The sequence below is a fragment of the Lissotriton vulgaris genome, unplaced genomic scaffold (genome assembly GCF_964263255.1).
Source record: "Lissotriton vulgaris unplaced genomic scaffold, aLisVul1.2 SCAFFOLD_676, whole genome shotgun sequence".
NCBI classification, from domain to species: Eukaryota; Metazoa; Chordata; class Amphibia; order Caudata; family Salamandridae; genus Lissotriton; species Lissotriton vulgaris.
Window position 1 is genome coordinate 761,060 of NW_028243372.1, and position 144,179 is coordinate 905,238.

At 45.9% G+C, this 144,179-nt stretch overlaps 1 long non-coding RNA gene across 1 annotated transcript; it reads left to right on the top strand.

Annotated features, from left to right (window-relative positions):
* Window positions 1-21,291: 21,291 nt before the first annotated feature.
* On the top strand, window positions 21,292-112,798 carry LOC147668413 (uncharacterized). The gene is made up of 2 exons (XR_015304070.1): window positions 21,292-21,361; window positions 112,638-112,798. It is a non-coding gene; the product is annotated as an uncharacterized LOC147668413 (long non-coding RNA).
* The last annotated feature ends 31,381 nt before the right edge of the window (window positions 112,799-144,179 follow it).

Genomic DNA, 144,179 nt, shown 5'->3' on the forward strand with positions numbered 1-144,179 from the left:
GAAAGATATCAAGAGGATTAAACACCATGCCCAGACACAGGAAATGAATGAAAAACAAGATGGCCGGCGCCCGTTTCCGAGCGCGAAAGTCAGTTCGCGCGAGATTTTCCTCGCGATCTCGTGCGAACCTCTAGATTTCCCGCGCGATCTCGTGCGAACCTCTACTCGCAATGCGCTTACTGCGCGAGATTATACATAGCGGGCGGAAACGGAAATACGTCACGCAAACAAAATGGCCGCGCCCGTACTCGACCTTGGGGTAAATTCGCGTGTTGCGCTGCAAGCGGCTCGCGAATACTGCAAAAAAACTCGCGAAACAACAAGCCGCAAAAAAATAAAATGCTCATTCGCACGAATTGGCGGCTTCCGCGGTCGGTTTCGCACGACGCCGCGCCCCGCGAATAGCGCGAAAAAAACCGCAAAACGATTTCAGCAAAAGCAAAAGCAATGAGCAGGTGCAAAAGGTCAACCTCATGATTTGTAACGATTCTTTGTACTGCTTCCTGAGGGGGCCCTCCAGAATTCGGTTGCCTGCTTGCAACTATTGTGTGACCCTGCTCTGACCTTAACTGTATGCCACAAAGGTCCTGATTTACAGCTAAAGGAGCAGACAAGCAGGTGCCAGGCTGGAACTTTAAATTCTTTCAGTGACACATTAATTAGCCCCTAATTCATTATTGTCATTTGGGGCAGGGCAGGTGTTGTTAATAAACTAACCCCAAATTAATTCATGTCAGTTCAAGCAGGGCAGGTGGGCTTGCTTTTCCCCCCCATCTTCTACAGTGATGATGAACCAGAGGGTGGCATTGATTTAACAGAGGGTGGCATGGGTGGGCCAGAGGGTGGCATGAGTAGTCAGAGAGTGGCAGTGATGAAAGAAGAGTGTCCCAAACAGGCTGGACAAGTAGAAACAACAAGTTCGCGAAACTTGCGACCCGACAGGTAAGTTCGCAATTTGCGACATTGTACAAAACCCTCGCGAACTCGCAGAAACCCGCGCAAACACAAAAAAAAAAAAAAATCCGCAAATTCGCGGGAATTCGCGGATTTTGCGGATTGCGAATCCGCAAATCCGCAAAATTCGCGAACGCGAGATCCGCAAAATTCGCTCATGCTTACTCCACTGCCCTTAGATGGATTTCGAAAGTTGGCAGATATAGTGTGCGAGATGTATTAGATACATTTATGCAGTGGAAGGAACCGACACAGCGCTATGTGTTTGATGTCATGTGTTCCCTTTTACGTGAAGAATGGGAAGAAAGCGAATCTGAACAGGTACCAGATGAATTAATCCAGGTTCAACAAAAATTTGCTGCAGGTATAATAGTTGGTCAGGAGATAAAAGAAGCTATGGAATTAATTTTAGATTTTAGATTTGATCCTTCCCTTCGCTCACCTAGAGAGTTAGAGAAACGTAGTACGAAACAGGGTCGTCAATATCCTATGAGAGAGGTTCCTCCAATATGGCGCGACGCCGTGCAAGCTGATGTAGCGAATGGTATTGCAGCCGCTCCGGCCCAATTCCAGAGAGTGTGGATACACATTCCGTGGAAGCGAGCCGAAGTGTTAGCAGTGAAACAGGCCTTGCCAGATCCGCGTAAGAATCCAGCCGGATACTACAAAGAGTTAGCGCAAACAGTTGAAGCTTGCGTAATGAATTTAGCGGACATTGACATGTTATTTGGCAATGTAGTACCACAACCAATTTGGGCTAAAATTCGTAAAAAAAATCATCCAGTTGCCCTAGGTGGTGATTGGGCAGCTATAATAGCGGCAGATGGTCAACAAATAGGTGGTTCTAAACCCGAACCTCTAATTGCTGATTTGCCCGGTAGAATAATCGATTTAATGAAGACTCCGATGCCAGCATTGCGCGTTAACTGGGACAAGTTGTCCGCAAGCAGGCAGAAGAAGGACGAAAGTGTCTCCGACTTTTTCACAAGGTTTGAAGAAACTTTCGTAGATCACAGTGGTCAGGATATGAGCACGGAAGGAGGACAGAGACTATTTGTTGATAAATTTGTGCACAATCTGTTACCAGAGCTCAGTAATAAATTGAAAGATTCTGAAAGTGCGTGGGCTGTCTCTACGACTGCGCAAATACTTGCAACTGCCCAGTATTATGAAAACAGGGATAAAGAAGAGAAGGAAAAGTCAGATAAGAAAACAAAAGATTTAAAAACTAAAGTTCTTTGGCAGCAAGCATATCCGCCTCGCACGAATCAGACTAACACACAGCAAGGATCATATCAGAGGACAGATTATGATTCTCAGAGACCGCAATACCAATGGAATCAGTGTGCTTATTGCAAGAAGGAAGGTCATTATAAGAATGAGTGTCCAGTATTAGCACAAAATAATGCTGCAGCAGCTCAGAGAGGTCGTGGTGGTTCTATGCAAAATTCTAGAGGTCGAGGACGAGGTGCTATGCCTCCACAAACGAATGATCGCCCTTCTAATTATTTTGATCAGCGAAATGGACAGTCTGCCCAGCCAAATAGATCTCAACAGTATCACGTTGAAGACTACTGTGAAGTTAGTGAGGAATTTCAGCAAAACGAGTACTAGGACAGCCTTGGACAAAGAGAGGGAGTAGTATCAGTTCCAGTAGATCAGAGTGGGCCTTATGTCGCAGTAGCAACATCAGGTGTAGTCGAACCGTTTCTGTTGGATACTGGTGCAGCAAAAAGTTCTATCATACATGCGAAACTCCCTGGCGCACCTTTGTCTGGCTTAACAAATGTTTCTGTAGGTTTTTCAGGCGCCCCTGTTCACAACCCCGTATCTGGTCCTTTGTCTATTTCTGTTGGACCCCGTCAATTGAAAGCACCCCTGATTTTGACGACTGGTTGTAATGAAAATCTGCTTGGTTTAGACTTGTTAAAACGCCTGTACGCGACATTGTACTGTTCTCCGGCAGGAGTACAGCTTACATTGGGTAAGAGAATCATCTCTCCGATGTACTTATCGATGGATGCGCTCCCACCAGAGCTGCGTTCCCTCCCTGATTCTCTTTGGGCGACTGGTCCTAACGATGTAGGTCTTTTAGAAATTCCACCATATGTAGTCACTTTGAAAGCGAATGTCAAATTTCCACGAATCCCACAATACAAGATCTCTAGTGAAGGTGAACGTGTGCTTTTATTGATCGTACAAGATTTGATCAAGAAAGACGTAGTAGAAGAAACTAGAGGAAATGTCTGTAACAGTCCTGTACTGCCAATTCTGAAACGCACCGATCCTTCAAAGCCTCCAGTATATAGATTTGTCAATGATCTTAGAGAGGTTAACAAAGTTGTGATTCCACAGTTTCCTGTGGTTCCAGACATTACTGCATTGTTAACGTTAATTCCTGCTACAGCCACATGGTTTTCAGTTATCGACTTGAAGAATGCCTTTTTCAGCATTCCGATAGCAGAGGAAAGCAGAGATATTTTCGGCTTCTCTCTAGGAGGTCGAAGCTTCAGGTTTAAATGTGCTCCACAAGGCTATTGTGAGAGCCCGTCCATTTACAGTCAGACATTAAAAAGTCAATTAGATTCCTTTGTACTTCCTCCTACTTCTGCTTTAGTGCAATATGTTGATAATCTTCTAGTGGCTGCAGATGACAAGGAAACTTGCAAAGCAGCTACAATTTCCTTATTGCATCATTTGTCTAGTTTAAATCACAAGGTGTCACCTTCGAAAATGCAATACTGTTGTCAAGAAGTGACCTACCTAGGTCATCTCTTGTCAAAGGAGGGAAGAAAGTTGACCCCAGAGAGAATAAAAGCAACTACGCAGATGAATGTTCCTAGCACACAGAGAGAAGTGCGTGCCTTTTTAGGTATTACCTCATACTGTAGGCAATGGATCCCAAATTTTTCTCTTTTGGCAAAACCATTGGTGGCCTTGACTGGGAAAGGTGTTCCGAGTCCGGTGCCATGGTCTGCCGAATGTCAGCAAAGTTTTTCTGAGTTACGAAATGCATTGTGTTCAGCTCCTGTATTGGGTACACCCGACTACAGTAAACCATTTACACTCTACGTTCACGAGAGAGAAGGTTGCGCGTTGAGTGGAGTGTTCTGACGCAAAGATTTGGTGAGAAACAACGCCCTTGTGCGTATTTTTCATCAACATTAGATCCGGTAGCCAGAGCGTTGCCTAGTTGCTTGAGAGCTACAGCAGCAGCTGCAGCGTCCATTCGACAATCTGCTGGTTTGGTCATGAACAACATGCTAGTGGTCATGGTTCCTCATGCTGTGGATACACTCATAAACCGAACCAAGACGCAACACCTTACCAGTGCTAGATTATCAGGCTATGAGCTGACACTGCTAGCGAGTCATATTCAGATCAAAAGATGCAATGTATTGAATCCAGCAACATTGTTGCCGACTAGTCAGGAGTCGAGTGATTCAGAACCACATGACTGTTGTTTCAGAACCGAGGAAGAGACAAAAGGACGAATTGATCTTAAAGACACTCCGTTACCAGATCCAGATGGCACATTGTATGTTGATGGGTCTTGTTTTAAATTGGAGAATGGTGATGTGACAGCTGCTTACGCAGTAACGACTTTGAGTACGATTGTGGAGACTGCAAGAGTGAGTCAGAATTCTGCCCAAGCTGCAGAATTGATCGCATTAACTAGAGCGTGTGTTTTAGCTAAGGGAAAGAGAGTGAATGTGTTCACAGATAGTCAGTACGCGTTCGGCGTGGCCCATAGTTTTGGCCGTTTGTGGAAAGAGAGAGGTTTCATTACGTCCCATGGGACTAAGATCCAACATGGTCAGCTAGTTAATGACTTGTTCGAATCTCTAACCTTGCCGACTGAAGTTGCGATTGTGAAGTGCAGTGCTCATCGAGCAATCACGGATGGTGTTGGTCGTGGAAATGCTTTTGCTGATGAGACCGCTAAACAGACAGCTAGAAATACGATGAGTAGAATGTATGTTGCAACGTCTGCAAGATGGATTACTGAGTCTGGAATGTGTGAGGATACAGTGGAAAGTGTGAAAGAAATTCAGAAAGAGGCGACTGAGGAGGAAAAGCTTGCATGGAAAGAGAATACGGGTAAATTGGACTCGAGTGGGTGTTGGATCGATTTGTCGGAACAGCAGCGTTGGATGTTGCCTGATGCGTATGTGCTTGCAGTAGTAACGATGGCGCATGGAGCAGCGCACATCAGTTCTAAAGGGATTTGTAAGATGTTGGCTCCAGTCTGGAAGAATGATGGAATTAGTAAGTGTGCAGAAAGAGTGGTGAGAAATTGCATGATATGCCTGATGCATAATCCTGGCAAGGAAATCCCCACACCCGCTGGTCACTTCGCTCCTCCTTCTTGCCCCTTTGAAGTGATCCAGTTAGACTTCATTCACATGGATCGTTGCAATAATCTAAAGTACGTCCTAGTGGTAGTCTGTGCTTTTTCAAGATGGATCGAAGCCTACCCACTAAAGGACAATACTGCTTTGTCCACTGCCAAAATCCTTCTCAAGGAATACTTCCCCAGGTTCGGCATGCCACGGATTGTATGGTCAGATAATGGAAGTGAATTCGTAGGGAAAGTTATGCAGAGTGTGTGTGCGGGCTTAGGGATAAAACAAAAGTTCCACAGTGCGAATCACCCCCAGTCTGCTGGTTTAGTTGAGGGTTACAATGGCACCCTCAAACTGAAACTTGCCAAGATACAGGCCTCCACAGGCTTGTCCTGGCCAGATGCACTACCTTTGGCTCTGTTATCCACAAGAGCGACTGTACATTCTCGAGTAGGGCTTAGCCCTTATGAGATTGTATTCGGTCGACCTGCGAATATTTGGGGGGTACCTAGACCGAAGGAGTTTAAGCAGCTGGAATATCCAATGTTAATTGATTACCTTTTCGACTTGACTGCTAAATTGAGTCTTATTCACCAACAGGTTTTCGATGCATTGCCAAAGCCACCGGAGAGTCCAGGTCATCAGCTGAAACCCGGTGACCAGGTGGTCATAAGAAACTTTGGACGGTCGAGAAATCTCCAACCCAAATTCGTCGGACCATTCCAGGTTCTGTTGGCGACGAGGACTGCTATACGAGTGGCTGGCAGAAAGAACTGGATCCATGCGAAGCACCCTAAACGTGTACCCCTTCCACTTCCTTACGACAATTGGGTGAAAAAAGGAATCGGTGCTTCTGAAACTGAACCAGCTCCCAGATTCATTCCTTTCAGCGATGCAGAACTGATTACTGACTCACCGAACTCTGACTCCCCTTCTGAAACTGCTCCTTTGAACTCCGAACATTTGTCCTCTGCATCAAAAGAACATTTGCCATCTGCGAACTTGAAAATTGCAACCCCTGCTGAAAATACACTGTTTCCGGATCAGACAGCTCCGGGAAAATTGAGATACAACTTACGATCTCACACAAAGGACAAATAAAGCAGGAAACTGCCTATTTTACATATTTGAATTTTGATACATTGCCTCCAGCCAGGAAGTTTGCTAATATTTTGTATTTTTCCATGTATGTTATGTTGTTTTAATTGCCTTGCCGTCTGGGTAGCCGTAGGGTCGTGGCTGTGTACCTAATTGAATCTGCGGGGGCCAGACACAAGGTCGGCTTTTCTGTTAGTTCTGGGAACTCCCAGGGCTGATAGAGGCATTTTCAACTACGTACACATCATCAGTGGTCGCGAGCGGTTGTAGAAGATGGAGCTTCCTGAGCTGCACCGAGAGAATGTAATTTATGTTTGCAGAAATAGACTTTACAAGATTCTTCATAACAAATGTTTTCTGATGCAATGTGCAATTACATTTTTGATTGTTTTAATAACGTTGATGGGTGGAATCGTCTTTTGTATGCATTTAATTTTTACACCGGTAACAATCACAGTGCCTCCCCTTGATCCCGTTTCTTCTACTGTTGCTTCTTATCATTCTTTTCACTCGTTTCCTGAACACGAACAAGCTCGACGCTCAGAATTCATTAATAACACTTTTGTACAACTCCTGCATCAACACCAACTGGTAGTTAACACAACAGACTGCTGGGTATGTGGTCTGATACCACACACTATGGATAAAGGCATCCCCTATCTGGTCTTGCCTTTTAGCTATAATGGATCATTTCAGGCCTTTCAGACTATTTTTGTCTATGCCCTTGAGACCTATCCTCCGCGTCCACCACGTTCCACTAAATATAACTCTGCCAATAAAGCTTTAGTCAAGGGAATCATTGACATGATTAAAGACGTCAATAACACCCCATCTTACCCTAGAGATGAATTACGGGTATATCTGAGTTGGAATTCTACGGAGTATCGCATTAGTTTGGGTGAAAGCAAGCGTAAGAGCTCCACTCCAATTTGGGTCGTACCTCACCGAGGTCAAGTCTGTTTGCAAGGTAATGGGAGAAATCCAAGAGCTCAGCTAGGGAAGAGTGAGTGCGTTGAGACTTACGTGTATCCGTCTAACTCTTCCCCTGCCTTTCTTACTGCTAGGGGTACCTACTTCATTTGTCAGGATAGAGCATATACATGGCTGCCTGCTGACTTCTCAGGTTCATGTTATATTGCTCGACTGTTACCTCCAACATACACTGCTTCCCCAGATTATCACAAGACCAGAGTAGCAAGAGGTGTTTTCAGCAAGGAAGATACCGCTGGTCAGGAAGCCGGAGACTTCTTCAAAGGTTTCCTTCCGTTCTGGGGGCCTATGGCCAATAGTAGAAATCTACGTCAGCTAACACAGGTAGTTGAATCTACTATTACAGAAACTGCTGGTGCCCTTAGTAACTTAACAGCTGAGCTCCAGGCGGATCATCTCATGACGTTGCAGAACCGTATGGTTCTAGACGTAATACTTGCAGATCGAGGTGGGGTATGCAGAATGATCCAATCGAGCTGCTGTGTTTTTATTCCCAATAATGCTCCGACTGTATACGAAGCGATCTCTAAGCTACACAAGATTTCCGACTCTATTTACGTAGACAAGGGAAACTGGTCCTTAATGGAATGGCTTTGGACTCTACTATCAGGGTGGGGATGGAAGGTTCTTATGGTCGTTGGCATCATCCTAGTATTCCTGTTCTCGTGCTGCCTTATTATCCAATGTGGTCCTGCTTTGTGTAGCCTCTGTGCTGCAACCTGTCTTAGAAAACCACCTGTGTTTGGAGACAAGGTACGAGAAAGGACGATGATGCAACAACATGTCACTGACCTAATGAACATCGAGATAGACTCTGACATAGACTGAGTAATTGCCTATGTAAGGGCAAAAGGAGGGTCTGAGGTTCCGTGACGATTTGAACCCGTGTTTTCAACATTGTCGTAAACTCATAATTTTGGTATCAGTGAACCGCAAATGATCCATTTAGCATATCCTGGTGTTTGCGCTATGCTACGAGCAAGAGCACTCCTGCTATGAAGACATTTCCGATTTACCCATGGCATCCATCTTAGATCACGGCAGCCATTTTGTATTCTTGCCCTCACATAGTCAATGGACACGCAGTGACCTCTTTCACTTAAGGACACGTAAGCTTTAGCCGGCGATTCACCTTGCTAGTGACACGTGCACCTTAGGACAGAAAACGCCATGGCTACATGACTCGGCAGAAGCTGCCTCCCCAGCCTGAGGCCAGTCCTGCTATACTGGTTCTCGTGTTCGTTGGCCTTATCATGATTAGGCGGCCGAAGCTGGTAGCCATGCCCATTTACGACCCACAAACATCTCTTATCCTGCTTTTCTATCTTCTGCACCTGGCTCTGCTCCTTTCCTTCTGGGCCTTTATTAGGGGGAGGTAACGAAATTTACAATGAGGCGGTCCGGCTCTTGAATGAAAAGTTGACATGGGATTATGATGGAACAGTGGGAACCCCTCGTTCGTAATGTTTTGACATCAGATATTGTTGACGATTCTTGTGTAACGCCAAATATTTATTGTTTAGGACACAAAGGTTTAGAAATGTACTAGTATGTAAAGAATTTGCCCCAAGCCGAAAATTTAGTATTTAAGGAGCAACCCACTTTGTACAAATCGAACAGGCTCCTAGATTCTGCCCGTGTGTAGTTTCTGTGACTTCTGTGTCCCTGCAGTAATAAACCTTTGGTCATTGACGCCACCATCGAGAAGCCCGTGTTTCTGTTTATTTGTGCACCGAGACAGGTAGAACTCCGGGGTCTTCGGGTGTTGTCCCTGACACCTCTGGACGGAACCAAAAAGTCCAGAACTCCAGGGTGCGATTGAATCGTTACACTAGTCCGTTTCCTTGCGGGTGGTAGGGGGTCGTAAATTTGTAGGTGACCCCACACTGTTGCCATAGGGACTTCATGTATCTGGAGATGAAGTTCGTGCCCCGATCACTGATGACCTCTCGGGGGAAGCCCACCCGCGAGAAGATCCCCATCAGGGCTCCGCCCACCACAGGCGCTGTCACGATCCGGAGAGGTATGGCCTCGGGATAGCGGGTGGCATGGTCCACCAGGATGAGTATGAACCGGTGACCTTGCGCTGTCCAGGGCTCCAGGGGCCCCACAATGTCGATCCCCACCCGCTCAAAGGGAGTGGTGACGATGGGAAAGGGTTGCAGGGGGACTTTTAGTTTCCGGCCGCTCTTCCCGCTGGCCTGGCAGGTGGGGCAGGCCCGGCAGTGGTTTATCACATCGTTCCGCATCTTAGGCCAGTAGAAATGGGTCACCAGGTGGCTGTAAGTCTTGTCCTGCCCCAGGTGCCCGGCGAGAGGCACATTGTGTGCCAGGTTCAAGAGGAAGTCTCTGAATCGGAGGGGGACCACCAGCACCCGGCTGCCCCCAGTTCGGCAATCTTTTGCTTACTGTAGAGGAGCTCGTTGTCCCAATAGATCCAGTGGGCCCTGAGGCATCCCCTGCGCTCTGGGCTATGGCTTGCTGTCGGAGACCCTCGAGGGAGGGACACGCTCTTTGTTCCTGGCGGAACTGTTCCTGAGTGGGGCCACCTTCTTGGCGCCACTGGGCCAGCTCTGGGAGGTCTCAGAGTGGGTCAGGTTCTTCGTTGTCGGGCCCGGATGGATCAGGTTCAGGGGTGGTCTCTTCCGTGATGACCGGCGGTGGAGGTTCGGGCCGCTCGGGTTCTTCAGTGGATGGGATGGCGCGGGCGGCCATGGATCGGGTCGTCGCACAGACCCATTCAGGAAGACCAAGCATCCCCAGGTGCTCTCTTCGTTCAACGGCTGCCCAGGGGGAGCTCTCGAGATCGTTCCCCAGGAGGCAGTCCACGGGGGCATCGTCTCGGACGGTCACTTTCAGCATGCCCGACACTCCCCCCAACTCGAAGGGGACGCGGGCCATCTGGCACAGGCTTTCGGAGTTGACCACAGACCGTACTGGACAAAGTACGTTGGGCAAGATTTGATTGGGGGTCACCAGATGGCAACGGACTGCGGTCTTACTGGCCCCCGTGTCGCGGAGGGCTTCGGCCCGGTGTCCACTAATGGTGACCCACTGGCTGTACTTCTGCGTGTTGGCTGGGATGGGGGCCCGCGGGACCATGTCCCTTTCTCCTAGACATACCAGGGACATGACTGCAGGTTCCCACTCTGTCTGGTATTGTTCGCACTCTTCGGCTTCTTCTTCGCCTTGCTCTTCTACGAGGGCGACGGCGGTGATCTGGCGGTTCATTGGACCCAGGGTCTGGACTGACTGGTTTCTCGGACAGTTGGGGTAATTGGCCTAATGGCCGGGCCGCTGGCATTTGTGGCAGACAATGTTGGAGCGGAATCCCGGTCGCGTCGGAGGGCTTCCTCGTGGGGGGCACCGTGGCGGTTTCCCTGCCCCGACCCTGGCCTCCTCCTCCCCCTCGCGGACGGTGGGACCCCTGGGAGGCTCTGTTTTGTTTGCACAGCCAATTCCGGGGGACCCGGGTGCTCTCCCATCGATCCGCTTCGATGGCGAGTTTCCGGGGTTCGGTCAGCTTGCTATCGAGGAGATGCCTTAGTTCAGTGAAACAATTATTGGATAGGTGCTCCCACACGATGAGATCGAATAATTGTTCGTAGGTGGTGCCCTGGCTGCCTTTGATCCACCCCTCTAAGGCTCGGCTAAAAAAGTTCACATATTCCACCCAGGTGGTACCGGGGATTCTTTTACAGTCTCGAAATCGCTGCCGGTACATCTCGGTGGTGAGACCATAGCGAGTGAGAAGGGCGGCTTTCATGTGCTCGTAGGAGGTCATCTCTGCGTCGGGGAGTTGTAGCAGGGCATCTCTTCCTTCGTTGACGAATCTCCCCCACAACCCAGCTCCCCAGTCTTTTCGCGGAATACGGTGGAAGATCATGGCTACCTCGTAGGCCTTGAACCATTGCTGGATATCGTCGTTCCGGTAGTACTCTCGGACGACGTCTTTGGGAATGTGGACCTTGGTGTCCGTAGGAGGAGCGGAGTTCTGGTTCTCGGGACGCCGAGTTCCTTGTTTTGTCGTCGAATCTCTAGTTCTTTTAAACTGTGCTCGTGTTCGTACGCTAGTTTCTTCTCTTCCAGCTCCCTCTGGCTTTTTTTTTCTTCTCGTTCTTCCCGTAGCCGTAAGTGTTCGAGGGCTATCTTTTTTTCCGCTAGTTTTAGTTCCCCATCTAAGCGGAGTCGAGCCAGTTCCAACTCGTGGAGCCGGCTCCTCTCCCGTTCTCGGGCTTCCTTGGAAGAGAGGCCCGCTTCTCTTTCTTCTTCGGGGGTTGCAATTGTTTCTGTGGTCTTGATGCTTTCGTTTTGGGGTGGGGACGCTCCTGTCTCCACCCAAGACTCCAAGGCATGCTTGAGGTCGTCTTTGGTGCTCAGTCCCATGGTAGCGATGCCCAAGTCTATGCAGAATTGTTTCAAATCCTTCTGGCTGTATTCTTCCAGCTGTTCCATCTGGAATTTTGCGGTTGTTCCGGTCTCTTTTGTCGACATTGCTGCTGTGTGTCGTGGGGCGTGTTACTCTCCGTACGATTATGCGTCGGCTCGGATCGCGCCGCTGGCCACCAATGTTAGACGGGGACCAGGAGGGTCGGCCGAGCAAGGGGGAGAGGCCTCCTGGCGAGGGCCCTTTCCTTAGATCGTACTGACGAGCAACTACCCCCCCACAGATGGACGCCACACAAAGATAGGTTCTGTACACTATTATCGGTATTCTTAGGCAGGTTAAACTTGACGATACAGCAGGACCAGGATACGATGATCCCTTCAATTCTAGTCTCTGGGGAGAAAGGGGGTAGCGGGACAGTCTCAGTACCGGTCCGGTACAGGGGTAGCTGGTGTATAGCTCTCAATCCTCGAGCTGGAGGGTTCGCAAGTAGGGGCCGCGGCAGCACCAGCAGGTCTTCAAGGATGGTTTACGAAGATGAGCCGCGGCAGCGCCAGCAGGCCTTCAAAGATCATTCACGAGGATGAGCCGCGGCAGCGCCAGCAGGCCTTCAAAGATGGTTCATGAGGATGAGCCACAGCAGCGCCAGCAGGCCATCAAAGATGGTTCACGAGGATGAGCCGCGGCAGCGCCAGCAGGCCTTCAAAGATGGTTCACGAGGATGGGCCGTGGCAGCGCCAGCAGGCCTTCAAAGATGGTTCACGAGGATGAGCCGCGGCAGCCCCAGCAGGCCTTCAAAGATGGTTCACGAAGAGGAGCCGCGGCAGCGCCAGCAGGCCTCCAAGGATGAGTTTGTCTCGGTGTCTCTCGACTCCAGGATACAACTGCCTTCCTGCTCTGGAGCTACCCCAGTTATAGGTCTGGCGCCCTTTGATGTCCGGACCCTCGCACTTGGAGGTCGGGGGGTCTGGGATGAGGGAGTCCAGACACCCAGCAGGGGGGTGGAGCCAGCGCCCAGGGAGGCTGGGGGCGATCGAAACCAGGCGGAGGGGGGGCCATCGACACTCCTTCTTCCATTGACTCCCCAAGTGGTCTCTTTACCCCCTGGGTGGATGGAGGTGCCTCGATGTCAGGGCTTGGCTGGGCCTGAGGCTGAGGTCGACCCGAGGCCACGAGGCCTGGTTGTGGTGGATCCAAGATGGCGGCTGGGCCAGGGACGGTGGTTCGGGAAAGGGCCCGGGCCAGCCGAGAATGTTGTGGTTACGAGTCTGGGTTCCGTTGGGGAAGAGCTGGGGGTTGACCCGGAGGGCTGCAGGTGTGGTTCTTGTCCGGGGAACAGGGGTAGCAGTAGTCTGGGACCCGCCATGCGGGGAGGGGTCGGGCATGCCACGAGGCCTGTCCAACAAATACCTTCACCGAACCCGGGGCCATCCCGCCTGATCTCCTCCGTGCATCCCTCTCGGTTATTCCGAAACCTGGGAAGGACAGGACTAAATGCGAAGCCTACAGGCCGATCCCGCTCCTTAACATAGACCTCAAACTATATACTGGCATTCTAGCGGCACATCTAGCCCCCTATCTACCAGGCCCCGTTGACCCAGATCAGGTGGGCTTTATCCCCGAAAGGAAGACAGTGGATAACACCAAGTGGGTGGTCCACCTGATCGAAAAAACCTCCTGCATACCGGGGGGAGCGTACGATGCAGGCAGTCGACGCCAAGAAAGCGTTCGACCGAGTACACTGGCCCTATCTGGAACTGGTTCTGGCCAAGGTTGGGATTGGGGAGAAGTTCCGTACTCTTATCTTTAATTGTTATAGATCCCCCACCGCAGTGGTGCGGGTTAATGGCGACAGCTCGACCGGATTTGCGATTGAGAGAGTGACAAGGCAGGGATGCCCGCTCTCGCCTCTTCTATTCGCCCTATACATGGAACCACTCGCTCAAAGGCTACGTCAAAACCAGGACGCAACTGGCATAAAGTTCGGCAGCGACACACATACCAACAGTCTCTATGCTGATGACATACTGATCTCCCTAGAACACCCATGCTCTGCTCTTACGGCCTGCATTGCCGAGCTTGACGCCTTTGCTTCGGTGGCTGGGTTTAAAACAAACACAGATAAGTCCTCTGCGTTGGAATTGTCCCTCTCTTCTTCCACCAGGGCTTTCCTGCAGAACCTCCTCCCCATTCAGTGGGCGTCTGATACTGTTCCCTATTTGGGGATTCAGCTCGCCCCCTACACTCGCCAGCATGGCGGTGGAGAACTACGCTACCCCCGAAAGCGGATCCGGGAGGAACTGAACCGTTGGAGACATATTCCTCTCTCCTGGCTGGGAAGAATAGCTGAGGTCAAAATGACCATCCTGCCACAAATACTCTACCTTTTCCGGGCCCTGCCGCTGCGACCTCCCACTGAATGGATTCGGCAAACACAGGCGGACCTAGCCCAGTTTATCTGGCAAGTCCGGAGGCATAGATTGAAGAGGACGATTGCCATGCTGGCCCCGGAGGCCGGAGGGCTGGGCATCCCTGATCTGCATAAATATTACCAGGTGGTGCAGCTACGTTATTTAGTAGAGTGGAGCAGGTGGGAATCTGAAAAGCACTGGCTCTTTCAGGACCAGGCGGTGGCAGGACCTCCACTACAGGAGATCCCCTTCCTTCTGAAGACACACAGGACGGCAAACCTCTATGCTTCCCACGTTACCCGGGTCCCCCTGGAGGTCTGGGATGCTACCAATATCATCCATGAACTGACCACGTTTCCCTCCCCGCTTACGCCACTGGTGGACAATCCGGACTTTACCCCGGGTATGGAGAAAGGTACTTTTGCGCATTGGCGCCCAGCGGGCTGCCGGTTCTTATATCATGTCTACGGCCCGGACGGGGGACTCCCTTTTCCACTCTTCAAAGAGGAATACGGCTTCCCCAAGTCAGAACGCATGCGATCCCTCCAGGTGAGGCACTTGGGCGCTACAACCGCAAGTCCGGGAGACCACGGAAAGACATCTCACACCATATGAACGGTCGCTAATATCGCGCACCTCTGACGCCAAACTTATCTCGGACATCTATAAGATGATCCAGACACCACCTACACACATCCACAATCCAGGCTGAGAACGTTGGGAGAGGGAGCTGGGCAGGGCCCTTATCCACAAAGAATGGGGAGGGATTTCCTACAGAGCACGTCATTCTGCTTATCATACAGGGCTCACTGAGACATTCAAGAAAATCACCACATACTGGATTTACACCCCGGAGCGGTTGCACGAGATGGATCACACCAAGGATAGGCTCTGTTGGAGAGGTTGCGGCCAAGTAGGCAACCTGGTACACTTAATATGGGAATGCCCTCACCTCCAACCATATTGGACGCACATACTCGACGAAGTAGATAACCATTTCAAAACTGGCATACCACGCTTCCCCGCCCACGTTCTGCTGGGTATTCCCAACGCATTGACATATCCATTGCCTTCTCGTACGGGACGCCAAATAGCCATTGCATTAGGGTCAGCGCTGCAAAACATCCTCACACATTGGCGCACCACCACAATTCCCTCCACCACAGGTTTGCTTCACCGGATGTGGCACGTGCTGGGTATGGAAAAATTGTCCCTCACCTTGGCAGGGGATTAAGACCAATTTGAAGAACTTTGGCAGCCATTTCGATCCCTGTTGCTTACGGAATTTACAGAAATCACATGTCCCCGTTACCTTCGATTATTGCGTCTTACTGAGCCAACGACCACAGACCCTTAAGACACTCGCCACTGGCAGGACTTCACCGGCTTGGGAACTCAGTCAGCCGGGAGATGACATGAGCACTGGACGGGGGCCGGGTGGGGGAGGGGGAGGGGTGCAGGGAGGGAGGGGGGTGGGGTTTGAGAGGGGGGGAGTTTCCTTTGGGTAGTTACTAAATATGATGTTGCATATTGCTGCTTTTTCCCAGACAGGTCGGACTTTGATAATAACGCCAGGGCCTTTTTGAGACTTTTGATCTCCTTATTGGGCCCTATGGGCATCGACCTGTATGGTAATTGTAAACAATGTACCTTGTTGCACTGTCTTTCAATAAAAAGATTTAAACCTAAATACTGGAACTCAGACACTAACTCTTCAGTACTCTTCTTGACCTGTGGATTCTCTGTCAAGAAAAAGCACTGCCACTCTGCTGGACTTCTGCTCTGGAAGACTGCTGCCCTTCTGGGCTGGCCTGCTGCCTGCTGCCCTCTAGCCTGGTGAGAAAAACTGGACCTGCAGCTCTTGAACCTCAAACCCGGACTGACTCCAAGGGCTAGTTGGCTTGCCTCTTGATCTGAAGCGTCAGTGACACAACAGGCTTCCAACTACCTTGCATTTGCACCTGGATTCTGCAATCTGTGAGTCTTACCTGCTAAGTGGGGCCACCCCAGTCCTGGATCCTTGAAAGTGGGCTTAAGGTGTTTTGCCAGTCTGAAAATTCAGCTGAACCAACGCATCTCCTATGCTGCGCAGTGCAAACATGAGCAGAACTGATTGGACCCATTGCACAGTCCTGCATTGCTGTCTATCGGAACTGGCGCTGCTCAATGCATCCTCACTCAGGCCCTCACATCCCTTGTCAACGGCAGCCTCAATGACAACGCTGGACTCCGCTTCACAGCTTGCCAGCTCATCGGAACTGATGCATCACCCTGACTGTGCACTGCATCCTTGATGCCAGACTTTGCATCACAAGCTCCAATCCACATTGATGACTATGCAAGCCCTCGCATCACAGCCTTGCCACACCTCGGAACCGACACATCGCCTTGGCTGCGTGATGCATCTTTGATGCAGATCCTCACAATGCTCTGCAAACCAGGATTTAAGGTACTTTGGGCAATATGTATCAAGCAAATTCGCATTCGCAAAGGCAGAAATTCGGCCTTTGAGAATGCAAATTTGCTAAATGTTATGTATAAAGCAAAATCTGGTGCAAAACAAGGAATCACAAAATTTGCGATTCCTTATTTTGCAATTGCATTTAAGGAATCACAAGCTTTGTTATTCCTTAAATGCAATGTATGAAGCAAAAAAAATGTGCAAAATGTCGTTAAGGAATCGCAAATTACCACCAACTTCTAGTTGGTGGTACGTTGCGAATTCCTTGAAAAATGCACATTTATGCATTTTTCAAAGTGCCATGTGACGCCCTTAGGGCATGTATGTGCGCCACATGTGCACACATGCATATTTTAGGGGTGCAACAGGGTGTCCTTTGGACACACCTGCACCCTTGAAATGATTCTCAATTTGCGATTAGCAAATTGCGATTCGCAAATCGAGAATAACTCCCCCATTCATTCCTATGGGCCTCCTGGCCCATAGAAATGAATGGAAAGTATTCCTCAATTGTGATTCTCAATTTGCTAATTGCAATTAAGGAATTTTAAGAAATCGCAAAAAAAAGCGATTTTGTACATACATACCTAGTTGCGATTCTCAAATAGCGATTTCTTAAAAATCGCTATTTGAGAATCGCAAATCAGGTTTATGATACATATGACCCTCAGTTCCACAGGCCTACATGGATTCCTGTAGCTGGCCTGCCCTCCATAAAAGTCAGCCTGACCTTGTGGCTTTGTCCGAGTCCAACACAACCAGATATCCATAGTTGGCGCTTTGTGCTTTTTTATGCTAATTTCACTAAAATCGTTAAAACTGTATATCGCACGTTCTACTGATTGGATTTTTGTCTTGTTTTATTTATTAAGGAAAGTTTTATTTTTCTAACTTGCTTCCACGTGCTCCCATTTCCCAAATGTGGAATTGTGCATAATTACCACATTGGAGAAAAGTAGCCTGATTTGTAAATGCATATATTTGTTTACATATATTTGTTTAACTTGCTGATCTTAAAACTAGCTACTCGTACCTTTGCCTGGATCTTCTTCCACCTCTGGATCCACACAGTCAACTCATTCTTGATACTGTGAATCAGTAGTTGTTGTCACCACTTCTCTATTAGCAGCCTTCAACCTTTTCGGGTCATCTGCATGGATCCACTATGGGATACCTACACTTGTCACAGCAGAGTAACTCAGAAGCACAACTTGCTAATGCCCCTTCCACCTCTGTTCTAGACAGCTTTTGCAGACATGCTTGACAAAGTGAATATCCTCATTTTCCAAAATAAACAGATTTAACAGAGAAAAGTGCAATTTGTGCTGAATAACATGTGTATCATATATACATTTTTAGTGCATAATCATAAATTGGCATTGTGAGCATACAAATAAATAATATACCATACTGACTTAAGTTTGCTTAACTACTGATGCCAAATTAACGTTAAATTGTTATATGTTAGGATTGAGAGGCTTGGGTTCACATTAAAATGTTGTCTTGGCCAAGATGTTTTTTCTCTTTCACTGAAGATGATGTAAATTTCCAGAAGTCTTCTGCTAGCTAGTGAAAAGGTAATTGTTATGTATTAGACAACTGATAGTGAGGTTGTCACCGGGAGGAGAAGAGATGGCATGAAATGTGACTCATGGGAAGAACTTTCTGAACCGTAAAATGTGAACGAGGAATCTTTTCTAGGATGTAATTCAATGGCCTATTGAGAAGAAGTGAGCAATTGGGGAGTTCACCTGCTCCCAGAATTTACTGAAATGTAATTGGGTAGAAGGGATGAGGACTGCCATGATTGCTTCAATTATGTTTGAGCAGATTTATATTAGAGTGTGTTCCTAGAGCTGTTGGGAATCTTAGGATTACTTCTCCCCACAAGAGACCTATTTTGAGCTCTTCTCTTTTTCAGAGATATCTGCTTAGACTGAGATTACGTTTGAGCTTTGAAAAATCCTCTATTCCTTACATGTGAAGGGTTTATGCCTCGATATTCCTATTCTCCCATCAGAACTCTTCATTTGGGTTTTTGAACTGACATCTTCACTTTTATTATCCTCTATTTTTTAGCCTTATTCCAAATTCATCTAGATTATAGTATTCCTTTATGGAACACACTGGCTGTATTTTCTCTATAATACTTACTAATATTGTATCTTACCTTGTATTGAAATATCAAATAATGGGTTATTTAAAATTATAATGATGATGACTAAAAAAGATTCATCACTATTGATTGAATTGATTTGAATTAATTAGTTAATACAATTGTTACTTCACCCAAAATCTCTTTATTGACTATTGTGGTGCCTCAAATGGACTTCAATGTTCATGGTGTTTGATGCAAATAATTGCTTCGTTCCAATACTCCTTGTCAATGAACAAAGGTCTATACAACTAATGGCAGGGTTATTTAATGATTACACCAAAATACCAAGACACAAGAGTCCATGCTCCCTCATGCACCTTGATTAAAACTCAGTCCCTTGGTTGCAGTGCGTGACACTGACCTTCATTTGCTGATGATGTTGCCAAATGTAGTTGATGAGAGGGATTTCACCCCATCCGCCATACCTTAACAGTAATATGATATTATCAATTATTGATACAACTACTGCTGAAGGGACATATGAGATCCACATAGCCCTTCACATGAGGACTTCATAGGGAGAGAGACTAGTCATTTTGGTTGGAGTACTTCTAATGTTCATAAGAACAAGAGGAAGAGCATCAATGGGTTTGCTTAAGTACACACTTTGGAAAGCTTGGACTTTTGCTCAGTCTGTAAGGCAGTGCACCAAAGGTTTAGGACCTAATTTTTCAAATAAGTTCCTCAGTCTCTCCCAGTAGACATGCCAAACTGTGGTATTAACTCCCTTAACAAGAGTTTGGCCACAGTCATGCTGCCACTTCTCCTGGTTGAATATGACTCCATTATAATACACTAGGGGGGGCATGAGTGGGAAATATTTAATGACCTGGCATTGTTACAGTCCCTATAACTACATAACAAACAAAGTGTAACAATGGGTCAACAGAAAATAGTGCAGCTATCTAGATGACTATGTGTGTGATAAAGGAACACAATCCCTGAATCCAAAGTATTCTTGGTGAGAAAATATGTTCCCATCAGATACCCATCCTGTACCGCCCTACATCACTTGGGAAGAACCACTTAGGATTAGGTAGATTGTGGCCTAACCAAAGTGTGAGGGAATGTAAAGTGTGTGGGTCTGAAAGTTTTTTGATGGTATCAGGGGGCACAAAGAATTAACAAAAAGCAGTGCAAGAAGTGCTCATTGTAGCGTGTGAAAGTGAAAGAATTAATATTGGGTTGTGGGAGTGGAAAAAAGTTTATTAGGGTCCTACCCACACCCAAGGCTAAAAAACAGTGCAAGTAGTGGTAACAAATAACTACTGAGATTTTATCTTGGTCGACATGTTTCTGACTCCACTCATTTAGAAAACAAGCAGACAAGCACAGGAACATATCCGAGCCCATTTTAAACAGGCATCTCTATAAAGTCTACTTGTAGTCTAGTAAATGCTCCTTCAAATTTTCCAAGGTGAATCAAGGTAACTAATGTATGTGTACCCTTATACATTTTCTGGCAAATTGAATGTCCTGAACATACTATCTCTTCCCATGTGAGTTTGCCCCAGGAGGAACCTTTCCATGCCCTGCAGCATGGAGCCTGGAAGAACATATTGGTGATCTGAAGGAACCCATTCATTATACTCACTCCCACAGCCTACTTTTTCCCAAACTTTTCTTATCATCCTCTGGTACTTATTACTGCACTTCTTAGAGTTCTCTCACTACTGTCTGTGTTGGATTCAAAAGAAGACAATTTTCATAATCTATTTTATCAGTTTTTCACATCAGTTTCACTTTGTTCTGTTGCATGTGCCTGTTCATGCTCATTTGATTTAACAGTTTCATTTTCAAGAGCACAGTATTTTGCAACCTGCTCAGCGTATTTATTGCCTACGGTGACAAGCCATCAAGAGACATTTTCACAGCTAATAGTTTTTTAGTTTCCTGTACTTCTTCAAGTAGATCTAATATGTTTGAACCATTTCAGATGGGATTACTAGAAGACCCTTTGTTTCCACAACTGTCTAAAGTTGTGTGCCACTCTAAATCCATATTGACTGTCTGTGTAAGTTGTTAAAAAAGTTAATTGGTTCAGCAACAATCTCTTGTTAGAGCAATCAATTTAGACACTTGTGCAAAAATTACACCAGACAAGTATGAAGCTTCAACAATTTCAGAAATGGAAAAGACTTCATAAACAGCTCTCAGTATTCCGTGATGGTCGCCTAGACAAGAACCATCCACAAACAGAGTCAGATTGGCCATTTATAGGGCAACCTCTTTGATATCCGATCTTGGTTTGGGCCACAACTCTATTACATCGATACAGACATGGTCTGGAGCTTCATTGCCGTCTTCGTCATTGTTTGGATTCAAGGTATTACACCTTTTTATTGAAATATTCTTGGGTGAAAATAATGTTTGCTCATATTTTGTAAGATGCCTGTTTGTCAAATGCGGAGTTTATTGTGGCTGAATGAGGGACCAACGCAATGAGTGTATAGCCCATAACAACTCCTTCACTTTGTTCAATTGCTAGGAGACAGTTGCTACTGACTTCAAACAACCAGGAAGAGCTACAGCTACTGGATCTAAGGTATCAGTGAAGTAAGTGATAGGTCGCTTTACTATAGCTTGCTGTTGAACTAATACAAATAAAGCATACCCTTCTTTTTCATGACAAAAAAGGTAGAACTCCTCATCATAATCAGGCATTCCGAGAGCAGGTGTGCTACAAAGATTTTCTCTGAGCACCCTGAAGGCTTTCATGCATTCACCATCAAATTCCACTGGATTCTCTGTTATTGCAAGTAAGTCTTAATAAAAGACTTTCCAAGAACATTCTCACTTCCCTATGGCTAGTTGGAGGATTCATTTTAGGACTGTAGAAATGTGTTTTTTGGACACTTTCCTTGTCCCTCTCTCAATGTGATGGGCAAAATAAATCACTTCTTTTTTTCAGTACTGCAACTTTGTAGGTGAGACCTTATGACCATTGTCAGCACGATGGTTCAAGAGCACAATTGTATCCAACTTGCAATGCTCCTTTGTCTTCAATGCTAATAATAGGTCATCCATATATTGCACAAACAGGGTACCTGGAAACTTTCTAAATCCTTCTTTAAGATCGGACTAAAGATTGAGGGACTCTGTACACTCATGTGGGATTCACCACCAAATGAGGATGTTATTGAGGAACCGAAATGCAAAAAGATATTGGCTATCCTCATGAAGAGGAATAGAAAAGATTGCTTGGCATACGACAATAACTGTATGCCATTCTGCATTGGCAGGAATTTGGTACTATATTACAGCAGGATTTAGTACCACTGGCCAACATCAAACAACAATTTTTTTTTCTAAGGTCTTGGACGACCCGCCACTTTCCACTAATTCTTTATTAGTTGCAAGGACTTCCAAGCCCCTCTCATAAAATACCCTCTCTAACATCTTTTCTATGATTTGTTTAATTCTTTCTTCTGCTTGCTGTGAAAGTTTGTATTGTTGAGTTCTGGGGTAACCCACGCCTGGCGTGAAATGCATTTTAACTGGTGGTTCTGCACTTTTTATTAATCCTATTTTTTTTTCCTGCAAAATCAGTTTGTGGAATTCCGCTGTTACATAAAAAATCCACAAAGTTCCACCAACTGGCAGAAAATATGCAGCTTTCAAAGCAATTTACAGCTGGTGGTGCAAGCAGCGCTGAAAAATCTGGATGAACGGCACCATAGAGCGCGCAGCCATTCAAGTTGATTTTGATGCCACTTGAGTAGAAAATTTACTTGAGCAGCAGAAAATCTACTTGAGCGGCAACCCTCGGACCTCAATCACTCGCGTCGGAAAATCGTGCTAGGAGACACCAAATCTCCCTTGCACTCCTCAGCTTGCATTTTTTGGAGCCCTGTGGAAAAAAAATTCTGCAACGGCAGAACACCACATTAAAAAGTAATGCAGGATGAGCAAAATTCTGCCAATTGGAATGAAATATTCTGCCCACCCCTAGCGGCATACCAACGTTCTTCTTTCACTGTATGTCATAAGTCAAGAGTCAGGTCTTCTTTTGTATGTACTGGGAACAACTGAACTCTGGATTCTTGTGATTTTACTTTAAATACTGAATCTTCATCCTGGGTTTCAATTGCAAAATCAATTCGCACAATTTATCTTGCAAAGCAAGTCTTTATCAAGTAAATTAATAGGACTTGAATCACATAGTATGAATTGATGACCCTTTCTGCAGACGCTACTGTATCAAGTACATTTGCTGAAACCTTATTCCTACTCAGTTTATTGCTTAGTCACACAACTTGAACTTCCTTTTCCATAAAGGGTAGGTTTAGAAACCCCACGGAATGAGGCGTAAAGTTGGTAGCACTGGTATTGATTAGAAATGATATGGGGTGGCCTTTCACCTCACCATCTATGTATGGGACACTCCGGTCTACTCCCTGGGACTGCACCATGTATGCAATCCTCCTTCCCTTTCAAGCACCATCATTTCAAATTCATTGCATCTGGTGAAAACTAAGGAAAATAATTGCTCTGAATTAATGGATTCTGTTGGTACCCTGGGTTATATGAAACCAACAAAGAATAGCAGTGAGTCAAAAGGCCAACTGAATTATGTATCCAACAGAGAAACAACCAAAGTGTTGATAAACAAGGAAAAACAATCAGTGTGAGCGAGTTCCCATCAGTCCACCATCGAGACCGTCCTTCATCATCTGGGATCTCTTACTTGTTTGGAGAACTGGTAGACCACAACAGACCGGCAGATGTTGTTAACCAGATCTAGGGTATACCAGACACACTAACTCAGATGTGAACAGGGTGTGTCTTGTGGGGAACTGAATAGCAGTGCTAAAAGTGAAAGTGTTAAGTGAAAAAGAAAAGATGAGAAAAGCTCTAAAATTGGATAGTGATGGGGAAAAAAACTTTTAATATGCCCCCTTTCACTCCCAAATCAGTAAAAACAGTGCAAGTAGTAGTATAACAAATGACTACCGACAAGAATGTTCCTAACATGATCTCTGTACTCTATGCGTACAAAAAGTAAAAGAAGACGAAGCTCATGTGCTTTTCTTTTGTCCAGTTTATAAGAAACCTAGGGTAAGATGGATTAAACCATTGTGTAAACACTTGGGTGTAAGAACATTTAAAGAAGCTGAGCGCTGACTTAGATCCACTACTTCCCATATGGTAGTGTTTGGTGTAAGTAGGTATCTATTTAGTGTTTGTATGATTAGGAAGAAACTTGGTGTCAAAACATAAGGCTTGGTTCCCTCTTTTTATGTGCATACTATGCATTTTTATAGTTTTTTTCTATTCCTGATGTATGTTTTAAGTATACTGGCTTTTTTAATTATTTATATGATAGGAATCTGATTTTATTTCGGCAATTGTAATTGATTATAATTGTAATCCATAGATTGTGACTTTCCCCTTGTGAGCCTCCCCCAAGACATTTATTGTTCATGTCACTTTTCTGTGCTTCAAAAGTAATCATTGGATTTTAAAAAAAAATTGACATATTTCTCTGCAATGTGATGCTATTTTTATACTTTTATGGCTTGTAGTTGAAAAAAAAATTGGTTACAACTGAAATGCTGTGTTAATTCTGTGTTCTGGTAGATTAAATCTACTCAAATTGTATGTGGAGTTAACTAACAAAGGAAATAACGCTTCAAATAGGACCCACAGTATCTTTGTTGTGATTGCATTTTCTTTTCTATGGCAGCTTAATCCCATTTAATTAGTGCTGCAAGTTGTGTAGGTCTAATTTGCAGCTTTTTTTCGCACATTGTGTGTCTCAGGATCAAGGTTTCTAGTATTAAAGGAACCATTTAAAGGAAATGCATGTCCATGTTGTCAGAAGTGAACTTACGTCAGACTTTCAACCACACACAAGTATAAAACCAAACATCGGTCATAATTTCGAATACAGAACCTCCTCAAGAAATCCTCTCACCTTCCATAACAGATACATTACAGTCTTGAGGCTTCTTCAATGATGCACCCATTATTCTTGCTCAAAATAATTCCCAAAAATACACAAATAAACAAATTAGCACTCAACCAATCCCAGTGCTGCTATGGCAAAGGTCAATCAATCAAAGCACAGCCTGCAGTAACAACGAACCAATAACAGTGAGTCTTGTGATGACATCTCACCAAACCCAGCACAGCTCTCAGTGTCAGTCAGACAATTACAATGCGACTCCATCATGATTAGGAAACCAACACAAGGACTATTCCTTACTGCAAGTGACAAGATTGGACAGAGAGGGAATGGAGACGTTGCTCCAAGGGAAAGTGAACAACGAGGGAGTGCTCTGGTATGAGAAGGGTGAAAAAAATTCATATAATGTGGTAAAAGAATTAGTTAAATTAGTATTTACATTAGACTGATAGAACATTATCAGTCTTTTATTCTACCTGGCCACATTCTTAACATTTCAAACCAATTTACATTTGATTTTGAAATACACGATTATATTCTTGTGTGGCACGTTACAGTCGGGCACTTGTGGTCCAAGTTAGATGTATATGGGCGTCAGCGTTTCGACCCGTCTTGGGGCTCAAGGGGTAATTGTGGGCCTCGGCCTGCGGGTCTTCCTCAGGACGGTGTGGGGCGGCCTGAGTGCAGATGTGGTGTCTGTGTCACACACCTGCTGGGTAAATGGAAGGGGTCAGGGTTGTGCACATAATGTGTTACGATCGCGGAGGTACCGCGAACTACAAATCCCGGCATCCTCCGGGAAAAGACTACAGCTCCTGGCATTCCTTGCAGCGCATCACACTTCTGCGATGCTGTACAAAAAAGGAATGGCGGACGGAGCAAGTTGTCGGTGATTCCAGATCCGTAGCTTTGCTCGACCTCGGAGTTCTGTCCTGCTGGTGTGGTAAGAGTGTGTTCACTCCGACGCTGTGTGTTTCTTATCGGCGGCGGTTTGTTTCCTACCCACCTACGGCTGTGAAGGCATATTTGGAGACCTTGTTTTGTTCTGATGTTTTGCTTTTGGGAATTGCTTTGGATTTGTCCCGGTTGGTATTTTCGGCCAACGGCGGTGATTTCTGTTGTAACTATCGAACATTGGATAGTTACTCCTTTTGGGGTGCTCTTTTCTTTGTTGTACAAAAGACTATTCCTGGAACCCAGCTAAGAGGCATTAGTTGGGGATTCCACCTTTGGGATCTCCAGAGGAGCGTTGTGAGACATAACAAACACTGTGTGTGAAAGGGTATCACGGATCATATACGTACAGATGTGTAACTTGTTCTTTGGCTTTTCTATTAACAGGGGATCAGGAGGTGTGGATTACACTCTACCCCTGTGAGGTTTAGTGGGGTCTTATATAGGTAGGTGCTTAGTGCAGGAACTGATTTGTCATATCAAGCATTGTGTTATATGTTCCACTGGAGTATGTATCGCTTATATATATATTCTGTATCCCTATAGTTACAGCATATCCAACCCTACGTACCTCTTCACATCCACAAGGCTTTATCTTTTCTTTTACAGGTATGAACCCTCATAGTAACAGTTATAGAAGCTACCCATTTACTGTGTAGGGATTTAGTCTTATGCCTGTGTTTGTTTATGTCTTTCAGATCTCCCTCCCTGCTGTCCCCATCCTTTCCTTCCTTGATATTCCTTATTTTGCCCCTCACTTAATCATGTCAACACTCTGTGCTATAACGGCTATCCAGGTGTTGGCTAGATTCAGAGGTGGGCTTACCTTTCAACAAACCGATCCTGAGGACTATACATAACATAATGTCTTAGTCCACTCATTATTTGGCCAGTCACAACTTGGCTTACCCGATAATCTTAGCTGGGTTTGGGGATTCCTCCTGTTAAGTTGACGCAATAAGCGTCCTCATCTGTAATTAAAGGGGCTTATAAGGACTTGATGAAGTGCAAGACTATGTTTCTAAACAGACACAATCCCACTCATGTTGAACCACAAGTCCCTGACTGTAACGTGCCACACAAAAATATAATTGTGTATTTCAAAATCGAATGTAAATTGGTTTGGAATGTTAAGAATGTGGTCAGGAAGAATAAAAGACTGATCATTTTCTATTAGTCTAATGTAAAAACTAATTTAACCAATTCTTTTACCACATTATCTGAATTCTATTCACCCTTCTCCCACCAGAGCACTCCCTCGCTTTGCACGTTCCCATGGAGCAACCTCTCCTTTCCCTCTCTGTCCAATCTTGTCACTTGCAGTAAGGAATATACTGTTGCGTTAAATATGATGGAATAAAACATGTTGTAATTCCAAAATTCTTTGGTTATTGCACTTTGATAGACAGACTGTATCAATTACTGTGAGCCAACAGGGTATGGGATCAGTAAATAATTGATCAAATAGTTATTGTAGGTTGGGATTTCTTTCATCTACCAAATTAGGTATAGGACCATTGTTTTTTGTACCATATTAAACCTAGGACCATGACCACTGGGTCACTCCATTTTCATTATTGCTTCAGTGTGAATGTGGCACTCACGAAGCACACCACTACTTTACTGACAAGTCCAACCAGGATCTTATATTCGACAAATCTGATTACCTTAACCAACAAATAGCAAACAAAATATTTCTTCAACTCATTTCACAAATACGACAAATGCATCAAAATCACAATAATCTAATCATGTAGTGAACCAATAATCAACAGCACAGCCCAAAATCCTCAAATGCAGTCCAACAATTTGTGATTCCACATAAATCAACACTCCCAAGCTACAAATAACACAATGCATCAATAACATACCAAAATCACTCTCAATCACTCAGATTAATTCCATCCTATTGATTCTCATAGTCCTTTGCTCAGGAGCGATTCTAGAGCACAGGAACACTGCAAATAGTCCATCTGTCCAATCTTGTCACTTGCAGTAAGGAATATACTGTTGCGTTAAATATTATGGAATAAAACCTGTTGTAAATCAAAAATTCTTTGGTTGCTGCACTTTGATAGACTGCTTGTATCAATTACTGTGAGCCAACAGGGTATGGGCTCAGGAAATAATTCATCAAATAGTTATTGTAGGTTGTGATTTGTTTCATCTACATCTACCAAATTAGGTCTAGGACCATTGTTTTTCATACCACATTAACCATAGGACCATGACCACTGGGTCACTCCATTTTCATAATTGCTTCAGTGTGAATGTGGCACACACGAAGCACGCCACTACTTTACTGACAAGTTCAACCAGGATCTTATATTCAACAAATCTGATTACCTTAACCAACAAATAGCAAACAAAATATTTCTCCGACTCAGTTCATAAATACGACAAATGCATCAAAATCATATTAAACTAATCATGTAGTGAAACTAATCAACAGCACAGCCCAAAAGCCTCAAATGCAGTCCAACAATTTGTGATTCTACATAAATCAACACTCTCAAGCTACAAATAACACAATGCATCAATAACATATCAAAATCCCTCTCAATCACTCAGATTAATTCCATCCTATTGATACTCGCAGTCCTTTGCTCAGGAGCGATTTCAGAGCACAGGAACACTGCAAATAGTTCAAAGTATGAAGTCAAGGGAATACAGGGCCAGATTCACAGAACTAACTTACGACTAAATTTAAACGTACTACTTTTGGTATTCACAGAAGGCATTTAGTAGTCTTAAATTAGGATTTCGTCTTAAATTAGGATTTTGTCCTAAATTAGGATTTTGTCTTAAATTAGGATTTTGTCTTAAAATAGTATTTTGTCCTAAATTAGGATTTTGTCTTAAATTAGGATTTTGTCTTAAGTTAAATTGAAGATTAACTTAAGTTTGTCTTAAGTTTAATTTAAGACAAAATCCTAATTTAAGATAAAATCCTATTTTAGGACAAAATCATAACCTTAAGACAACATCCTATTTTAAGATAAAATCCTAATTTAAGACAAAATCCTAATTGAAAAGACTACTAAGGCCCACATGCATCAAAGCAAAAACCGGTCGCAAACTGGAAGATTCTCAGAATTTGCGACCGGTATTTTTGCATTTGGGATGCATCATCCCAAATGCAAAAATGGCAATTTAAGTAATCTCTAAATTTCCATTGCTTAAATTGCCATTGCATTTAAGGAATCGCAGATTGAGATTCCTTAAATGCAATGCATTAAAGTAAAAAAGCTAGCGGTTTCGCTAATAGGGGGAGCAAATTACCATGAAGTTGTACTTCATAGTAATTTGCAAAAACTTTGAAAAATGCACTAAAATCCAAGATGTACTCATATGCAGATTTCAGGGGTGCAACAGGGTGTCCTTTTGACACCCTGGCACCCTTGAAATTGCATTCTCAATTTGCGATTGTCTAATTTAGAATCGCAAATTGAGAATGTCTTCCCATTCATTCCTATGGGCCTTCGCAATTTGCGAGTCGCAATTAAGGAATATTTAGAAATCGCTTTTTTTTAAGTGATTTCTATATGCATAGCCTTTTGCTATCCCTTATTAGCAAATCCTTTTTTTTCGCTAATAAGGAATCGCAAATGGCATTGTTGATGCATGTGTCAATAAATGCCTTCTGTGAATACCAAAAGTAGTAAGTTTAGGATTTTGTCGTAAGTTAGTCTGTGAATCGGCCCCACAGACAATATCCAGAGCAGGCACAAAAATTATTTCAGTAGAGAACTCTTATTTTATTTTATAATCCTGCTTATACCAAGACCCAGATTTTCAAAGCCCTTGTGTTGCCATTGGATCACGCAAGGATAAGCAAGGGCTTCAGTGAGAATTACTAAGCCACACAATGGTATTAACTTCAATTCTATGGGATAATGTGTCCCTAGAAACAAGATTAAAATACAATTCTAAATACGACCAAAGGAAAGGACTGAATCAACAAGCATTGTTAAATGCAATAGTTTTCGCCTATGTGATTAATATTTTTTTTGTTGTTGTTGTAAGTTTTAGCTTGATGAGAAGTTGTGCAATATAAGTTACTGACACTCCATAAAAGGGTTATGACTTGTTTATTAAGAAAGCCAATATATTGTTTAGTAACTGTTGGTAATAAAATTTGGGGAGATAAGGTAAAAGGCGAAGGTTAAAGAAAAAAACATACAGCGGCCAAGCACATTTGAAATGCATGCAGCCATGGGGAGATTAGTTTAAGGGTGGAGGACAGACCTAACCAGCAGAGTGTTACTTCAATCTCTGGTAAGCTGCAGTGCGAAGCTCTACTACCAAGAAACTTGAAGATTGGATGATTCAACCAAGTCTTCTATGCTGAACACGCCACTGAAAACTGGATGATCTCAAACTCAAGTGCTTGCGGGGCTGTGCAAATAAAGGTTATTTTCATATTCATTTTTACCTAGAGCAAATTGAGGCATAAAGAAAAGTGAATGCAGCTCTGCCACTGTACTGCATTTGGAATGCTTATCCAACTAACCAAAGCTAAGTTCTCTAAATCCGGGAGTAAGGAAGGGAACAGTGACAGTCTCTAATAGTATTACTAGAGGGGAGAGCTTTGGTTATAGCTGTGTGACTTCTGTTTTAAATCTCATTCCTTTTTCTTGTGCAGACCTGAGATAGTCACAAGTGAGGTCCTAAAAGCTTATAGCAGTTAAGCTAGGCATTGTTGTTGCAAAGTGCTGCTGTTTATTTCACACTGATGAAGAGAAAATGATTGTGTGCAGATGCCATGAGTGCATCATGAAACTTTCCATACAGCCCAACTTTAGAAAAGAAGCAAACATGATAGATGTGATAAGGCATGTGAAATAAAAGGAGGTCCTAAGATATCTCCCTTCATGGTCCTCTCCCTTAACTCCAGTTAGTAGTCAACAGGGAACTGACACAATTCATCGCAGAACACGCCATCCTCGACCCATCCCAATCCAGATTTCAAGCCAACCAGAGCACCAAGACCGTCCTAGTCCTTGCCATGGATGACATCCGCACCCTCCTGGACCAGGGCCACTCCACGGCCTTAATCCTCCTCGACCTCTCTTCAGGCTTCAACACCGTTTCTCATTGCACACTAATCACCACACTACGCGAGGTTGACAAACAAGGATCTGCCCTAGACTGGATCAGCTCGTTTCTCACCCGAAGAAGCCAAAGAATGAGGCTACCACCCTTCCTCTCCGCCCCCTGACAACACCTGAAGGGTACCACAGGGGTCACCTCTTCAACATCTATATGGTCCCCCTCACAGACACCGTTCAACAACACGGACTCAACATCGTATCCTTCCCAACAATACCCAGATCATCCTCTCTCTCAGCAAAGACCCCACCACCGCAGAACTCAACTTCCAGAGAGGAATGCAAGAAGTAGCAGTTTGGGCGACCAACAGCTGCCTAAAACTCAACGCAAAGAAAACTGAAGTCCTTGTCCTCAGAACCACCCCTTCAGCATGGGACAACACCTGGTGGCGCACCGCCCTCGGAAGCCCACCTACCTCCTCAGACCACACCAAAAACCTCAGCATCATACTCGACTCTTCACTCATCATGAACCAACAGGTCAATACCGTCACCTCCAGCTATTTCAACACCCTATGCATCTTCCAAAAGACCTTTAAATGGATCCCCCCCGAAACGAGGAAAACAGTCAACCACAAGCTCCTCACCAGCAAACTCGACTATGGCAACAAACTCTACGCTGGCATCAACAAGTCCCTACTCCGCAAACTGCAAACAATACAGAACACCGCGGCTAGACTTGTCCTCGGCCTCCCGTGCATGAACACATCAGCCAACACCTGCATCGACTCCACTGGCTCCCCGAGGAGAAGAGAGTCACCTTCAAAATCTTCATTTACTCCTACAAGTGCCTGCACAACAACGGGCCCAGATACCTCAACAACAGAATAAACTTCCACATATCCAAAAGAAACCTGCGTTCATCCAACCTCGCACTGGCTGAAACCCCAAGGATCCTTAGAGCAAGATCAGACAGAAGATCATTCTCTCACATCGCAGCCAATACCTGGAACGAGCTACCGTCAGACATCAGACGCACCCCCTCCCTGAACACCTTCAGGAAGTCCCTCAAGACCTGGCTCTTTGGCTCAATGGAGCGACACACCCCCCCAGAGCCTTGAGACCCTCACGGGTGAGAAGCACGCTTACAATTCCCTGATTGATTAATTTACCATCCCTCTATACATGGGGTGTTTGAACAAGGTGTGGCGAAAACATTGCTCCACCCTGGATTAGGGCAATTTAAGATCTGCTCACGATCCAGGGTGGTCAGCTGCATGTGCTCATTGGGCACAGTTAATGGTCTGACTTTAGCAACTTTATATTGTTATTTGTTTTTTCATGGATGGATTGATGGGTGGTGAAAAATATTTATATTTTATGGCGTACTGCATAATAAACTAGCTTGAAATGTTGTTAATTTGATATGTGTATAAATCGGTATAGCATGAGCACCAAAAAATAGAAGCGTAGGCGCAGGACAGAGGATGTGGCGTAACAGGCAGAACTGCTGACCTTTGAGCCGGGGGTTTAAGTATCTGCATCGGCGCAACATTTTGTACAAGCACGCTAAAAAACATGCTGATGACAAGCACACTTCAAATACGTACAGGTTTGCAATACAAAATGATATTAATTGTCTATAGTGTGTATGGGTGTGTGTGATGGAGTGCAAGGAAAAAGAATGGAGTGTATGCTTGATGAGTGGCTGATTGATTTGGATCCTTAGCACTATTGCACTATTTAATTTACTTCCTCGGGCGGAAAACAGATGTATAACAATACCCATTCATGCTACGTGACTGGGCATGTAGTTTTAATTTGGAAAACAGAGGAGTGATGTCAGTTCCTGTGTCCTTCGTCCAGCGGCATCATGGGAATTATAATTTAGGACTATTTTCTTGTCTCAGGAGTAGGTTAGTAAGTGGGACAGGTGACGGAATGAGTGCATAAGAGGGCAAGTCAGTGAGTGAAAGAGTAAGCACAGTGGCGTAGCTAGGCACTTTGCCCCCGTGGCAGTCATTGCCTTTGCTGCCTCGCGAAGGCTGCACTGCAGAGCTGGGGGAGGGGTGGGCTGGCTCAAGAAGGCCCCAGGCGGGCTCGCCGGCCCGTCCACCCACAAGGCCGCAGCGGCTTGGGGAGCATCGACGGACGTGGAGCCCCGGCATGGATGATTGTTGTGTGTTAAGCGGGGTGCATGAGAGGGTGTGGGCCTCCGGCAGGGTGCAGTCGGCGCCGCCGGCCGGCTGGCATTTTGTGTTTGGTGGGGTACAGTTGGTTGATGACGGGGGCAGTTTGGAAGAAGGGGAACTGAGGGATGGAGAGGGCGGCTGGGGGTCCAGTAATGGTGTTGGTAGTTTTTTGCAGGTGTCACGGGGCCTGGGTGCAACAACGGCCCGGACACATTCTTGGGAGAGGACAGTGGCGGATCGGAGATGGGAAGAGCGGCTAGGGGACTCCTTGGCACCAGGTAATAGCTGGGGCGTGGTGCGCATGGTCTCCGTGGGGGTAGGGGGGAGGGAGGGTTGGGGGAATTTTAGTACGATCCTGCAATGGTTTTTTACGGAACGGACGGGTCACCAAGGAGTTGCGTACTACCTGGATAATTTTTTCTTGGTCGGGGCCCCTGACTGCAGGGACTGCCAGGTGGGCTGGACAGGTTTCAGGAGATCATGGAGGACCTTGGGGTGCCGTTGGTGCCAGTGAATACAGTTGGGCCAGGCACGGCGCTGTCAATTTTGTGTATTGAGCTGGGCTCGGTGTCGATGGAGGCACGTTTACCAGCAGAAAAGAAGCAGCAGATGTTGGGGCTGCTGGAGGTGATGGTGACCTTGGGGTGCCGTTGGCTCTGGAGAAGACAGTGGGGCCAGGCACGGCGCTGTCATTTTTGGGTATTGAGCTGGACTCGGTGTCGATGGAGGCACGTTTACCAGTGGAAAAGAAGCAGAAGATGTTGGGGCTGCTGGAGGTGATGGTGACCTTGGGGTGCCGTTGGCGCCGGAGAAGACAGTGGGGCCAGGCACGGCGCTGCCATTTTTAGGTATTGAGCTGGACTCGGTGTCGATGGAGGCACGTTACCAGCGGGAAAGAAGCAGCAGATGTTGGGGCTGCTGGAGGTGATGGCGGCAAAGCACAGGGTGACAGGGTTGGAGATTCAGGTGCTGTTGAGGCACCTTAATTTGGCATGAAGAGTGGTGCGCATTGGGCGGACGATCAGTACGAGGTTTGGGCCTAGTTTTAGCCGGTCGGAGGCCTCCACATCGCCACGTGCGGTTGTCGGCAGGCGTTCGTGAGGGGCTGAGAGGAAGTGCGCTTTTGGTTGCGTAAGTCTAAGACAGATCAACGGAGCATAGGTACGTGGGTGGATTGCGGAAGGCGGCGGAGGGGGCCGTGTGCCTGGTGCGATGGGGTAGGAGATGGGAGGGGTGTGTCGTCGAGCTGGGGCTGGTGTTTCAGCATGCAGAGGGGAGAGAGGCGACAGTTTCCCAGTTATTAGCGGTTTTGCGGAAGGCCTTGGGCACGATGGAGGTGGACAGGAGACATTATGGCACACACTCGTTCCATATTGGTGCGGAGGCGCACAGACTGGGATGTGGGCCGGGGCCATCATGCATTTGGGGAGGTGGTCCTCTAATGGTTACCAGCAGTATGGGCGCAGCGAAGGGAGGCTTTGAAACGCGGTGTGTTTTGTACGGTATGTATTGATACTTGTTTCTCGTTTCAGGTTCTGTAGCTGTTCCCCTTGCCCAGGACATGTTGATATGGATTGCAGACCATTCCTCTGTGAAGAGGGCCAAGTTACAAGCGCAGGATAGCTATTTTGGGGAGAATCTGGGGTTCAATCCTGCAATGTTTCAAATTTTCTTGTCGGGGCGGGGGCCATGAGGTGGAAGGAGCTGATATCTACAATGAACGGGCTGGTGTCGTGGGGCGGTGTCCTGACGTGTTGGTCCTCCACTTAGGGGAGAACGATATGGTGCAAGAAACTGGTTTGTTTTTGATGTGGGCCATGCGGAGGGATTTGGCGGTGTTACGGAGGTCATGGTCGGGGTGTACGGTGGTTTGGACCGAGATGGTTCCGCGGAGAGTATGGAGAGGTTTGGTGGAGCCGCAGGCGTTGGACAAAGCGCGCCGTAAGATTAATGTGGAGATGGTGCATTTTTGTAGACATTTGGCTTACTCGCGTATTTGGCATAGGGATATAAAGTGTGACGCGCCAGAGTAGTTCAGAGGCGATGGGGTTTACCTTTCCCGCATGGGGATGGACCTGTATTTGTTGGATCTCAGGGAAGTCTTGGCCAAGTTGTTGGGAGTGCGCCTGATTAGAGGTGTTGTGGAAGGCGGGAGTGTTCTGCTTCATTGGGGGAGGGGGGGTGGGGGGTCAGGAAAAGGGGGAGGCGGTGTAATCACCTCCCCTTCCACCTTTTCCTGGGTGGCGGAGTGGTTTTTGATGTTGGCCAAGTTTAGCTGGAGTTCGGTACTTTATCATTAGGTTTGGGGAGTTGGGGAACGGGAGCGGGGAAAGGTTAATCAGTTTGGAAGTTACATTAGAGAGTAGTTAGTTACAGTTGCAAGAAGGCAAATAGGACTGTAGGTCTTGGGAGGTTTGGAGTTATGATGTAGGTGATAAAATTGTGTATTATGTAATGTATTTGAAGTTATGGATTGAATATTGCAGGGTGGGGGATTTTTATCATGTGGGGATCGCAGGGGAGTGGGAAGGAAAGGTAAAGGGGGTCAGGTAACTCGATGTTTAGAGAGGTTTTAGTTTGTAAGGCAGTTTGCAAGTTTTAATAAAGTGTAAGGTGCACCTGTTTCAATAAAGCTTCCTTTTACACACACAAATGGTGATCGGTGTGCTTGCCCCCTTTCTCCCTCCCAAGGGGGGTTTGGGGGGCAGCCGAGCTGCGAGGTCTGGAAGTGACTGGTATGGTGTTGCTCTAGAAAACTAGTCATATTCTGAGTAAAGTAGAAATGTGCAATAACGTACTCACTTTAATGCCTCCTAGGGGTAGTAAAAGCTATTAAAATGCAATTACCATGCAATACAACCTAATTCGACATGGGCAGCAGTGCTACTTCTGATTATCCATACAAGTGAGATGGGATGTGTGCACTTTGCCTTCCTGACTTTCTTGCCATTAAAGAGGCTTTAAGTGCCTCCCTGGTAAACCTGAGCCTTAACAGGTACAGGCATCTGAAGGCTGCATGTGAGCCCCAAAACAGCTGAAGTTGCTGCATGCAGCCCTTCATCCCTAGAAAAAAACAACAAGAGCACCGAAAGTAGCCGGAAAGGGCAGGACAGAGGATGCGGCGTAATAGCCAGAACTGCCAAACTTGGAGCCCGGTTCAATTCTCAGCATTGGCTCAAAATCCTGTACAAGCACGCTTGAAATGCTTGCTAACACAAAAAATAAAGTCAAAGACATCAGACAAACTAAAAACATAAAGTAAAGGTAAATAATAAACACAGTGCAGAAATGCGTCCTGCAAGATGTGATAACATTAAAATCAAGATAAGTAAAGGTAAACAATAAACATTGTGCAGCCATTCCGAATAAATGAAATTTTACGAACAAAAGTGGATGAGAATGAGTACTTAGGTCATGAGACACTGATAAGAGAAACACACAACAGGAAATAGAACGCTGCAACCAAAGAAACAAAGGAAAAGTAAAGTGGCATGCACAGGGACAAAAAAGAAGGAAGGGTGGGATGGAATCCCCTTTTAAGATGTATTATATGCAACAGATTTCACGAGCACAGCTCAGCGCTGTGCAGGCGAGACCTAAAAAGGGACTCAGAGATCAAAAATTTAGAACACCCTTAAAGTTTTATTAAATTAAAGCACAATACAGAATTTATAAAATGCAGAATCAGCAATAATCTCATTAAATTGGATTAGTTTGTTTACCATTAAGGTTTTCGGTGATCAGAATAGTGCAGAAGTAATGACAAAAGCAGAAATTAGTTTAAGTCTCAGATGTGCAGCAAAGCAATAGAAAATTGGATAGCATCCCTAGCAGAGACCAAAAAGATCTGCCTCATTCCCAAATTCCAGGCTTTATATAGCTAATTTCAACATAGAAAATTACAATAACCACAAAGTCATGGCATGATCATTGATGCTAACATATCATATTTTCTCATTTTAAAACACCACATAACTCTATCACCTTAGCACTCGACCACTCACCCCTTTCTGACCCAATGTTTTCTGGAGGTACTAGAACAAAACTAATTACAAAACAACGGAAACAGTTATGAATGAATGCAATAGAGTATGTTAAAACGAAGAACCTTGGAGATATTACCAAAAGCTTCCTTCAGCGAGTTCTTTGTGAGAACAGCATGTCGTCCAAAATAAATAAGTATACCTTTTTTGGCATGTACTGTCAAACAAGAAATATCAAAAGATAATGAATGTCATGATGCAGCTTTCTTTGTAGTTAAAACGGTGTTGAGGCCTAACTGAGGCGTAGTTAATCTAAGCCAGGACATTTTTTTAAAAATACATCATAATGATTATCGTTTCAAATGCAATAGCTCCATGTTGATGTACATGAATGAATTCAAACACATAACAACTACAATTAACATGGCAAAACATTTAAAAAACTTTAACAAAGCTAAGTATTATAGCATTAACCTTTAAAGTATTATAATTTAATGAAGGGTTAAGACTTCATTCCATATAAATAATTACATTTTGAAAGATTATAGTTAAATATTTAAGTTCATATACATACATTTTTGTTTTGATGATTAGGGTGAATTCATGTAAATATTACATGTTAATTGACATACAACTAATTAAGAGTAAGGGTTGGTGTTAGGGTTTAGTAAATATTAATCATCAATTAAATGTACTCGATATTTAACTTAGATAAGTGATTATGGTCATATTAACACTAGCTATAAAATAAAAATGGATTTAATTTAGGTATTTAAGAGTTATTATTATGATGGAAAAAGGGGTTTTTGCAAGGTTAGTAATTGCATTTAAATATAGTCAGTTTCTCTAAGGCGTAGGATACAAGAACAATAAATAGTACATTTAAATATATTCAAGTTTTTAGAATAATTTTACTTTAATGTTTTTCAAAGATGGAGCTGCCAGATTTAGGTTTAGTGTATTGTTTAACTAGTGGTAAAATAAATTTACAACTTACCTTAGGGATTTTATGGCTGTCAATAAAGTATTAGTATAGGTCTACCTTTAAGTTGTCGTCCTTGAGACAATAACATACATCCAATGGCCTAGCAGTACCAGGTTCTATTAACGGGAAAGTGGTTAGTGTCAGTCAGTCAGTCACTTAGCTTTATTTGATTTTGATTTGAAAATCATAAAAGCAAACAGATAAAAAAAGACAATTTTAAAATAAAAACAGGGGAACATACATACAGTAATATATCTACAAGTTGTAAGAGGACGTGTGCCCAGCCTGTTAAAACATACCTTAGTTATGTCGCACTGTACATAAAATTAGAATTTATAGTCTGAGCTAATACGTAAGCTTGTTCGTATATAATGGGGTCTTCAAAAATTACAATTTTTATACTGTAAATCAAATCTAGTGGAGGCAGGAAAGCTTCTACCAGTAAAAGCACGAGGTCCCCTTCCCATCAGATATTTGTGTACTGCCTTTGATCTTGGTAGGGGGATATGTGGGGTACATGGGTTAAAATCGTGCAAGTCCCAAATGGAATCGGGGCCATCTCCTTCTTGGGGCGGAGAGGAACGTAGATGGGGAACAATGTTCCGATTTCTGAAATTGACTAGAATTAAGTCCCCAGGGATGTCCTTAGGTAGTGACCCTAACCAGCCCACCCTTCTAACGCTCAGGATTCTGCCATCTTGATTGGGTAACAGGGGTCTATTTTTATTTAGCCAAAATATGACCTTATTTAATAGGCCCTGATGTCTTTTGGGTTTCCCAAAAGTGGGTGCAGGTATTCCTGAGAGAACAAGCACAAAGGGGGCTGCTTCCGGGGTAAATGTATACATGCTACTCTATTTCGTTCCGCTCTGGCAAAAGTGTGTTTGGTTAACACAGATTTGGAGGCAATTTTAGTAGCAGTTGGTATTTTTGTCTTTGGAGTGTGACCATCTGCTGGGACAAATTTTCTGGTATTGGTTGGCATAGGCACAGGTACTTCGGGTGCAATGGGTGGGTTGGAACAATTGGATGTTACCGTCTTTATAGAAGGTGAAGAGTTTACTTTAATGATTCTCTCTATGATTGTCAGCCTATCCCCCTGGTTTTTATTTTTTTCTACCAAGGGAGCTATTATAGTTCTCAACATTTGCTCAAACTGAAACAGTAGTGGCAACTGGGATGATGATACTTGGTCATCCAGACTTTCAGCGTTCCCCTTAAATAAGACAGAGTTAATTGTGGGCGATGAGGGACCAACACACAGATCTAGTACTTTAGGTTGATTTCCATAGTCATTAACCCCGTCAGGCTTCCTTTCAGCGCTTGGCCTCTGGGGCAGTACAGTAGCTTGGATTTTGGCCCCCTTAGATGATAGCGATTGTTCAGGCAGTCTGTCAACGGGGGTGTCGATACTGGAGCATTTTTACAAGGGAAGGGGTTACAACTGGAATAAACTTCGTGCCACACAGAGCATTAAGTTCCTCCCAGTAAGACAAGATTTGCGGACTATCTGGGATTAATGGGGGAGATTGCAGAGGTTGAGTAGTAACTGGGAGTTGGCAGGAATCATCAGTGTCAATTTCACTTAGGGTAGGCAGTATCATCTTACTCGGGATTAGCTTTTCCATCACCTGCCCCGTGCCCCGCTGTTGGATAGATTTATAGTACGCCCCCGTTGCGTGACAAGTATGATGAAATTTGAGCAATATTATAGTCTTTAGCTGGCAGATAGAGTGTCCATGGAGAGTCAAAGTGTAGTACAGAGTAGATCACAGTACCTTCTCTTGCCAGGATGCCAAGGGAGGTGGCCCGTCCCGTCCTCCTCAGGCCTCTGAGGGCCTTAGAGGGCCCGCGCTTTGACCCGCGCGCGTCCCGCGGGACAAATACAAGGACTGTATAAATAGGCCAGGTAGGCGGGGCCGGCTGGGGAAGTGGACCAGCTGTTGGTAACTTGTTTTTTTGTCCTGTAACCATTGTGCAGGCATTTTAATACTTCCGCCTAGGTTGTTTTTTCCATTGTCCAGCTGTTGGTAATGACAGGGAATGCTGGTACTCGCCGTCCCTGGCCGCCGCACCCACCGAATCCCCACAGCTAATCAAACAGCAAACAGTTCCCGAATGGGCAGGGAAATCCTCCGGTCCCCCAGAGGGTCACACTCCCGGCAAACTTCGAGCCGCGAGTTGTATAGTCTTATAGCTTTATAGTTTTAACATGTACTAGACTTTTGCGAATACATGAAGTAAAAAAAAATTCCCAGCAACTGCAGCAAAGTGAGTATTTATCGCTCACCAAATTCAGAAACTTCGCCACTCGCAGATTTCAGCTTAGCCGAGAAGCTGCTTATTTCAGCACTTTCCACAACCCCTACTCCACCAATCACGAATTTAAGAGTTGAAAGTCCGAAGTGAAAGAAACGCCGTCCGCCGGCAAACAAAAAGCACCAAGGTAACGGATGCTAAATACCACAGCCGATTCTGCCGCCAGGGTTGAGGAGCTGAGCTGCACAGGCCACAATTCTGCCACGTTAGAGAAGCACCAGGCAGTCAAAATCGGAGAGCCGAAGCGCCAGATGCCAGCGCTCAAAATCCAATAGAGAAAGCCCAAATACTCGGCGGATTTTCTTCCGATATTGCCGCTTTAAACAACCCAAAGCACGCCAGAAAAACTCCCGTTAGCTGCAGCCGCCGCCATCAGCCTCGTACAGGGAGAGAGAGAAGTGGTTAGTGAAAGTAAAGGGTTGCTCACCTTTCATAAACTTACAACAAGGCCTACTCTACCTATCAGTCAGGACCCTGGCCCCTGTGTTTAAATGGGGCTCGCCTATTATGCTCTTCCCCACTGAATAAGATCACACTACTGCTTTCTCTACCCAACCAACATTGATCCATACCCTTTCTTTTAATGGCATTGTGAACCATGGCTGCTACAGAACTATGCCCATTGGTAATTGTGACCAAAACCGATTGCAATGGCACCTGCTTCTTTAGCACCATGTAACTTCATTTTATCACCAAATAGTTGGATCTACAAACACAGAGAATCTGAGTAAGTTTTATTTTGAAAGTAATTCGAAACATACTAGATTGTAACTACTTCAGAATGGAATCAGTACTCAAATTTATGGTGGCTCGCTTAGTGACCACCACTTCTAACATTTCATTTCTTACTTGGGGCAGTAGTGATGGAATTGCCTCATGTAGAAAACCCTGAAATAGGAGGCAGCTTCCACCTCTGGTTTATTAGTTCGAGGACCGTAGGCTGCGCTTGCGCAGTTCAGTCTGAAGATTTTATGTCTTCTAGTTAGGGGGCTTGAACCCGCCCCTCTTCTTCATTGGCTGGCTTCCTAAATGGAGGCCAGCCATTGGAGGAGAGGGGCGTCACTCGGTTCAAGCCCCGTCTCTTTCGGATTCGGGGGCGTGTTTTTTGCATTCTTTCTATCTGTGACGTCATCCGTCACTCCGCAAAAAACACGCCCCCGATTCCAAACATTTCGGACCTTTGCGGCAGCCATTTTTTTTTGTGTTGTCGTTGAACAATTTTGACTCCGACACTCCCAATGATCAACCTTGTTCAAGTATTGGTCACTTCCTCTTCTTTGTCCCTCTGAGACCCCAGTACTGGGGAGGTCTTTCTGTCCCCCCCCCCCAGCTGCCATGAAGATGTCCACTAATGAGGCCCGTGACCCAGGGACCGAAGCCACTGCATCTTTCGCCATTATGGAATCTTTACCCGACGGCTCAGGCTCACCACATTTTGGCAGCAGCAGCTTTCAAACTCCGGTGCTGCCACCCCTTCCTTCCGCTTTTGATCGAGGAAATCCGGATCCTCATGCAGCCACTGATCTACCAGGTCGCTCCCGCGTCCATTGATTCTTCGGCAGCATGTTCCTGGGAAGCTGGGTAAACTGAGGCTGAGAGCGGCTGCTGAGGCCACTCGAGACAAAGCATGCCATAATGCACGGCCTGAGGCAGTCTGCTTGAATATTGCAATGTTTTGATGCAGCGTTTATGAGGAGTTCCAGGCGTGACTGTAAGCGGCAGCCTTGTCTGCCTCAGACACCCCTCCCCAGCCCCATCTCTGACAGTCCGTGAGCCTCGTGCAGGGTCAGGCAGGAAGCAGTGTGTACAGACCCGCCCCAACTCTTGTGGCGCATCTCTTTGCAGATTTCTATAACGCGAATGTGACCCAAGGGCATTAGAGCGCTTTGCCAGTGCATCAGATTACACTACACAAGATCACATTCACTTTTCCTCCCTATTTTTCGCAAGTGATTTTCCCAGGGTCACAGGCTGTTAAGTAAACGCCAGGACTCGGACCTGGTTCCCAGTTCGAGAGTTGGCAGCTCTGGCCGCGTAGCCACATCTCCTTCTTAAACTATTGGTAGGGCACAACCAGGTGCCAGGCTTGCCGTGCCCCAAGCCTCCCGTCTCAAGAAGTGCCCTCAATGGCGGTAAAGCACCCACCGCCCTGTCCTGTCCCCCAGAGATGAACTCTCGTGACATGTGTAATCCTGCCCTTTATGTACTCTAATGGTAAGTGCTTAGAAACAGGCTGGACACCGCCTTAAGTGCTGTGTGTGTGTGGGTCTCTGTGTGTGTGGGGGGGGCTCTCTGTGTGTGTGTATGGCTGTCTGTGTGTATGTGTGGCTCTGTGTGTGTGTGTGGCTCTGTGTGTGTGTGTGTGTGTGGCTCTGTGTGTGTGGCTCTGTGTCCGCAAATACTCCCTACTACTCTCTAATGCTCACCTATTGTCATTGTAAATGACAATACCATTTATTTGTTTTTAAAAAAAAAGAAAAGAAATGTCATGAGCAATGCTAATAGCTCCTCCTTTAATAATGCAGAGACCATTGCATTGTAAATGCTTGTTACCTATGAACCTTGCCTACAGGTAGGCTAAGACGACATGGGCTTTTCATTGTTTCTGTATATTATGAAAGCTTGCCTGCTCTTGATGTTTTTAACATACGGTCATAGATAAATTGTCAGTCAGTCAAGTACTTTTATTCAGCTAAAAGCCGTAAAAAGACAAAAAAATGACAACAAACACAGGTATGCACAATCCAGTAAACAATACAAAATCACATGACGTTAAAATACACTTGATTCAGGAAACAGAAGGCAATTTAAAATCACCCAAAAACTAATTGCTTAGTATCATACGATTCATAAGGAAAACATTTAAGCAAACTTACTTTGAATAAACACAATAGACCAAATGGCTCAAGCCAGCATTACAGATTATAAAGGGCTCTAAGCTCGCAAAAATTCTGGCATCCATTTTTCTTCTTATCTAAAGTGCTTGTCGAATAAAACTAATAACAGCATAGTAAATATACTGCGATCCGAGATGCTTTAAGATTCGCAAATTTTAAATATGTGATCTGAGACCAGACAGGCGCAATAGTGGGCATAACATCTTCTGTCTAGGAAATGTATAAAAACCTCAAAATAACATACAATGGGCAAGCAATTGCTTGAAAGTGTTATCGCAGGGGTAACAAGATAAAGTAGAGAACCAGGTGCCCCGCTAAAGGAAATCTACAAGCAAGTGCAGGGTGGCTTATTTAAAATGAGTCAAATAAACTCTATAACTGGATTCTCTATGCACAATAAGAATGATTCCATATCTTATCTAGGTTTTATCTCCAGATGTCGACCGGATAACTAACTACAGATAAACTATTAGAGAATCTAGCTTGGCTTCTGTGTTTTCTGTGTTTGTAAAAAAGAGATTTCACGAGGTTCTTTGAGTTGTTATCAATTTCATTAGGTGATCAAATTTGGTAACTCAAGGTCAGTGAGAACTCTCTTGACATAAACTAACCAGGGGATGGAATCCATGTGGTCCATCCTAATGCAATCTTCAAGAATTGATGGGGAGAATTTGGTGTATGGGGAATGCCAATCTTGAGCCGAAGAGAAGCGGCACAACCATAACTATGTCCTCCAAAGAAGTTCGTCTTAGTTCCAGGTGGACAATAAGACCGGCAGTACTCTTTGGAGAGGCCAGGAGCCTGCACAAAAACGTATCCTCTATGATTTGCAGACTCCTCATGGCGGAATAGCACCAAACACTAACCCCATGTGTACCCAAAAATAAACATTTACTTTTGTACACTTAAATTAACTCTTTATTGACTAATGCCCAGTTTCCTTGAACATGTAAAAATTGGTTTGACTACCCTAGTAAATTTGCAAGCTCTCAGGCTCAATAGTTTGTCCTATCTCAAGTATCCTCCAGCAAGACCCCAAGATAGCTACAATTCTGCACCTTGGTGATTGGTATTCCACCAATATTATGTTTACATGTGCAAGTTTTGTTTCAGTCACATTATACGTGACTTCTGGTGAATAATTTTTAAGTTCAGTTCCCCCATGAATTCATGAAAGGAGTTAAGGAGCAGCTATAACCCATTTGCGGTACGAGCAATCAATACTGCTTCATCTGAGCGGTGGAGATCTGAAAGGGGAGGCGACTCGTGGGGGTCTGCTGCCTGTGAAGGGGCGGGCTTGTTTCTCTCTCCGACTCATTAGTGCCATCCTTTGCTGTGAGTGGTGCTGCCTGTCCCACTGGGGTCTAGGGGTTGTGTGCTTGCTTTCCCCACCTAAACTGATCTTCTAGGCGAGCTAGGAGGGGCCATCGAAACTAGCGATGAAGAGGAGGCAGGTGTGTGGTACTTCGCCTCCACTCAGAAATGGGTGCTCGGCTGCCCAATTTGCTGGCTGTATAACTGATTTGGGGCTGGATGAGCAGTGGCAAATGCCTGGTGTCAGAAGATAACACGTGTGAGTTTGGGGCTGCCGTGTGCTCCTCTCCCGGTGGACTAAGCTCAGGCAGGACTACCATGGCTGGCCTGTTCTGCTGTCTTCAAATGTGTCATACTCCACGGAGGTATCTGAAGGCCGTGGGAGCAAAGGAGTGGCAGCCCTTCAGTCGAGGAGTAAAGTGCACTGGACAGTGATTCATATGGCAACAGAGCGTCCAGAAGTGCCAATAACCTTTTTCTAAAACCACAAACATTCATCAAGAAGAAAACATAAAATCAAGCTTTCTCTGGTATGCCGCCCAGGATCTGGAACACTTTCCCCCCAGAAACTAGACTGAATCCCTCTATTGCATATTTCAAAAATACAGTTAAATCCCTTCTCATGGCTCAATTCACTTGAGCCAGGTTTATTGTGATTATTACTCTTGATTTGTATGGAACTATATGTTATTTATTATATGCTTATGTATCCTCGATATTGACCTTGTAAAGCGCTCTGATACCCGCAAGGGTCTTGTCCGCGCTATATAAAACCTTCAAAATAAATAAATCTGCATAAAATAAAACAGAGACTGTGCAGCTCCCAACTATAGATAAATCCTTAACTCCGGTTACCAACTCTGATTCAAGGGAATTTATATAAAAAAGAGACTAAACAGGGGCTAAAATGAAAACTTGTCTAACACCGCAACTAGAATTAAAAGGGGGAGGGGTGCATTTGCCATTTAAACCAAAATGAACCTGTGCATATAGCCTCATTTATTCAGGGATCGTATATTCTCTCCTACAGTATCAGTGATCACAATTCTATCACTGTAAGCTTTAAAATTCCCACATGTCAAATCACAGCCTTGTTGCTCTCTCTCGATAAACAGCCCACCAAAAATAAAGGCACTCATATCAAATAGGAAAATATAGATCCTCCCAAATGTTTGGAATGTCTAACTACTGTAAAACAAGTTGAAGTCATGTGTTATTTATCTGGAGTAGAAAAGGCGTGTGATGTCCTGGAAAGCTTTGAAGGTCTTTGTAAGTTGGAAGCTAGAATGTTGGTCACCAAGAAAAGACAATGGGGCACATGCATCAAGGTAGGATTTTGCGAGTCCTTAATTGCTATTATTAAGGCATCGTAATTAAGGACTCGCAAAAGCCTATGCATGTAGGATTCGCTATAAAAATAGCGATTCCTAAATATTCCTTAATTGCGACTCGCAAATTGCGACTCGTTATTAACACCTTCAATGCTACAGGAATTCTCCCTGGGTGCTAAACTTCCTTGAATCCCTTTGTTCATGTCGAGCTCAGCTCGTCATGAGTACACGAGCAGTGTACTGCATGACGAGCCGAGCTCGTCATGAGCATGGAAGGGGTTAAAGAATGGCTTCCCATTCATTCCAATGGGCCTACTGGTCCATAGGAATGAATGGGAAATTGCATGGCAAATTCGTGAGTACCAATAGGTCCTCACAAATTGCGCATGAAATTTCAAGGGTGTCAAAAGGACACTCTGTCACACCCCTAAAATTGTGATGTGCATTCAGTTTAAGTTTAATTGCTCTGTAATTTGCGGCCCCAAATAGCAAAATCGCTATTTCTAAGTGCTTCTTGCATTGCATTTGAGAAATCGCAATTTAGGAAATTGCAAAAAATAGCTATTACCTTAATTGCATATCCCCAACACTCTTATGCATCGCAAAAGCCATTTTTGCGATTGCAATCGGATGATTTTTGCAAATCGCACCATTTGCGCTCGCAAAAACCTTTGATGCATGTGCCCCAACATGATCCCACCCCATATAAATGGTTTAACACCGCTTGTACTGTTGCCTTGAAACTTGTCACCTGGTAATATTGAGGATGTTAGACAGGCAAGGTTTATTTATAAAGCCACCCTAGTTAAGCGGAAACAGGAGAGAAGGAGGCAGGCTTGGGATGATTTGCAATCTGCCTCAGAACTCATGGTCTATCGGACTTTTTTTGGAAGTTCTAATTCGATCTTGCTTCTTAGATGAGAAACAGCCCATAATAGAATGTTATATTCCTCCTGAGTAGTGGGTTTGTCACTTTATTAAAGTTTTTTGGTCAGGATCATATATCGCAAGCTCCAACAGATTTAGCGCTCCCATCTCTTGATAATATATTAGCTCTAAGTAACTATATAGAAGTGTGCGCAGTAGAACGAGCTATCCTAAAATCCCAAGCTAAAAAGGGGCCAGGGCCAGATGGGGTTCCCATAGATGTTTTCAACAGAACCCTACATTTTGGGCACCCCTGCTAACAAATGTTTTCCACGCTGTGATAAGAGATGATACCCCAAAATCTTGGAAGGAGTCTACTATTGTTTAAATAATTAAAAAGGGGGACAAAAGCCAGCCAACTTGTTACTGACCCATCTCCCTTTGGACTCTTCTGTGAAGATCTTAGGGAGGGTAGTCCTACAAATGTTGAAGGAATGGGAAGAGGAAAAGAATCGTTTCAAAGAAGTACAATAAGATTTTTACCCAGGAGTTGGTACAGTTGGGCAAACCCTCATCTTGCTCCAGTTGTCAGGGAAATAAGCTCAAGCCAGGGATGGTGCCCTTCATATTTCATTTATGGACCTCTCCAGCGCATTCAACTTGGTTGACAGGTCTAAGCTATGAGATGTGATGGGCAAGGCAGGTATTGATCATGCCTTGATTGGCCTTTTGAAGCGCTTGCATAGATAATTTATGTATGACAATCATTAGCACTAAAGCTTTTATTTAACAGTGCTATCCACAGGATTGCATTGTGCCCTGAAACATGTACAATTTGCATGCTGTGCTTTTAATCACTCTTAAGAGTACATTTCTCATTCAACATTTCCACCTCATCTTGGGGAATACGCAAACGTATAGGGGAGACTGGAAGAAGGGATTCAAGGCAGAGACTGCTGAAGAGAAGGGATTTGGGTTTGTATACACCCCAAATCCATTGGGCCTCATTTATGAGGCCTTGCGTCAGTTTTGCGCTGCTGATGCGTCACTTTTTGTGACGCATCGGTGGCGTAAAACATGCGCCTTGTTGCGCCATATTTAAAAAGTGACGCATCTAGGTAGATGCGTCACTTTTTAAACCCCTGCGCCACATTATACCTGCGTCAGGTATAATGTATGCAGAGGGGGTGTTCCCCCGCAAAAAGCCTCGTAATAGTGACGCAGTGAAATCTATGAGATTTCACTGCGTCACTTTTAGGACGCTGTTGCGTCAAAATCTTGCGCCTGCCTCACAGCAGGCGTAAGAATGACGCAAGCCCTTTCACATGGGGCTTTCGCCATGTGAAAGGACGCATTGCTGGAGTTGCGTCACTTTTGTGACACACTCCAGCAATGCGTCTCTTTTGCGCTTACAGATACGTCAGAAATACTGACGTATCTGTAAGTCCTTGCGACATGATGCGTCATACATTAAATATGACGCATCATTGGTGTCGCAAGAAGTGCGCAGTGAAAAGTGACGCATCGCTGTTTTCACGCAGCGATGCGTCACTTTTCATAAATGAGGCCCATTGTTTCCAACAACTCGAGTCAGTCGGTTTAACCGTCCCGGTTGGGCCATCAGAAACCCTCATTGTAATCCGAACGCCGGTCAGAGATCCCTGTACAGCCATATGGATGCTGTTTTTCTCAGCAGTCGGGAAAGGCTGCTGGAGTCAGTGGTCTTTCAGCGGTCGTCGTAGTACAGGATTCATTCATCGTAATCCGGCAGTCAGACCGACTTCTTCCGACGAGACCACAGCAGTCCGCCAGTCTTTGACGGGACCGCGGAAGTTGGTCTGACTGGCATCATAATCAGGCCCTTAGAGTCTAGCCTGCTGGGTGCCAACCCTAGGACAGCCCTTCTAAACATAGTCTGGAGTATGGCAATCTAGATACAGGGTCTGTACGCTGCACAAGAGGGGTTGGCGCAGAAAAAAAGAAAAAGTCTTGTTTAATGATCTTCCCTCTACTTTCTATATTAAAGGTTTTTTTAATTTCTTTTATTCACTCACTAAAATGTGTTATTTGACATTGGCTGAGAGAGTCTCGTCACTTTGCTGTCAGATATTACACTTTTTATGACCTACTCCCATTCTAGGTTGTTTCAACGCACAGTAGAGTACCCACTGATATGAAATATACTTACAGCTAACATCCCAAGTGTATGTTGTGTATGTGGCCAGAATAGGATATGCATTGTATGAATAAGGGGATTAAAAGAAGAAGAGTAATGGAGGCCTGTGGGTTCCATCTTGGAAGCCCCTTGCCTGTTCCTATGCACAATACGTAAGTGATTTGGTTTTCTCAGACAGTGAAAGTGTATTGCTGACAATCCTGAAGGAAGAGGGAGAAGACTCAATCACTGAAGTGGGGACAATTGAGACAGGGCTCCTATAGAAATTACATTAGATCCTTTTGCTGAGAGAAGTTCACTAATATTCTTCCTGTAGCACTGCCAATTGGTACATAGGTAAAGGGGGAAGGCGGGGGTGCAGTCTCTGTTGTTTAGAGTGTGAAGGATCCTTTAGATGAGAACAACCTTTTCCCTCCTTCCTGATCTCTGTTTTCTTGTCTGTTCATACCTCTTTGTGACTCTGTTGTGGGTGCTTAAGGCAGGAGATAGCCTGCTAGGAGGTGCATCACTCTTCAGAAAGACGGTGTCTGCAGAAAAGCTTAGAGAGACACTTGAAAAGAAAAGTCATCCAAACCAGTTCTGTGCATCATACATGACAGTATTTGGGAACAATAAATGTAGTTTATTAAAGCTACAAATTATGCGTGTTTCTCAGCAGACGTTAAAACATTTATGTATGTCATGGTTTTTGTGAAGCATTGTGTGGTGCATTTCTACTATTCTTTAAGCACGCTGGGAGGTACAGAGAAGTTAGCGATCTGAAGGGGCCAGGGTCCCAGCTATATTGGCAGACAATTGTAACTGCCTATGTCTAGTGCCTATGTCTAGTGCTTTATTTTTACAATGTTTTGTACAGCACCACCCACTGTACTTTAGAGCTCTCAACAGAACATCGGAGTACAAGCTGAACAAGCCTTGCCAGTAGGTCTTGGCAATCTGAGAGCTATTGGCATTGTTAAACACAATGTCTTTTAGCCATGTGTTATTGAGTGGAGTGGATGTATGTGGTGTGGAGTGGAATTACATGGGCTGGTTTGGAATTGTTTGTTGCGGAATTGTGTGGCATGGAATTGTGTGGTGTTGAGTGAGGTTATGTGTAGTGGAATCCTGGGGCATGACGTGCAGTGGAAAAATGTGTATAGGTATTATGTGTCATGGAGCATAATTATGTGGAGTGTGTTGTAGAGTGTGTTGTGGAATGCCACATAGTGGAGTGGAATTATATGGTGTGCTGTTGAATTTTGTGACATGGTGTGGAATTCTGTAGTGTGGACTGGATGTATGTGGTGTGTAGTGGAATTGTATTGTGAAGCGGAATTATGTGGTATGATGTGGAATTATGTGGTGTGGAAAAGAAATATGTGGAGTTGAATTGTGTGACATGGAACTGTGTGGCGTTGTGATAAATTATGTTGAGGGGTCATTATGTGGCATGGTGTGAATTTATGTGGGGTGTATTTATGTGGTATTGAGTAGAGTGTAATTTTGGGGAGTCGAAAAACATTATAAAAGGCTATACATTCTATGCCTTCTATTGGCCTGTGTTAGAACTGGGGGTATCTAGTTGGCAGAGGTAGGTACCACTGTCCAAATAGAGACCCTTGCTTTTAGTCAGGGTAAGGAAGAAACACTCTTCAGATAGCCCCTGCTCACTCCCTTGGTAGCTTGGCACAAGACGTCAGGCTTTATGAGGGCAATGTGCAAAGTATGTGTACCAACACTCACAGTAACACAGTGAAAACACCACAAACTGACTCCACAACAGTTTAGAAAAATAAAGGTATTTAATCTAAACTACACAAGACCAAAACAACAAAAATCCAACATACACAGTTCAAGAATATGATTTCAAAATTGTTCTTAAGTTTGCGTTAAAATAATCCACAGATGCGTCACGTTTTAGCCAACAGTACATTTAGGTGCGACAAAAGTTCCAAGTGAAAGCTTTAGCATTGAAAAGCAAGCGTTGCGTCACTCCTGAGACCCTGGGGATGCAATGTGACAACCCCACTCGATGTAGCGAGTGTGTTGCGGTGACTTCGGTCTGTATGGGGAGGGATGCGATACCTTGCATGGATTCCAGTGCACAAGTTTCGGTGGAAGGTGCTTGCAAAAGGTACGATGCGACGATCTTCGGGCGGCGACGATGCGCAGCTTAGCGCCAATTTTCTACTCTCACGGGCCCTCAATGGGATGGCTCTGCGACGACTCTCACAGTGATGCGGTCCACAAGCAAGGGGTGCGACAATCTCACCCAGTGAAGCAAGCTCTGTGACGATACTCGCAACAATGGTAATCTTCCTGCACCGGCCTTGTGCATCCCATAAATGAAGGATGCAACGACTCTAGCAGCGGCAACAGGTGCTGCGACAATCTCGACCTTCGTAGCGGCGGGAATTTCCTCGCACTGACGGGGATGCACTCCCGCAAGCGAGCGATGCGTTAAAACTTGCAGAAAGTCTTTAAAATCTTGGTTTCCAGCTTCCCAACACAGGTATAACTTCCAGAGGCACCACAACTGGCCCAAGCACTCTGGGAAGGGCAGAACTCTCTCAGTAGAGTTCAGGAAAGCTAGGGGTGAAGTCATTTTGTTCCTGGGACTTCTTAACAGGGAGCTAGTTCTTCTTCAGGCCCTTGGAGATTCCTTCAAGCAAGGGGACACAGCACAAAGCAAAGTCCTTCCCCTCTCCTTGGCAGCAAAGCAACGGCAGGTCAGTCCAGCAAAGCAACAGCAGGACAGTCTTCCTTTTTCAGTATTCCAGCTTTCTCCTTGGCAGAGGTTCCTTCTTGATTCCAGGAGGATCTAATTTTCTATAGTCGGGGGTCCTGTACTTATACCCTAAAAGTCTTTGTTCCCTTTGTGCAGGAGAGCTCTGAGCCCGGTCTGAACCAGTTCTGGGTGTTCCTTGAGCACTTTGTTTTTCTGGCTTCTCCTTTCCTTTCAGAGAGAGGAGCAGGGTCATCAGCCGCCCAGCAGGAGGTGGAACCAGCATTGTGGAAGGCAGGCACAGCCCTATTCAGGCCCTGGTGCTATATCCTCTCACCACTCAAGATGCAGATGCAGTCATTGAACCTAGGGCTGACTCGGCCAGCCTCCTGGGGGCTCCCCAGCCCCTGTCACTCTCAAACCAGACAGCCAATTCACAAATAGGCCAAGGCACACAGAAAGGTCAGACAAGAGAATAGCAACATTCTAAAAGTGCTGTTCTCAAACACAGGATTTAAAAACCACCTTTCCTAAAAGATGTGTTATTAAATTCTGAGTTCAGGGATACCAGACTTTTATGTCCTACCTTGCTCCTATGGGAAGTTATGCTGGTAGCCACTGTAGCCAGCATTCCCCGTGATAGCCTATGGTCAAGGTAGCCTTACAATAGTGAAAAACAAAAATAGCTGTCATTCACTACCAGAGCATGTCACCTGCACTAGTACATGCTCTACTTTCTACATACACTGCATCCTGCCCAAGGGGGTACCTTGGGCCTTGCATAGGGGTGACCAATGTGTACAGAAAGGCAAAGGTTAGGCCTGGTCAGTGGGGACACTGACCAGGAGGACATAGCAGTTCACAGACTGCACACAGGCACTGCAGTGGCAGGCCTGAGACACCCTTTTAGGGCTACTCATATGGGTGGCACAATCAGTGCTGCAGGCCCACTAGTAGCATTTTTATCACCAGCTCTGGCACACTCAGTGCACTTTACTAGGGACTTCTTGTTGATACAAATATGCCAATCATAGATAACCAATTTACAATTTACACAATAACAATTTACACAGGGAGCACTTGCACTTTGACACTGATCAGCAGTGGCAAAGTGCCTAAAGTATCGAAACCAGCAACAATGGAATCCAGCACAGCGTCAAAAATACAGGAGGGAGAGGCAAAAAGACAGGGGAAACCATGCCAAAGGTGCCAGGTCAAACAGCCTGGCTAAGACCAGTTACTGCGGAGACATGGGTTCTAGATAGCGGAAGCTTCCAATGGTTATAGATGGGCAAGCAAAAAGCCCACGCAAAGTTTTGGAAGTGTTTGTGATGTAGATCATGCAACACACATCATGTAAAATATGATTGTATTTATAAAATGCATGAAGACTGTATTTCCTTAAAATGTGAAAACTTTGACATTAATATGGCACATCATGGCATGGCACTGAGAGGTACTTGTTCAAAGTGATAGTTTTTAAACGTGTTTAAAAAAGTGCAAAGAGCCCTTGCACTCAGAGGTTGAGGACAGGAAGTGAGAATGTGGCGTTAGACCAGAGCTACTAACGATGGAGCTGGGAAACCAGGATCAAGTCTCGGCGTCGGCACAACATCCTGTGATCTTGGGCAATTCACTTAATCTTCCTGTTCCTTCAAAAACGAAAGTGTCCTTGTGTAAAGTAATTGATGCTCATGTAAAGCTCTTTAATAATGCATTCGGGTGGTGCTCATGCTATATAAAGCTGCGTTTAAAAACAAAAAGACAAGAGACAAAGCAAGTGATAGGGTTTATAAAATACTCGATGAGTGTATTTCTTTAACATGTGGAAACTTTCATATTGATAAGTGCAGAGAGCCCTTGCAGTCGGATGTTCAGGACAGGAAGAAAGGATGTGGCATTACGACCAGAGATGCTCACCATGAAGCTGGGAAATTTAGTTTGAGTTTTGGCGTTGACTCAACATCATATAATCGTGGGCAAATCACTTATTCTTCCTTTTCCCACAAAAACTAATGTGTCTTTGTGCAAAGTAACTGACACACACATAAAGCGCCCTAATAATACATTGGGTGGTTGAACGACATAAAACTGCATTAAAGAAAAGAGACGGAGGATGAGACAAGTGAACTGAAAACACGAGCACTGTATGGAGTGCTAAAAGACAAAGAAAAAAGTAGTCCCCAAAATGGGGTCAGTGGATGTTTACCAGTACTTGGTCCATGCTGGGGGTGAAGTTGGAGGGCCATACACAGGAGAGGCATGACACATTCATGCCATGAACAAATGGGGACAAAGGTTTTGGTAGCGACGATGGAGCAAGCAAATGGAAAGCCTATGAGTGGGCTGAAGTCCACAGATAGTAAACTACAGGACTGTTTGAGACCTAAAAATCTGAATGATCTGTGGACTGACCCACGTGACAGCCATGCTTCAGTCACTCTCTTATTGTGAGACGTGATGATGCGAAAGCCAGTGTGAACAGCTCAGTTTTCATGAGTCCCAGGAGCCTAAGGTAGCTCAGTGGCTTCTCGCCAGAGTTGTGGTTTACCTCATTCCACTTCCAGAGGATCCAAACCCATTCAGAAAAATGTCCAGCACCATCTCTAGTCATCTGCATCAAGCTTTGTACTCTTGCACGCACCTGTATTCTCTTCATGCTCCTGACATACACATATCAACATGCACACTACTTCCTGTTGCTCTTTCTCCTCTTCACATCTACTAATCAATTACAGTTGTGACCTGCCTGTGATTGCATATGTTATCACCTGTTTTGTGTTTTAAACTTGTGGTGTTCCCTGCCCATGATTGCTTGCATTTAGCGTGTTGAATTGTGGGATTTGAAGTCCAACCTCTGTAGTTTGTCCCTCTCATTCCTTGGTGACAAATCTGTTTGCCCTCCAAATTTCTCCTTTGCTCTGTGCTAAGACCTGTGTGTTAAAACAGTGCACCCCCAGCCACCATTTTGTGTTCACAAGCCATTGAGGCCAGCCCCCCTGCCTACCCCCCCCTCCCCCCCCCCCAGCAACAGGGATATTCTACATCAGAGGGTGCTTCTGTGAGCTGTTTAAATTGTATTTGTTGGGACCTGTGCACTTCGTTTTTTGGCCAGCAGGGGGAGTAAAGTTCTATTCAAACAGTATTGTTGGATTTCGAGTTAGTGAAGCCTTTACCTGCTGAAGTCCAAAGTGTGGATTGAGCCTGTCTGTCTCCTAGGAGATTCTGAACAGGAGAAGCAGCTGCCCAGCCCCCACTCCCAGGCCAGCAGACCATTGGCTATTCAGCTACCAGACAAGTCTGAGCCCTCCTCTCACACCTGCCCTGGTCCCTTAACCTTTTCCGTGCTAATGACGGAAGCACTCCGTCATCAGCCGCGGTGGCGCTGTGCTGATGACGGAGCGGTTCCATCATGGCCCGCCCGACGCACCTGCGTGGCGCGGATTCCGCGCCTGCGCTGGGCGTTCTATTGAGCGGGCGGGGCCATGACGGAACCGCTCCGTCATCAGCACAGCTCAACCATGGCTGGTGATGGAGCGGTTCCAGCACCAGCATGGACCCGCCACGCGGCCGCCCCGCCCCCTTAGCGCTGCGGCGCAATAGCCGCCGCAGCGAAGGGGTTAAGGCTTTGCTGGGTGCACCCCAAATCATTCTCCTCCATCTTGTGAATTGCAGCCTACCTGTGCCCCAGATTGCAGTGAGCAGAGTCCAGGAAGTGGTAAGGAGACTAGTGCTGTCTCTTCCAAAAACAAAAGTTGTTTAAAAATTGATTTTCCCTTTCTGTGATTAATGTCTTTGCATGTGGTTGTCACAGTTTAAAATTGTAGTTTTGACCTGCTTGTGATTGTACATGTTATCACCTGTTTTGTGTTTTAAACTTGTGGTTTTCCCTGCCCATGATTGCTTGCATTTAACGTGTTGAATTGTTGGATTTGCAGTCCAACCTCTGTAGTTTGTCCCTCTCATTCCTTGGTGACAAATCTGTTTTCCCTCCAAATTTCTCCTTTGCTCTGTGCTAAGACATGTGTGTTAAAACAGTGCACCCCCAGTCACCATTTTTGTGTTCACAAACCCTATTTCTCATCCTGTGCCTCTATCAATATATTTAATCTAAATATACTTCCTTCCTTTATGTATCTATAAACTTTCAATGTACTTATGGATCTATATATTTATCGCTTTCTTCTAATTTAGCATTTCCAATGCACTAGCCTATTTCTCAGCCTATACTTCACTCAATATATCTTCTAGCCCAACCTTCTGACTCATCTCAAACTTCTGTCTACTACTCCTTTCAATGCACTACCCTATCTCTCATCCTATTCATCTATCAATATATCCTCTACATCCACTCTCTCGTTTATCCCAAACCCCATACCACTACTATGATCGCCAAAATAACCCTGCTCTACCCCTCCTTGCATCATCTGACACCCTTTTACTACACCGATCCCCTAAAACAAACCTTTCTAAACTCTCCCCTCTGACTCGTCCTCTCCAAAACTCCTTTTTACTCATCCAAAATCCTCTTCCTACTGCTAAGACCTAAAAAAAAAAAAAAAAAAAAACCTTCGCTCTTTTATCCCTCCACTATCCTTTTGAATCAAAATTAAGAGACTAACATGTTTACTTCTCAAATTCCATATTCAACTATACTAATATACTGACCAAATAACTGAATAACATATCTACTACTCAAATTACTTCATATTTTTACTATACTAATTTCCAACACTAATCCTTTATGGGTTCCAGAGTGGCGTGCTACTCGCCAGAAAAGCGCTTCAACAAACATCAGAGGTAACAAGTGCTATATGAATGCAAATCTTTCTTCCCCTTTTATCCCTCCGCTATCCTTCTCACTCCAAGTAACAGACTAATATCCACCACTGAAATTACCTCATATTTCACTATATTAATTCACCACTAATCCTTTATAGGCTTCCTGAATGCGTCAACAAGTGATAAATAAATACAAACCTTTGTCCTCCTCTATCCTTCTGCTATCATTCCAAATCCAAATAACTGACTAATCTATCCACCACTTAAAAAGTACTTGCATGTTTCACTATACTAATTCAACACTAATCCTCTATGGGTCCCGGAGTAGCGTGCTACCCGCCGAAAAAGCTCTTTGACGCCTCGTCAGGGGTAGTAAGCGCTATACAAATGCAATTACAATACAATACAATACAATTACTTTGAAACTGACACCTCTCAGTGCCTGAGTTTCGCAGGTTGTATTTCAGGTATGTGGAATTTCGGAACACGTAATTTCAGATCACGGGGCACACCTCTGCGGAATTACTGCAACACAATTAGGCAGAACAAGGCAGGTTTACATTGAGCACCCTAAAAGTTTTGCACCAATATGTACACAGGTGAACACAGATATGATGTCATGCACTGCAGCACTGCCAAGTACCATGCATTTTAGTGTGGTGGCCCACATAACTGCACTGAAATGCAATATCACGCATTATAGCACCTCAGCTGTCAAGCGCTGGAGTCTGCTCTAATAGTGCACCATACACCTACAATGATATGCAAGGGTGGCGTTCCCTCTTAAAAAGTCATGCAGAACTGACGCAGTCAAATTTACAATGATATGGGAAAATGACACGACTTTGGTAAAAGATGTAACGCTTTGGCAAAGCAGGCGTGAAAATTATGAATTGCCACTTGTACGATATCAGAACATAGCCAAATCACTCTGGCATGCTCAATTTCACCATGGACTTACTCCTACCACAGCTCGGAGCACTAAGAAGACCACGACCACCACCATCACCTCGAAAGCAGCCCAGAAAAAGGGAGCGAACATACAGGTAGAGGATTTCCCTCATTGACCTCAGGGAGGAGGTGGTCATCACCAATTACAGGCTCAGGAGGGAATCCATTGTTCATCTCCCATGGAGGTCATTAGGGGTCACCAGGGTTTGCAGCGTTGACCCCTAGCTTGTCCCTTGTCGCCCCTGGCACTGCCTTTGTGACCCCTGGTCTCAGAGGTGAGAAAACAAGTGCCAGAAATACAAGGTCAGCTAGTTCTTGTGGACGTCAGCAAATTGCACGTGTGAAGCAGCTTCTGCTTTAATTGTAAGGATATTATTAGACATATCACTGGTATTATTTACTGTATTGCCTTTCTTCTGTTGTAAATTGGCGTTTATTAAAATATTGGCCTCGGAAACGGAAGCTGCTGTGCTCGCAACTGCATCATCAGTTGCTGTAAAATATTGTTATAATTCGTACTGTATTTACATTTTTAAGTTGAGGGTACCCTCCCACTGCAAAGCAGTGGGGGGGGCGGAGCCAAAGATTTAATGACTTCAACAGTGTGGGGCTTTAACCCGCCTCTCTCTTCCATTGGCTAGCTTCGTAAATGGAGGATAGCCATTGGAAGAGATGTGCGTCAATTACTCTTTTCCCCGGCTTGATGCGATCCGTTGGCGTTTCTGTCTCTTTTTTTAAGCCCCGCCCCTTTTCTAGCGATGTGCGTTACACCCTCCCTCTCGCCGAGGTCCCAGTCTATTTCTCCTGTAATGTACCCTTTGCTACCTCTTGTTTTTTTTTTTTTCAAAGGCTGTATTTTCGTCAGTCTGTGCCAGCTCCCCGCCCGCTCGCAGTCTCCTCCCTGTGCTCCCACGGGGGCGGCTCTGACAACGCTTGTTTTTCTTGCCTTCTGATTGTGCCGGTTCCCGCCCCCCCTCCCACTGTCCATGTCTCCGTTCCCGCCCCCCCTCCCGCTGTCCGTGTCTCCTTTTTTCCGTCCGTTTTTTTTTTTTCTTCTCCTTCTTGTTGATAAGGCGGTCAATCGGAGGGGGTGAGTGAGTCACAGGTGGCTACATAAGCCTGGTCTCCGCTCACGCAAAGAGACTGGTTCCTGGGTGTCCCGGGAAGGCAGTTTACATACAGGTGGTGCTTATGCCTTCTGTTGTGATCCGACATGTTCACCTGTCCGAATGGATTTCAAAAGGGATGGTGAAGTGCTGGATCTCGGTGTTGGGCAAGCCTCTGAACAAGTGTGCCAGGCTTGTTCTTGACCTGTGAACAAGCGCTGCCTCCAGCACACACGGAAGTCGGCGGAGGGGAGGAGCAGACATGGTGCTTCATTGCTGGGCATCAAGGAGCGGGTACCGTGCAGCGGCAGCGCCTGTGTGAGCCCGTGTTCTAGGGCACGGAATGAGAATCTCTGATCGGTTCTCATTCCCGGAGCTGCCCTTTGATGCTTTACTTTTGAAATGTATATGTATCGGCGTTAGTACAAGAGTTTCCCTGGCTCAGCGTGGCCCCCGCTGTTTCACAGAGGCAGGGACTCCTTCCTCTGCTCTTGCGGGTGCAGGCTCTCTGGTATTGCCTTTCACACCCTCTCCTCAGGCTCTGCCTAAATGCTGCTTCCCCCTGCTTGTCTAGTTTGTAACCGCAAAAAATGCAAACCATCGGGAAAACATGGCGGCCGCGAGTTAGAGCGGCTCGCACGGAGGTGATGGTCTCTTCCCCATCGTGTTGAATGTAGGTGGAAAAAAAACCTGCAAGACTTGCCTGGTAGTCTGGTGCGTGTTGAAATCCCTGGTACCGCTCCCGAAGTGAAGTGAAGTGAAGCGGCCAGGCGCGGATGTGCTTTGCCACGGTTTCTGCTCCGGCGCTGCCCGTCCCTCCCATCTTGCTGCAGCAGTGGTTCCAAGCAGCCGTGGAGCTGCGGCGTGGACGCCGGGTGGCAGCTCGTGGATGCCTCAGGGTCGGGGGGCAGGGAAAAGGGCGAGATAAGGTCCATCCGTTATTTGCCCCCCCCAGTACCCAGACAGGCAACAGAGAGCTTGAGGCTGTTAAGGTTGTTGCACGGAGGCTGAAATCGAAAGCAGCTGCAGCAGTGGGAGAAGGGAGAAGGTTGAGCCCCACTGAAGCTGAACCCCCTGGTGGAGATCTTGATACCGGCGGCTGCAACAGTTCCTGCAACGGCAATGGTGACAGTAAGGAGAGGGGTTGGACGGATGACCCACAGGGCGGTGGAGGATTAGAGGCATTTCCTGATTTAAATATTGATCTAAAATCCCCAAAAAGCCCGCGGCAGTTCTCCACTAACTCCAGCAATAATAGAAAGAAAGCACCCCCGAAGAAAAGAGGAGGTAAAGGAGGAAAAGGAAGGAGGAGGGGAGAAGGTTCAGGGGTTAAGGAGCACTGTGAGGGGAGCATCCCTGATCTGACGGTCGGAGGCAGTGAATTTAGGGGAGAAACAGCCAAAAGTGTTGCCGATTGCACAGGGGAAATCTGGAAAGCAGGGCAGGGAGGCAAGGTGGTTCCCGATTCCTACACTCAGGCAAGAGGTAAACGCAAGGGGACCCGGAGTCTCGAATAACACCCTCGTTGCATGCTTATTTCAAGGTACTACCTCAGGTGCTGGAGGTGACTCATAGCCTGGATATACAAGACCTTGAGCCTGCAGATAGCTCCACACAGAGGATGGCAGATTTGGGGGCTACTGGTGTGACTTCGCTAGACGCACCTGCACCTGTGGTGAAAACATTGCCAACAAAGGCTCCCGGGGGGGTGGCTGAAGAGGGTGCAAGATGTGGAGCAGAGGGGGGTATAATACACACTGAGAAGGAGCTGGAAGGGGCTCCCCTGGAGGAACTGCTAATCGCCATGAGAGAGGAGAAAGTTGGGCTTCGCTGAATCTAAACAGAACCAGAGTGAGATCAGGATAGCCTGTGACACCTTGGAGCAGAAAGTAGACAGGCTCTCGGAGAGAACTGAGAGTCTGAAAGGATCTGTTGGGGTGTTAAAAGCCAACCTGGAGGCAGCACAGTCCCGGATTCAATCCCTAAGGAAGGAGGGGAATGAGATGAGAGACAGGGTTGAGTCTCTGGAGAATTTCTCAAGAAGAAATAATTTACGTCTCCTAAAGATCCCAGAGTCGAAAGAAGGGGGTGACCTTAAGACTTTTGTGGTATCTTTATTAAAAAGTACCCTCAACCTGGAAGAAACAGAGGAAGAGTTATTCAAAGACATTCAGAGAATCCACAGGGATCTGTTCCGCCTCAATTCAGGGAGAGTGAAGTCAAGGAAAATACTCTTGAACTTTTTGACATACTCCCTGAAAGAGAAGATTCTTAATCTCGCCCTGAAGGCGAAATCTTTGAAAGCCCCGGACTTTTCATTTGAGGTGCGGTCGGACCTATCGAAGGTCACTCTAGAAAGGCAGTGGGAGTTGCGGCAAAAAATGGATAAATTCAGGGCAGCGGGGGCAACAGTACAAATGAGGTTTCCCGCCTTCCTAAAAGTAATGTACAACAACAAGATGTACAACATTTGTTCCCCTCGGGAAGCGGATGAGTTAATTACCTCCATTTCTGAGCATTCACAAGGGGGGAAATAAGCCCTAGTAACTCCAACACATCTTTTAGCCAAAGGTAGGGGGTATAGTATTAACTCACAAGAATCATTGTAAAGCTAGTTAGATTTGGGTTGGGCATCCAACAGAAAACAAAAAACAACTTACATGTAAGAAAATAGCAAAAAAAGCAAAAAAAACCAGCAAGAATAAAGTACATGAATAGGTAAGAGAGAAAGAAAAATACAATAAAATTGAATTAAAGCTACGACAACATTTAAAAACAAGGAGAAAATCTTTCCTTCCCTCGCCGTGTAATAAGGGGACAAGCGAACAAAAAAAATTAATATATATATATAAAGAATAGCAGGTAAATAGTTTCTCAATAGAGGGTAGATGGGGTTTGAGACCAACACACCGACGTAAACCTGCCGAACCAACATGCCAGGAGAAGTGAGGGGGGTTTTCCAGGGGAGGGGGGAGGGAAGGGGGGGTGCAATGAAAATAAAAATCGTCATAAGCCTGTGTCTATATATTTTATTTCTAAGCCAATTTACAACCATCACAACCACTTTTTGAGAGAATCCTATTCGGCAAACGGCTGGGGGTATAAAGAGATGTGGAGAGGTAGAAGAAGGAACGAAACATGACGGAAGTGCAATTCTTATTCTGGAACATTAATGGTCTGCGAGTGAAGGGGAGGAGGCATAGAATCTTGCAATATTTCAGAGACTCCCCAGTGCAGGTCATAGTGTTACAAGAGACACACCTACTCAAACAGGAAGTTGAAACAATCATGAAAATGCAGAGGTGGGTGGATAAATTCATCTGCACAAATCAGACCGCTAACATCCGTGGGATACTCATTATGTTTAAAAAATCAGCAAAGGCACAGATTCTGGCTTATGAGGAGGACCTTAGTGGGAGGTGGCTGACGTGTAAAATGACGATAGATGGTCAACAATATATACTGGTATGTTATTACGGTCCAAATCAGGACGATCCGTCCTACCGTCTCAAAATCCAAGGGGCCTTAGTCACTCTGAACGACCCTATTATATGGGTGGGCGAATTTAATATCGTTTTGAACCCCAAGCACAATAAGTCCTCAAACTCCAGAGTGAGGGTACCATCTAAGTCAAGGCCCATTCTATTGTCCATTATGTCGTCTTTGGGGCTGGCAGACGTTTGGAGAGATAGGTCTGGTATCGCTCCCGGGGTCTCCTACAGGAACCTTAAGTATAGACACAGCTCAAGGATTGATTATGCCCTCTTTAGCTTTAATATCCAAGAGGAGGTGAAGGGGTTACAGTATCTACCCCCCATCTCTCAGATCATTCAGCGATAGTCTTCTCCCTGACAGTCACTCAACAGAAAAAATATTCGTCATAGTCATTTGATCAGACGATCTTGTTAGATCAGGCGGAGACCAACCTGCTGTCACAAGAGGTGTCTAAATTCCTAGAAATCAATTTGGACTTAGCGGGAATCAGCACTGTATGGGAAAACCTTAAAGCCTTTTTAAGAGGGTATATTATGAATCGAGCTTCATACAGAGGAAAGGCCTATAGAGAGAAAATCAGGATTTTAGAACGAGAACAGGATAGCTTGGATCGGTGGTGCAGTACCTCAGGGGGAGCCTATGTCGAGCAAAAAGTGCAGACTAAGGTGAAGTTAGAGCTGGATAAAGTATTACAGGAAAGAGTGGAGAGGAGGTGGGCGGCAAGTAAGATCTCAAATTTTGAATACGGAGAGGCAGCTGGTAAGGTCTTAGCTTGGAAGATTAAAACAGATAAAACTTAAAAGTTTATTAGGGGAATTCGAAAGGAGGGAGACCCTACTGTAAGGACTACCAATACTGAGATTGGTAGCGCCTTTCAGGAGTTCTTTCAAAATATCTATACCGAGGACATTGAAGATGACCCCCTGGCAAGAAACTCATGGCTAGGCAGGATCCAACTGCCCACCCTTACGGGCGATCAGGCAGAACGCCTTGACAGGGATATATCGGAGGTTGAAGTAAGTAAGGCGATAGGTCAACTGAAGCAAAGGAAGGCGGCAGGGCCAGATGGCCTTCCAGGGGAATTATATAGGGTTTTGTGTCCGGTCCTAGTAACAACATTGACTGCGTTATTCAATGACATTTTTATAAATGGGTTAGTTCCTCCTAACTCGTGGAGTGAAGCAACCATAGTTCTTATTCCTAAACCGGGTAAGGATCCAACTGATTGCGGGTCCTATCGGCCGATCTCGCTACTAAATAATGATTATAAGATCTTCGTCGCAGTGTTATCTGCACGGCTGGCAAACAAGATCGGCTTGATAATTCATGAAGATCAAAAGGGCTTTATTAGGGGGCGTCAGTTGGCAGACCTAACCCGGGACTTGGTTGCGGCAATAGATATCGCCACAACGTTTTCCTTACCCTTGGCTACATTAACCCTAGACGCCACTAAGGCCTTCGATAGGGTCAATTGGCCCTACCTGGCCGCAGTATTAAGAAAGTTTCAGCTAGGTGAGAACTTCTGTCGAACCATCCATCTCCGGTACTGAGCCCCCACCGCCAAGCTTTTAGTCAATGATACACTTACAGAGCAATTTAAAATTTCACGGGGAACCAGGCAGGGTTGTCTCCTTTCCCCACTCTTGTTCAACCTACATCTAGAGCCTTTTGCGCAGATACTGAGAGAGGAACATAATATTACCCCCTTTGAGTTTAGCGGATGGGTGAAGTGCCTGGGTATGTATGCGGATGACATCCTTATCTACATCACCCCGTTTAGGCCTTCCCGACAGTTATCAGGAGAGCAGAAGAATTCGGGCAGATTCGGGATATGAGGTGAATGCGGGGAAAGCAGAAATAATGGTGTGGAACATCAACAACACACAACTGGATATAACCTCCTCAATGCGCTATTTGGGAATTAAGATCACCCAGGAGGTTGGGAATATCGCACAGGTCAATTTGCATCGGGTGTCCCGAGAATGTCGGGCGCTTTTAAAAGCATGGACCTTTCTCCCTTCAACTATCTATGGGAGAGTGAGTCTAATAAAAATGTCAATTTTACCTAAGCTCACATTCATTTTTAACAGCATTCCTCTAGGCTTTGAGCCAAAGCAAATCATGAAATGTCAACAGGAGATCAACTCATTGATTTGGAACTACAATTCCACCAGGATAGCTTGGAAGAAACTGAGGAGGAGGAGGGAAAAGGGCGGGCTCTCTCTTCCAGACATACAATATTACGCTTGGGCCTTTCAGTTGTCATTCTCCAGAATGCTACTAAAAACCCAAACAGATTCATCAGCATGGAGAATGTTTAAGGCCATGTTAATTGGAACGGGCTTGCCAATGGACGGTTTTTTATTTAAATTCGGAAAACAGAAGTTCTTCAAAAAGGTGAGGCTGAAGGTCTTGCAGTCACTGGCCAGAGCCTGGACAAGGATTAAGAGGGCTGCTGGGCTAGCCTACTATTCAAATCTGTCTCTAATCGGGGGGTCTCCGGGGCTCCACCGTGCTTGGGTGACAACCTCTCGATACCCCTAAGAGAGGGGAGGATACTGAGATGGGGCGACTTGATGGCAGGCGGGGTACTAACACAGTGGGATAAATTGTATGAAAGGGTCGGCCCAAGATTATCAAGGTTTAAATACATACAACTTGTAAGCTGGTCTAGAGAGCTCCTTCAAAAGAATGCCCTAGTGGGGAGGTGTAGTATGCTAGAACAACAGCTTGTGGAGAGACCTCCGGGGGGAAAAGAGGTGGCACTCTGGTATTGGGCAATCTTGGAGGAGGTGGATGGAGACTTTGACCTCCTGGATGAACTGTGGGCTGAGGACATGGATCTTCGAGGGGAAGAATGGTGGATAAGATCATTCGCTCTTCTTTATAAAACTGTAAAGCCTGCTTGGCTGAGGCGGAATCACTTGTTCACGGTCCATCGAGCCTATTGGTCACCACAAAGGCTTGCAAAGTTTCAATCTGGTAAATGCTGTAATAAGTGTAGTCTTCAGGGCGCATCAGAGGTCCACGTGTTTATGGATTGTCCCCCAATCAAGGCTTTTTGGGCAGAAGTCCTGCTTACATTGGGCTCGATACTTAAAGTAACCTTACCCTGCACACTAACACTGGTAATCTCTTGGATGGATGATAATGTTACTGGCTTAGCAAGGCCGCTGCTGTTTTATGCAATTTTACTCGCGCGACGACAGATATGTAAATTTTGGGTCGATTCCAAGGCGCCAACACATGCCAGTTGGTTGTCATCCCTAGTGGAAACATCAAAAGTCGATCTGACCAGACCTTGTAACAGTAATAACCTCACCTTTTGGAACCTCTTGATTTCTTGGAGTTAGTGGTCGAGTGTCCAACACAGGGGGTTTTGTTTTTTCTTTCCCCCGGGTCCTATGATTACGCCTCCAAACTCCAGGGTCCATTGTGGCGGTTTCGTTAGAAATGAGCTGGGCCTGGCGGTAGCTTCTACCTTGACGGAGTCTGGGATGGGTTTGGCAGGTCGCCATTTGCCATCAATGCCTCAGTAAACCCAGATCTAGTCTCCCGCCAGGCTGGTGTACAGGGTCATGGTGGTGGTGTGTGCGCTTCATCCCTGGTCGCACGAATAGGTGGTTGGCTACATAGTTTCTGGTTATGAGGTACAGGCAAATGAGGACAAAAAAAAGACAAGGGGGAATTTTTTTTTTTTAACTATTCCAAATATGTAACTCCATGGGGAGTCCTTACTCCGAGCCCGCATGTCACCCATCGGTTCGTGTTTCACCTCAAGGTGGGTCCCTTTTGCAGTGTGGGGGCTAACACACTCAATTTACTTATTTATTGTAGGACATTAGTAAAGCGTTTACATGCCACCAAGCGGCGACTTCTGAGCGCTGTGAAGATTGGAAGCAAAGAGCAGGAAGGACGGAAAAGGCCAGCGGAGTGGGTGGGGAGGGGGTCGATGATATTAGTAGATGGAAGGAAAGTTTAAAAAGTTTATTATGCTAAGTAGAAACAAGGAAAGAGTGAAACCCTTTGCAAAGATCGCCTTGCAGATAGCGGGTGCAATGCCCTGCGAGCGGGACCATTTACAGGTCTCTCCTGGACTGGCGGCGGTTTGTTGACTTCGAACTTCCCTCGATACAAGTTGCCATGTTTCACCCGCTGCACTCCTTTCGGGTGTGAAATCTTTAGGCCCGATAATCCATCCCAGAGACACTGCGACCGCTCAGAGAGGCACTGGGGCTCAAGCCTTGAACACTGCTACTACCCACTATGTGCTACAATCAGGCGGGGGACCAGTTAATGCCCCCACCACAGGCACAAGAGGGACCATCATCCTTGCACCCCCATTGGACTCCCCCACACCACCATCATCAGATGGTAGACAATGTCAGCATTTTGATTTCCACCAACATGGTGAAAATCTGCTCGGAAAATTAGACAGTAATTCTAGGTACAAGCAGTTATTCCTCATTTCAGGAATACCCCCACCCCCGTACTCCCATTCCCCCGTCCTGTATCGCCTCTGCACATTGAGTCCTGGTACCTCAGTGAAGGTGGAGGATGCGCCGGGGCCGGGCCCACAGTCTGGGTTGGGATTGTGCAGTGCTTGTTTTTACTCAGCCCCCACTCGGCATGGCCCGGGGTACTGCGAGAACTACTGAGGCAGAAGCAGTCTGCCCGCTGCCTCCCTGGGTTCCGCTGGCGCCGCCTAGAGAGGCTCGGGGTCCGGGCCACACTTCCTGATAGCAGGAACAGTGCTTAATTTGAGCCGGGGTTCCCGGTGCTCAGGCCCGCTAGTAAAGAAAGACGAATTTTGAAATAGGTCCCAAACGGACCTTAGATTGATGTTCTTAACTTAATGGCTAACAACATTGATCAGTTTGTATGAAATGTTAAGGGTTCTCCTGTCAGTGAATTAGTTACTGATTTTGTTGTTGCATTTTTATATAGCGTAGACTCGAGCCCAAGGCATTTGAGCACATTACACAAAAACACATTCATTTCTGGTTTAGGACTTGTGCCCTGTATTTCCCCACTATTCATAGGAAGGGACCATTGCACGTGCTGTTTAGTGAAGTTGTCCCCTGTCATCTGTGTGTGTCACCATCGGACATTTCTATCTTAGCCGACAGACACATTTTGGGGGTTCTGGGGGGGGGGTGGGGGGGGGGAGGGGGGGAGTCTGCGCGGACAATGACAGAGCGGAGGAGCGGCTGCTGATCAAAAATGGGAAATGCTATTCAATAGCTGTCTTTTTTCTACAAAATGAATTTTCGAAAGTAAATGTATTTTAACTTTGAACATATACTGTCAATAAACAGAACAATTTATATACAAGATGAAAAAGGCGGACACAAAACAGGGCAATAAAATCAACCATACATTCATGGATCAATCATATCACAGTCATACCACAAGCATTCATGCATTCATACTACAGTACTTAACCTAAACTGGGTAAAGAATAAACCAATAGGCTAAGTATTGCGTCTGCTGTATAAGTAAAAGAAATTTCACAGTGATCATGAAATACACTCATTGATTTTCGTTCAAATCCACTGAATTATAGAATTTTTTAAACAAAGAATGGGTGTATAACTCGTAGCAACTAGTGTGGCAACAGATCAACACTAGGGCAACAAAAAGGGAGCAGATACTGGACGAAAGAAGGCCTACGCGTTTTGAATCCCTGGGAGTTGGAAGGGATTCTTATCAGGGCCAAATCACTCAAAAGAGAGAGTATATCCGGTGGGACAAGTCAAAGAATAGAAGTCACCTCTGAAATAAATGGTGGCGTGTCCTGGAGCGTGGATTGAGCAAAAAGAGTAGCTGACCGGGTGGTTACCAAGCCGCGTTTATGTAGGAGACCTTATTACTTTGCTTCCGCAGTCACTCTGTAAGCGCAGGGTGATTTTCCGACGCCTAGCGGGGCGGAGGATCCATATCTTCGTTTCCGAATCCAACAGGCATTCAAGTCGGCGCTCCGTTGTCTACAGGCTCAGCATCTCAGAGTATCACCAGACCATCCCAATCTTCAGCCTTCATCAACACCCTATGCTGAGACTTGCAGACACAAACCACAACAAGCATTTGCAATTTAATAAGTCTTGCATTTTTTGTATGTTTATTGCGCTGTGGCAAAAAAACACTCCAGTGTTAGCTGCACTCTGGGGTACTCTGATGCAGGGCATTTGGGCGGCCAGCCTCCCCTGAAGGTCTCCCGCAGCCCCTGCCGCCGCCAGGACGAGGAGGCAAACTCTGGCATCAGTGCGAGGAGACATCTTTGGGACTGGATGCCAAGGGAACAGCCCGAAGATGAACAGCGCAGAGAAAGAGAATGCCCCCAACGAGGTCAACATGCAGGAGCTGGAGGTAGGTTCATCGCCGTGCCGGCAGAGGGCGCCTCAGGTGCCGGGTATGTCCAGAAGGGGCCAGCTTTTGTATGTGCGCTCCTCTGTTTCTTCTCGGCGCTATGTGACTTTTACTCTGAAATGTTTATAGAGGGGGAGAGGTCCACTGATGGGAAGATAAGGAGCTTTGAGCAGGACAGGGCAAAGTTCCGGTGAAAGTTCATGGAAGGCAGGAAAAGTGAAATGCAGGCTCGCCGACCAACCAACGTGCCAAGTTTGTGTGTTGTCCAACAGATGTGTGTTGCAGCTTTTGGGAGCGCATCACACCAGATTCTGTGGACTTTGAAAAGTGATGTGTAAGAAAGCACATTTTTTGTCGTAGTTCAAGCGCTGTTTCTAGGTCTCGGCGGGGGTTGTTATTTTCTTCCAAATCCCAGAATAAATAGCTATCAGTACACAGCTTTGCCTCCTCGCTGCGAGACACTGCTTGCCACATAACTCGACAAATCTTTGGGTCGCATTGAAAATTGTGAAAGCAAATTCCAGCAGTCAGGCTGGGTTTGAAAGTTGCAAATTCTGTGCATAATATTCATTTCCACCGTCAATTTGAATGTTTGACAAGATGGCAGTGTGATAAATTCCACCTTTCGTAAATATATGCCCTGATGCAAGTTTTACAAAAGTAGTAACCCACAGCAGCTACATTTTTAATTTTATTCCCTTGAAAAGTTAATGTTCTCCTTAACTTTCTATTGACTCCCGATCCAGTTTCCAACAATGAAGAACCACGGTCGAGTTTAGGGGTGACTGTGGAAATGTAAAACACACTGTTCACACCACAGCCGACTCACCTGGTCACGGACGAAGGCTTAGGGTACCATGCAGTTTATGTGACTATGTCCTCTGCCGTGAACTAATCCTGTTTCTAAAATACCTTTCATAGCTCCTAAAAAAACATCAAGCCATACTCTTAATTCGGCTTGGCACTGCACCAAAAAGCAGCTGGAACTGGGAGCAGTGCTTAATTTGTAAAATAATGAGTGCTAGGGCTCTCCTCAGGAGGCCACTACAGCTTGCACAACCCTGGCTGTGCTTGCTCCTCTGCCCCCTGGCTGTGCTTGCTCCCCTGCCCCCTGGCTGTGCTTGCTCCCCTGCTCCCTGGCTGTGCTTGCTCTCCTGCCCCGTGGCTGTGCTTGCTCCCCTGCCCTCTGGCTGTGTCATCAGCCGGGAGTATTTAAACTTGCCCGGTGAAGCTATTCGTCCCCCATCCTTCCTGCCGTGACGTCTTGGCTCTTGCAGACCTGCTGACAGTCTTATACGGTAAGCCTACTTAGGGAACATGTTGCTTGTTTTGCTTGATGCCTGGATTTTCTAGTCTTTGATGAATTGTGTTGGGTATAATGTCTCTTGCCTGAGTGGCTACCATGTGTATGTGTTTCCAAGGGGGAGATGGGCTATACTTTAACTCAGGAACACTGCCTTGATTTCATACTTGATGGGTGAGACTCGAGGCTTAATGCCGGGGGGAGAACCTGCCCAGACAGGGGTTGATACGTGGGCCTCGGCTGTCCTCGTTTGCCCCTGAGTCTTGTTTGGAAGCTGTTTGCCTGAGAGCAGGACGTTGTGTCCCTAGCCTAGTGTACGAGTCACGGGGCGTTGCTGTAGGAAGGGGGAGTCTCTAGTTGGCGCAGTGTAGCACTAGCGACAAGCAGGGACTCTCTCTTCCTCGTCAGGGCTGAGGGTTACCTTCCAGACAACCTCTGCTTACCCTCTAGGTAGTGTGGCTTAAGCAGTCTTAGGCTAATCTTTGGGGCACATAGGGTTAAACATTTGCAATATCACACCATCACAACCAACCCACCACACAAGGACACCAAACTGTATTTGTAAAAATATATGTCTTTATATAAATTTCAAGCAGGCTTGTAAATACAGTCTTGATTCAATGCGAAAACGGTACCAGTGTACTTTCAATTAAGTTGCCACAGTTCTTATCTTTAGCAATAATCAGTCAGTGATTCAGAACAGTTCTTGTTCAGCGTGAATCCCCCGCATGGGGATTCTGGGCTCCTTACGGTACTTTTCTCGGACCTGGCGGTCTACCAGGGTTCCTCCAGCGGTCCGCAGGTCTCTCTGCGCGGCGGGGCGCGGTTGACGAGGGAGAGAGAGCGGGGGCCCTGGGAGCGCTCCGCACGCAGCTCCGAGGGCTGGGCGAGGCAGCGGGAAGGAAACAGTACCTTGCGGGAGAGTTGGTGGGGCGCAGGTCAATGCGGCAGTCCGCGTCGCGTTGTCTTCCGTCCGGTGCTTGGAGCGAGCAGCAGCTTGGCTCTGGCTCGTGGGTTGACGTTGCTTTGCGGGCCGGGTTGCACGGGGCCGGCGCCTCCGGGTGTCCTGATCAGGAGGGCGCACTTAGGCGACAGCGCTCCTCGGCGCAGGCCTCTATCAATCCAGGCGACGTTCAGGCACCCCACGCAACAACTGTTTCTCGGACAGCGGCGGCGCGTTCAGGGGTACAAGACACGAAGGGGGGCCAGCAGGCACCGGGTGCCACCTCTCTTCACGTTGCGAGCTGCAGCTCGGGTCAGTCACTGTGCTCGGATCAGCTGGGCTGATCTTTACGATGCTTCTGGGCCAAGCAGGCGGCGGTCACTTTGTTTAGAGGGAGGGCAGCTCCCAGAGCGTTGCTGAAGAGCGCGATGGTCACAGCGCGCTCCGCTTTTCCTGGAGAGGCTTGCAGAGGGGAGACAGCATCTCGCAGTGGTTCCTCTGTCAGGGGGTAGCGCCCACTGGTCCTGGGGCGCTGGTCAGGGGGCAAGTTCACAAGCAAGCCCTTGGAGATCTCTCAGCAAAGTTTGGCACAAAGTTTTACAAAGCAAAAGTCCTCTTGTAGTCTTTTCTTTTCCTCTCCTTCTGCAGCAAGGCACCAGACACAGGCAAGAGACAGCACTCCTCCTTGTCCTTCCAGGTCCTTCTCGTTGGGCAGAGTTCCTTCTGTAGCACAAACAGGATCTAATTTACAAGGAGCAAGGCTCCTTCTTTTATACTGCATTTCTTTTGTTCTTACAGGCCAGGGGGGCCTTTGCATAGCCACTTTCAGTTCTTGAGTACCTTGTTGGGTGCAATCCGGCTCCTGCTTTCAGTGTGAGGGGCAGGCACATCAGACGCTCCACAGGAGGTGGAGCCAGCATTGTGTGGACAGGAGCAGCCAGAAGTACCTTGTTGATGGGGCTTCGCCCTTCCTGGGCCAGGTGCCGGCTGAGTCATCAGTCGCTCCCCAGGAGGGTGGAGCCAGCATTGTGGTGGCAGAGCACAGCTAGATTTCGAGTCAAGGGGCACTCCTACCTCCCACTAAGGTGTAATCTTCGCATTCACCACCTGTCATCCCCCAGCCCTGTCACTCACACATCCCAGACAGTCAGATACACATACCAGCAGAGGCGGGCTGAAATGGTTAGGCAAGCAAATGCTAACTTTCTAAAAGTAGCATTTGCAAACACAGGACATTAAAATAAACTTTACTAAAAGTAATATTTTATTATCCTGAGTTCAGGCATACTAAACATGACTCTCTACCATGCTCCCTGAGCCTGCTGGGATTATAGAGTGTAATAATTCCAGCAGCCCATTCTGGCCTAAAGGAAGCAGGTAGCCTTACAATAGTGAAATACAAATTTGGTTGTAATTCACTACTAGGACATGCCACACACATCAGGGCTTGTCCTACCTTACACTTACAATGCACCCTGCCCTCAGGCCTACCATAGGGGTGACTAATATGAAGTCAAGGGAAGGTTCAGGGGCTGGCAAGTGGGTGCACTTGCCCAGCCAGCATGACAGTACGAGACTGCACGCAGGTTCTGCAATGGGAGACCCTAGACACATCTTAAGGCTGCTTCTGTGGGTGGCGCAACCAGCGCTGCAGGCCCACTAGCAGTATTGGCATTTACAAGCCCTGGCACTCCTGGTGCACTTTACTAGGGACTAACAGTAAATCCAATGAACCAATCATGGACATCAATCACATGTACAATTTTCAGAAGGGAGAGCATATGCACTTTAGCACTGGCCAGCAGTGGTAAAGTGGCCAGAGTCATTAAACCAAACAAAATAGGTCAGAGAGAGTATTGGAGGAAGGCAAAAAGTTTAGGGATGACCCTGCCAAGAGGCCCAGGTCCAACACAACCCCCTTCCAGCCAAAACGCAGGGTAGACCAATCACCACTGTGATGGGCTTCCCTGCTTGGGGCGATAGAACATGGACCTGGCCCGCAACAGCAGGGGCACATTCCAGTTCTACACCAATCAGAACCTATTTTAAATCCTCGGTACATACTCTCAGGGTCCACCCAGCTACTCCATGGGGCACCCTTCTCTTCCTCTGTGGGCACCACCTGTGCAGCCTCTAACCTTAACTTGCTCACAGGTGTGTCCCAACAGACAGTCATCAAATCACAGTGGCCACTGACAGTAGTCAGGGCTGAGACCCAGGCCTCATGCCTCTCAGGGCTCCCAAACCTCTGTGGCCTCAGAGAGTGGGGGGCAGTAGCCCCAGGTGCTTGGCACCCTTTGTCCACTCTCCCTCCTGTCAGGTCAGGTATATCATCCTGGCACTGACCCACCAGCTCCAGGCCTGTACCTGGCAGCTGAACCAAAAACTGGGGTGGGCTCTCCCACACCCGGTCCTCCTCCTTGGGGCTCTGTACCCTCCCACCTGGAGTGGTACCCCCTTCCAGAATTGTCAGGGCACCTGTGGCAGGTGATCTGCACAATTCGCCCACCAGTTCAGGGGTGCTATCCTGCAACTGGGGTACCAGGTCAGGGGGGACACCCTGCACCTGGCCCTTAAACCTAGGGTCTAGACCCTCTAGTTGAACCGGGGTCAGAGGCGAGGACCTCCTCCCTCTGCACCCCCTTCCAGAGTACTGCCCACTCCCAACTGGAGTGGTACCCCTAGAAGTGAAATGGGCCAGGACACTGATTACAGTGGTCCTGCCCTCCAGGTCAGACAACACCTGAACCTGGCTCTCCAACTCAGGGACCCAACCCTGCAGTTGAACTCTTGCCTGGCGCACCAGGACTTCCCGGGGAGCACGCATGCCCCCCCTGAGGGTGGCACATAGCTCATGTGCCGTGCGACAGTCTGCCTGGCGCAGATCTCCCAACCCCTGTCCATCTGACAGTGCGGGAAGATCCCCCAGGACAGAAGTGGTGTCCCCATGGTCATTCACTGGGGACGCAGCCCTGCTGGCTGGCCCCTGACCCACTGGTTCTTCCACTGGGGACTGTTTCCCCCTCTCGCCCCTCCTCCTGGACTTCTGCACCCTCCCAACTGGAGTGGTACTGCCAGACACCAGAACTACTGGAGCTCTGTTTACAGAGCCTCCACGTTCTCTAGCCACTGGGGGATCCCCCTCAGCGGGTGACTCATCCGGACAGCCTAGGCTCCCCACCTGGTGTTCCCTTAAAGAACCATCCAGGCTCTGAGACTGAGGTTGGGCACTACCGGGACAAAACCCATTCTCACTCCTTCCCCTCAAGGACAGGACGTGAGGCCCTACACCCCTCTCACTACTACAGGACCTAGCTGGGCTACTCTGCGCCACTCCCACCACTCTGGGCTGGAAGATACCTGAGCCACTCCCCAATGCCTCTCCAGACCCTCTGGAATCCACCACAAGGTCTGCCTCCAATGTGAGCTCCCTGGGGTCAGAGAACTCACTCTCAAACAGGTGTTGGCATAGCTCTGGAAAACTGGGACTTAAAGTATGCTCTCCCACAATTGGATTACACAGCCCCCTAGTAGGGTTAACCAAACTATCCTCCACCTCTCCATCCAGCGCCTCACACACATACTCCACACCATCCTTCTGAGACTGTCTCTGTCACACAACCCACACTCTTCTGGGCGGTCCTTACACTCACCCACCAGGACCTCAACCATGGGGGAATCCCTCCCACCACTAGGACCATGAACTCCTACGCCAGTCACCCTATTCCCTCCAGGGTCGCTGCGCACTACTGGAGCTACCTCATGCCCTTGAACCTCCTGGTGTAAGTTAACCCCCTCCAAGTCAGGTGCCCTATCTCTAGGTACGCGCACTATGCTGTCAGCACTAGATACCTTAATGTTGCTGCCACCATCTGAGCTGGACTCCACCTCCAACTCAGCAAAGCTCAATCTCTGAGCTACACATATTTCTTGTTGCTGGGCTGAAGCCCGCCTGGCCTCAAGCCCCTCAAGCTCCAAGTCAAGTTTCCTCATTCTTAAGTCATGCGCAAGCTCCATTTTTATTTCTTCCAGGGCTAACTTCCTAGATTCTAGCTCCAGTTGGCAATTCAGCTCCGCCAACTTCATTTCATGATCTCGGGTTGCCTGTCTGTCCGCCAGCTCCTCTGGCGACAGACCTCGGCTAGAAACACTGCTACTCAATGGGGAGGTTGCACCCCTCCACTCTGGAGTCAGGGGTCCCTCCAGCTGCTGTTCTGCATCCTCAAATTCAATATCTTTTCTAGGGGCATTCCTTGCCTTGACCCAGGCCCTCAGCGCCTTTTGGAACTGCTCCCTTCTGGAGAGTCCGGTCATGGAAATGTTCAAATTTTTGCAGAAGCTCTTGAGCTGTTTCCCGGTATAGTTTTCTAGTTTCTCCCAATCACAGTCAATAGAAGAAATGGATGGTGCCTTTTCCATTTTCACTGACACAGGCATGACTTCAAAAACACATGGAGATCTCTTCTCGCAAATCATAAATCAAAAAAAACTCTATGGCTAAGTTACTGGACTGTAATCACTGTGCAATGGTCAGAAGCTAAGGTATAAACACTGCAAATGTAAATTCGAAATCCTCACAGCTGCGCCCAATGTAGGAAGGGGGAGTCTCTAGTTGGCGCAGTGTAGCACTAGCGACAAGCAGGGACTCTCTCTTCCTCATCAGGGCTGAGGGTTACCTTCCAGACAACCTCTGCTTACCCTCTAGGTAGTGTGGCTTAAGCAGTCTTAGGCTAATCTTTGGGGCACATAGGGTTAAACATTTGCAATATCACACCATCACAACCAACCCACCACACAAGGACACTAAACTGTATTTGTAAAAATATATGTCTTTATATAAATTTCAAGCAGACTTGTAAATAAAGTCTTGATTCAATGTGAAAACGGTTCCAGTGTACTTTCACTTAAGTTGCCACAGTTCTTATCTTTAGCAATAATCAGTCAGTGATTCAGAACAGTTCTTGTTCAGCGTGAATCCCCCGCATGGGGATTCTGGGCTCCTTACGGTACTTTTCTCGGCCCTGGCGGTCTACCAGGATTCCTCCAGCGGTCCGCTGGTCTCTCTGCGCGGCGGGGCGCAGTTGACGAGGGAGAGAGAGCGGGGGCCCTGGGAGTGCTCCGCACGCAGCTCCGAGGGCTGGGCGAGGCAGCGGGAAGGAAACAGTACCTTGCGGGAGAGTTGGTGAGGCGCAGGTCAATGCGGCAGTCCGCGTCGCGTTGTCTTCCGTCCGGTGCTTGGAGCGAGCAGCAGCTCAGCTCTGGCTCGTGGGTTGACGTTGCTTTGCGGGCCGGGTTGCACGGGGCCGGCGCCTCCGGGTGTCCTGATCAGGAGGGCGCACTTAGGGGACAGCGCTCCTCGGCGCAGGCCTCTATCAATCCAGGCGACGTTCAGGCACCCCACGCAACAGCTGTTTCTCGGACAGCGGCGGCGCGTTCAGGGGTACAAGACACGAAGGGGGGCCAGCAGGCACCGGGCGCCACCTCTCTTCACGTTGCGAGCTGCAGCTCGGGTCAGTCACTGTGCTCGGATCAGCTGGGCTGATCTTTACGATGCTTCTGGGCCAAGCAGGCGGCGGTCACTTTGTTTAGAGGGAGGGCAGCTCCCAGAGCGTTGCTGAAGAGCGCGATGGTCACAGCGCGCTCCGCTTTTCCTGGAGAGGCTTGCAGAGGGGAGACAGCGTCTCGCAGTGGTTCCTCTGTCAGGGGGTAGCGCCCACTGGTCCTGGGGCGCTGGTCAGGGGGCAAGTTCACAAGCAAGCCCTTGGAGATCTCTCAGCAAAGTTTGGCACAAAGTTTTACAAAGCAAAAGTCCTCTTGTAGTCTTTTCTTTTCCTCTCCTTCTGCAGCAAGGCACCAGACACAGGCAAGAGACAGCACTCCTCCTTGTCCTTCCAGGTCCTTCTCGTCGGGCAGAGTTCCTTCTGTAGCACAAACAGGATCTAATTTACAAGGAGCAAGGCTCCTTCTTTTATACTGCATTTCTTTTGTTCTTACAGGCCAGGGGGGCCTTTGCATAGCCACTTTCAGTTCTTGAGTACCTTGTTGGGTGCAATCCGGCTCCTGCTTTCAGTGTGAGGGGCAGGCACATCAGACGCTCCACAGGAGGTGGAGCCAGCATTGTTTGGACAGGGGCAGCCAGAAGTACCTTGTTGATGGGGCTTTGCCCTTCCTGGGCCAGGTGCCGGCTGAGTCATCAGTCGCTCCCCAGGAGGGTGGAGCCAGCATTGTGGTGGCAGAGCACAGCTAGATTTCGAGTCAAGGGGCACTCCTACCTCCCACTAAGGTGTAATCTTCGCATTCACCACCTGTCATCCCCCAGCCCTGTTACTCACACATCCCAGACAGTCAGATACACATACCAGCAGAGGCGGGCTGAAATGGTTAGGCAAGCAAATGCTAACTTTCTAAAAGTAGCATTTGCAAACACAGGACATTAAAATAAACTTTACTAAAAGAAATATTTTATTATCCTGAGTTCAGGCATACTAAACATGACTCTCTACCATGCTCCCTGAGCCTGCTGGGATTATAGAGTGTAATAATTCCAGCAGCCCATTCTGGCCTAAAGGAAGCAGGTAGCCTTACAATAGTGAAATACGAATTTGGTTGTAATTCACTACTAGGACATGCCACACACATCAGGGCTTGTCCTACCTTACACTTACAATGCACCCTGCCCTCAGGCCTACCATAGGGGTGACTAATATGAAGTCAAGGGAAGGTTCAGGGGCTGGCAAGTGGGTGCACTTGCCCAGCCAGCATGACAGTACGAGACTGCACGCAGGTTCTGCAATGGCAGACCCTAGACACATCTTAAGGCTGCTTCTGTGGGTTGCGCAACCAGCGCTGCAGGCCCACTAGCAGTATTGGCATTTACAAGCCCTGGCACTCCTGGTGCACTTTACTAGGGACTAACAGTAAATCCAATGAACCAATCATGGACATCAATCACATGTACAATTTTCAGAAGGGAGAGCATATGCACTTTAGCACTGGTCAGCAGTGGTAAACTGGCCAGAGTCATTAAACCAAACAAAATAGGTCAAAGAGAGTATTGGAGGAAGGCAAAAAGTTTAGGGATGACCCTGCCAAGAGGCCCAGGTCCAACAGTTGCGTATCACACCATTTCTGCGTGGAAAGACCTCTGGTGTTCTCTGTTTGGGTGGAGACCTGCGTGTATGCAGTGTGCTGGTGTCTCTCGTGCACAACGTATGGTGGTTGTTTGTGATTTGCACACCAGGCCTGGTTCTGCATCTTGTGGGGGGCAGGGCACTATAAGGCATTTCAATATCTGTGTTCAGCGTCATATTTGGAAATCGTTGCACAACCTGGGATGCAATCTATTGACGTGTAGCGTGTGAGGGGCCTGTGTGCACTCACTTACTGTGTTGCGCGCCATGGGTTGCACTCTCCACGCCCACCTGCTGCCACAGGGCCCTGTGGCCACTTCCTATTTCACACTTGCACACAGCAGCACTTGTGAGGGTGGGTCAGGCCACTAGGGTGTGTGTGTTTGTGCTCTGTGTGTCCCGGCACCTTGTACCGCGTCCCGTTCGGTTGTTTAGCGGTTGTGCTGAAGCTTTCTTAACATTTGAAGAGCTTTTGTATTTTGTTGGCTCACGATTGTCATTTGTGCTTCATTTAATGTAACGTTTGCTTTTATATTTTGTTCACTCGTAATGTTCTCATGTATCAGTTCTGTTCCTATTGTGAAGCGCTCTGACACCTTCGGGTAAAGTCTGCGCTATATAAAAACGCACAAATAAAAATAAAAAAATAAAACGGATCTTTCCATCCCACGTAGCAGTACTATGTCGATAGGAATCCTTCATGGGGGTGGTGTGTGTGAGGGGGGAGAGCGGGGGCTGGAAGCGCTGCTTGCCAGAGGTTTCAACCTCAGCCGCTGACCTTGAGCGGTGTCTTTTCTTCCTGGGCCTCGGCTACACGGGACCAGTAACATGCAGAGACCCTGGGGCTGCCCCGGAGCAAGCACGGGAGCCCTTTTCATGGACTGGGAAGGAGGGGACGATATATATATATATACACACCCACACACACCCTTATAACTTATAATGTGATTATTATTTACACATCTGTGTACATAGGCTGGCGTCATACCATCATATATGTGCTGGGGTCTGGCACAAGCGAGCTGCACTGCCTCGCAAAGCGTCAAGATATTGGAATGGGGGAGGGGCAGAAGTTAAGCCCATCAGTGCTGAAGCGGAGTCCACAGCTCGAATGATTGACTGGTCAGGTGTGGTTGTCAGTGAGATGGTTGGAGGGGGAGGCAGATGTCTAGATATGCAGAGAGAGGACTTTGAATTCTTATTTCAGAAGATGTGGCTCTGCAACCCAGGGGGAAACGCGTGCTTTCACACTAAAGTCGCCCCCTTTCATAATTTTTCTTACTATGTGAATCCTGTAGCATGGTGAACATGAGGTGTAGGCTTTTAATTGGCCAACAGGGAGTGCAGATAGACGTGGAAAAGGAAACCAATTTAAAACAGGATGCACATAGCGTAGTGACTGTTACATCAAACGGGGCCTGTGGTTGAAAACGGAAGTATCCTTGGGGTAGCCGTGTTTCATGGTCTTATAATGACATCGAGGTTTCCCGAAGTCTGACTGATTTCACAAGAAAACCGAAATGCCGTTTCCCAGCCTGTCCACTTCCAGCCTGCCCTTTCCCAGCCTGTCCCCTCCATGCCCTTTCCCAGCCTTTCCTCTCCCATCCTGTCCACTTCCAGCCTGCCCTCTCCCAACCTGCCCTCTCCCTGCCTGTCCCCAACCTGCCCTCTCCCAGCCTGCCCTCTCCCAGCCTGTCCCCTCCCTGCCCTCTCCCAGCCTGTCCCCTCCCAGCCTGTCCCCTCCCTGCCCTCTCCCAGCCTGTCCTCTCCCTGCCTGTTGTCGTGTCTCGGCGGCAGCAGGCAGGAGCGTGCACTGCGTCCCCGAAGTAACAGCCCTAAAGCAAGCAAGAAGTACGCCCCCCTCCCACCAATCTCTGTTAGGTAGTGGAAACTGTCCAAACTGGGGTGCAGACAGCCCCTTTCACCTTTCGGCCTGGTACCACTGCACCAGCCGCACTACTTCCCTACTGACCGTTCTCCACTTAAGCCCCGTCTAAATTACAATTCCTTCTTGTGACCCTTTTGCCTGCTTGTACTTGTTTTCATGACCCTGTTGCCTGCTTGTGCCTCGGTGTGCCCCTGTTGCCTGCTTGTGCCTCCGTGTGCCCCTGTTGCCTGCTTGTGCCTCTGTTTTTGTGCCCCTGTCGCCTGCTTGTGCCTCAGTTTTCGTGCCCCTGTCGCCTGCTTGTGCCTCAGTTTTCGTGCCCCTGTCGCCTGCTTGTGCCTCAGTTTTCGTGCCCCTGTTGCCTGCTTGTGCCTCAGTTTTCGTGACCCTGTTGCCTGCTTGTGCCTCCATAAGTGCCTCTGTTGCCTGCTTGTGCCTCCGTGTGCCCCTGTTGCCTGCTTGTGCCTCCGTGTGTCCCTGTTGCCTGCTTGTGCCCCTGTTGCCTGCTTGTGCCTCCGTGTGCCCCTGTTGCCTGCTTGTGCCTCCGTGTGCCCCTGTTGCCTGCATGTGCCCCTGTTGCCTGCTTGTGCTGTCTGGGTGTGTGTGGAAGGCTCTGTGTGGCTGTGTGTGTGGGAAGCTTTGTGTGGCTGTGTGTGTGGGAAGCTTTGTGTGGCTGTGTGTGGGGGGGGCTCTGTGTGGCTGTGTGTGTGGGAAGCTTTGTGTGGCTGTGTGTGTGGGAAGCTTTGTGTGGCTGTGTGTGGGGGGGCTCTGTGTGGCTGTGTGTGTGGGGCTCTGTGTGGGTGTGTGTGGGGGGGGCTCTGTGTGTGTTTGTGTGTGTCATTTGCGAGAGATAAAGCTAGTGGCATTGTAAATAACAATGCCATTTATTTATGTTAAAAAAAACATAAATAAAAATGTCAAGAGAAATGCCAATAGCTCTAACTTTAACAAAGGCAAAACCATTGCATTGTAAATGCTTGTTTAAAGGGGTGCTCGAAACAGGTCTCTATCGGGCTCTGTTTCGTGCCCTGGCACAGGCGGTCCGTTTCTTCCGGACTGCAGTGACAGCAAGCACATTGATGTGCTCTGCTCGAACTGCTCACTTCTTACACGTGGAGAAGTTACTGCATGACGTCATGCCAGGTGAGCATTGTAGGGTCGGTGAAATCCTTTAAAGAGAGGCATTTTCCCTCTGAATTTCCCTTCTATTTTTGAAACTCGGGAGCAGCAACAGTGTCTTGTTGTCACCAGGGCTTTAAGTGGAAGCTTTTTCAATTATCTGCAAGCCATAGTTGCTGCTTGTTTATCTTATGCAACTAACAACTATTGACAAAGCCAATAGTCCTGACTTCTTGTAGGTATGATGTTACTTCTTGTATCTTATCTGGATGCAATGACAGAAACAACCAAATGCAAGTCGGACGGCACACTATGCTAAGCACAGATTTTTTGTTTACCTGTTTTTAAGCCACGCCCTTAATTACTCTGGCCGTGCGCCTTTGGGAGACCCTCCAGTTTTTTCATCCCACTTAAAGCCCTGGACCCCTCTCTATCAGTGTATTGAAATAAAAATCGCCCAGGGCTTTTTTGGGGGGGTTTACAGTGCTGTACAAAAACGTACATAAATGAAATTCGACCTCGTTTCTATCTCGTCTGTATCTGCCTATTGGCCACACTAACAGGCTCCTGAGAGTTAACGCGTGACGCAGTGATGAAACGCACTCCTTTGCATTTTGCACTAATTATTTTCAGGGTTCATTGAAATAATCCAATTTATGCGAGTTCATTTTTATGTCGCTCTGCTCCGTACATGCAGAGGTATGAGGGAAAGGGAAAAAATGACTGCAGCAATTACGCATTATTTTCTTTTCCCTCTTCAGGAAACGAGAGACTCGTAAAGAAGAATTCAGTCAGTCTCACTTCGTAAGTATGTGCGAACTTGGCTGCTGAGGCGTGTGTGAGAATTGGGAAGGGGGGGGGGCAGGGGTGTGTGCTAAGGGGCGCGTCGTTCACCGGTAATTCTAACTATGTTTTCATAAAATGTCTAGATTCGCCCTCCACTGGTCCAGATGGCTATCACTGCGGCCTGGTATTAGATAGTCCCCTGGGGCCGGGCTACGTCTGTTTTGGACGTAGATTATGAAAACATTCCCTGCCAGAGAGACTTGAGAATGCCAGCTTGGCATAATAGAAAAAAAGCTAACTAAATGCATATTCCAGGAATGGAAAATGCTTTCCTTCGGAAGTGCAGACATATGGAAGAAATGCCGGATTATTTTCAGTATTTCATATAATTAAAAAAATACATTTTAGGTGTGGGACAACATTAGCTTTCTTTCAATACATATACCATCCAGATATAGACAGAGGAGCATAACGTGAAAGTGACTGAGTGAAATCTCATAGATTATCGTTTCTCCCATGCTAGTAACCAAACGGTTCACTTGGGTTTAGTCACTTTTTGGAAGGTTAGCACTACATTTTGCAACTCAGAGTGGACTTTTTCAGTTTTTTTCATAGTTTGCAGAAGAGGTTGAGTCTATGACTGATCATACCTCTTCACTCCCTTTTTGTTTTTTGGTACTATGTAAATGTCGTTCACAAGTTGATCAAGCCTACTTACAGCCGTTAATTGATTCTAATGGTCATTCATGGTTGTTGAGACGGAAAAGGCCTCTGCATGGTAAGAGATGGATACCCCTGCCTTGAGTGCCCAACTGTCTGGATTTCTAAGCTGATTATAAACAAACATGTATCATGCGTGTGAACCATGACATAGGCATATTTTGTGGATTGCAGTCTTGTTGGATCAAGAGGCGTGCCCAAACCACTGCCTTCATAGTGGTGGAAGGCTGCCGCCTTCATCAGGAGTTAAGCAGTACGAGAGCAGTGGTGGCAGCATACCGTGTAGTGATCATTAGTAGTGAACGGGTCCTTTTTACTGTGTCTCTCACCTTTTAAAAGTTCTGCCTCTGTGTGCTTAACTCACCCTTGGCCTATATCAGATAGATGTGTAGTGCTGCATATCGCAGGAGTGGTTACTCTGTATTAGTGGTATGCATGCCTGTAAAGTGTACCGTACAAGGATGGAGCAGTACCATGCAGTACATATGTGGTTAGCAAATGTCCTGAGTGCATGTATGCCTGAGAAGAATACTACACATCAGAGATGTAATGCTGTGAAATGCTTGCACAGGGACAGCATGTGTTGAGTGTAGGTGTGCTTGCGTGGAGTAGTATATGGAGGGTGAAGTGGTGTGCAGCACATATAGTGAGTGTGTGTGCTGGCAGTGTGTTTGTTTGTAAAGAGCACACGCTGGTTGAATATAGAAAAGCTTCAGGGCTGAACAGTACACGCAGACTGAATGTGTGTTCTGTCTGCATGGGTACATGTAAGGGTACCATGCATGGAGGAACAGTGCTGGACGGACAATGCGTTGTTCAAGTATACTGAGTGAGTGTGCCTGCAAGGGTACATTGAATGAAGGGCCCTGGGTTCCATTTTGAGAAGCCAACCCTGCCTGGTAATGACATGAGGAGGAAAGGAATTGCCCCAGACAGAGACAGATTTGTGTACTGCTCGATCCCTGTGAGCTGGGTGGGGAGACACTGGAGAGCAGGAAGAATCTGCCTTTAACATCTCAAAGACTGCTCTTTGAGTCAGTGATAAATCACAAGGAAGGGGCCTGAGCACATCTCAGGAAGGGAGATAGGGCTGATCTGGGATTAACCCCTTGATGCACATATCACTGTGGCTCACACCCAGGTATACACTCTGGTCACTCCCATGAATTGTGTTGTGGACAATCAGCTTTGGAGTTGTGTTTGCTGTGACAGATATCTTTCATGAAGGAAGATGAAAAAGAGAAGTGACCACTTCAAAAGCAGCAGAAGTCTAACATAAAACGTCAAAAATTCAGAACCTAATTTACATTTGATGTCTGGGAAAGTACTTTCAGAAGGTAAGGTTGACTTTCCAAAAATTTGTCAAAGCCATATGGACTGTGTAAGAAGGGGAAACTCTGTAAGCCTTATGACCCCAGATGCCAGGAGAGAGTCATTGTAGACTATGCCAAGCATCAAGTGCTGTGTGGAAGGTGCTAAGCCCACACGGCCTTGTTACAGTGACCCCGTATGCCAGAGTGGGTGACCACTGATTTAATTGCGCTGGAGCATGAGACTTTTCACCTCCGGGTGTAGGGTGATCAACCAAAGAGTCTGTGCCTGATAGTGAGCAATGTGGCAACCCTGTATACCAGATAAGGCTGCCAGTATCGCTGTGGTCAACTGTTCGGGTCTTGGCCCAGACGAAAGGATCACTGCTGTGACCAGCAGATCTAGTCCACCAACTGCACCTCAGTGTTTCCTCGAGGATCATAGAATGCCACTGAAGAACTCACACCCTCGGCGAGGCTCCCGCCTGGAGCCGGAACCCCCCCCCACCTTTTGTTAAGGGTAGTTCAACTTTCCTTTTGTGCCCACTGAGCGGAAGCTCTCCCAGTCACTGGAACCTGACCAGCAGTGCTGCTCGATAGGAACAGCCTTTGCCACCTCCAATGCGAGCAGCCCGACTTCGCCGTATGGGATTTAGACTTAAGAGCACCCCAAAAAGAGGACACTAGCTGCACCTCTGAACACTATCACACCATTGCAGTGGGTAAGACTTGCACAGGGCATTTGGGGGACCAGGGGATTCACTGCTGAATGTGCTGCAGCACCATAGACATAGTTGACTGAAAGCCTGAAGAGGCAAATGGGAACTATTGAGTATGGCCTTATAGTTTGCCTTCCCTCAAGGCTCCCAGTGAATGGGTGAACTAGTTGCACGAAGGAGGGCGGGACAGGGATTTTCCTTGCAACTACTAGAGCCTCGACCTCAAGGGAGATTGTGTTGATGCTTCTGAATGTTATATTCCTTTGCATTTGTAGATTTGGAAAGAAAATACTATTTTTTCTTCTGAAAGCAAGTATTTGGCTTGACATTGATCTATTGTTTGTACTGTCTGCACCTTGAATTATAAATCGTGTTCACTTACATGTATCTACATCCTCCCTAGTGAGCCTTGACTGCTTGACCACAGCTACCATTGAGAGTCAAGTGCAGCTGGGTACTTGGCCCAATTGAGTAGGATCTGTAGTAGGTCGGGCTCTAGGACATCAAGAGTAAAAGGCCTTACCCACCACATTTGGGCCCTGTAGCACCTGGGAGCCCATGGCCCTCTGAAAGGGGTTCTGACAATGGTGTATGGAGTTTACTGATTCATCCATTACCTTGTAATAGGTTTAGGAGTCTGCATAGAGAATGTTGTCTTCATTTGTATTACCATCATACATGGCAGGAATCACAACTTGGCAAGTACAATCTCAGGACATGGAGGGTAGGAAACTCTGGTGCTGTGTTACCAGTCAATGCTTTCGCCCCCAGGATGGTTAAGATGTGAGGTTGAACATGACAATCTATGGTGCTGCAGAGATGTGGTGGTATCCTCTGTGTCAAGATTTCCTGTCTGTATGAACTAGTGTCAGGAATGCTGAGAGTGAATGATGTAATTTAATTTTTGTTGTCATCTTATCTGGAGTGGAAGCTAGGAGATTAGGACAGTTGGATGTAAAATGGAGTCCTCACAAGACCTACCTGATGTTGCTGTAGCTGAAGGGCCTACCATGAAATAAATAACCTCTGTCCTACCGGAGTGGCTTCAGACTCTTGTATGAAGACCCTGCTGTCTAACTTCAACATATTGATGATGAGTTGCATTGGACCTGCATAAAACTCTGGTTGCAGTTGGAGGTATTTCTGGAAGGGAAGGAGGAATACAATTGAATGAAGATGGGTGTGTGTATGTGGAGCACTAGTTTGGGGCCACCTATCCTCAAATCCACCTGCAAGAGGTATCATTTTAGGGTGCTGGGCAGGAACAGCCCACTGAGGAGTGTGAGCAAGTTCTGCCAATGACAATGAACCAAATGATGGGATTTGTAAACTAAGGCGATGTATCACAGTGTGTAGTCTTGAGCTTAAAGGCAATGCTACGTATACAATTTTAGAAGTACAGTGCTATGTAGTCAGTGCGAAGAGGCAGAAAATCTCCTTTAAGGTAAGCATAACTCTGGAATGACCCATGAAATTTCAGGCAATAATACATTCATAAGGAGGAGCTTTGGTGAATGTGCAGTATAATTTTGCCATCCAGTTGACAGCATTACAGGCTAGTTCATGCCTTTGGAGGGTCCTGTGTGCATTCTGCATATTTTATGGCACCCAGTGTTGGGTGACCAGAGGAAATTAAATTACTCCTAATAGCACTGGGTTGCAAGAAGTTGGAAAAGCTCTTGTGACAATGGCTCGTAGCAGTTAAACGTGGACCTTCCTCTCCAGAGCGAGGCAGTCAGTGATAGAATAAGAAGGCGTGGTGTTTGGGAACATAGTGCATCTTGCACAGGAGAGAGCCTCACCAATGTCTTGCATTCGAGACCTAGCTGTCAGAGTGGAGGCGCCAGTCATGTAGACTTGGACATTATGATGGAAGGTAGTGCACTGATGTTTGATTGAAACAGGCCTGGAGACGCTGAAGAAAGACAACCCAAGGACGTCTGGTTCATTTGAAAAGAGAAGTAGGACTGCCTCCATGGATATTCAAGATATATTTGAGATTGTGTTCCTTGAGGGTATACTTTGCCCTGAGGTCATGGGAAGTCAAAAAGTTGCATGGCTAGCATTTATCCAATTGAGATATTAAAAGTTGCCATTCAGTTAATTAATCAGCGGGTTATTTGGTAATTTTGGGGTTTATATTATTCTACACGCCTCTGTTTATTTGGTGATACTTGCGTCTTGACATGTGTGCCATATACATTTTATTAGAAATACATTTGTCAGGTTAGTAAGTCTCTGGGTAAGTTGGCTTGCATTGTTTGGGAATTGCAGTTTATGTTAGTGATTTTGGTATGCCGAATGCATAGTTTTGCAAATCAGGTTGGCAAGTTTAAATTAGCCACCCAAAAGTTGTTGTGGGTATACAGTATTGTAATTTACTTTCCCCTCCATATGTTTTGGCATGATGGAGTTTAGTTAGCAATGTGGGAAAGAAGGTGTAGTACCCATTTGTGTGTCGCTTTGGATATAAGTACCGGTAGTATGTGCCCAAGGGTCACAAATGTGGGGAAGAGTAGCACCCGGCAGTGATAGATATAGTGCAGTGCACATGTGTGTATTGGTGAAACAGGAGTACCCTATCGCTGAAATTAGTTAGTTGGGACTACCCCACTGTATATGCAGTTGACAACAAGTAGTAGGCTGTTGTGAGAAGCTGCATGGAGGAGTACCCCAAGGTATGCTAAGTTGGGAAAAACAGTGCCTGTTGTGAAGTATTGCATGTGAAAGGACCCTGTGGAGTGAAACTTTGGGGAAGGGGAGTACCATGTTATGAGAAGTTGCCTGGGGCAGTACCACATGGTGCGCTAAGCTGGTGAAGAGTAGTACCCTGTTGTGAGAAGTTGCACAAGAGACCACCTCATGGTTTGCGATGTGAGAGGACAAAAGTAACATGTCATGAGAAGTTGCAAGGAGAAGTACCCCCAAGGAGCTAAAATGTGGGAAAGTGTAGAACCCACTGGTTTTGTTGGTGGTAACACAAGTTTCACCTTAATGCGCTTTGAGGCCAGTTATCATTCCATACAACTGAGAAGATTTACCAGGTGTGTCCAACACAAGGTATTGTATGTTTGTGTTTGATGTAGCTCTAGGGTGTTCTAGGTAAGTGATTCTTTACCTGCTTACAATGTATAGTGTAAATGGTTGTATTGCTGAACTGCTCTGGTGTTGATTCTTGTGTTATGTCAATACTTTTTCAATATGCACCTGGAGGAGGCTGTTATCATTGTGTTCACAAGACGTCCCGACCTTGTCTGGTGCAGTTTCCAGAGAGCGAGGTACTGGGTGCAGATTAAGAGCTGTCTTTAGCTTGCCACTTGGTGATGTTGGTTTGGCAAGCTATTGTGACCAGCACTGGGGTGTGTTGGAGTGCTTCACTGCCCTTTGGTTTATTAGTGTGTGGTATAGTGTGGAGATGTGTATTGCTTGTGAAAGATGGAGATAGTGTAAGAATTGTACTGTCTTGTTGAACAAACCGAGATGGATGTCTGAGTACATTGTGTATGAGTGTATTTGTAATGACAGGTTTTGTGCTGGAGACTGCCCAAGTCGTTTTTGAGTTAGGGTGATGTAGGGTTAAACTTTCAGTATTTCTTTTCTTTGTGCCTTGAATGTATAGACTTAGGATTGGCAGGGAAACCCTTTGTCAGAGGAAGCCGGTGGGTTCTGTAACATGACTGTCACGTGACTAAGCATCTGTGACTACATGTTGTAGGAAAGTGCCTCTTTTGACCTGGTTAGCCCACATTTTTTGCCTGAAACATGAAGTGATTTCAAATGAAAGTGCACTGGGTCCCTGCTTACCAGGTTCAAAGTGCCAGAACACTTTCCCAAAACTGTACCACTATTGGCACAACTTCAGCAACCCTAATAAGTCTATAGTAAAGGGCACCCCTGGTACATAGCGCAATGAGACTGAAGAGGGTCCACTAGGGACGCAGCACAAATTGTTCCACCCTAGGAATCCCCCACGAAGACCATGCAAACTGCCATTGAAGGTTGCATGTCTTGGTGCCTAGAAAATCAAAGAGTCGACATGGCACACATTCCTGTGTGCCATACCCACATACATTGTATGAGATATAGGTAAGTCACCCCTACTGCAGGATTCACACCCCAAAGACTGGGTGCATTATATCACATGTGTAGCTTGAGCAGATATGATCCTACAATATCTAAGTCTATTCTTGGATTTTGTAAGTGCAATTGGAAGCCATAGAGAGTATATGGGCTGGACACCCGTCATTAAGAGCTCCCCAGCACAATGAAGGCTTCACTGTACCCAGGGATGTTTAGTAGCAAACATCTCATCTTAATAAATCCAAACTGATGCTAGTGTGGGTTTAATAATAAATGCACACAGAAGTACATTAGAGGTGCCCCGTGAAAACATACCAAACACTGGTGTGGTCTCTGGCTAGTCTTAGCCATCCTACCACCACCAGACAAGTTTCTGACCTCATGTTGTGAGAGTCTGCACTCTCAGAAGCCGGGAACAATGTCTGCTCTGGGCTGAGGTGCTTCACAATGCCCTCAAGCTAGAATAACATTCCAAGGTGGGAAGCTTCAAAGTTGATGCCGCCTTTGAAATCCAATCCAGGCATCGCCAGTTAGTGGAGGATGTCAACCCACCTATCCTGCTCCACATTTGGTGGGAGGACAGGCAGGAAAATTTGTTAGATTACGAGGTGTGCCCAACTTAAGCTAGAACCACCCCTAAGGTGGGACAGGTGATGTGGATCCCACTTTTCCAATTCCTCCATCTTGGGATGAAAGGAATTAGCCTATCAGGGTTAGGGTTGTGTCCCTTCCCACAGGAAGTTCTCACATATGTTATGTTATGTTATGTTAAATAAATTTCTAAGGCGCGACTAACACCGTTAGGTTTCTTGGCGCCAAAAGGAGAGAGCGGATGAGAAAACCCGAGAGACCAGTTATTTGTAGGATTCAATGAACAGAAAAGTTTTAAGGGAGGATCTGAATTTGGGGTACGGAGTGGACAACCTAAGAGGAAGGGGGAGGGAGTTCCAAAAAGTGGGGGCCAAAAAGGAAAACTTGAGGCCGCCATGTTTCTTCCTCTTGTATCTAGGAATTGATAACAAGGCCAATTGGGAAGACCGGAGAGTACGAGAGGGGACATAGGGGTGGAGGAGGGAGGAGATGAAGAGGGGACCCTGACCGGCCAGGGATTTGGAGATGATGCAACCCAGCTTGAATTTGCAACGGGCAGCTACCGGGAGCCAGTGGAGGCTTTTTAAGAGGGGGCTGACGTGTTGATCTCTTGGTAGACAGTGGATCAGGCGGGCAGCCTCATTCTGGATCAGCTGCAGCCGCCTGAGTTGGTAAGCTGGGATGCCTACATAGAGTGCATTGGCATAGTCGAGCCTCGAAATGACTAGCGCCAACAGAGCCAGGATGAGGGCATCGGAAGTAAGTAGCCGGGAGATTTTCCGGATTTTCCTTAATTGAAAGTGGCTAGAGGAGACTACCACGCTAATCTGGGGCGTCATAGAAAGGTCACTGCAAATGACGACTCCCAAACTTTTGGCACAGTTAGCAGGGCTGGGTGGACTGCCGAGGCTAACAGGCCAGAAGGAAGAGTCCCAGGGGTTGGCGGGACCCAAATGATTTGAGCTCATCCAGTTGCTAATAAAGCAAAGGGTATTCTGGAAGGTGGAAATGTGTCGTAATTGGCATGGCCGCGTTAGCGATTAGCTGAAGCTACACGTTGTCCTCCTTAAATTGGCTATATATGAAAACGCCATTTTGAATGTTGCGGCGGCCATCTTAGACCATACGCGGCCTCGTGGCCGGCGTGCCCTTTAGTCCGTTGTCCGGTCCAATGACCACTTCAGTCTGCCCAGCAACAGGCTATTTTTAGTACTGGTCAAGCTTGCACATGCGCAGTCCCAACTGACCAGTAAGCCTTTAGGAATGTGCGCCAAACTGACCAGCGGAGTTGTGCCCCCTCCAATGAGCTGGCAGTGTTCCAAAACATGACCATATATGTACATAAATGTGTCCTAACTTGTGCCGCCTATCTTTTTTTTGCCCCAAACTGTATATAAATCGGGGTCACACCGGTGTTCGGTGTGATACCTCTTGCATTACCGAAGGGTGCTGTTTGAGTGTACCACAACCCCATGGGGTCTTAATAAACTTGTTCTTTGCCTTTTACAGTTTCCGTGCCAACAGTTCTTGAGTGTAAGTGGGTTATCTTCGGAGCATGTAGGCCTTGGGAACCCTGATTACTTCAAATTGGCGACCACGAAGGGACTCATCGGCGACTCGGATGCCCGAAGGAGAGGTCGTGACGAAGGCTTGGAAACTCGCCATGGACGCGCGCTGCCACCAGTGACCCGAGTTTTGGCTGCCACGGTGTTTCTTCCTTTCCTTCCGATCTGACCTTCCAGGTGGCGCCGGTCTCCGACTGAGTTTTCGAGTGTCTGCGTTGCTGAGAAAGTGCCGTTTGGCTGATTTGGCTTACAAGACCTTGGCAGTTGGAATCTGGACATTTGAGAATTTGGGTAAGATTTGTGTTCGGTAAGGTAGTCTTTGGACGCTTACTGAAGTTCTATGATTTGTGTTCGGTAAGATAGTCTTTGGACGCTTACTGAAGTTCTATGATTTGTGATCGGTAAGGTAGTCCTCGGACGCTTGCCGAAGTCCTACGATCTACGTTTTGATTTGAGTTAGCTAACATTGTGATTTTGTGATTTTTGAACTTATATGTGTAGTGCACTTCACATAGGCAGGCATGTAGAGATTTTTCTCTAACTTTGTTTTTTCCTTTGAGCGGCACAGTTGTGTGAAGTACTGTAAGTGCCATTTTGTACGGTGTCACGCTTTCGTGATACTTTTTGAACATGCCTGTTTTCAGCACACTCCGAGGGATGTGCTGTCTTGGAGAGGGTACCACAATTAGGTTAGCGGAAGCACAGCCGGCTCCCCCAGAGGGAACACCAAATCGTGAGATGTATATAAAATTTGGCCTTCCCCCTATAATGTACAGCAAATTATGGCATAAGTATACAAAGTCGGATCCTGAATTGCAATGGCCTCTACATGGGTCGTTCGATTTACGTAAAGTACAGTTTGTGGAACAATGTTTGTTTCAACGCAGGTCTAGACAAAATATGTTTGATTGTGTGCGAATGTGGGAGAAAGCGGTGCGTGAGCGAATGAAGCGTGAAGTTGCCTTGGCGGACAAAGAGCAGCGCAAGGCTGCTCGGGATAAGGCTTTACAGCTTGAGGAAAAGGAGGCTCAGGAGAAGAAAGAGAGGGAGGAACGGGAACGTAAATTGCAAACGACTTGTCAATTTCCTATCCGTTGACCGCTTTATCCTGTCCTTAATAATGAGACTGATGATTTTTCATTGCTAGATCGGTCACCGCCTCCGTATGTTTCGCCGACGGCTCCAGCTGCAGATTCGGAGGACGATGGACAGGATAAGTCGGAACAGAAGGGGGTATCTGCTCTCAGGTTTACTGCGGAGAGGTCCGCACATTTACGTAGTTGGGCTCGTAAAGTGAATAAGAAGTGTGTTTCTCAGGATCAGTTGCTTGCGGAGAAAAAGGTGTGGTCGGATCTTGAATTGATGTATTTTTTATCTAGTTTGGCAGATGAAGTTGTTGCTGCATATCGTGAACTTTCTGTCACGTTAGAACCTAAATCGTTGTCAGTGTATCGTGAGAATTTGGTTAAAGGTGTATTTGATCTTGCAGATGTTGATGACCTATTCACGCAACTGATCCAGCTGCGAGACGAAACGACGAAATTGCGGGAGGAGCGGAAAAGGAGGCAAAAGGAGTCCGAATTGGAGAATAACGGGCAGGCTAAGGAGTGTTCTCTCCGTGGTTCAGATAAGAGTTCTGCGTTGCATGTTATGCCTATGCGTGAAGCCGCGCCTTTGTATGTTCCACCTAAAGGGGAAGGTACAGATGATGATAAATTATCAAAAGATGCGAAAGGGTATTTTGTATATAACTGGGTATACACGCCTTGGAATAGAGCAGATGTTATGGCATTGAAAAACTCTTTACCTGATCTTCGGAAAAATCCGGCGGCATTTTATGAAGGGGTGGAAGGGGCTATTTCGTCTTGTGTGATGACTTGTGGATATAGATTTGTTCTTTGGGCTAATTCTACCACCTGATATGTGGAGACAAATTTGTAAAAATAATGATGAAACGATACTGGGGGGCACATGGAAAGAAATAAATGCTGCCGATTTAGATAGGGAACCGGCATGTAAGCCTTGTCAGTTAATTCTAGATCTTCCGGCGGCTATCTTGAATAAATTAAAGACGCTTGTTCCCTCTAAAAAGATTGATTGGACCATGCTAACGTCGTGCAAGCAAAAATCCGATGAAACGGTCTCAGATTTCTTTACACGTTTTGAGGAGGCGTTCCATGATTACAGTGGTCAATCTTTAACAGATGATACGGGTCGGCATTTGTTTGTAGATAAGTATGTGGCTAATCTCCTACCGGAGATTGCGAAACGATTGAAGTCGAGTGAAAGTTCCTGGGCCACGGCGACCCCTGCGTCCTTGTTAACTATGGCTCAGTATTATGAGCGGCAGGAATTGGAGGCTAAAGAAAGTGTTGAGAAAAAGGCGAAGGAATTGAAAGTGAAGGTGATGTTGGCGCAGGTTCGGGGACCACAGGGTAGAGGGAATGATAGAGGTAGACGGGGTGGAGGAAATACGTCGTATGGTCGTACGGACATTGCGGAGGATCAGTGCGCTTATTGTAAGGAGTTTGGGCATTGGGCCGAAGATTGTCCGGTACTTCGTGAGCAGCGTAGTCAGCGTGGTCGAGGAGGTGGAAGGTCGAGAGGAGGTTATACGGGAGCGAGAGGTAGCGGAAGTGATCGTGGAAGGGTTGAGGAGAGGGGCCGTGGCCAGGATGAACGAAATACGTTTGATAGGCGGAATCAATATCAGATTTCGGAGGGAGAGAATGTGGAACACCAGGATTATGTGCATGCATAGGACTGCGTAGGATGGGGTAAGGAATCAGTTGAAGTGCCGGTAGATCAGCAGGGTCCATATGTAACAGCGGGTATTCTGGGTTCTACTGATCAATTTCTTGTCGACACAGGGGCTACACGTAGCGCTTTGTCGAAAAACTTGGTTCCGAGGGCTCCCCTGTCTGGCGAAATGATTACATGTGTAGGGTTTGATGGCACACCCTCCCCCAGCCCATTGTCCAAGCCCCTTGCACTATGTCTTGACAAATACTTTAGTTTTGGTCAATTCTTGTTATCACCCCATACACCAGACAATATCCTGGGTATTGACTTGCTTAAATATTTTCGAGCAACGATACGTTGCGCCCCTGAGGGAGTGCGGGTTATCCTGAATGACAATTATCCTGACCCCGATAGGTTTTACGCCATCTTAGATGTTCCAGCTTTGGCCTCTCTACCGCATACGTTATGGGCGACCTCAGATACGGATGTGGGAGAGATGCGTATTCCACCAATACACATTACTGTTAAGGAGGGGGCCCCTCTACCACGAGTGCCACAATATAAGATCTCGAGAGAGGGTGAAATTGCATTGACACGTATTGTTCAGGATTTGATTTCTGCAGGGGTTGTGGAGGAGGTCCGTTATAATGTTTGCAACAGTCCTATTCTTCCGATCCTTAAGAGAGACACTGACGGCAAAATCTATCGCTTTATTATTGATCTGCGAGAGATCAACAAAATTGTCATTCCCCAATACCCGGTGGTGTCCGATATTACGACCCTGCTTACCTTGGTTCCACCAACGGCCACCACGTTTAGCGTCATTGATTTAAAGAATGCGTTCTTTTCCATTCCTGTTCATCCTGATAGCAGATACCTGTTTGGCTTTACGGTAAATAGTAAATCGTATAGATTTTGTCGTGTTCCCCAAGGTTATACTGAAAGCCCTAGCATCTACAGCCAGGCTTTGAAAAGGCAGCTTGATTCGTTTAAATTGCAGTCTGGCGTTGCTCTCATCCAGTACGTGGATGACCTTCTGCTTGCTGCTGACACTTATGCACAATGTGAAGAAAGTACAATTGCGTTGCTTTCCTTTTTGGCGCAGAACGATCATAAGGTTTCGAAAAAGAAGCTCCAATATTGTAGACCCCAGGTGACCTACCTCGGTCATCTGTTGTCTAAGGAGGGGCGTGCATTAACATCTGATCGAATTCAAGCAATTCTAGACACACCAGTCCCCTGCACGCAGAGAGATGTACGTGCCTTCATAGGGTTGACGTCCTTTTGTAGACAATGGATTATGGGTTTTTCACACATTATAAAACCCTTGCTAGCGTTATTGTCCAAAGCTACACCAATGCCCTTAGCATGGACAGATGAATGTCAGAAGGCTTTTGAACAGTTGAGACAGGCCCTTTGTTCCGCACCCGTGTTAGGCACACCAGACTACACAAAACTTTTCACATTGTACGTGCACGAGAATGATGGGTGCACGTTGTCAGTGTTAGTGCAACTACACGGGGATAAGCAGAGACCATGTGCATACTTCTCTGCCATCTTGGATCCTGTAGCACGAGGGTTGCCTGGGTGTTTTCGAGCGGTAGCAGCAACAGCAGTTGCCATACGACAGAGTGAGGGAATAGTGTTATCACACAAACTGTTGGTGTTAGTTCCTCACGCAGTAGATGCTCTGCTAAACCAAACAAAGACCCAATACCTCACGAGTGCACGGCTAACAGGATATGAGCTGACACTTTTGGCGCCACATATTACACTGAAAAGATGCGCTACTTTGAACCCTGCCACTTTATTGCCCTATCCGGCCGAGGAGGGTCAGGAAGAAAAACATCATGATTGTGTTTTCCTGACCGAGGAACAGACAAAGGGTCGTGTCGATTTACAGGATGTCCCACTTCCAGATGTGGATGGGGAACTGTGGGTTGATGGATCGTGTGTAAGGCTGCCAGATGGTACGACTTCCGCAGCCTATGCGATCACGACACTTAAGACAGTGGTAGAAACAGCTAGGATACCACAAAAATCGGCTCAGGCAGCAGAGCTGATAGCCTTAACAAGAGCCTGCGAATTGAGTACTGGTCTATGTGTGAACATATACACGGACAGCCGGTATGCCTTCGGAGTGGCACATGACTTCAGGCTGCTCTGGAGAGAACGTGGGTTTTTGACATCACATGGAGAGCACATTATGCACGGAGAGCTAGTGCGTGATCTCCTAAATGCGCTGCTTGGCCCAAAGAAAGTAGCGATAGTGAAGTGCAGTGCCCATAAAAAGATCACGGATAAAGTGGGCCAAGGAAATGCCTTTGCAGACAGCATAGCAAGAGAAACGGCTATGTCCCGAACTAGCTCCCCCATGTACGTGATACAATCGCAGGCTGAGCGATGGAGTGATGCTAGAGCAGAAATATTGGATATTCAAAAGTCAGCTACTGAATCTGAACTTGCGGCATGGGCAGCAGATGGGGTACTAGATGATGAGGGTTGTTGGCGAAGCAAAGACATGGAGAAGTGGAAATTGCCTGCGGCTTACTTGCAGGCGATGGTCCAGATGACACATGGACTGGCGCATGTCGGAGCTCTTGCAATCACTCGGCTTCTAACACGAGTTTGGGAACATCCTGAGATTGCTAACACTGCGAAGAGAGTAGTGCAGACCTTCCTGGTTTGTTTACAGCACAATCCTGGAAAGGGGACCCATACTCCGAAAGGAGGGTTCGTTCCACCTTCTGCACCATTTGAGGTACTCCAAATGGATTATATCCAACTCGAGCGCTGCAACAACCTGAAGTACGTCTTAGTGGTGGTATGTGCTTTTAGCAAATGGGTTGAGGCCTTCCCCACGAAAGACAATACGGCTTTGACAACAGCTAAGGTGTTGCTTAAGGAATTCTTTCCTCGCTTTGGAGTTTGTAAATTTCTGTGGAGCGATAATGGGCCTCATTTTGTTGGAAAGATTGTGGAATATGTACTGAAGGGGTTAGGGATTCAGCAGAAGTTCCACGCTGTATTCCACCCTCAGTCAGCAGGTTTGGTCGAGCGGTATAATGCCACGTTGAAGCTTAAACTGGCCAAAATTGTGGCGTCTACATCGTTGAAGTGGCCAGATGCTTTGCCGCTAGCACTACTCTCTCTTAGATCAGTACCCCATTCACGAACTGGCCTTACGCCCTATGAGGTGGTGTTTGGGCGCCCGATGAATATCTGGGGGGTGCCTAAGCCGCGACTAATACATGATGTGCCTTGTGTTATGATGAACGACTATTTGGCACGATTAACAAATGATTTGCTTTCTATTCATCAACAGGTTCGAGAAGCGCTCCCTGATAACTCTACTGGAGAGGGCCATGATCTCCGTCCAGGGGACCATGTAATGGTCCGGTCGTTTGAGAGAGCAAGCAGTCTGGAGCCCAGGTGGAAGGGCCCCGAACAGGTCCTCCTTGCAACCCGAACCGCTGTACGAGTGACCAACAGGAAGCGGTGGGTGCATTCGACACACTGCCGCCGTGTCTCTCCGGATCTGGTGACTCCTGCTGTGCTGACCGACTACAAAGAGATCTTGGATAAAGAAAAGAGCCCAGCTGTGACGTCGGTCGAAGTAGAGGGAGCCTTCCTGGACCACGCTGTTGCGGACGAGAGCGCTACAACTTGCGCCCTCGATAAGAAGATTTTTTTTTTATGTGACTGGTTGGTTACCGCTCCAGGTTTGTGAAACGGAAACCGGGAATTCCAAGGGGGGGGATCAGTTCTGCCAGTGTAGCGACACCCGTCTTGGCCCGGAGAAGAAAACAACGGCTACCTCGGAGTTCAGCACCGTATTTTTCTTTTTTAGGTATACACGCACGTGTATCTGAGACTTTGCGAACAATTTGTGCTATTTGAGACTTTGCACGAACCTTTCTGAACTATGGCATCCACAACATCACGAGATAAAAAAGTATTGGGTGCCTTTCTTTTCGTTCTGACTATTGTGGTGATAGCTGTTATAGCCTGGGTAGTTGAACTTGTGGTGCCTGTACGTGAACATTTGCTGCCGACTACCCCGGCTCCGCCTGAACATTTTCATTTTACATTACCCTTTCATGAAGAACGTCATAGGCAAACGTATCTAAATAACAGCTTCATTCAGATTCTTCACCACACACATAACATGACCAATACCTCAAACTGTTGGGTGTGTGGGATGTTGCCAGGGCACCAAAAGAGAGGGGGCACCCCACTTATTCCACTCCCGTTTTCACATAATCGATCATGCAACGCCTGGTACACCCTCCTCTTTACTTTGAGATGGCCAACCAAAGGGGGGGTGCTTTTCCGTTTGAATAAAGTATGTTCCCATGACAAGGATGGGTTTCCACGGGCTGAGGGTACTCGATTTGAATGGGAAGAGTACAGGCCCGATAACGTGTCTGCCCCACGTGTGTACAGCAACCAGAGGAATATTAATGTATCAAGTGCACATGTCATTAATGTCATTGCCACAAAAGCCGATTTATGTATCAGAAATAAGGGTTCGATTGCAGTGGGGAAAAGCGAATGTAATACTACTCTCACTTTTGATAGCCCGAATGGCATCTCATTTGTTGCATGACGGAATACGTATTTTATTTGTGGAACGAAGGGTTACCATCAGCTTCCATTGGGGTGGTTGGGCACATGCTATGTATCGTTTGTACTACCTCCTGTATTTATTGCTCCACCAATGTATCACAATGATTACACGTTATATCATGACTTCGTCCTGAATAGGGTTAAGCAAACTGTTGTTCTGGATGACATTGACCAGACTGATACTGCCTTGCAACAGTATGTGGACTTTAATTTGGGACTATTCTCCTTTGTGGGGGCCGCTCTGAACAGCCGGAAAATCAGACGACTGACACGTGTTGTTGAGGCTGTAGCGAATGACACTGCCATTGCCCTGGGAAACATTACAGAGGAACTACAGATTTCTAGGATCGTTACGCTTCAAAACAGGATGGTGTTGGACGTAGTTTTGGCTGATCGTGGGGGGGGCATGTAGAATTATCGGAAGCAGCTGTTGCGTATACATTCCAGACAATTCTCCATCTGTTTATGATGCGATATCTAAGCTCCATAAGATTGCAGCTGAGATACATCCGGACAATGGAACTTGGACGCTTTCAGGATGGTTCTGGTCCATGCTTGCTACTTGGGGCTGGAAACTGTTGACAATTCTATGTATAATTGTGGGTGCAATGTTTTTCATATGCCTATGTATTCAATGTGGCCCAGCCTTATGTTCTATGTGCCTATCAGCCTGCATACCATCAAGACGAGCTCTTGCTCATGACAAAATGATGCTTCACAAAGAGGTAACCCAAATAATGTTAATAGACATCGAGGACGAACATCCTGATTATGTTCACTATGAGGTAGATTCAGCTAAACGCTAAAAGGGTCGTCTGTCGTAATTGGCATGGCCGCGTTAGCGATTAGCTGAAGCTACACGTTGTCCTCCTTAAATTGGCTATATATGAAAACGCCATTTTGAATGTTGCGGCGGCCATCTTAGACCATACGCGGCCTCGTGGCCGGCGTGCCCTTTAGTCCGTTGTCCGGTCCAATGACCACTTCAGTCTGCCCAGCAACAGGCTATTTTTAGTACTGGTCAAGCTTGCACATGCGCAGTCCCAACTGACCAGTAAGCCTTTAGGAATGTGCGCCAAACTGACCAGCGGAGTTGTGCCCCCTCCAATGAGCTGGCAGTGTTCCAAAACATGACCATATATGTACATAAATGTGTCCTAACTTGTGCCGCCTATCTTTTTTTTGCCCCAAACTGTATATAAATCGGGGTCACACCGGTGTTCGGTGTGATACCTCTTGCATTACCGAAGGGTGCTGTTTGAGTGTACCACCACCCCATGGGGTCTTAATAAACTTGTTCTTTGCCTTTTACAGTTTCCGTGCCAACAGTTCTTGAGTGTAAGTGGGTTATCTTCGGAGCATGTAGGCCTTGGGAACCCTGATTACTTCAAATGGATTCAGCAGAGGAATCAATATTGAAAATTAATTGTATGTCAACCGCGTAATTGAACGCAGTGACATTGAACTGACGAAGGGCACGGATGAGTGGGGAAAGATACAAATTAAAAAAGAGGGGGAAAGGGAGGAACCCTGTGGGACGTCACAGGTCAATTTGACCTGGGAGGCAGAAAACTGGGATAGCCTGACAGCTTGATGGCGCTGGGTCAGGAAGGAGCGGACCCAGGCCAGGGCGGTGCCCCAGATGCCGGCCTCCTCGACACGGCCGACCAAAATATCATGGTCGACCGTGTCAAAGGCGGCCGACAAATCCAGGAGGACCAGAGCCTGGCAGATGTTAGCGTCCGCTCCACTGCGCAGTTCCTCCATGACAGAAAGAATGACTGCTTCTGTGGAGTGCGCAGGTCTGAATCCAGCCTGCTGAGGGTCCAACACACTAGAGTCTTCCACAAAGGAACTAAGAGTATGAGTGACGTGCGACTCTAAAACTTTGCTAAGAAAAGGGAGAAGGGAAATTGGGCAGTAGTTGCTCATGATGGAGGGGTCTGCCGAGGGTTTTTTTAGAATGGCAACCACCTCGGCCTGTTTGAAAGATCCAGGAACCTCCCCCGTAATCAAGGAATTGTTCAAAAGAGCAAGGCGGGGGGGGGTCTGGACAGGAGGTAAAAGCTTCTCGAAGAACCGAGGGGGGGCAACAATCGCTGGGAGAGCCAGAGGAAACTCTGTGAAGGAGTGACAAAAAGTTCTCCTTTGAGATAGGGGGGATATGAGTGAGAGTGTGAGTGTGAGGATAGCTGGGAGCACAGAGAGATGTGGGGACAAGTGGAGCTGAAGTGGAGATGCTGGTTTTGATTTTGATGATTTTGTCCATGAAAAATTGGTTAAGGGAGTCGCACAGAGACTGGGAGGGAAGGGGGGCTAGAGTGACTCTTTCCGGGTTAGATAATTCATCCACAATGGAAAAAATGTCTTTAGACTTAGTGGAGGAATTCAGAATTTTACTTGAAAAATAACATGATTTGGCCGCTGTAATTGCTTTCTTGTACTCCTTCAACCGAGACGAGAAAATCTCTTTTGATTTGGGGGAGTAACCCCGGCGCCAGCGTCTCTCTGCCTGGTGAAGACTGAGTTTTTGTGCGCTGAGCTCAGCGGTAAACCACCTTTGGGCATCATGTCTGCGTCTCGTCTTGACCGATTTTAGGGGTGCCACAGAATTGGCCGCAGAGGTGAGCCAGTGTGTAAGGGTTTCGGACTGAAGGTCAGTGGAGATGGTAGTGCCAGTGGGAAGTGGGGACGATGAGCTCAGAAGGGCAGTGAATTCCTTAAGATCGGCTTTGTTCCAGTTGCGTGCCAGGAAATTGGACTGGCGGGCAGCAATAATAGGGGAAGACATAGCTAAAGTAAAAGTAATGAGATGGTGATCTGACCAGAGACAGGGGAGAATGAGGGGGACAGAAATAACAAGGGAGGTGGTCCACACTTGATCCAGAATATGGCCTTTAACATGCGTTGGTGCATGTATGTGTTGGATGCAGTTGAGACTTAACATTAGGTCAGAGAAGGCGCGTGAATCAGAAGTTTCATGGATGTCTGACGGCCAATAATTAAAGTCACCCAGGACCAAGACGTTGGAATTGCTAATGGTAAGCTGGGTGATCAGGTCGCCAAACTGAGCAGAAAAATTAGGCATGGGTTGAGGGGGACGGTATATCAACACACAAATGAGCGAGGACCCGGGCTGCTCCAGTCTTAATACGAGACAGTCGGTCGAGGTGATGCTAGGAGAGAGCACTGGGGAAAACCTGATGGGGTGCCTGATGATGGCTGCAACACCGCCGCCCGCTTTACCAGTGGGGCGGTTGGTTTGCAGAATGTAATAGCCTGAGGGAATGGCTGCCAGGATATCTGGAGACGAGTCGTCTGTGAGCCAGGTCTCGGTCAGGAACAAGATGTCAGGCTGTTCCGAATCCAGAAGATGGAATATTTCTGATTGGTGGCAGACCAGAGACCGGGTGTTGAGGTACATCACTGACAATGGGGGGGTAAGGGAGCATGAGGGTGACGAGGTCCGGCCCTTGAGGCATAAAGGATGTAGACATCATAAAGGTAGGTAGCTTATTGGCCACTACCTTTCACCTCATTTAACACCCTAAACTTAGTATTTAGGTGGCACCCCTGGACACTGAACTTCGGATTTGACAGACCTAAGAAGAAAATGGACAAAAAGTAGCTGCTGACCCGAGAACGGAGTACCTGCTGCAAAACCTTGCCTGCTGCCTCCAAGGACTCGACCATCATGGTGTGCTGTTTGTCCTGCTGCTGTGAGGCCTCCAAGAACCCTGGAGCACCTCCAGCCCTTTGACAATCACCAAAGAACTCCCTTGAAGAAAAGGAACTACTCCCCTGCAGCCACAGGCACTGAACCTGTAGTTTCCGACAAACTGATTTGCCGCTCCCTGGCGATGCAGCAACCAAACCAGAAGCAGTATACCAGTTCCTGAGGGTCTGATCTGTCCCCCCACCAAGTGAGAAGACACCAGGCCCTACCAGTACCGTGTAGTAGCAATACCTGAAGTATTGGACCACCTGTAACTGAGATGAAGAGTAAAATCTGGACTACAACTGCCCAGGAAGCAAGCAACCGTTGAGAGACATTGAGATCCTGAGCCCTACTCTGTGAGTGGCCCAGCTTATCATCCCTACAGCCCACCTACTCCTGACCACAAAGACCACCTTGACGCACAGATCCCGACTTACCTATCTCCTCTGTACCTGTGTACTGACGAACCGGCTGTGCTCCCATACTGCCACAATCCTAAGGCCTTAAATTCTGACCCAATCCCTCATTTGGGGTCCACTGGACCTACCTGTAAGTCCCCTTCTGCAGCCTGTTTTGAGGTGGTCCTCCTTTCATAGCGCACCAGCTACCAATGATGTCAGCACCCTGCTCCCGACCGAATCCCGGGACAGTCCTGACGATCTGCTGGTGGAACATCAGACCTTGACTTGCTGCTACCCTAAACTTTGAAGGTGAAACCCTAGAATGGACTGTACAGTTTTATATGCTTTTTTGTATTTTTCTCCATAAACTCTCATCGTGCGTAGGTGCGCACAAAATTGAGTTATTTTCCGAACTTTTTAAATTCATAACTAAAAAGGCACATATCTGTGAATGAAGTTCTTGATTTTAAAAATTATATAAAAATCAGTGTTATTTTTTTAAAATCGTCTTGGATTTATTCTTGAGTGTATGTCTATTTTTGTGCCTCTGTGAGCACAACAACTGCTTAGCACTACCCTGCGATAAGCCTAACTGCTCACCCACACTATCACAAATAGAGCGTTAGTATTATCTACATTTGCCTCTGTATACCAATCTAGGTCTCCCTGGACTCTCTGCATGTGTATAAATGTTTTATGGTATCATTGTAGGTGTGCAGACATGTGGTCGTAGGGCATCATGTCTGAAGGGGTTGTAAGACTTTCACATCTTGAAACATTGTGGAATTGTATTCACAGGCTAGTTGTTTGACATGAGGTTTGGGGAGTCTCATGTCTTGACCCGTTGCAGTTTCTGTTGCTGCTATTTGTTGCCTTTTTGTGTCTATGTGGGTATTGACAAAACTAACAGATTTTTGTTTGTCGAATATGTAAGCTAGACATTTTGTAGTTTCAGCAATCATGAATGCTTCCTGAGCTAGTGTCAGGAACGTTAGAGTGAATGAAGTAATATAATGTTGGTGCGTGTTGAATGAAAGCTAGGAGATGGGGACTGTTAGAGGGAGGTTCCATACTATTAATGGAAGAATCAGCATTCTAATCACAACAGTGTCACACTGAGAACACACATACACCCAAGAGTATTGACAAGGCTGAACTCCCACCTCAGCGTAAAGCCAGCTTGATTTTAGGTCCTCCACTCCTGGTGAGTGTTATCCTTGGATATTATCACAGCACGCGCTAGCCACCACTGCAGAGATAAACTGTGGCAAGTTATCGCAACTCCTATAATTAGACTAGGGAGAACTTTTGATTGCACAAGAATAATCAGAGTGATTTCAGTCATCCACTTTACTCTTTGAGTAACATCTGCTCTCATAATTAAGAGCAATATGGTGGAAATATCCTACTGCAAGAGTGCAGTTTGCAAGCTCAAGAGACCACTTTTGCCTGCTATTCATGTTGTGCTGCATTTAGCTCTGTTTCTTAATGCAAAATGCACCCTTGCATCCATGTTGAAGGCAAGGCTGCACTTGGTGCTAAAAAAATAGTGCCAAATGCCAGTAGTGAGTTGGGGGAAAATCCTAACCCAAGAGCACATTTAGCGAGTGCTAGCGGTTGCTTGCACTCACTATTCATGCTCTGTTGCATGTCACCGCTATTTCGTAGCACAAAATGCATTCTCACATCCATTTTGGACATGAGGGTAATTTTTGCACTATGAAATAGTGCTAACCACAGAATTACTTGTCATGTGTAATTCAAGAGTAACCTTGTGGAATTCTTGGGCAATTCTGTATGATTAAGTTACACAGAACTACACAATTTATGCCAACCCCTACTTAAAATGGCCATGAGTTTATCTTTTAAAAAAAAATGTTGTCCTCATTCTGAAATAGATTGTGTAAGGAGTTTTCGGGGACCCCTATATTACTGGTTCAGACCCTTCACTGTCCTGTATGTTCGAAATTGGTTTGGGGAGTTTCTCTCTATTATTTGTTAGGGTCCCTTTGTTCCCATTACCATTAGAATTTTCAAGGGGGAGAGCTAGCTACTCAAATAAGCATTCTACTTGTTATATATTGCTATTGCGTAATCATTGGACTTTGTACATTTATAATTTCGAGTAGGTGTAATTATGGTGACTGATTGGTCTGTTTCCAAATTTCCCAGAAATTATACTTTTTACTATGTCTCGCACTTCTATTCAACCTGTTTATCCTGTGGATAGATGCCAGCCATTCCCAATGTGTAGGTGGGGAGGGACTTATCCATTTAACATAAATCTCCCTTCTTGCTAATAATATTAACAGGAAGAGGAGGTTTTCTTGTTTCTTATTGAGCTTTTGTACGCCTTCCTCTATTTGACCCACCCCAAATATAACAAGGTCAATACTTACTTCGATTGGTCGTTCTAGTAGATTCTCTAATAACTTACCCACTTCCTGCCAGAACTTTTCGAGTAGGGGCACTGCCGAAACATGTGCGGGTCGTCTGCTTTCTCCTTTCTACATTTAGGGCAGTGTTTTGTTTTCTGCCCACTTAACTTGGATAACCTGTTTGGAGATCAGCACGCTCTATGTGTGGTAAATAAATGATTTATCCTTAAAGCTGCAGATTTTACAATGAACCAATATTTTTCCATATTTTTTGAACATCCAGCGTCGGCAGTTCTTTCCCCCAGGTTGCATCTGGTATTGAGAAATCCTCCTCCCCAGCTGATATAAGTGCCCAGTACCATTGTGAGACTTCTTTTTTTAAAGTCCCGTTCTCCTGCATTTATAATTTGTAAAGCGCACTAATAAGCCAACTGGGGTGTCCTGGCGCTGTAACGCATACCTCTGTGGAATCCTTCCTGGCTTTTCCCCGTGAAATGTCCACTCCTGGGCACCCCCAAGGTGAAGCCAGGCATCCCAGCGCTGTTGGGGCCATGGTGGAGATGAAGCAAGCTATTGCCCAGAGTTGCAGAGTGGGACCCATGATTAGAATAGGCACCGAGGCGAGAATGATCAGGTCCGAGGAAATTGAGCCCAAGACCCACCGAGGCGGGAATTGAATCCTGGTCCCTGGCAAGATCTCTGCATCAGGGTCTGCCGCTCTAACCATTGAGCCACACTTCTCCATCTCCAATTTTCTATTTCCTTTTTTACAATCTACTAGTCTTCACCCAACTTCAAAGTTGATAGAATTTAAATTTTGATAAAGTGCCATCCGTCATATTTACAAGTTGGTCCCAATCGATAATGTTACTGTCTGTTATCAATTGACCCAATTTAAATATTCCTGATTGCCTTAAAGGGATTGCAAGTCTATCCTTGAGACATTCAGGAGTCCCTGGTGAGTCCCATATAGGAGCATATCCACTGTGGTGTGGTATCTTCAGTGTACTGCTTATGTGGTACCATAATTTTGTTGCTGACATGAGAACCTTCAGTTTGATCTTGTTAAAATTCTTCAGATGTCCAAATTTGTATCAGTAATTTCCTTCTGCATCAATCATAGCTTGCAAATAAACGGGATACAGCTCATATTTGTTTAATAGAACCTACATATATTTGAACTGGAATGCTCTATAGTATTCTAATATATCTGGGCTTGCTATCCCACCTTGTTCATTTTTCCTCCTTAACTTTTTCCAAGCTATTCTTGTCCCTTTTGGTGACCATATAAAGCTATTTAGTTCCCCTTGTAGTTTCTTTATTGACTCCCTCCTAAACTCTAATGGAATCGAACTAAAAATGGAGGTAAATCTAGGTAAAATTGACATTTTTATTATGTTGATGTTCCCATGAAGGTCAGGGGAAGCCCCCCTCATACTTTAAGTAGTTTTCTAAACTATCCAAAACTCCTGTTAACATTTTTTGGGCTATGTTATCTATATCCTTGACCAAATCCCGACCCAGATATCTTATCTTCTCCTTTACGAGTTGATTATTACTATGGGTGTTCCATTTCACAATTTCTGTTTTTGACTGATTGATCAGATATCCAGAGACTCTCCCATCCAGGGTTTTTTCTATAGTATTAAGAGACTGTCAAATTGTTCGTAAAAATCTTTAGGTCATCCGCGTAAAGGGTGACTTTTTTCATCCACCCTTGATAGGAGAAAGGGGATATTTCTGGGTTGTTTCTGAGATTTTGCGCTAGAGGTTCGATGTATACATTAAAAAGCAGAGGAGACAAGGGACACCCCTGTCTCGTACCTCTCTTGATCTTTATCTTTTCTGTAAGGTTGCCGTTAATTACAATTTTTGCCATTGGACCTCTATTAGCCTCTTACCTGTTCCTTGAAAGTTTTCCTCCAACTTGTATTTTTCCAGGATGCTATTCAGGAACAACCAGTTTACCCGATTGAATGCTTTGGCTGCATCGAAAGTAATAATAGAGATAGGGGCATCTTTTCTTGTATTGCTATGTCTATTGCTCCTATTACCTCTTGGGTCAATTCCTGGATCTGTGTTCCTTTCATGAAACCCTTTTGATTTATGTTGATTAGAGATCCCGCAACTTTACCTAGATCTTCGTCATAATCTGCGTTAATCTTGTAGTCGCAGTTTACGAGGGAAATAGGCCTGTTTGATTCGCATTTCTCAGGGTTCTTCCCAGGCTTTAGGAGAATGCTGATTATTGTGTCATTCCATGAATCTGGGAAATCTCCTTTATCAACAAAAATATAATTTATCAACTCTGTCGGGGGGACCAAGACATCTCTTAGTATGGTGTATAGCTCATTAGGTAGAGCATCTCAACCAGCAGCCTTTCCTCTCTTTAAGCCTCTAACGACTTCCTCTACTTCTTCATTTGTAATCTTTTCATTCATGTCTTCCCTCTGGTCTTGTGTTAGTAAAGGGAGATCTAATTTTTCTAGGTAGCCATGAAGTTTTTCTATTGTTGGAGTAATGTCTTCTGTGTATAGCTCTTCAAAGAATTTCACAAAATCCCTGCATAATCACAGTATCTTCAGAACTTATTTCTATAGAATTCGCGGCCTGAATGCCTGCTATCTTATTTCTTGTTTGATCTGTTTTTGTCTTCCAAGCCAGCATCTTACTACACCCCTCTCCATATTCATAATGGGATAGTTTACTTGCCTCCCATTTTTCTCTCACTATACTCTCCAGGGTCTCTGCGAGGGCTTCCTTCTTTGCTTTCCTTTCAGACTCTATTCTTTTTCTCTCAGATGTTGAAGTTTCTTTTTCTAATTATGTGTCTAGAAGTTTTCTAGCATCTTCCGTTTGACTGATTTTGTGCTTTGTTTTTTTAGATTTGTATGTCACAATGCTTGGTATCTTACCTCTGATTACCACCTTATAGGCGTCCCAAGCAACTTACCTGGAGGTACCCTTTTTATATGCTAGAAAAAAATGCTCTGTTTCGGTTATAAGCGGTTCTATTTTTTGAGCATCCGCTAGAATGTACGATCGATTGTCCACCTTGGAGGTGCGGTAGCATGCCTCATCTGAAGTTTTAGCAGGACCGCAGAGTGGTCCGATAAATGGGCTGGCAAATATTCTACTCTTTGTGTGCCATCAATTAAGTTTCTGTCAAACAGGAAATAGTCTATTCTAGAAGAATGCCCTAAGTTTTTTATTTTGAAAAGTAAAATATTACACTTTATCTCCTTTCACCTTTCAGATGTCAGTTAAACCCAGGTCTTTTATGCATAGTCCTAGCCACTCCCTCATTTTTATGAGATTTGCCTCTTTTCCGGCTGGAAGTCGGTCCACTTCAGGATCTAAAACTATGTTAAAATCTCCCCCCATAATTATTGGGGAGAAACCGTTAGCAGTTCTATATATATCTTTTGTAGTGGTTCTGGGTCATCAGTATTTGGTCCATAATAACCAATAATCGTGTACTGTTTATTAAATATTTGTACTCTTGTTATCACTCATCGCCCTTTCCTGTCCACCTCGGATGATTCAATCCTCACCTTAAGAGACTTTTTAAATAATAGAACTACCCCCTTAATGCAACATTCTTCATTGTACAAGCATATGAGTCCACCCATCTTTGATATTTTATTATTTCTTCCCATTCCCTTTTTCAGGAGATGTGTTTCTTGTAATATTATAATTTCACTATCTATTGTTTAAAGATATTTGAATATTCTCCATCTACGGCTCTGAGTTCTGAGGCCATTAACGTTCCAGGAAAGGATATTAACTACTTTTGGGTCTTTCTTCATTTCTTTTTTTCTTTTTGAAGTTGGGGTCTTCCTGCCATCTTACTGGTCCCTTTCTCCTTCATTATGCTCCCCACCATATGCATATAGTCATATTTTCAAAAACAAATTACCGTGATAGGTCGTCAAAGAGATTGTTTTAGGACTACAATTGACAGATACTATGCTACTAGTGCTACAATACCAACACCTACCAAAAATGAAAAGGAACTACCAGGACACATTCCATAGAAATAGAATACCAGACGTTTTAACAGTTATGTAGGTTGTTTTACCATGTTTTCACCACCTTGGAGCTTCTAAGCTGTCACAAGAGTAAATCCGTTTTTACCTTCATTCTGGTACTTGTAGTTCAGTCAAGTCAAGTCAAGTCAAGTCAGAGAATTTATATAGCGCACTACATACCCAGAGGGTCTCAAGGCGCTTAGGAAGGGGAGGAGGGGGTTACTTGAGGGGGGGGGGGGGGTGATTGTTTAGTGAATGCTAGGTGGTTCTGGGTAAGGCGAAGGTAGGTGGGAGTCAGGGTGGGGAGGGGTAGGGGAATGTAAGGATCTGCCTCCCATGGTGGTCTTGTTGATGCGAGGGTACAGTGGCGAGGGCTTGGCTGGCAAGAAAGTAGTTGGCGAGTAGGGGGTGTAGAAGGACAGTCGTGAGTGGGCATTCTGGTCCGATGGTCGTAAGAGTGATTTGTGTGCGTGGGTTAGCAGTCAGAAGTGATTCTCTTATTGACGGGTAGCCAGTGGAGGTCTTTCAGGTGACCAGAGATGTGTTCGTTGCGCGGGATGTCTAATATGATCCTGGCTGAGGGTGTTTTGGATTTTGTTGGAGTTTCTTCTGGGTTTAGCGTAGTACCTGCGTAGAGGTGTTGTAGTGAGATCGGTGAGCCAGTCGATGTGACCAGGCATGGGTGACTGGTTTCGGTGGGGATCCAGCAAATGTTTTTTTGAGCATGCGAAGATGTGAAGCAGGATGAGGATACGGCGATTGAGCTTGGTGCGTGTTCATTGAGAGTGAAGAATCCAGGATGACGCCTAGTTCCGTGCGTGGTCTGTCGGGATGGGTGCTTTCCAAGGGCTTCCGGCCACCAAGAGTCGTCATGCAGAGGGGGGATGTACCTAGATGAGGGACTTCTGTTTTATCTGAGTTCAGTTCTCAGACGGGCAGGTTTATCATTCGGCTATCATTTCACTTCTTCATTCCTTCGTGTAGGTTAGTTTTGGCGGTGCTGGGTCATTATTGGTGAGAGAAAGATTAGTTGAGTGTGGAGTGTCATCCGCGTAAGAGATGATTTGAGGTTGTGTTGGCGGGCGATGGTCGCGAGGGGGCTCATGTATACGTTGAAGAGGGTGGGGCTGAGTGAGGATCTGTGTACGCTGCCACAGATGACTTCAGTGGCCTCGGACTTGAATGGTGGAAGGCGGACTCTCTGGGTTCTTCCGGTGAGGAACGAGGTGATCCATTCAAGTGCTTTTCCTTGTATTCCGATGTTACTGAGGCGTTGTAAAAGGGTGCTGTGGCAGACTGTGTCGAATGCTGCAGAGAGGTCGAGGAGGATGAGGGCGACTGTGTCTCCATTGTCCAGTAGAGTTCGAATGTCGTCTGTTGCTGCGATGAGGGCGGTCTCAGTGCTGTGTTTTGCTCGAAAGCCAGATTGTGAGGAGTCGAGGGATTTGTTGGCTTCGAGGAAAGCGGCGAGCTGGTTGTTGACAGCTTTCTCGATTACTTTGGCCGGGAATGGAAGGAGCGAAATGGGGCGGTAATTCTTGAGTTCGGTGGGGTCCGCTGTGGGTTTTTTCAGAAGGGCGGTGAGTTCAGCGTGTTTCCAGTTTTCCGGGAAGGTGGCGGAGTTGAAGGAGCAGTTGATGACGTCTCGGAGGTGCGGTGCTATGACGGAGTCTGCTTTGTTGAAGATGTGGTGAGGACATGGGTCTGTGGGGGATCCTGAGTGGATGGAGTTCATCAGGCGGATGGTGTCCTCAGTGGAGATTGGGTTCCAGTCGTTAAGGGTGTTCACTGGGGGAGAATGTTCAGCATATGGTTGGGTGGGTTGGTCTCCGGGTTGGTTGTCGAAGCTGTTGTGGATGTCTGCAATCTTGTTGTGGAAGAATGAGGCTAGGGAGTCGCAGAGGGCTTGAGAGGGGGTGATGTCGTTGGAGTTGGCCGAGGGATTGGAAAATTCCTTGACGATGTTGAAAAGTTCCTTGCTGTTGTGGGCGTTGTTGTCAAGTCGATCCTTGAATGCTGTTTTCTTGGCCTTTCGGATTAGTTGGTGGTGAGTGCGGGTGGCGTTTTTGAAGGCGTCCTTGGTGCTGGTGGTTGGGTCTTTTTTCCAGGCCTTTTCAAGGGAGCGGCAGAGTTTCTTGGACTTCTTAAGATCATCGTTGAACCATGAGGCCTTCTTGTTGCCAGGTTTGCTTTGACGTTTTTTCAGTGGTGCTAAGGTGTCGGCGGTGTTGGATAACCATAGGGTGAAGTTGGCGGCGGCTTGGTTTGGGTTAGAAGAGTGGGCTGGGGTGTTTAGAAGGAGTGATGAGGAGATCTGGTCGGTGGTGATTTTGTTCCAGTTTCTTTGCAGAGTTGGTTGGAGGTGGTTGGTGTGTTTTGGCTTGTTGTAGGTGAAGTGAATGCAGCTGTGGTCAGTCCAGAGGAGATCCGTAGTGTGGCTGAAGGAGACATGATTGCTGGAGGTGAAGATGGGGTCGAGTGTGTGACCTGCGATGTGGGTGGGGGAAGTGACCAGTTGTTTAAGTCCGAGGTTGGCGAGGTTGTCCAAGAGGGTGGTGGTGTTGCGGTCGTTGATCTTTTCAAGGTGAAAGTTGAGGTCTCCCAGAAGGATGTAGTCTTTGGAGGGGAGCGCGTGTGGAGTGATGAAGTCCGTGATGTCTTCACTGAATTTTGCGCGGGGTCCTGGTGGTCTGTAGAGGAGGGTGCCTCTGAGTGTGGTCTTGGGGTCGATGTGGATCTGGAAGTGAAGGTGTTCGGAGTTGGCGAGGTTGGCGTCAGAGCTGGTTGAGATGCGGATTGATTTCTTATGGACGATAGCGATTCCTCCTCCTGTGTGGCCGGTACGGTCTTTGCGAGTGATCTTATAGTCTTCAGGGATGGCAATGGTGATGTCTGGGGCGGAGGAAGCGTTCATCCATGTTTCCGTTAGGAAGGCGATGTCTGGAGAGATGGTGTCTAGTAGATTCCATAGGTCAATGGCGTGTCTGTGGACCGAGCGGGTGTTGAGAAGGATGCATTGTAGGTGGTTGGGGTCGGGAATCTGTGGTGTGGTCGTAGCGGAGATGTTGTCGGTGCCGCTGAATTTGCAGGAGTAGCAGGAGAAAGGTCCATGGGTGTGTCCAGGAGAAGCTTGGACGCAGTTGGGGGCGCGACCGGGGTTGAGGGCTAGGAGGGTGGCGGCATCGTAGGTAATGCGGGAGGGCTGGGCAGCACGAGGGGCAGGGGGTCTGGCGCTGGGCGCGGTCCAGGCGCAGACGGGCGTAGACGGGCTTACCTTTGGCGCACCTTCGGCGCGGATTGGGCGCGGTCGCTGCGCGTGAACGCTGCGCGCGAAAACACCTGTCATATATGGATGGTGGAGGGGGAGGGACGAGGGCGTCTCAGCTGGGAGGCGGGGCGGGCTAAAGATGAGCACAACAACAAACAAAATGGAGGCGGAGGGGGGAGCACAGCAAATGCGCAAACCGAGTGAAATAAACTTAAAATAGTTAAATAAAATGCAAGTCAGCTCAGCGGCGATCAGGCAGGCAGCAGGCACAAATAATTATGCAGTTGTGGGAGCAAAGCGGCACAACGCGCAAACAGGCTCGAGTCAGCTAAATAAATAATTAAAGTGCAAGGTAGCTCAGCGGCGATCAGGCAGGCAGCAGGCACAAATAAAGTTGCAATTATGTAAAGCAAAGCGGCAAAACGATTCCAGATATCTCAGAGGGACACTGGGGAGCGACCACTCAGCTCTAGGGAGAGGAGCGAGTCACGGCGTCTTCAGGTGGGGAAGCGCTGTTCTAGTAAGTGGGAGGGCGTCTCAGCTGGGAGGCGGGGCGGGCTAAAGATGAGCACAACAACAAACAAAATGGAGGCGGAGGGGGGAGCACAGCAAACGCGCAAACCGAGTGAAATAAACTTTAAATAGTTAAATAAAATGCAAGTCAGCTCAGCGGCGATCAGGCAGGCAGCAGGCACAAATAATTATGCAGTTGTGGGAGCAAAGCGGCACAACGCGCAAACAGGCTCGAGTCAGCTAAATAAATAATTAAAGTGCAAGTTAGCTCAGCGGCGATCAGGCAGGCAGCAGGCACAAATAAAGTTGCAATTATGTAAAGCAAAGCGGCAAAACGATACCAGATATCTCAGAGGGACACTGGGGAGCGACCACTCAGCTCCAAACTGCCAGACTAGAAGTGCCAGATTGTAAAAGGAAAACCTGGAAGGGGTAATCAAAAACCAGATGACGCAAGGTTAATTTGGATGAAGGACATACGTTTGCTTCACACCAAATAGGAGAAAATTATCAATAATTGTCTGGGAAGGAAATAAGGAAGGAAGACAGATGTACAGTGATAAAGTAGATTCTTGACTTGTGTGGATTTCAGCCTTTTGTGGGGGGTTTTCCAGCCAACAGCACCCTGCATAAAGAAATGTACAGATCACGTGCCCCTGCACCTCAGACCTTCACCATCGGTCCAGCAATTTAGGAAGGACCTCAAGCTGGAAGGACCTCAAGACATGGATGTTCAACCGATAGGAGAACAGGCAGAATTATCCAACAGTGCCTCGGGAATATTACAGCTGAAGCAGCCGCGCTGTACAAATCCTGATTGCTTGATGCTTGTAACCAGAAAAGTGAATCTCCAAGGTCTAGAATGCAGAAGTGATGTTTGCCAGAAAGTCAGACGAGACATGATACAATGCAAATATTATTGGGCCACATGCAACTGTGTTCATGAATCTGTAATCACAACTATTTGTAAATTAAAGCAAGCAGTCAGCATACTTAGCTTCTATAGGCTCGATAATGATGAACATGCACATTGTTAACCACTTTATCCTCAAAATGTATGGTATGTTTTTTTTTTAACGAAGGAATAATGAAGCATTGACTATATGAAGCTAAACAACGATAGAAGATGCCGGAGGCACCTGGCCACTCTTCCTTCTGCTTTCTGCACAGCCCCTCAGATGAGCAGTCTTTGGAAGCTGGCAATAGAGAGGCAAATTGGGAAAAAGGAATTATGGTGGGTCTGTAGCAGGTGCCCATTACATCAATCATTATGCATTCAGGAACAAATGCATACAGACTAAGAAGCAGTAATCCACACCCAGGAGCCCATGACTATTCCAAGGTATGCCTTCAAGCGCTTATGTACACACAGTAATAAAATACAGGCAACAAGGTACACATGCTCACACCACGGACACACACACACGTAGCACAGATGAATGAGTAGGTGTCCATTGATGGAGAGCACATATATATCTACCTCCAGACACTTACTCGTTAAATTATTCATGGCTTCAAGCATCTTTGCAGTACCGAAAGGGTGTTTGGAGGGGGCGAGGAACGTGGGGGAGAAGGAGCAGCGGGGTGGAGCATGCAGGGGGGTTTAATACTAAAAAATAAAACAATCATAAGAAACCACTTACCTGGTGCTGCCAGTCACCTTGCGCTTCTCTGATGCAGTTCGTGTCAAAGGAGTCCCTGGGAAAGCATCACGACTCCCATCCAATCCCTGTGCTGCTGTCAAACATGAGAGCAGCATGGGGATTGGCCTGAGCGGGCTGAAAAGGCGCTCCGCTCAGACCAGGGATTCTGTGGGGTTTTTCCAGCATGGCTGCGTAATGCAGCCTGATAGAAGAAACCTTACGTTTTTCATGTGTGTTTGGCCGGCCTGAGACGGGCGGCGAAATATACATGCCTACTTAGAGAGTGCACATAGCACTCCCCCCCCCCCCCCCCCCCCCATGCCCCGGTCCACCCCTCCCTGCACACGCTGACTCAGAGCCAGACGTTAAAAAATAAATCGATAGTAAGATATTGTTTGGCAAATACTACCAGACACTTTATACATCCCACACACCGCACATTGAGGAAGAGGCTTCTCACTTTTACACGATATTTCAATGCCATCACTCTTGGAAGAGGAGTGTTCTGATCTCGAACTAGATAGCACAGTTTCGGAGGTCGAAAAAGCCATCCATGATTTACGCGGGGGCAAGCATCAGGCCCTAATGGCTTGCCCATTTAGCTGTTCAAGCTCACAGCGGGCAGGACTGCACCCTATCACACTGAAATGTTCAGCGAAAGCAAGAAGGGGGGCATTCTGCCCGAGGACCAGAGACTCGCCAACATTGTTATCATTCATAAAGTGGGCAAGCCGGCCAACAAGTGTTCCTCCTACAGGACCATTTCTTTGCCTAACTGTGAAGCGAAATCCTAGCGAAGGTTCCTGCCTCCCAACTGTTCAAGGTCCTAACCCATGTTGTCCATTCGGACCAATCGGGCTTATGCCTGCTAGAAATACTTCTCTCAATTTGCACAGGTTCCATGGAGTGCTGTGCCGTGTTGACACAATCAGGGAGGATGCCGTCGTGGTATCCCTTGATGCTGCTTCAGCATTCTACACCATCGAGTGGCCCTACATGTTTACTTTGCAGTCCTTCACAAATTGGGTTTTGGCCCCGAATTTACCATTTGGGTGCGGCTTCTATACGCACAGCCGCTTGCCTAGGTGGTAGTCAACAACAGAAAGTCTCCCGCCTTCACTCTCTGCAGAGGCACCAGACAGGGTTGCCCCTTGTCTCCACTTCTCTCTGCCTTGGCCCTTGAGCGTCTAGCAAGGTGGGTCCATCAGGACCCCGCCATGAGGGGCCTTAAATGGACGTCTGGGTGGGAGGACTGCATATCACTATATGCGGATGACATTTTGTTCTACTTGGCATCTCCGGCCGCGTCCCTCAATGTGGTCCTGGACATATTTCACGTGTTTGGCAGGTTGATGGCTATTCCATATATTGGTTTAAGTCAGTGTTTTATGTCCTCTATGGCAAACGGCCTTCACTCTATCGGGCGGCCAATTGACGGAAGGTACTGATGGCTTCAAACACTTGGGGATCTGGGACTCTAAAGATCTATCCAGCTTTTATAAACCGCAAACTCCTGCCGCCTCTTGTGTGTCTCAAATCAGATGTCCTGCACTGGAAATCACTTCCATTGTCCCTTATTGGGGCACGCGACCCTATTCAAAATGATTTCCCTTCCTAGATTCTTGTATGTATTGCAAAACACTCCGCCCCCTATCGGCTCCTCGTACTGTAAGGAACTTGACAGTATTGTACGAGACTTGTTGTGGAAGGGTAAGCCACCTCGTATCGCAACGCACAAACTCACGCTAGGATGGTTTGATGGAGGTATTGGACTTCCGGACATAAGAAAGTACTACTGGGCATCACAACTCGCAGCAATCAATCAATGTATGTACAGGCAACAGGGCGACCTGGCCTTTCAGATCGACAGATGGCTTCTCCAGGGTGGCAGCTTTGAGGGCGCTCTATATGTGCGGTCGTTGAGGCCCGCTCTGACTGGTCCAACTGGGCATGTGGCACATGTGTGAAAAGTGGCTACTAAGTGCTTTGGTTGGGAGGGGAAATCACGCAGGCCACACGGCTCTGGCACAGTAGGCAAGTGGCAGACTGATCCACTCGAGGGGCTTCGATCGATGGGACCTCATAGGTATATACAAGGTGGGTGATTTGTGGAAGTCAGGTGAGGTGGTCCCTTTTTCCCGGCTGCAGCAAGAATACGAACTGGCCCAGTCTGAACATTTCAGATATCTCGACATCAGAAACACCTTGCTTGCGGTGCTTCCCAAGGGTAGTTTACTCCCCGAATCCTCCCCTCTCGAAAACAGAATTTTGGACGTGATCTAAAGGAGAAGGCCATTTCACTTATTTACAAAAAACTCATCAATAACATTACTGATCCCCTGACCCGCTTGAGGACTAAATTGGATCATGACGTGGCGGGTTTGGATGACGAGGAGTCACTGGCGGTGGTGGCCTCCCACCAGGAGGTGGCCATCTCCACCAGGCTCCGCCTGGTGCAGTTGTAGCTTCTCCATACATCCTACCTGTCTAGGCCTCTGACGGTTAGTATGGGCTATAGTTCTGACAGTTACTGTGTGCGACAATGTGGGCAGGAGGGAACTTTTATTCATATGCTCTGGGAGTGCGCATTGATCCAGAGTTACTGGGAGGCGGTTGTGCGCCTGATGGAGGAAGCATTGGGGTAACAGATTCATTGCAATATTAAATTGGCCCTCCAGAATATATGAGGACCTACTGACCTGACCTCCAGGGAGCGCACATGGGTTACATTGGAGCTGATGGTGGCCAAAAGAAACATCGCACAAGTGTGTAGGGCTCAAAACCCACCAAGTACAGCAGATTGGGGCAAAGATATGGATTGGTGTATAGACACGGAAAAGTCCATTTACAAAGCTTGGGGATGCCCGAACAAATGGACGCAGATGTGGGGGTAATGGAAAGTTCACAGGGGTGAGATATGTGAACCTCTGAGGTCAAGAGAGGATTTTATCAATGGGACCTAACTATGTACAATTGGAAAAGGCACTTCTATTTCGAGACATGTAAGCGTCAATGTACCACTTGCAATGTAACATTTACTGCCAAAATGCGCAACACTGATAACCTGAATGTCATGCCTTGTTTTCAATAAAAAAGAGTTAATCAAAAAAATAATGAGAACAATTTCATATTGTACAACTACTATCAGTAGACTGTATTCTAGCATCTGTTCTACTAATAAATGAATATGCATCAAAAAGGAACAAGCAATATGTATAATTGAATATGATGCATGTGAATGATAGCTAAACCAGAAAGGATAACATAGGGAACATTTACCTTTATTGGTTCATTTTTCCACACCAGAACTTTATTTTTACAAATCGTTTTCAGGTGGTTTAGCATATTTGGTCCATATGCAAAGAACCATGACTATGCCAGAGTGCAGAGATTTGTTAACTGACCAGATAGGTATGGAGGGAAAGGGGCCATTTATTGAAGGCATTTAATAGTACGTAAAATAATACTCTTGCGCTGTTCTACATTCTCTCACGTGCCTTTGTGAAATGGCCCCCAAATCACATAACATTGGATTAAAATGGAAATATTCGGGTCACGTTCATATACAATTAGCACAAATAGAAAGGACTGTGTCCTCTTTGCACTTTTATATATAGGGAGCTTTTTGTTTCGGAGCCCATTCACGTAGACATGTAAAAGTACGTACTACTTTTCCTAGTTATAAATGCTTCCAGTGCAGGCGTCCCCAACCTATTGTGAGCAAAGTGCAACATTTGTGTGCCATTCTAAACTATCAGTAACATTTGAAGCAGAAAAAAGATTAAAACATAAAATGTAGTGAACACATTACACTTAGAAAATGCACTTAATTTTGCAAAAATCAACAGCATTTTGGCAAGATATTGACTGGCATACTGTACATTTAAACATATTGTTATACCGTGATAGCGACCACAATTGGGTTGGATCTAAATACCAATTTACCAAAAATGTGCACTCTTCTCAGGAAATATTTGAAAAGCAATAGATCTGAATTTTAAAGAACATTGTGCCAGAAATACCGACCAATACTGAAATGATTTAAACAAGATTATTTTCTAAAATAGCTGCGTGCTCTCCACTGTGAATGTTTGAGACATTAAAGACACAAAATACATTTTGCAGTACACTAGGCCACTAAGACTGTTACAAACATTTTGGGGTATAAATTCAACTTAACAAGCAGGCCTGGAGCAGCATTTAAGCCAGGGCACAAGTCCTAAAAAAATAAGTGGGAGGAAGCTGACATCACAACAGGAAGTGACGTAACGAAAGGTGGCTTGCACCATCAGATTCATTGCCTCCCCTCGCGCACCCTTCAGATGCGATTGCATCAGAGAAGCCAGCTCGTGAACAGCGTTATGAATGAGCTGTGATCGCGCCCCAGAGAGGCCAAAGAGTGAATGTGTGGCTCCATTTGCTCCAGTAATCGAGCTCCTGGTAAAATAAGTGGGGGGACGCCGTCCACCCGCGTGGTACCCCGACTCGAGCCCTGATTTAACCCCTCATTACGAGTGCCCTAGATAAGATGTCCAGAGTGCTGCACTGTTTGCGCAGTTATTGGAATTACAAGTACGTGAACGTTATCTCCCTCAGTAATTCCTGGCTTTGATAATGTTTGCGTTCCCTTTTACATTTTGGTAGGTTTAACCTGCTGAGAATTAACAGGAGATAAGATGTCTACTAATCTCTGGAACATGCGTGTTTTGGTGTGATAAGCAAAAAAAAAAGCGGATTTTAGTCTCCAAAAACTTGTGATAAGCTCTATTTATCGGAACCTGTGAATACCGACACTTGGGGTGGCAGATTTCATTTGGCGCCATAAATATTGCAAATTCTCCTGACCACTCATATTTAGATCCTTAGTAGTAAATGATACATTTCAAGCATGTTATACCATGAACATTGCTAAAAACTTGGTAGGATTGAACATTACTTTTCTTGGAGATGGCGGAGACGGTGGGTTTTATCCTCATGGATTTCTAGTAGTTCCAGTTTAATAGCGTTGGTAAGGTATAAAGGGCCAAATGTAGGTAAAGTACATTTACCGATTCTAAAATAACAAATTTTACAGATTCGGTATTTTAGAATCGGTAAATGCTATATAGCAAAAAAATCGGTAAACATTACCGAATCGGTAAGATTCGGTATTTACCGAATCGGTATTTACAGATCCGGTAATTGCCATTCAGTCCTATGTACCTGGAGGCCCATAGGAATGAATGGCAATTACCGAATCAGTAAATACCGATTCGGTAAAATGGGGGACACATTCAAGGGTGCCAGGGTGTCACTTTGACACCCTGTTGCACCCCTGAATCGTGCTTGTGTGCAGATGTGGCACACATACATGCCCTAAGGGCAGGTATGTCTGCCACATGGCACAGTTGAAAAAGCACAGAATTGCATTTACAAAGGTATTCGTTATTTACCACCAACTTATAATTGGTGGTAAATAACGAATCCTAAAATGGGAAAAACACTCAATTGAGTGCTCCCTACATTACAAATTCGGTAATTTACCGAATTCGGTATTTTAAAGAATCGGTAATTTACCGATTCCTTAAAATACCGAATCGGTAAATTACCGAATTTGCAATTTAGGCCACCTACATCTCAGTAGCCTAATACCGGTCGGTAACGGCCGAAATTCGGTAATTTCGGCCGTTACCGACCGGTATTGGGCGACCTACATCTCTACCTAAGGATGATGTCGTTGATACCAAGGTATTTTTTTTGAGACAAGGGAACCCAATAAATGGCTAAGGACCATGGGTATAACTACGTTATAAGAAACAGGGGTGCTTAGATTATTCAAAATAAATATAATACAGTATAGGAACACAATGGAATACTATACGATTGAGGTTTCCTGACCCAGCCGGGAAAGGAATTTATTTTCAAGACACAATGTCCAATATACAATGCATAATAAAATAGCATGACACAAGCCTGTGCCGTACCAAGGAAAGAAAGGAAGAGTAGGAATAGAGTGAAAGGGATGTTTTTTCAGGCAAAGGAAGAGAGCAAGAGCAGGGCACTGTAGAAACAATGAGGATCACTGACAGTGTCACCTGAAGCAGAGCATATACAATCTCATTTGACAATTTTGTAAGTGTAACCCCACTTTTGGGTGTCGACGTTTCGATCCCTATTGCTCATTTAATGCATGGGATCATCATCAGGACTTTAGAGATAAACAAAGCATGCCTGAATCTATCAAAGCCTGTTAGGAGAAACAAAAGATAAAGGGTTTTTTAGAATCCATAAGGAGTAGCTTGAACATGTCTGCCAGCTTTGTAACACATTCGAATTCGCAGTGTGTGAATAAGTGCAGAGTGGCGTGACAGGTAAGATAACATATCCATATTGTTTTATCAATCCTCGGAATCGCAGTGACACGCGTGATGGGCTACTTGGCCAGAGTGTGTTGTGAAAGTGATTGTTTTGGCTCAGCTGAGGAGATGGTCGTGAGTTCGGTAATCTAGCTGTGCAGTGGTCGTGAGAAACCATTGAAGTGAAACGTGCCCGTGATTGCTACTGATATACTGGGGCGGGGGGTTGGGGGGGACCGTTCATAATTGTAATTAAAATTAATACAGGGTGAAAAGTGGTCCGTACCTCTGTTATACGAGGTGAGAAGCCTCTCGTGGGAGGTTTCCTGTACTGCTTGGTTAATTCGGCGGAATTAACGTTCAAGACGCCTAGCTGAGGACGCTAAGGAATGAAGGATAGACAGTGAAGGATAAACAAGTAGAAACCTCCAGTTACGGTATCACTTGTTAACTGCGCAGTGGGTAACAAATAAAACCTACCAAACGGTTGAACAGTGGTCCTTAATGGGATCCAATTAGCACGTTGTAGTGAGACATACGTGTCCCGGTTTTGTTTTCGCCGGTGAAGCCGTGCTGAAAACAGACATAAGTTAGAGCCCTTGTTAGTAGAGCGTTACCAGTGTGGCTCCGAGTTTAATAGATTCGGGGCTTGGAGGTTCTAAAATGTGACAATAAGGAGAAAAATGACGTACCTTCTCCACTCTTTGTGAGGGCGGAGTACGGGATTTTAATGCAGGCACGGATGGCCTTACATGCAGTGCACCCTCAGCGTGGTGCTCGGGCGCTAGAATACATAATTAAATAAAATCGGTCAATGCTCCGCTTGTAAACGGGGCATAATGGGAAAGACTAACCATCTAAGGGTACTTACTCAGTCAGGATAAGGACTCGCCCCTGCTTTGGACACTCGGTCGATGCCGGTTCCCTGTTATGCTTCATGTGGTGGAGTGGATTATAGGTTCCGCGTTGGTCACGTGGTCGCCACTTTGGGCGCCATCTTACAAAGGTGAACAGCTATTCGTCCACGAGGAGGTTGTGCCTACGGTAGCTGCCATCTTAGAGTGGCTAACTAGATGGGCTAGTCATAGGGATATATGGGAATTGTGAGTGATAGTGACTTAGTGACAGTGACAGAAGTGACTAATGATAAAGTTAAGCAATTACTGTAAAAAGTAACATAAAGAAAGTTTTGCCCCGCATTCCCGATTGTTCAACTTGTCATCAGAGATGCAATCATTTGGGGAATCCGTCTTCAACATTTAATTATCAGCAAAGTTTTTCAAAGCCATCTCTTTGTTCTTGGTCAGGGATAGTGTCTCACTACAACGTGCTAATTGGATCCCATTAAGGACCACTGTTCAACCGTTTGGTAGGTTTTATTTGTTACCCACTGCGCAGTTAACAAGTGATACCGTAACTGGAGGTTTCTACTTGTTTATCTTTCACTGTCTATCCTTCATTCCTTAGCGTCCTCAGCTAGGCGTCTTGAACGTTAATTCCGCCGAATTAACCAAGGAGTACAGGAAACCTCCCACGAGAGGCTTCTCACCTCGTATAACAGAGGTACGGACCACTTTTCACCCTGTATTAATTTTAATTACAATTATGAACGGTCCCCCCCAACCCCCCGCCCCAGTATATCAGTAGCAATCACGGGCACGTTTCACTTCAATGGTTTCTCACGACCACTGCACAGCTAGATTACCGAACTCACGACCATCTCCTCAGCTGAGCCAAAACAATCACTTTCACAACACACTCTGGCCAAGTAGCCCATCACGCGTGTCACTGCGATTCCGAGGATTGATAAAACAATATGGATATGTTATCTTACCTGTCACGCCACTCTGCACTTATTCACACACTGCGAATTCGAATGTGTTACAAAGCTGGCAGACATGTTCAAGCTACTCCTTATGGATTCTAAAAAACCCTTTATCTTTTGTTTCTCCTAACAGGCTTTGATAGATTCAGGCATGCTTTGTTTATCTCTAAAGTCCTGATGATGATCCCATGCATTAAATGAGCAATAGGGATCGAAACGTCGACACCCAAAAGTGGGGTTACACTTACAAAATTGTCAAATGAGATTGTGTATGCTCTGCTTCAGGTGACACTGTCAGTGATCCTCATTGTTTTTACAGTGCCCTGCTCTTGCTCTCTTCCTTTGCCTGAAAAAACACCCCTTTCACTCTATTCCTACTCTTCCTTTCTTTCCTTGGTACGGCACAGGCTTGTGTCATGCTATTTTATTATGCATTGTATATTGGACATTGTGTCTTGAAAATAAATTCCTTTCCTGGCTGGGTCAGGAAACCTCAATCGTATAGTATTCCATTGTGTTCCTATACTGTATTATATTTATTTTGAATAAGCTAAGCACCCCTGTTTCTTATAACGTTGATACCAAGGTAAACAAACATGGAGGAGATGGTGAGTGTTAGGGGACAAAGGAAGGCTCTGTTATCGTTTCTAATAGCTTCAATGATTTTCCATTTTCCAGTTTGTTAAGCTTTTTAATTCACCGACAGACAGGCTGACACCATCGAGACTTGGGTACTCTATCCAAATAGAACCTCTGAGAGCTGAATTGCATAGGCTGGGACAGAATGCTGTGCAGAAAAGAGCATTATTAAGTTGGCAATGTGTACATAATGATGGAATTCTATAAGATTACAAAGGGATTTGATAAATGCAATTATGGAAACATATTAGTTTGTAGCAGGGATATTTAAAGAAATAGCAAAGTGTGCTAAAGGATTGAGAAAAGTGGTAAGTGTGCTAAGTGGGCAATTAGGGGCTTCCTGGAAACGGTTAAAATGAACAGTGATAACCTCCAGATATTGATTGTTCCCCAAGGTTATTTTTCATTCTGTACCCTGTAGTTCTGAGTTATACTGTGGGCTGAGGCCTGCTTAGAAGAACTTTGGCGAATATGCTCCACTATAAGTGTGTACCCTAGTTCTCCTAATGGAACTGGGACTAGCCTGTAACTGTGGGACTAACCTGACTTTCTATTGAGGTCTAAGGGGTAAACTGGGGCTAGTTCCATATTAGTTAAAGGACCCTCACCTTCCACAGTCAATAAACAACATTTCTTTGCCAAACAAGGTTGAAGAGCAATACCTGGACCACAACAGAATATACCTGCATATATGTGTTGGTCCGATGATTGCAACATGAATTGGATCTGAATTGATTATGTTATATATATAAAAACACATATCAACTACCAGTAAATAAGGGTGTTTGCTTTAGATAGTTAGTATAAAAATACGTATCAAAGCACAGCATAAGCCAATAACATTAAGCACAATGTGAAACAATATAAAAAGCATTTTATAAGGGCAATGCTTCTCTTATCAACTTTTTACAAAACATATGCGTTGGGATGGCCTGGTGAACTATTTTCTTGCAGGGCTGGAAGAATTCTGTGCTGCCTACCTGGATGATATTGAGATTTTCAGCCTTTCATGGCACAACCACTTGAGGCACCTAAGACATTGTTAACTAGGATACAGGAGGGGAAACTGGCCATCACGGCAACCAAGTGTCAAGTGGGGTAGTCCTCTATAGTCTACCTTTGGCACAAGGTGGGGAACGGTAAGATGTGCCCATTGGATGCCAAGATTCAGTCTGTGATGAGTGGGAAGTACCTTCTACCCAAACTGAAATGAGGGTCTTTTTTTAGGACTCACCGGGTATTACATGAATTTTGTGGCATACTAAGGAAGTAGAGTTGACCATTTACTTCTTTGACCTCCAAGAGGCAGCCCAGCGAAGTGATATGAACTGAAGAGTGTCAGAAAGCATTTGAGGAACTCATGAAGGCACTATGCACTGCACCTGTATTAAAAGCAATGGACTATAGTCAGCCTTTCTTTGTACTGACAAATGCATCTAACAAAGGAGTTAGAGTTGTGTTAGCCCAACTGGATGACAAAGGTTGACAGCATCCAATAGCCTTTATTAGTAGAACAGAACTGGCCGGCTATTGTGAGGGAGTCCTCTGCCATAGTATGGGCATTGCTTATTTGGCCCTAGGTTTGTGGTGCAAATGGATCATAAGCCCCTGAAATGGTTAATAGCTTTGATGGGAGAGAATCCCAAGTTGCTTAGATGTTACATTTCTTTGTAAGGGTTAGACTTTGTAGTGGAGCACAGAGCTGGATTGGGTCACTGGATTACCGATGGACTTTCCCACTGATGTTAGTGATCTGACCACCCAAGCCCTCTTGGTTAGGAGTTGGTTCCGAGCATTCTGATCTGGTAGGGGTCAGTTGGGATGGGAAGGTCTCTCACATGGTGAGGTATGTGCACCCCCTTCCCTGACTGCCCCAACTGTACTGATGTCTGAATCCCTAATGCTGATTTTCGTTGTCCACCACAGATGATGATGTGCACCATGACATTGGCCTGTTTCACGAATTGCTGTCTTTTTGGACTGGGGCGATCCCAAATTGCTACTCTCATAATGGCGAAAGGCTACTCCCTTTACTAGGAGTTAAGCAGTATGAGGTGGTGGAAGCCATGTAATGATCAATAGAAGTAAACGGGTCCTTTCTACCTGTGTCACTAGAGTGAGGAATGCAGGCTCACACATTTAAAGTTAGCTGTTGTGTGCTTAACTAACCCTTGACCTACATTGGTTTGGTACGTGGTGCAGCACAGTATCTCTGTGGCATACATGTGCTGGATGTATGTGTGCCTATGAATGGTACATTATAGGAAGGATGCATTATTGGACACTATGTGTGTATTATATGTATGTGCTGGATGTATATGTGCCTGTTAATGGTACAATGCATAAAGGATGTAGTGATGTACAGGAGCCGGCCCATTGTTCATCCGAGCATTATGACAGCATAACCTGCAATGAAAGGAAGGACAACGCAAAAGAAGAGAAAAGAAGGTTAGTGCACTATTCTATGTTCTTTTCAAAAACTCGCCCCCTACAATTCTACAAAATAAAAACTTCAAGACTTGTGAATAATCTCAACAAAAGAACCCCATGCTATCTTCTGGAAGTTCAAGAGAAAATTTGTGAACTTTTAAAAAAGAGAAAGTAGAATTCAAAAAAGGAAGAACAGTCACATAACAAAAGCATATGATGTAATATGCTGACAGGAAAACCTGTGAACTGTTATTTGAACCTCACTAAAGGATTGGGTAATTCTATCCCACAAGAACTAAAATAATACACATTTGCTTTGTTGTTATAGGCATCTCCATTGCTCAAATGTTATTTGAACTAACTATGCCAATGTGTATCAATGCTAATATAGTGTGTGTGTGTTCCTTTTCCTTAGTTACTGTCCTCTACTCCCCTAGAAGACGTACCAAAAGAGGAAGACACTTTGGGCGTTTCTGAGCAGGGTAACAAGCTAGATACCACTCAGAAGGCACAAATATTTGTCTCTTTTATTATTTTGCCCCAAACCCCTTTCCTCCGAGGACAATGCCTTATTTGAGATTATCATTCCTTGGTCGGGCGTTATGCTGGGAGTGATTAGGGTCCAATATCGTCTCTATTGACAAGTTCTCCAGGTGAGTGGCCTGACGGAGGGAGAGGAGAGGATTGGAGGGAATGCAGTCCAGCGAAGGGTATCCAGGCGAGTAGATCCCCATAGCGAGGTGTGAGGAGATAGCTGCTGCACTGATCGAGTCCTTGTCCATGTGAAGGAAAAAGTTGGTGGCCTCCATATGCTAGAGGAGGGCCGCCGTAAAGTGAGCCATGACTGTTGCACCAAACAGGTCATCGCCTGTGTGTAATCTCAAGGCTGCTGTGAAGATTTCTGCTGTGCCTATTGGGCTATAGCCTGAGGGGTAAGGAGGCCACTGTGGTGACCTGAGCGGGCCCAAGCCATGACTGAGGACTAGCACCAGGACTGTTGCACCCCCTATACATGGGAAGAAACCCAAGGTACTTACCAAGCATCAAAGGAGTTTCAAGAATGCCCTGACTGCTGGCACTGCAGGACCATGTGTGAGGAGTGGGAGGACACCCGACCACAGCCCTGCTAGACCGCATGTGAAGGACTTCCTGGGGCAGGCGCTGCAGCTCCCACGAAAAAAGTGTGCTCAGAGACTCCAGTCATTTGGATACTGCTGGTAAGATTGATTTTCACTGCAGATAGCCCTGGGGGAACTTTCTTCTGAGATAGTGCTGCGGTACTGGAACACTTTTGACTTTAATTGAGAGTCAAAGGGGGACTCCTAAGACTTGGACTACCGGTGGTGCTCAACCTGAATGTTGCCAACAACGGATGAAGAATAACCACTACGACTAGCTGCAGGGGAGTGGAACTCAGGGACCCATCTATGAAACACTAGAGCCCTAACCTCAGGGTACTGTGTGCATTATTTGTGAATGTTGTACTTTACTTTGTACACGTATATAAACACTTATTTTTTCATAAAAGCACGTATATGATTGGAGAATCCTCTATTGCTGCCATTGCACATATTTTGAGTTGCTTGCCAGTGTTCACCCTGATAGAGCGCGCAGGTCGCCCGACCCTTAGATTTACCAGATTTCACGCACTTGGGCCCATGACGTGATTATGACAGTATTTTTGTGAATCGGGCGAGTTTACACACCACCATCAGTAATTTTTATGTGTTTTCTCTAACACTGTTACTATTGTACCTGACTTACCACAGGCACCTACATTCCTGATGAATCAGGAGCTAGCAGTGGACATGAGATAAGATAATCCTAAATACTGTATACATTCAACAACATTTCGATATAGTATAATGACCACAGACACCTGAAGGGTTTTAAAGATTTTATATAGTAAGTAAAATTCAGAGTGACAAGAGTATAAGACTTATACAGATCAAAATATCAATAATCAGGATTACAACTATAATGTAGCTATGGATGAGGGCAAGCACCATTGAGTGCGGATGGAAAACTACTGGGTAAGGGTAACAAGGAACATGCTATTCAGATTCAGGCTTATACTAGGGAAGGTGAGTTAAACACATTAGTCAGTGGAGAGCTAAAGTCCTACAAGTGATGTAAAACCTCGATCTTAGCCTATCTGCTAAACTAAACTTAGATCCTAGACGTCAGTAAAGTTAGATCACACTATATAAGTAAAACAGTTTCAATATGCCCTACAGGAAGGGGAAAAGTGGAACGTAACTAATAAACAGTTTGCATATACGGTATTGGAGATAACAGAGAGAATATCATGGGCATAGAGGCTTTATTAAAAGAGTAGGAGAAAAGAGGATAGAAAGATGGACACCCACAAAGTATATTTACCTAGGACAGGAATGAGGACTAACCCTGGCCACGGGTCAGCTTGGGAAAAGGCGAGGACAAGGACCCTCAAGGACTTAGGATGCCAGTAGGTGAGCAGGTACAGCTCACAGACAAACAGGACAGGATACCCCTCAGGATTTGGGTCAGGACTGGGCTCACCAAAGGGCACGACCAACACCTGCAGCTTCGGATGCAACGCCTGCGCTACTCCCTCTCTGCATGGAATCCGCCAGTAACCCAGATTGGGTTCTCGAATCTCCCAGCAAAGTGCTTCGCCAGCACTTGGGACTATTTCCACCCATTGGAGTTTGTGGAAAATTCGGACAGAGTGCTCCGCAGCTCTCTGTATCAATTACCTATAGAGTTCGTAGGGTCGGTGACAGGTCTACTACTCGGACAAGTCGGACAATTGCTCTAGCTAAAACTAGGCTAGTTATACCCTTTGCGGGTCCCTAGACCACACACAAATGTTGCAAGTGACAGGGTCTCCAACTTATGATTGGTCAGGAGAGATGATTAGGTCATTGCCGCCACCTAAAATTCTGGGTTCCCATATTTAATATTCATATTTCGTATACACCCCTTACATTCCAGTTCCCAGGGCATACGTGTAGGAAAGACAATGGAGCTCACAAACATTATCATACAACTTGATACAATTTAGGCACAAGTCGAAGTCTTCTCCCAGGCAAGAGCACAGGTTCCCAGGAGCATCTCAGCTTCGGCAGCCAGCTGGCTGAGTTCCACTGTTGCAAGACTTCATTTCTCATGTCACGTGGTGAGTCCCTGTCAGACTTCTAAGATGGAGAGGCTCCCCACTCCCAGGCCCACAGATACGCGGTACATGAAAAGTAAGCGAAAACAAATTAGAAACACAGAAAAAATGAATACACTGTACACCATGATAAGCTACACTATACCCCTTACTTTATAATATCTATAGCATTAGGATTTTAAGCAGAAATAGACAGCTGTGCAAAAGCAGCTTTAGCAAGCAGAGAGCATGTTAAAGACAAAGCGGCCATATTAGCAATAATGTGCATAAGCGAAAATATCCCTCCGAAACTGTGAGTGCGTCACATCACATGGGTATGACCGAAGCATGCGCAGACTGGTTTTCTGCGAAGCAGCGATGCTGTAGTATGCAAGCCTCATTAGGATTAATAGACACATAGGCAAGCATCTCTGGGACACCCGCGTGTACTGAAAAAGTGCGATATTAATGACAAACAGGATTGGTTAATACTATTACAGTTTAACGAGGTTCATGAATGTGAGCAAGTCGCTTTACGTGCGAATCCTTGCTCCATCAATCCCCTCTTTGATGATATTTGCTATCATCACTATTAATGGAAACAGATGCCAACTTTCTTTCTCACAGTTCACACATCTCTATCTCGACAAATTTGTTGTTGAGCCTCTTTCAGCATCCTTATTAGGATGGAAACCCTTAGCCTTTTTGTATATCTGGTTTCTTAATTCCTCTAATTCCAGCTCATGAACATTTCGTTTCACTCCCCTCCTATTTACGGTGTACTTCTTTCTGCATTTCTGGCATTTACAGCAAATTATTATAATAAACACAATCAAACTTATTCCAGCTATTTGCATCAGTATTTTCCCAACGAGACTTCGACCTATGTTAGAAAACCAACTACCTACAGAGGAGAGACCATCAGTCAGTCTCTTCCAGGCACTATCAACCTCCAGTGGTTTGAACTCTTTTTCCAAGTTAGTTATGTTTCGCACATATTTCTTAATTTCTACGCTTTTATCAGGAATGTAAGTGCAACAATGTTGCGCCTTCAGCATCCTGCAGACTCCGCCCTCTTTTGCCAATAAGGTATCAAGAGCAAGTCGATTCTGTAAAACCATTGATCTGATCGCAACCATCTCAGTATTGACCAGCAGGAATCCAGCAGCAGTGTCAGTAGATAACCGATCCACTACTGTAGATAATTTGCAAATACGGTGAGTATTCAGAACCACTCCCACTCCAGGTATCAGTGCACTAAATATATCACCTATAATTTCTCTTACACTTTCACGTCTACTACGTACTAGACCATTAGTATTTTCATTGCTTCCAGCGGCATTGTTCACATGGTATATTTTCGGGAAGACAATGCCAAAATAGCAGCTTCCATACCAGTGATCCGGTAATTTGAAATAAGCCTTGTTTCCACATATATAATAAATTCTGGGAAATACAGGTTCTGACCCATTTTTGAAACCCCAACCTCCAATTACCTTGTAATTATGTTCGCATTCACTGGAACTGATGAATACATTGTTATAATAACTAGTCTTTTCTCTATGAAGACAGAGTTTCCCTTTCTGTTCAAAGTCCAGCAACAGAGCAGGATTAGCTTCGCCATTTGAGGTGCTTTCCATGTTTTCAGCCCATTTAGGAGTTTTCTGTCTCTTATCATTTGCCTTTCTTTGAAAACTCTCCCTTCTCTTTTCTGCCATTTTCAAAAACATTTTCTCTTGTTTATGTAATGAACAATTCAAATTATCTCTGCGCGCTTCGTTTAAATCTATGTCACCTATAGTCAGGAAGTATTCTCCCATGTAACGAGTCACTTCGCTTCTAACATGTACAATGTTCAAGTTTCCCCGAATAGTAAGTTCAGAAAAGATTACGTCAGTGTTTGAGTAGTAGTACTGTAAGTTGCTTCTATAAAATAAGCTTGCTAATATACTACAGGAAATTCCATAGGTTAGGGGTAGATGGTGATAGGTTATACCTTCAGATACAGAAGTAGGTAGCTTCATACAGACATTACAATCTTCTATTTCCATAGCTTCTACATAATGCACTAAAAGATTTGCAAAGACATTCAAATGTGTTCTGTTGTTGATTCTGTGAAAATGTAGTCCTTCCTCATCTGGTGCTTCTAAGTCAGGTCTGTTTTGTTTCAGGCTAGCTGAATTCTCACGTCTTTCTACACTTCGTGGTGTTTCTTCAGTTTGTACAACTTCTGTGTCTGGCGTCATCGATTTAGTAGGGTACAAGTTAGTATCTTTACTTATCATAAAAGGTATAAAGACTGTTAGTCCTATCCATATTACTATTACTACTGCTACACTACATAAGCATATTTTACTGCAAGTTTTACAACAATTCCCTCTAGGTCTTCCATTCACATTTGAATCAGGCATTTTGGCTCACAGGCGGCTTTCGAACCCCTCTTTGTTTCTCAACACAAGAGGCTTACGCAGTTTCACTTTCAGGTTGGGTCTTCTTCCTCGGGACTCAGATCAGCAATCGAATCTTGGTCGCTTTTGTCGCTTATTTCAGGATCATCAATTTCTTCCAACACCAAGTAGGTCCATTCAGGACTTCGATAATTTTTGTTTTGTCTCTTTATTCTGGTACTGCGTCTATTTTGCTGCGTTCCTGCTCTCTGTCTTTCACTAGCAGCTCTTTTTCGGTCTTCTATCTTTTCTTCTACTGTTTTTAATCTTATTTTCAGTCTTTTTATGTATCTGGGTTCACTTTTCTTCTTGAGTCTTTTAGCTGTCACTGTAGTTTGGCCCTCTTCACAAGCCCTTTTATTTTCGTTCTGTTGTGGCACTGTTACTTCGACGGTATCTTTCTCCCGTCCTGTCTGACTAGTCCCAGGTCTTTCTTCAGTTTCTTCTGCCTGGTTTCTAAGCTGGCCTTGTTCAGGTATACTTTGGATTTGTCTTTGATTTTCAGCTGTTTTTGGCTCTGCCTCCTGAACTCGTTCGTCTATTTCTATCTGTTCCTGTTCCTGTTCATGCACTTCGAACCCTTGATTTTCTTCCACATGAACTTCAGCCCTAATTACTATCCGTCCCTTATCAGTTTCGGGAGTCTTTGGTGGAGTGTCGATGACTTGGTCTGTCCCTACTTGACCTACCTCCTGATCAGGTCTGATGTGAATCTCGATAACCTGATCTTCTCCTTCTAGTCCTATCTCATCCTCACTATCCCACTCTCTGTCTAGGTAGGAATACTTTCTGGTTCTTATTGGATCAAGAATCAGATTGTCTGCTGGGAACCATTCGTCTTGACTGGTGCTCGGTAGTATGACATCAGCTAGATCCGGACCCTCGTCTGGAGTCTCCTCAGCTGCACCACCTTCAGCTTCAGTCGCTTCTTCTCCGGTTACCCTCTTGGTATGGCTGGCATGGATCCACTTTGGCACGCCGGCGCACTTCACAGCAGTGGTAGTGACAAGGATCACCTGTCTTGGCTTTCCCCACTTTGGTGCAAGGCAACTCTTCCGGGTGTGTTTCTTCAACACAACCCAATCTCCAGGTTTCAGCTTATGGGCTGGAGTTGTAGGCCAGGTGACGGCGTCCTCCCCAATCTGGTGAGAGATAGAACGCACTTGGTCACCCAGCTGCCTGCAATATTCTAGTACCAAATCATCAGAAATACTTAGCAGTTTGTGTCCTGGTACCCATGCCTGTCGCATCACTCTTCCCATTAGTATCTCATGGGGGCTCAGGCCTGTCTTTCGGTTTGGAATGCTTCTCAATCCCATCAAGACAAGAGGCAAGGCTTCTATCCAGTTCAATCTTGTAGAGTTACACATGTTTGCCAATCTTGATTTTATAGTGCCATTCACCTGTTCGACTATTCCAGAAGCCTCTGGATGATATGCACAGTGTAGTTTAGGCTCAATCTTGAATGCTTTATAGAGTTCTGCTAGGATTTCATTGGCAAAGTGCCCACCTCTGCCTGTTTCAATTGTCTCTGGAAATCCATACCTAGGGATTAGTTCCCTTAGTAATAGTTTGGCTACAGTAATGGCATCATTTTTCTTTGCTGGGTAGGCCTCCACCCACCTTGAGAACAAGCAGACTATAACTAGGACATACCTATATCCTTTGCACATGGGTAACTGAATAAAGTCTTCTTGTAGTCTGACGAAGGGACCTTCTGCCTTTCCAATCGTACTCTGGTCTACTATTGTTCTTTTCCCTGAGTTAAATTGCTGACAAACCAAACACCTCTGGCAAAGCATCTCCACATTTTTCTGAACTTTGAGTTGTAAAATACTTCATGGAACATACGGCACATTGCATCCCTCCCGATGTGTCTCCATGGATCATTCTGGCCATTGGAGCAACCATGCTGTCTGGTAATACAGGCATACCCTTCTTATCAACCATAACACCATCCCTGTCCCTGGGTTGACATCCATCTGTCTCCCATCTCTGTTTTTCCTCCTCCTCTGTTGCTTGCTGCAACTCTTTCAGTTCCCTCCAAGTAGATACATTCTCAAACACCATAAGTTGGCAGCTGTTTCCGCCTCCCCACAATTTAATTTTTAGGGACATTTTGCATCGGGCACAGTATTGGGCAATTTGGTCAGCATATCGATTTCCGGCTGTCACATCGTCATTACCAGATTTGTGAGCAGCACATTTGACCACCGCCAATTCTTTGGGTAATTGGATTGCTTCAAGTAGGGTTTGTACCACTTTTCCATTTCTGATAGGGGTACCTGAGGAAGTCATGAATTCTCTTTGTAACCATAACTGGCCGAAGTCATGAACAACCCCGTAACCATATTGACTGTCAGTATAAATGGTTACTCTCTTATTTTTCCCTTGCTTGCAAGCTCTTGCCAATGCAATTAATTCGGCTACTTGGGCAGATTTTATTTCACTTAAGTAGGATGCTTCTAGGGTCGTTTCCAGTGTGACTACGGCATAGGCAGCACTCAACCCTCCATCCTCATGTCTCAAGCAGGAGCCATCCACAAACATCACAAGGTCCTCTACAGGTAGGGCTATTTCTTTTATATCATGTCGTGGTTTGGTGCTAAACTCAGTTAAGTCAATGCAGTTATGTTCAATTTCACCCTCCACTTCTGCATTTTGGGTGATGGGTAGCAAGGTTGCAGGGTTCAAAATATTACATCAGGAAATTATCACATTCTCTGCACCAATAAGAATTCTCTCATACTTAGTCAGCCGACTAGGTGTGAGATATTGGGTCTTTGTTCGGGTCAACAGAATCACTACTGAATGTGGAACATATACTGTTACAGGATGTCCCATGACTATGTTTTCACTTTGTTCTAGACTAGTGCAAGTGGCAGCTACTGCTTTCAGACATCCAGGCAATCCAGCAGCCACTGGATCTAGAGTAGCCGAAAAGTAAGCCACTGGACGTCTGGTCAGACCATGTTCTTGTGTTAGAACTGAGAGTGCACAATTGTCTCGAGTATCACAGAACAATTCAAAGTTCTTGGAATAATATGGCATTCCTAATGCAGGAGCTGAGCACAGACAATTTCGTAATGTTATCCAAGCTGTCATGCTTTCGTCATCCCAGCAAATTGGATCATCTACTCCTTTCTTGGTCATTTTTATCAATGGTTTGGTTAAAACAGCAAATCCCACAATCCACTGTCTGCAATATCCTACAACTCCTAGGAACATTCTGACTTCCTTCTGGGTTCTAGGTAACTCCATATCCCGAATTATTCTAATCCTTTCTGAAGTAACCCTTCGGATACCCTTTTCTATCTGGTGCCCCGAGTATTTCACTGAGTTTTTACAGAACTGCAATTTGTCAGGAGATACTTTATGCCCTCCCTTGCCTAGATGATTCAATAAGTCAATGGTATCAGTGACACAGTCGTTTCGACTTTTAGACGCTACCAGAAGGTCGTCTATGTACTGGACCAAAACAGATTCTTTAGGCAGGATTAGTGATTCAAGGCATCTCTTTAGAATCTGATTGAAAATCGAAGGACTTTCTGTGTACCCCTGGGGGGCACGATTCCAGACGTAGACATGACTGTCGAACTCAAAAGAGAAAAGAAATTTGCTGTCTGGATGCAATGGGATGGAAAAGAATGCGTGAAATAAGTCAATAACAGTAAACCATTCCGCATTCCATGGAATCTGGTACAAGATCACTGCAGGGTTTGGCACAATGGGACAGCCAGGTACAACAATCTGGTTTACCTTTCGCAGGTCCTGCACTACCCTGTACTTTCCGCTAGGCTTTTTAATTCCAATTATGGGTGAATTACAAGGACTGCTCATTACTTCCTGTATTATGTTTGCCCCTAGCCACCTGTTTCCTTCAATTGCAACTCCAGCTTTCACTTCTGCACTCATTTTATACTGTCTGGTTTTCGGGTAGATAGCATTGGTCTTAATGGCTATTTTAACTGGATCCACATTCGCCATTAATCCTACATCTCTCCCGGTGAAATCCCACACCTCTGGTATCACTTTTTGTTGAAGCTCTTCCGGTAAGTCCTGTATTGTCAGGGTCTTGATTGCTGTATCGGGCCTTAGCAACATTAGTTTGTACAGGCAGTCTTCATCTGGGGTCTGAATTTTGATGCCCTTTGGTGTGCAAAAGATGGTACAGTTCATTTTGCACAACAAATCACGTCCCAGTAGATTCACTGGACTGGAATCACAGACAACAAATCTGTGCATTTCTTTGAAGTTCCCTATAGAGGTCTCCATTGGTTCAGTTACTGGAGTACTAATTATTTGATTTGATACGCCCACTACTTGGATAGCTTCTCCCGAGAGGGGTAGGTTTTGAACGTCCGCTGTTCTCACAGTCGAACGGGTAGCACCAGTGTCCAACAGAAAGGTGACGTCATTTCCTTCAACCTTTCCTTCAATGTATGGCCCTGTATGGTCTACCAGTAAGAAGGCGCCAAGCACGCACTCCTCGTCCTCCCCCTCAGGCCCCGTCAGTATGGTTCATCACAGAGGAATGTATCATTTAACAGGAATTGTGAAGTTGCTGCATTTCTCTCATCCCCTCCTTCCCATACCTCGACCCCCTCATTCTGTTTAGCCTGATTCTTGTAATTAGGTCTAGGAGCTCGAGGCAATGGATGCTGGTTTACCTGTTGCTGATTCTTTCGTGGCCCCTCTTTCTGCACCTGTGGATTTAAACCATTTATGGGGGCATTACCAGCCTGCAAATGTGGACACTCGTCTCTCCAGTGCCCTATCTGACCGCACCCGTGGCAGGGGAACTTTTTCTTAGCCAGTCAATCAGTCAGTCAAAATACTTTATTGCGATAACTTAATATCATACAAAGACAATGGCAGAGTACATATTATATTAAAAACATATACAAGAAATACATACATTAAAAACAGTTAAAAGCCAACAAGATAAAAATCATCATACACCGTATTACAATTCATATCAATAAAAGGTATAAAGTGCAAAGTGCTAATGTGCAAAAAGCTTAAAAAAGTACTAAGAAAATCCCCAGCAAGATAATCATTACTAACACCAGATGTCCCTGTTACAATAGTTTTTATAGTTACAGTCCCAATATAATTAAAAGGAGCCTAATTAAAGTGCACAATCTGTGCTGCAAATGGAAGTAGACACATTTTTTAATCTAATGTTCCTGCTCCTAATAGCTCTCACCAGAAAACTAGCCACATGAAACATAATCCTGGGAGTCTGTAACAGTTGTAAATAAATAAGAGCAGGTTTAACAAGGATAAATCCAGCTTCCCTAAGAATAGGCACAAGGAACATTCTCCGAGCATCAATGTAGTGACTGCAAAACATTACAAAATGCATAGTATTTTGTTCAGAAAAATGATCACAAGAACATGGTGGCGCCTTTTCTGGGGTACTCCATACAGGATAAAAACCAAGATTAAAATGTATCAAATTAAAACGAAAACGAGTTAAAATAAACCTGTGGTAAGGATGAGTCACCGTGTTCAAGTAGTTTTCTGGGCCGTCAGGTATAGACAGTATTAAACCGGCCCTGACACAGGGTTTTTTCAGTTCACATTCTTCCCTCTCCAGGGATAGGAGCTCCTTCATTGCATGTTTTGTAGACACAATATCTTTGGATGTTATAGAATCTGTTACAGTATAAAGCTCAGGCCTCCCCAACCTCAAAAAAGTTTCCTTGATATAAGTCAACCACCTAATATTATTAACTTTGTCCAGAGACAAACAGTCTCTCATTATAACATGGTTTAGAGGGATTTCTTTATTGAGCCACAGCCTCAGCCAAGCAACTAAAGGTGCTGCTTTTATCAGGTCTGTGATGTAGCCTTCCCCTAATTCCATATGGACAGTGTAAGACGGAGTTGACTGTGGGACGCCAAGAACAGATCTAAAAAATGTGTTTTCCATCGTCTGCAAAGGGTCCACTCCCCTATATCCCCTTATCGAACCACCATATGATGCCACTGAGATACATTTATTTACAACAAGGGGTGGTGAGGGACAGAGTCTCTGAATTAAACAGAATACTCTCACCCAGTCAAGAGATCAGGGCTAGATCCAACACCGTTTTTTAGCTCACTGCACCATCCCAGTTTCAGAACCTGGCTGTATGCAAATTAGTCTGTTCCTGTCCCAGTGCATGATGGGAACAGGGCAAACCAAACTACAAAAGCCAATTCTTACACTGGGAAGGAAACAAGCTACCGGGGACCGGTTTCTGGCATTTCAGCCTCTTCGGCCCGGCTTGCTTGAATCCTGATGGTGCAATGAGCAAGGGACTCACATCTGAGTATACCCTTCCACGCTTAGGGTGGACAAAAATATTTACAACAAGGGGTGGTGAGGGACAGAGTCTCTGAATTAAACAGAATACTCTCACCCAGTCAAGAGATCAGGGCTAGATCCAACACCGTTTTTTAGCTCACTGCACCATCCCAGTTTCAGAACCTGGCTGTATGCAAATTAGTCTGTTCCTGTCCCAGTGCATGATGGGAACAGGGCAAACCAAACTACAAAAGCCAATTCTTACACTGGGAAGGAAACAAGCTACCGGGGACCGGTTTCTGGCATTTCAGCCTCTTCGGCCCGGCTTGCTTGAATCCTGATGGTGCAATGAGCAAGGGACTCACATCTGAGTATACCCTTCCACGCTTAGGGTGGACAAAAATATTTACAACAAGGGGTGGTGAGGGACAGAGTCTCTGAATTAAACAGAATACTCTCACCCAGTCAAGAGATCAGGGCTAGATCCAACACCGTTTTTTAGCTCACTGCACCATCCCAGTTTCAGAACCTGGCTGTATGCAAATTAGTCTGTTCCTGTCCCAGTGCATGATGGGAACAGGGCAAACCAAACTACAAAAGCCAATTCTTACACTGGGAAGGAAACAAGCTACCGAGATACATTTGGCCTTATAAATTTTAATAACAGCTGCAATTGGCCTACCCCCAAGTTTTTTAGAGAACCCCTGAAGGGCTGCAGATGTCCTAGCCAACATAGTTACTCTATTTTTAACATGGGGACCCCAGTTACCCTTCTCATCAAAGGTAATCCCTAAATAGGGAAAGGAGGTTACGCGAACAAGCTTTTCCTGTCCGCAGAGAAAGATTTTGTGATAGGGTCTCCTAGCTACCCTGCTCATGAGCAAAACCTGAGATTTTTTCGCATTTATTTTCAGGTGAAGTGAGCCCATAAAAGATTCAAAGGCGTCCAGGAGGCGTTGAAGCCCCACCCCGGTGCGCGCAAGAAGAACCGCGTCATCGGCGTAAAGGAGAACAGGAATACCCTGATCCCCTGCACGCGGAATGTCGCGGGTCACGCCCCTGAGAGCAGGCTCCAAGGCGTTCACATGTAATGTGAACAACAGGGGTGCCAATATGCACACCTGTCTAACTCCTTTTTCAGAAGCAAAAGCGTTGGTACACCTTCCACTCGAAGAAACTCTGATTTTTGGAGTAAGGCCAGAATGCAGGTCAGCCAGTAAATTAACTATAGTCCTATCCAGGCCTATTTCAAGTAATTTTGACCATAGCTTTGATCTATTGACCAAGTCAAAGGCAGAGGAGAGGTCCATGAAACCTAGGTACATGGACCCCTCCTTAGCCCTAGTATATTTCTCAATCAGCAGGTGGAGATTAAGGCATTGATCCAGGGTACTTCTTTTAGGTCTAAAACCATATTGCACATTTGTCAAAATACTGTTCTCTGTGACCCACTCATTCAATTTTACTAATATAACTCTCCCTGATATCTTAACTGAAGAATCAATCAGTGAGATTGGTCTATAACATGCAGGATCCTGCCTATTTCACTTTTTAAATAGAGGAATAATTATAGATGTTTTCCATGACTCAGGAATGCTGTCATGGTTTAAGGCATTAAAGACCCTGCAAAGTAATCTTGACCAAAAATTAGGGAAACATTTAAAGGCGTCTGCAGGAACACCATCGGGTCCTGGCGCCTTTTTCTTCAGAGTACAGTCTATAGCATGTAATACTTCCTTTACTTCAAAGTGCAATTGGTTCCCAATGGCGTTAATATCAACCTCCTGCGCCCTGGGTTCTCCACTGGTTTGACCTGAGTAGATGTCACTAAAGTGTTTGATCCAACCTTCGTCAGGGATGTTAGTTTCAAGGGGGGAATGTTCCTCTCCTGTAAATAAGGGTTGGTTGACGATCTTCCAGAATTCTCCACTATTTTTTAATATTGCTGGATCTGAGAGCTGTGTCCAGGCTTCATCTTTAATCTGTTTTTTCCTGTCTGCAATGGCCTTTTTATATTGGGCTCTACTGGTAGTGATAAGTTCACGATTTTTCGGGACAGCTTTTAAAGCATTGAGCAATGCAGAATGTGTTTTTGAGCATCTGTGGTCAAACCATCTTTTAATGGGCATCAACTTAGGTTTAGAAGTCACAGAAAGCCTACAATTAATCTTGCTACATATACTACCAAATGCAAGGATCACTTCCCTATCATTGGACACACTAGATAGACACACACCGACCTCATCCTCAGCCTCAGAAAGTACCTCTTGTACAAAGGATTCCGGGATTATGCTATCCCATTTCAGTCTGCGTCCCTGGTCCTTAACTTTAAGTGCTAATTTGTTGTTACAGGGGCCGTAATTACACCCTATAAGAGCAGAAGTTACTAGGTCCAGGGAGACAGGATTGTGATCACTGAAAGCAGAAACCACAGTTTTATACATTAAAACCTTAACTAAAAAACATGCTGAAATAAATATGTAATCAATGATAGAGCCATTGTCTGTTCCCTTAAAAGTAGGGGCCCTTTCCCCCCCTCCCCACAACTGGATTCGTATAGGTTCCATCTTGCTAGAAAGTTCTCTAAACAACCCCCCTGTTTGTTATGTTCAAGATGGACAGGCGCACAATTAGGAGGGGATTCAAAGTCATCGCAAACACACATTAGTGAACATGGGTGTATATTAAAATCACCCAAAAATATGATTTCAAAAGAATTAACATCTTCACTGTAGACTGACAAAAAGTGGTCCAATCTATCTAGACTATGTGATGTACAGTCTGATGCATTGGAATTGTAAAAATTTATAAATAAGATATTGGGAGATTCTACTGAAGAAAGTTCAACAATTAAACATTGCTCGGATCCCGAGTCACATTTCTTTAGGCTACCTTTAATATCTAGTTTAAAGAGGCTTAACAATCCTCCCTTAGCTCTTCCCGCTGCGCTAGACACTGTGGGAATACAAAAATAACTATAGCCATCTAAAGAAAAACTGTTATTTGTATCCCAGGTTTCCTGCAATGCAATAATGTCGAACTTGGTCATAAAATCTGTCCATGCCACATTACCTACTTTAGCCCTGATTCCTGCAATATTCCAAGTAAGCATACTGAATACTGGTACATTATTCTCTTCTTGACTTATATGTACAGGCAAAAGTCAATCGTTTTGGTCCAAAAAGGATAGAGGAGCATATCGGTTAGACAACAAAAGAGGTTGTGCAAAAGGATTCTGATGAACTGGAAGAGCTGGATGGTTTACAATGTTTTGGTGTTGATCACGGCCCCATCTATTATTTGAATCCCAATTATTGTCTCATCCAAAGGCTGGAGTCTTAGGGTAGGTGACATTCTGCTGTTCTCCATAAAAAATTTTTAAAGTTAATGGGACAACAGAACCCTGCCTGCGTTGGGGTGGGAGTAAATTAGTAAGGATGTTTGGCAAAACGCCAGTATGTGAGAAACTCACTGCCACACAATCCCCTTTACATTTTTTGGGACGATTTCCTAACCAAGAAACCCTTTTAGCAGTCTTAATCTCTTGGGCCAACTGTTGCCCCCCCGGGGCTAACCTCATATTATTTGTGAGCCATTGCAATGCCTTATTAGACAAAGAGGAGGGGGATTCTACTATACCAGCTTCTAGGGGCGGTACATTAGCTAGTACTAGGACAACAGGTGAGGCTTCAACTATAAATTGTAAAGGGTCAGTTAGCTGAGCTTATGCAGGAGGAATCTCAACTGTTAAGGGACCATCCACTTTACCATCTATTTCATTAGCTTTCAAAACCGGTATCTGGATTGGGGGATTATTATGTAATAGTTCGTCTGTTTCCTCGCCCTCCAGATCATCATGCTCTCCAATATTATTGTCCAAGTTTGCTACCAGTGTTGTAACGTTATCGACACCCTCCATTATTTTATTCAGCTGGCCACCTAGCTTTTTAACCTCAGTTTGTAATTTGTCTATTTTGGTAATTAAAGGTTTAACAATGACTTTAATTTTACTTTCAATTAACTCAGCAATTCTAACAAACAAATCATCATCAACAATAACATTGGACTTAGCTCTTCCCTCTCCATTTTCCTTCAAATTAACCTTTGGGGTGTTTGCCCTCTTCCGCCTTGTCCCCGACCTTAAACCTCCCCGTTTTGGCTGAGTTTTTGCCTTAGAGAGATCTGACCGAGAAGCTTGATCAGAAATAGACTGGTCTTCTTCTGAGGGACCAACATGTATCTCCTGTTCCAAATCACTGTCTATGTTGTTCACAGAGTCCACAATAAGTACCTCAGGTCCAGGCAAAGTATTTTCATTTAGAATGCCAGTATCCTGAGTAATAGAACAGTTAGAACAGGCTTCAGGATGAGTCTGCAAGGGTATAATATCATCAGAAGGGGGACGTAGGGTAGGAGTCAAACAACGTAAATCGGGTGATTGACTCAACCCCAAAGATTCTCTCCTCTGTATATTAATTTTTTTCACAGTTTGTACCATATAGTTTTCCATTGTATTTACTATGGGAGCAGCACCTCTTTTTGACATCCTGTCAGTAAAACCAAAGAACTGACTCCTCAGCCTCAGTAGTAGATATAATTTAAGTACAACAATGTCTTACTTGGATAGTAGGATATGTCTCAGGCCTCACACAAAGTTTCTGGCCCTGTCCCTGTCTCTTTGTGCCGATGAGGGCCGTAGAGGGCCTGCCCTTTGCCTGGGCTTCGCCCCGGGCGTCCCGCGACGCGGGGGTGTCTGCTGCTTTATGGGGCCGGCGGCGCTCTCACACTGCGTCAATTACGCGCCGCCGCGAGGCCTGCCGGGTGTTGTAGTTCCCGGAGCGGCGGCGCGAGGCTTGGAGGCAGAGTGACTCTCGGCGGTGGCGGCTTGGCGTCCTGAATGCCCCTGGCAGTGTCGGCGTGGCAAGGTAAGTTTTTGATCTCCCCCGCTCTGCCGGGGTGTCTGCTGCTTTATGGGGCCGGCGGCGCTCTCACACTGCGTCAATTACGCGCCGCTGCGAGGCCTGCCGGGTGTTGTAGTTCCCGGAGTGGCGGCGTGAGGCTTGGAGGCAGAGTGACTCTCGGCGGTGGCGGCTTGGCGTCCTGAATGCCCCTGGCAGTGTCGGCGTGGCAAGGTAAGTTTTTGGTCTCCCCCGCTCTCCGGGGTGTCTGCTGCTTTATGGGGCCGGCGGCGCTCTCACACTGCGTCAATTACGCGCCGCCGCGAGGCCTGCTGGGTGTTGTAGTTCCCGGAGCGGCGGCGCGAGGCTTGGAGGCAGAGTGACTCTCGGCGGTGGCGGCTTGGCGTCCTGAATGCCCTTGGCAGTGTCGGCGTGGCAAGGTAAGTTTTTGGTCTCCCCCGCTCTGCCGGGGTGTCTGCTGCTTTATGGGGCCGGCGGCGCTCTCACACCGCGTCAATTACGCGCCGCCGCGAGGCCTGCCGGGTGTGGTAGTTCCTGGAGCGGTGGCGCAAGGCTTGGAGGCAGAGTGACTCTCCGCGGTGACGGCTTGGCGGCCTGAATGCCCCTGGAGTGTCGGCGTGGCAAGGTAAGTTTTTGGTCTCCTTAGCCTCTTCTTTACTCATCTTTACTCGGGGCTTCCCTCCTCCCCCAGAGTTAGTGTTTTGCGTATTATTATTCAATTTACTTAACTGTTTCTCTTGTTGTTCAGCCAATTTTACTTGTGCCCACATCACTTTCTCCTTCAGGGCTTTTCTTTTGTTCTCCAATTCATCCTCACAGTACATAGCGTACTTCAGGACCTCATCTTTGGGTTTGCCCTGCCAACAGATTTTATTATCTCTAATCCACTGAGATATTTCAGGTCTCAAACCCAACACGAATCGATAAATGAAATGGGTCATGTAAATGTAAATGTAAATGTGGCGTATTTGTATAGCGCGAACAGTGTCCCGGAGGCATCCCGGCGCTTGTACTCCTACCACAAGGGAACCCCTCCTGGCTTTTCCTTGTGGGGTGTCCACTCCTGGGCATCCCATGGTGAAACCAGGCATCCCTTGTGTATCAGGGGGCCTTTGTGGAGACTAAGCAAGCTATTGCCCAGAGTTGCAGCGTGGGACCCATGCTTAGAATCGGCACTGAGGCGAGAATATCCGGTCGGAGGAATTTAAGCCCGAAACCCGCTGAGGCGGGAATCAAACCCTGGTCCCTGGCCAGCGTTCTGCATCAAGGTCTGCCGCTCTACGCATTGAGCCACACTTCTCCATCATATCCTTCATCTCAATATTATCGATTCCACTGTAGGTCTTGAATACCTGCAATAGTCTTTCATAGTAGGAGTGCACTGTTTCATCACGATTTTGGGTAGTTCTGTCTATTCGGGTCCAATCGGTTTCCTTTGCTGGCACTTTATCTTTTAGGTATTGTATGACCTTATCATACTTTCTCATTACATCTGGTGAAGGAGCTCCGGTTCTGGAGTCTCTTTCATATTCTTCACTGGGCCAATCGACTGCAATTTTGCATTCTGTCCATAGGTCTACAGGTACTACAATGTCAAAGAACCCATCCAGGTCCTACAGGAGACACTTTTGTACCTTCACAAATCGCTCAACCTGCCTGTACCACTCCACTGGTTTCTCTCTTAATTTTGGGAAGTCATTGGTAAAGGAAACAATATCCTGTCGGGACCAAAGGACATGTACATATTTCCCACCCGGTACTTCTCTCATGGGATACAGGTTTTCTGCTTTACCTACGTCTTTTAGTACATATTCTGAAGTTTTTGGTTTGGCCTTCCTGTCTTCCTTTTTCTTTGCCCACCTGGCTTTCCATTTATCTAGATCTCCCCATTTCTGCAGTATGTTCAGCAATTCCTTTATCTGTATCTTCTTCCCTGACACATTCATGTTCTCTAAATCCTTGTCGGAGAATTCGGCTCTATAGGGTTTCTGTAAGACTTTGGATCGACTACCATCAATCCCCATATCAGCAGCTGTGTCCATTAATTTTTCGTGGAGCACTCTGGTGTTCCAGGTAAGGCTTTTGCTGATAAACAGCAACTCCTCCTCACTATGAGTATTCAATCTATCTAATCCCACATTTCCAGTCATTAGTTCCTCCATTTCTATCCTTAATTGGTAGATATCTAAAGGTTTCGGTTGGGGAGTTTCTTTTTCTATTTCTCTGGTCCATCTATCCAGTTCGTCTGGAGTCACTACTGTGGCACTTCTAATCCCTGAAGTGGTTTCAATTAGGACTTCCTTTGCCTTAGCCTGATTTCCTGCCTGTGGAACACTGGTTCCGGGTTCCCTTATGGGCAGATCCATTAAGGAGATCACAGACTCACATTCACTTGCCTGATCATCAACTATGAGCGGCTCTTTTCTTGGGGGTACTACAATTGGGGTAATAACTGGCGTTCTTGGACTAGCCTGTCTATCCCCATAA